Consider the following 101986-nt stretch of genomic DNA (forward strand, 5'->3'; position numbering starts at 1 on the left):
CATCCTACATGTTTAAAACATAAAATACAATGTTTTTAAAAAGTTTTGGAATTTTCTTTTTGAGCAAATGTTGCAGAGAAATATCATTCATAATTTTTCTCTGGAATAGTTTGTCACATTTGCAAAGGAATCGACATTTCAACTTCCTTTACTGTCCCATCATTTTTATAACAAGTTCATCTACTCTTATTTCATAGCCCAAACACCGATTACTGGCTCCTAGAAATTCTCATTTTCTAAACCAGTGACCTGTTTCCTCCTTGTTCTCCACTCTCATTGTGTTTTCCCCAGATGGTCTTTATTAAACGGTTGGACATTGAACATGGTAACTTCTAAGTCAGGGTCCTGTGATGATATCAATACACTTTCTGGGATTGTTATTATTATTACATGACCTGCAATTTCATTGACTGTATTATTCTAGTAGCACAGTAATTTTAAGGAATATGGCTTCTCTGTCTATGTTGAAGCATTTTCCTTTCATTTTCTGAACACACGGCTGTACTGTTTCCAAAGCCGCAGCTATCCATTTGAATTGTAATGAAACTAGAGTAGCCAAAGGCCACCTCCATGTGGTCCAAAGATGTACTGGAGGCAGCTGAATTGTTTCTCCTTCAGGAAATAGGTCTCTGAGAGAACTAGGAACTGGTCCTACTGCAGATTACCCCGGAACCAATGATGATCAGTTTCACTGGCAACTTTTTCCATCTAGATCAGAGTCAGAAACTATCTGGGGGATGATTTCCTAAAGCCTGAGATGGTCCCAGGTGAAGACACCCTGGTTGGCAGATGCATTAAGTTACTAGGTGGGTTGTTCTGGGATAACCAGTCTCAGCCAATCTGGTATGCCTTGTTATTATTTGTATGTATTTATGGTAGCTTCGATTGTCTGGTATCAACCAAGGATAAATAATGTCACTGACTTTTCTAGATAAGTGAAGCATAACTCATTTAGTTTGAAAACTTAATTTTCACGCCTATATTTCTGAAGGAGAATATTTGGAGTAGGACATTTTGAAGATAACTTCGGTAATGTAATGGGACTTAAGAGTAAGTACAGGTGTCAAGAGGCTTCATGAATGCTGTCCTGTAGGCACCAGGATCATATATTCCAAATCTTTACCCAAAAGTATGAATTTTTATTGATATACACAAATATTTTCACAGAAGAAAAGTGCCAGATTTAAAATTTTTTTTCGTAATCAATTTCAAGTAAATTTATGTGGTAATCAGTTATAGGGAAAAGGGGCGGAAAACCTCTTTTCTCTGAATATGCCTTTTTGCGTTACTGTTTTGGGTTTCTTTGGATAAATACCCAGAAGTGGAATTGCTGGGTCCTTTTTTATCTCTTGTTATAGCCTTTGTTTAAAAGTCTATTTTGTATGACATAAGTATTGCTACCCCAGGATTTTCTTTTTATTTTCATTTTCATGAAATATCTTTTTTCATTACTTTACTTTCAGTCTGTATTTGTCTTTTGATCTGAAGTGAATTCTAATAGATAGCATATGTGAGGGCCTTATGTTATTACCCATTCAAGCCCCCATGTCTTTTGATTGGAGCATTTAATCTATTTGCATTTAAAGTAATCATTGATAGATATCGTATCTATTGCCATTTTATTATTCGTGTTTTTCTTCTCCTTCTCCTTCTCCTTCTCCTTCTCCTTCTCCTTCTCCTTCTCCTTCTCCTTCTCCTTCTCCTTCTCCTTCTCCTTCTCCTTCTCCTTCTCCTCCTCCTTCTCCTCCTCCTTCTCCTCCTCCTCCTCCTCCTCCTCCTCCTCCTCCTCCTCCTCCTCCTCCTTCTTCTCCTTCCTCTTCCTCTTCCCTTTCCCCTTCCCCTTCCCCTTCTCCTTCTCCTTCTTCTTAAAGAAGGCACTTTAACATTTCTTGTAATACTGGTTTGGTGGTGATGAACTCCTTTAGCTTTTTCTTGTCTGGAAGCTCTTTATCTGTCCTTCCATCTAAATGATAGTTTTTCTGAGTAAAGTCAGCTTGGCTATAGGTCCTTGCTTTTCATAACTTTGAATATTTTGTGCCAATCCCTTCTGGCCTAAAATGCTTCTGTTGAGAAATCAGTCTTATGGGAGCTCCCTTGTAGATAACTAACTGCTATTTTCTTGCTGCTTTTAAGATTCTTTGTCCTTAACCTTTTGCATTTTAATTATGATATGCCTTGGTGTGGGCCTCTTTGGGTTCATCTTGTTTGAGACTCTTTTCACTTCCTCAATTTGTATGTCTATTTTCTTCACCATGTTAGGGAAGTTTTCTGTCATTGTCTTTCAAATAGGTTTTCAATTTTTTTCTTTTTTCTCCTTTCAGCACCCTCATGATGCAAATGTTGGTATGCTTGAAGTTGTCCTAGAGACTCCTTAAACTGTCCTCATATTTTTGGATTCTTTTTGCTGTTCTGATGGGGTATTTTCTGCTTCCTTATCCTCTAAATTGCTGATTTGATCCTCTGCTTCATCTACCTACTGTTGATTCCCTGTAATATATTCTCTATTTCAGTAACTGTATTCTTCATTTCTGACTGGTTTTTTTAAATATTTTCTATCTCTGTTGTTGTTTCCTATTTCTTTGTTGAAGTTCTCACTAAGTACATCTACTCCTTCCCTAAGTTTATTGAACATCTATATAATCAGTGTTTTGGCCCCATGCTTCTGGTAGATTGCATGTCACCATTTTATTTAGTTCTTTTCTGGAACCTTGTTCTGTTTTTTGTTTTTGTGTGTGTTTTTTTCATTTGGGACATGTTTATTTGTCTCCTCATTTTGCCTACTTCCCTGTGTTTGTTTCTAATTATTAAGTAGAGATATTACATCTGCCAATCTTGGTAGAGTAGTCTTATGTAGTAAGTACCCTGTGGAGCCCAGTGTCACACTCCTGGTTACACAAGCTGGGCACTCCAAGTATGTCCCCTTGTGGGCTGTGTGCACCCTCCTGTTTTAGTTGAGCCTTGATAGCTGTTGGCATGTCAATTTGAGGGAATTACCCCACCCCTCAGACTGATAGGTTGGGAGAACTGGCTGTGACTTCAGGGGAGGAACTGCTTGACCCTATAGAGCAGGATTGCTTCAGTGGGGTTCTGGTACTCAATGAGTCTGCTCCTTGAGTGTGTCACTTGTGGAGGTGGTTGGATGGTCTTCTGGTGTAGTCTGTAGCTGACTACTGGTTCTGGGGCCTCCTGGGAAGTACAGACCAAAATCATCTGCCACCTCTGCTCAGCTCAGGGCCACCCAGCATGAGCTACAGAATGATCTGCATTTGGCTGCTACTTGTGCTGGGGCTTAGAGGTGCCTAGGTGAGGCCAAACTGCGAACCAAGGCAGGCTGCCACTAATGTTGTAGATGGGGTCACTTAGCAAGAGGAATGGGGCATATTGAGGCCAGATGCTGCTTGTTTGGGGTTTATGAACCTTTGAGAGATTTTAGGAAAGTCCACAGCATGAGCGAAGTCTGGCCACTTGTATGGAGACACTGCTGGAAAAGGATCTATTGGGCCCATAACTTAGGTGAGGTGGGTCTCAGGGAATCACCAAGGTGAGGGGGCATTGTTAGCCTTTCATCTCTGTATGGGGAGGGCTCATCAAGGAACAATGGCCTCTGCCAGAACTTCTCTGTCTGGAAAAAAGCTTCGTCTCCAACTCTTATCCTAAAGCCAGACAATTCAGTTCCTTCCTGTGTGTCCCTGGTGCCTTTTGAGCTGCTGCTCCAAAGCTGGAGTTCAGAGTTACTGAGTTTATGTTCATGTGTGTGTGGGACCCTTTAAGAAGAATGCCTGAAATTCCAGCAGCTCTCCATCTCACTCAGCCATAATCCCTGCTGGTTTTTATAGCCAGAAGTTATGGGGACTTATCTTTTTTTTTTTTTTTTTTTAAGCCTCACCCAAGAATATGTCTTTGTTGATTTGAGAGAGAGAGGGAGGGTGCGGGGAGAGAGAAATATTGATGTGTGAGAGAAATATCAATTGGTTGCCTCCAATACATGCCCTGACCAGGGACTGACCTTCAATCCTTTTGCTGTATGGGATGATGCTCAACCAACTGAGCTACACGGCCAGGTATTAGGACTTCTCTTCCTGGCATTGGAACTCTGGGGTGAGGAGACTGAAGTGGGCCTGGGACCCCTCACGTCTCAGGGGGTACCTCTGTAGCCAAGATAACCCTCCCAATTTTTAACTGCCGCCTGTGGGTGTGGGACCAGACTGTTCCTTGTCTCCACTCCTCCTACCAGTCTCGATGTGACTACTTCCTTATAGCCTCAGTTATAGGACTGCTGTTCTAGATTTCAGGCAATTCTGAATAATGGTTGTTCTGTACTTAGTTATAATTTTGATGGGGTTGTGGGAGATTGCGAGTACTGTATTTACCTACGCTGTTTATTTTTGCATACATTTAAAAACTGGGTACCTATAAGCATTCTATTGAAAGACTTTTTTTGGAATGAGGATGAAGATGATGGAGGTGATGAGATAAATAAATTGACTTAGTGATTCATCTGTGCCAGGCCCTGTTCTAGCCATTCTGCTCACATTTTTTCAATTAATTTCCATATCAATCCTATGATGCCTTTTCCTCTATTAGAGATAAGTAAGTAGTAGGATAGCCAGATAAGTAACTTGCCCAATGTTCCATAACTAGTGAGTGGATATTGTTAAAGCATTTTCTTATGATATTGAATATTTCATAAATCTCATTTTAAATGCCTGAGTAGAATTTTATTGCACGAATACATCATAATTGTTAGATATTGAGATTATTTCCAGTTTGGGTACCTTTCAGGTAATGCTGTTATGAACATCTTCATTGACAGTTTTAGTTATTTCCTCATGATAGATACCTGGACATGAACTGATGTGCCAAGGGGTGAAGATATTTATGGCCCTTGTCATTGCCAATTGCTTTCTAGGAAGACAGTTTCCACTTATAGTCCCCGAGATAGTATATGAGGCTATATATCTTATTACACTTTAGAAGTATTAACATTTAATGATATCTTCATTAGTTAGAAAAGAAAAAAATATATCCTATGTATTTTTTAAACTTAGTAACATGAATTGTATTGTTGTTGTCGTTACCAGTCAATGGCACTGCTCACAGCACACAGAGAATTAGGGATGGACGACACCCCCATTCCCAGATGAGAAGATGTAATGAGTCAATCAGTTCTAGAGCCTAGTATCTTCTGTTTATTATTCTTGGTAACCTTGGTCACTGCTTGTTATTCACAACCACTGATTCACTACCAGGAATGCACATTTGACACATGAGTTTCTACATAGATCCAACCCTATCTAGTAGTAAAATAGAGGAACAAAACAACCTAACTAGACAACTAGATTACATTACATTAAGTTTGATACACACATTATCCAGCATTAAAACAGGAAAAGCAAGCAAGCAAGCAAGCGAGCTAGGCAATGAACTCTGTACATTGTTAGCAAATTTGATTGGCACTCAATTCAAAAGTTAATAGCAGTGTTGAGAAGAGTCCCTTGTAACAGTTCTGTTAGTTAGCAGGGTTTTCCCCTTATTTTCTGGTTCCTGGCTGTATGGTAAGTGTAGATAAGGAAGGTACACAGAATATGGAATTAAATATACAACGTTTCCTGTATATAGAATATTGTCTGCATGATAAAACTTGGGCCTATAATATGCAAGATAAAACTGGTTAATGTAAGGTTGTAGTTATGTCCGTTAAACTAAAATGTTGTTAAAGTTTCCTGTATTATTACTCTAGACCGGGCAGAGGGCACGGTCTGAAATCCCCCATCAAGCCCCGCCGGGTGGGGAGGGTGTGCAACTGCAGGTCCCCAGCCCAGCGCCAGAAGTGGGGGGGCTCAGGCTCAGGTCCCCTGTCAAGCCCTGCCGGGTGGAGGGGGGGTGCAGCCTCAGGTCCCCTGACCATTTTGGCTGGGTCATTTGGTTTAGTTTCACCTGCCTTCAAGTCCATGTCGCTAATATAGGGATGGATTTACGTTTAGAGAGAGATGGTTCAAATAGCAGAGCTGCCTGTGTTAAAAATGCTGACTTGTCACTAATTAGCTGTGTGACCTTACTCAATTTGTTGGACTACTCTTTGCCTCAGCTTACTCATCTGTAAAATGTAGATAATACCATTATCAAACTCATGAAGTTTCTGTGAGGAAAAAAAATGAGATAATTAGCAGAAGCTCTTAGTACCTGGCACACAGTAAGTGCTAAATAAATATCACCTGTTCTTCTTATTGCTACTAAATAAGAAGTAGTCTTGATATTGTTATTCTATGTATTCCAACTATTACTACTAAGGAAAGTTGCTTGTCTCCTCCCTCTTCATCAGGCTAATGCTTTATAAATAGTGTTAGCATAATTGCAACTATGTGTCTGGAGCCAGCATGCCGGTAAGTCAACCTGGAAGTGCCTCTTGGCCATGGCAAAAAGAACACCTTGAACATCTGAGGCTTGTACATACTCAAGAGGGAGTATGGTTTCTCATTAAAGAGGTTGATCTCAAGATTTTGAATAACTTTGTTTTAAATAATACTTATATCAGATTGCAGGCAGATTACTCCACTCTGAGCTTTCGCTGCCCATCTCTACAGCCTTTTAGGGTGGCATGTCTTCCCTTTAGAGGGCTCTGGTTTGGCGCCTTGCTGGCTGTGCCTCTCCCAGGCCTGGCTTCATGGGTGAGAGCCCTGTGTTAGATACGGCCCTGCACTCAGAGCGATCCTGTGCTTGGTTTAATGCTCTGCTGTAGTTGTCTTGAAATTCTTAATGGTTTTGTCTTTTGGCTGATGTTTGTAAGTGAAGTCTGATGGGATAATGCATCATGTATGTATGTATGTATGTATTTTATTGTTTAAAGTATTACATATGTCTCCTTTCCCCTTCCAAGGTGCATCATGCATTTAAGTAGAGGAGATACATGCAATAGGTGTGTCTTCCATTTCTTGCCTCTCCATTTGCATATAATAACATTCACGATGTCTCATGACTACAGAATTTGGTTGGACCCACAACGTATTGGAGGTCAGTAAGACTCAAATTGAGTACAAAGTGAACCTGCTGCATTTATGGCTGAGTAAGCAGTTCCCTGTCAGCCTAGAGAGGCTGTGATTCCAGTTTGACCAAGAACTTTGTTTGAATGCAGAAGAAGGCAGTGACTTCTGAGAAACACAAATGACCCAGAAATTGTATCGTATCCTTTATTATTTACTAGTGGCCGGTGCATGAAATTCGTGCACATTAAAAGGGGGTTAATTAGAGGAAATATTTTAATATTGCTATTTTCCCTTTCTCTATATTGAAGTGTCAGAGATGAAAGAAAATTAGTAAAATGTATATGAAAATCTTCCTCTTGTCAGTGTCTGGGGTGTGCCGTGGGACCCAGAGTCAAGTCCCCGCCCACCCGCAGTGCTTCAAAATCTTACAAGACCCAGACCCAGCTGGCCCCACCCCCATTGGGCGAGATCCAGACCTGGCCGGCCCCACCCTTGTCAAGCCCCCCCAGACGGGGGGAGGGTGCAGCCTCAGGTCCCCTGGCACACACCAGGCAGGGGGCACAGCCTCAGGTCCCCCAGCACACCCTCAGCTCCCCTGGCCCAGCGCCGGGGCGGGGGGAGCAGCCTCAGGTCCCATGGCCTGGTGCCAGTGCAGGTGGCACCAGGGCAGGGGGCGCGCCTTGAGGTCCCCCATTAAGCCCTTCCAGGCAGAGGGCACGACCTGAGGTCCTCCTTCAAGCCCCGCTGGGCAAGGGACGTGGCCTGAGGTCCCCCAGCCCGGGCCGGGGTGGGGGGCACACTTTGAGGTCCCCCATCAAGCCCCGGTTGGGGGGGATGCGGACTGAGATCCCCCGGCAAGACTCGCCAGGCAGGGGGCGCAGCCTGAGTTCCCCTGTCAAGCCTCGCTGGGTGGGGCACACGACCCGAGATCCTCCATCAAGCCCCGCTGGGTGGAGGGTGTAGTCTGAAATCCTCCGTCAAGCCCCACCAGGTGGGGGGTGCAGCCTCAGGTCCCCCAGCACACCCCCCTCAAGTCCCCCGGCCCGGTGCCAGGGCAGGGGGTGCAGCCTCAGGTCCCTCAGCCCGACACCAGGGTGGGCATCACCAAGGCAGAGTCGTGCCTTGAGGCCCCCTGTCTAGCCTTGCTGGGGGGGGGGGGGGGGGGCTCAGCCTGAGGTACCCTGTCAAGCCCCATTGGGCAGAGATCATGGTCTGAAATTCCCCATCAAGACTAGCCAGGCAGGGTGGCACAGCCTCAGGGCCCCCGTCAAGTCCCGCTTGGTGGGGGGCACAGCCTCAGATCCCCTGGCAAGCCCCGCTGGGCAGAGGGTGCAGCCTGAGGTGCCCTGGAAAGTCCTTCTGGCTGGGGGGCACAGCCTCAGGTCCCTTGGTGCTGGGGTGTGGGGTGAAGCCTGAGGTCTCCCGGCCTGGGGCGGGGGGAGCAGTCTGAGGTCCCCTGCCACAGCACCGGGACGGGGGGCTCATCTTGAGGTTCTCCGTCAAGCCCTGCCGGGTGGGGGACAGGGCCTGAGGGGTCCCCTGTCAGGCCCCGCCAGGTGGGAGGTGTAGCTTCAGGTCCCCCGGCCCAGTGCTGGGGCGGGGGCTGTGGCCTGAGTTCCCCTGTCAAGCCCTGCCAGGCAGGTGGCACAGCCTGAGGTCCCCCGGCCTGCGGCAAGGGGAGCAGCCTGAGGTCCCCGGCCCAGCACCGGGGTGGGGGGGCGCACCTTGAGGTCCCCCGCGAAGCCCTGCCCAGTAGGGGGTGGGGCCTGAGGTCCCCTGTCAAGCCCCACTGGGTGGGGGGCTCAGCCTCAAGTTCCTGATGATTGCTCGCTAAGGCTCGTTAGGGGAACTCGGCCTCCACTGTGGGTGCAGCCATCTTGTGTTACAAACCCCCGCCTCCCCCCACCCCGCCTTTGCTGTGGGCACCACCATCTTTGTGACAGTGTGATGGTCAATTTGCATATTCCCTCTTTATTAAATAGGATGCTATTTCCCTTTGTATCCAACTAGTTATGTTGAAGATGATGACCTAGAAGAAAAGAGAAAATGAGGGCAACCCATAGTTTCTTTTTCTTTCAGTCCTTCCTTCCTTATCAGTGAGCCTAAGGTAAGTAGCATGTAGCAATACATGAAATAATAACACTTGAGTCAGTGTTGTGCAGTGTTTTCACTGCTTTGGCAAGAATGAAATATACATGCAAGAAGAGCTATAAAAATATATAAATTGTGAATTCCATATACAAGTTAAATGTCTTATACTCATATTTAGAACTGGCATTGCACAATATAAAGATGAATGGTAAAAGTCATATGGATACTTTAAAATAGTAATTTTTCTTTATTTAGAACAACTTTAAAGAATAGAAAACACCATGACAAGCTGAGAAAAACTGGAAGAAAGGAAAAAGTCTTTATATTTTAGTAGCTTTGATCACAGCATTTTCAATGCTGTTTGAACGAGGTTGTCCTGCATTTTCATTTTGTACTGGGTCCCCCAAGTTAATGAGTTGGCCCTATCCTCTTTCTATGGGGTGAGCAGTCCACAGGGCCAAGGGTTGTGCCCATCTAGTGAGTGACCTCTCATCCCTTTGAGAACACACAGCAAATACCTGACACCTGACATTCCCTGGAAAGTCATGATCCTTTCGAGACTGCATAGACTAGAACTGACTTGGAAGCCAGGGTCAGTCCTGCCTAGGGCTGATTACTAATGGTGCGTAAATGCCCAGGCAGGAGAGAGGTTAAAGGGCAACTGTGGATGTAGTATGTGGACTGAAGGGGCCACACCCATGTAGGTGAGGTACCTGAGGGTCAGTGAGGGTGAGGACTGGAGTCAGGGAAGATAAGAAGAAGAGGGTGCTCCATGGTTCATCTGTCCCTCAGCCACCATGTTCCAACAGGATATTGGAGGGGTCCAAGATTTTTAAATTGGAACCTGGCCTTCCAAGTCATTATGAGGGTATATTTGTCAAAATAGGAGATTACACATTTTAACAGCTCATTAACCTGATTTATAATATTTGCATACTTAGACCTATGGTATGTGGACCTCTATTTGTACTTTGCTCCAGGGGCTCCTTATTTTCATGGAAGGGCCTGGATGAGAGAGAGCACCTAGTACCTAGCACTTAGTACCTAGCACTTAGTAAAAACCCAGTAAACGTTGGCCACTATCAATATCAGATAATATAACAAATAATGATGATAATAATGTAACACCAAACTGGGGTAGCAATACTTATATCTGACAAAATAGACCTCCAAGTGAAGGCCATAACAAGAGATAAGGAAGGCCACTTCATAATACTAAAGGAATCAATACAAGAGAATATAACTGGTAAATACATGTGCACCTTTATGTATACAGGAGCACCCAAATACATAAAAAAACTTCTGGAAGATATCAATGAAGAGATCATCAGCAATACGATCATAGTAGGGGACTTTAATACCCCATTGACACCCCTAGATAAATCTTCTAGACAAAAAAAAAATCAATAAAGAAACAGCATTCCTAAACGACTCACTAGATCAGGTGGAACTAATTGACATCTTCAGAACATTTCACCCCAAAGATACGGAATATACATTCTCTCCTTTGGACAAGGTCCTGAAACGCTGCTCACCTCTCTCCCCTCTACACCTCTTCCTCACTTCCAGTCAGTGGGGTTATAGTGGTAGTGGTAGTACTGTGTTCTGCTTTCCAATCCCCAGTTACTAAGGCCTTGCTGTAGATGGGTTGCCTGGATCCTTAAAGTACTGCCCTGAGTCCCACAGCTACGCCCTGTGAGTAGGATTAGCTGGGTCCTGTGCCTGCCTGAATCATGCAGGAGCCCAGCATGCCTTCTGCAGTTTGAATTGTGCTGTCCATTCTGCAGCTAATCACCTGTATTTTGTTTTTCTCCTAATGCATTTGGAATTATTTTTGAAATCTAGGAAAGATTTATCTCTATGAAAGTTAAGATAGGCTAAGAAGAACCATTTATCATGTTTCACTTTTTAATTGGGTGCCAGGATCTGAGTTAAAAAAGATTTTTCTGAATTACAATAACTATGCATTGCTTAGGCTTTGTAATTCAGTGAATTTCCTATCCTCATTATTTACTTCTCACCTAGATTGTCATCTTTGATGGCTTCTGTGTAAATTTAATGTGAACCTCCTTGAACACTGTTTTGTTGCTTTGCCTTCTCTTTCTTTGTTTTATGAATCCCTCTGACAAACATGCTTGGAAAGTATATTCTTTGGAAAGATTTTGGCCTTTCTTCAAAAGTCTGAAACCATGTAGAATTATTTGGGGGTAGGTAGAATCCTTTCAGGCCATATGTCAGGTAGTTTTTTATTTTTTATTTTTATTTATTTACTGGAGGCCCGGTGCATAAAATTCTTGCACGGGTAGGGTCCCTAGGCCTGGCCGGCGATCAGGGCCAATCTGTGGGGTGACCAGCGGGGTGATTGGGGACCCCCTCTCGCACCCACCTTGGCTGGCCTGGCGCCGCCTGCTCGCCAGCCCAGCCCCCCTGCAGGTCAGGGCCTGCAGGCTGGGGGCAGCTCCTGTGTTAAGCATCTGCCCCCTGGTGGTCAGTGCGTGTCATAGTGACCAGTCGTTCCCAGGTTGTTCTGCTGTTCCATCGATTTGCATATTAGTGTTTTATATAGATAGATTTTTAATTTAAGTTCTTTATTGTTTAATGTATTACATAAGTCTCATTTTCCCCCCATTGTCCTCTCCCTGGCCACCCCAACCCCCAGCACATGCCCTTTCCCCCCTCACCCCCCTCATATGTCAGGTAGTTTTTTAAAGTATAATTTTAAAAACACAGTGCTTATATTCTCTCTCTCTCTCTCTCTCTCTCTCTCTCTCTCTCTCTCTCTCTCGTTCTTTTGCTGCTGTTGATATCACCAATTATCATTGAGTGAATGGAAATAATTAGATCTCTAGGATCACTCCAGAGGACGTTTGGCAGTAGACTTTGCCCAACCTGTAAGATGTAGTAATATTTGTAGAGTTGGAGTTTTGATTAAGGTCATTTTGTTTCTTTTCTTCCACTTGGTTTCACCTCCTTGTTTTATAATTATAGCCAGACATCATGAAAGTGGAATCAGCACTTCTCTGGCAGACACCACATGTAAAAGCCTCCCAAACCCTGGACTCTTGAAATAGATGCTTTTCATAAAATAGTGCCTACTTGCATTGTTAATTGCCTGCTTGCTTGTTTATGGGTCAACTGGATATAAACTCCTTGAGAGTGGAAACCATACCTGGCTTCTTTACCCATTGTGTTCTTGGCATCTAACACAGCACTCGCAGTGCTATGTGGATACTTCAAATTTTGGCTGAATGGATAAATAATTGCCTCAAGTACATAGACAATAAACTTAATGCAAAGCTTAGGGGTGTTTTGGACAGGTGTCATAAGAAGACAAGTTTATTGGACAGTGGAAAGGACTTGAAATGACACACTAAGATATGTAGGGGCTCTATAGAGGAGGCAGTTATGGACAGGGTACAAAGAGGCAATCAAATGAGAGGTCATCATGACATTAAAAAACCAGTTCACTGGGGTAGTAAATGAACAACTCAGAGGAGGTTGTGGCCAGAGTAAGATACTGGATTTTAAGATTTCATTGGGGAGCTATTTTAGGTCATTGTTATGTCTAGATTGTAGTATGCCTTGGAAGTATTGAGGTCAAACCATGTGGAGTTGCTAATATTCTCCCACTTTTTATTTATAAAAGGCCCTTTCATGATTAAATCCAATAGTTTGATGAAGTTTAGTGTAGATGGGGCAAATATCATGAATTTTAAAATTAAGATATTGATAAACTTATTCATATAGATTCTGACACCAGGTAGAGTGGTTTTAGGAGATTAAGTGGGGAAGAGTGTTGTGACTCAGGTGCCTGTCTTGGGTGGGATTGTTAGATGACAGTGAAGAGAGGGATGAAGGATGGAATAGTTCAATGGTGTAGGATAGAAGCTTTGAAAACACCAACAAAGCCATGAGACCATAGGCGTATGCCTAGTTTGGAAATTGCAAAGGAGAGCTTAGAGAATACTTCTCCCCAGCAGACTCTTCTAGAAGAAAGGGAGTCTTCCAATAAAAGTTCAGCCCTGGCTAGTTTGGCCCAGTGGATAGAGTGTTGGCCTGTGGACTGAAGGATCCAGGTTTGATTCCAGTCAAGAGCATGTACCTTGGTTGCAGGCTCCATCACCAGCCCCAGTTGAGGTGTGTGCAGGAGATAAACATCTCACATTGATGTTTTCCTCTCTCTGTTTCTCCCCATCCCTTGAACTCTCTCTAAAAATCAATGAAAAAAAATAACGTTGGGTGAGGATTAACAAACTTTGGTTGATTACCTCACACCCACCCACTCTCCCCTGCCTTCTCTCTGACTTAGACATTTTCAAGGCAAAACTCATGGGAGCCATATTCATGGGGCTGAGTTTGGGGCCTCAGACTCGTTTGTCCACATGGGCAGGTGAATGGCTCTCTAGTTAGGCATGTGCTTCTAGTTTGGTTTCGTAACTTTTAGAAGAAGGTTTTAATCTGACCCTCTGTCCATCTGTTGGCAAACCACCTGGATGTGCCCTCAACAAACAATACTAAATTTTAGGATATCAGTGTCTTCCTAGCCTCAGAACTCTCTGCTGTTCCATTGTTATAATAAACTAGAGGCCCAGTGCATGGATTCATGCACATTGAAAGGAAATTAATTAGAAGGTGGCCAGCAGGGTGGGACTGGGTGAGACAGGCCGGACATGCCCTGGAGCCAACCTCCCTTGGTTCCTCCCTGGCCAGCCACACCTGGGGCAGTGCCGGGGCTCGAAGGGCATCTGTAGAGTGAGTGGGGTCCCTCCAGCAGGTGGGGTCCCTCGGTCTGGCCTATGAGGATTGGGCCAAAACCTGCATTCCAACATTCCCCGAGGGGTCCCGGAGTGCAAGAGGGCACTCTGCAAAGTTGCTGTCATTCAGCAGCTCCTGCATTGAGCATCTGCCCCCTGGTGATCAGTGTGCATCATACCTACTAGCTGGTTGGCTGGTCAGCTGGTCGCTTAGCCTTTTAGGTATAGATATAGATATAGATATAGATATAGATATAGATATAGATATAGATATAGATATGTACATTAAAAAAAAAACTAGTCATAGACAATGGCCTGAAGGACATGTAATCCACTCACTACAAGTTTTATCTTTGGAGCAAATTTAAGAGCTATTTGCTAGAATTGCATTGTTTGACCCCCCTGTATAACTGTCTTTTCTGAACAGTGCTGGGGTGTCACTCCAATGTAACCCCGCAGTGAAGTGTGGTTACGGTAAAGGACTTTGTGACCGGTATGCTATATTCAACTTGTTGTTGTGAGTATTGTCTGGATGTTGCTCAGGCTACAGTCTTTAACATCACAGTACCCTAATTTATTGAGGATCTATAGATGAAACTTCACATGGGTCTCAACTAGAAAAAGCCAGTCTCCTCCTGAGCCTCTAGTTTGTTTTTCATTGTAATTAATCTTTTTGTCTCCTTTGTTATGCCAGCTAGGAAGCTCAAAATGAAATGTGACAAAGCTGTAGCAATTGTACAGAACATTATATTAGGCATTGGATGTGCTGAACCTTCCTTTAGTTTTCATTATATATTTACTTCACTCCACTTCCTTTTTTCTTAATTTTTTATGTTTATTGTATGTATCTGTAAGGTACCTCAAGTCCTGTTTGGAAACAAGGAAGATCCTATCTAATAAAGAGGGAATATGCTAATTGACCATCACACCCTCACACAAAGATGGTGGCACCCACAGCCAATAAGGAGGGACTATGCTAATTGACTGCCAAGCCCTCAAAAATGGCAGCACCCACAGCCACAAGATAGCGGCGCCCAGTCCCCTCAGCCCCGCTGGGGCAGCAGGTGCGTGGCACGGCTGGGCCTGCCCCCAGGCGGGTCCAGCCACTCCACATGCCTGCCTCCGGAGTCCCGCAGTCCCCTCAGCCCCCCAGCCGCCCAGGGTTGGCCCGAGGCACAGGCAAGCCTTGGATGGCAGCTGCCCAGCCTCCCAGGGCTGCCGAGGCTCTGGTAACCAGGTAACCAGGGCCAGCCGAGGCTTGTGCTGCAGGCAGTGGCAGCAACAGAGGTGTGATGGGGTGTCGCCTTCCCCTGATCACAGGGTCACCTCCCGCCCCTGAGGGCTCCCAAACTGTGAAAGGGGGCAGGCTGGGCTGAGGGACCCTCCCCTCCAGTGCATGAATTTTCATGTACCGGGCCTCTAGTCTATAAATAAAGAAATAAAATTGGGGTATATGCAGAAACAATCTCCTATTTTGTTTTCAATCAGAGAGTTACCCACAGCTTGAACTCATTATGGTAATTAAATGGAGAAATTTTTAGAAGTATATATTTTTATTGAGTTTTAGAGAGAGAGGAAAGGGTAGGGAGAGAGACAGAAACATCAATTGACTGCTTCCTGCATTCCCCCTACTGGAGATTGAGCCTGAAATCCAGGAACATGCCCTGACCAGGAATCGAACTGGTGACCTCTTGGTGCATGGGTCAAAGCTCAGCCACTGAAAGCTACACTGGCCAGGCTGAAATGGAGAATTTGAAAAGTCTTTCATCTGAATACTTTCTGTTGGAGACACTAGTGTCTGTGATTAGTTCTTGATGGGGACTACTATACTGCTAAGTCTGTTTGGCTCCTTTTTTCCTTTTCTTCTCTTTCCTCCTCCATCTATCATGCTTCTAGACTCTCCCACCTTTATTCAGTCCTTCATGTTTCCCTCAAAGTTCCCCTTTTCAAGCATAGTTATGATTATATATGCCCCCTGATTTAAAAATAAAATCATCAAATGTTTTTTATTGCATATAGGAAAAAGGCCAGGTTTTACTTAACTTTTTGTATTCAAAACCTAGCATAGACCTGGAATATAATAGGCAGCTGATGAATGTTTGTTGAATGAACTGAATTGCATTACATAACATAATACATGTAGTAGAACCCTTGGCACAAAAAAATGTTTACTACTCAATCTCTTTCCCTTCACATTTGGCAGGAACCTACCTTTCCCACCTCATCTTTCACCACTGTGACTTTAATCATCAATGATTCATAATTTTATGCACATTATATGCATTTCTATGACCATGGAATATAAATGCTGTTCTTTCTACATGTAGTCTCTTCCTTAAATGCATCATTCTTGCTCAAATTTAGAGAAAATAATACATATTCCTGATGATGTTGGTTCAAATTTTCTCTATAACAAGCTATGACTTACATATTTAAACTAGAGGCCCAGTGCATGAAATCTGTGCACGGATAGGGTCCCTAGGCCTGGCCAGTGACCAGGGCCAATCGGGACCTTCGTCCAGCTGCCGGCTGCCAGCCAGGGCCTTCCTTTGTCCACACCGCCCTGTGGTGGTCAGCACATGTCATAGAGAGCAGTCGAACTCCCGGTCGGTTGAACTCCCGAGGGGACAATTTGCATATTAGCCTTTTATTATATAGGATAGTTTGATCTACTTGGACATTTATAGCATCTTTTATATGTAATTACTTGTTCTTTTTAACTGGCAAAGCTCCTTAAAATGAATTAAAACTTACTTTTATTTATCAATGCAAGCATTCCTTTCTAGTATTCAAAAGTGATGATTAAACTTTTGAATTTGAATGGATAGTTTTTATACATACATACCCAGTTGTTTAGCCTTTTATTTCATTAACTCATCCCCTGCAAGAAGTCTAAAATAAACTTTAGAAAATTTTATGATCCAAAGGTTGGATGATTTATTTACCTCATGAAAACTCAACCCAAGGCTACTGACAGCTGCAATTCTCCCAGCCACTTCCACATAATTTTTAAAATGTGAATGCCGGGAATGGTGCTGTTGACATTAATTTCAGGACAAGGAAGAGAAGGACTAGGTGCCTCAGGAGGAGTCTGTGGGGGAATAAACAAAGATACTCGTGCAATGTTGGAGATTTCTGATGTCAGGTTGACCTTATCAACAGCCCAAACAGCAATGAAGAGATCTGTGCCATTTTCAAAAGGGATGCTTTCTGGTTTAAACACAAACACTTCTTCAGAGTTGGCTTCCTTTGGAATGAGATTAGTAGTGTTCACTTGAACCGATTCATTGAACTTCTCTCTGAGATCAAGAATACTTGTGCTTATTCCAATGATATACTTGTAAGCTAAAAATAAAAAATAAAATGAAAAAGGGACATAACTTGCAATTCTCAAGTTTTAAAAGGCTGTTAGAAACTTTATATCACCATCCCATAAAGTTCCAATGGGTAAATGCAATTGATGCTTCATTTTTACAAGCAGTAGTATCTTTTTACATTCTTGTCTGTGTATCTGGACAGAGTAATGAATGTAGACTGGGTCAGGTTTAGTCAGTCTTTTTGGGCATAGTACCTGGCCAAGACAGGAGGTTGTTTGATTATTATGTTATTATTTCTACAGGAGTTTTTGGTACCAGTGCTTCTTAAACTCTAATGTGCATACAAATCACCCAGAGATCTTGAAGTGCAGATTCTGGTTCGGTTGGGGGGTGGGGAGGAGGCTGAAATGGTACAGTCTATAACAAGGATTGGTGTGATCCCAGGCTGCAGCCTGAGGACCATGCCTCTACAGGCTTCTTCCAAAGGAGAGCTCTGCTCCATAGATATCTGTGCTTTATTCTCAATCCTCTCGAGGAGTCGTTACTAAACATGGGGCTTCTTAAAGGGCACTTTGGCAAGATTTCAGGAAAAAACTGAAGATAGCCTTTTCCTGGTTGAAACCTCTGACACCAATAGTAGGCCAGCTTTTCAGATTCTAAACCTCTCATTTTTAAACCATTGTTTAAATAAAATTTTTAAATTGCGGTAACATTGGTTAATAATATTATACAAATTTCAGGTGTACAACATTATAATTCTCCACCTGTATACTCTGTTGTATGCTCACCACCAAATGTCTAATTTCCACTATTTATCATATATTGGAGCCCCTTTACCCATTTTGTCCTTGGTCCCCTCCCCCCCCCCTTAATTTCAGAGAACAATCAAAATCCTTCCTGCCCCCTGTCTTGCACATGCATCACAAAACACATGCCTGCCTCTCTCCCTTCTGCACCTCTGCTGGGCTGCTAAACTCCTTCACAGGGTCCACACTGCATTCAGCTTACCTCTTCCGTGATCATAATCGTCCCCAGGGGCTGTCCATGTCAGGTTGATACGATTGTCCCCTTGGATTTTTGCCTTCAGGTCAGTGATTTGGCAAGGTGGAAAGAGATCAGGTATGGGAGCCTTTGGGACATTGGAGGCCACAAAAGAACCTCCTGAGGATGTTCTGCTGAAACACACGTGCTTGCCTTGAAGATCATTCTTATTAATTTCAGGTCTTGGTGGATTCCATTTTACTTCACCTGCATTAAAATATTCCTCAATACATGGTAAGCTGCACAAACTGGCTACACTTTCCTCTGTTTTGTTATTGGATTACCCTCTTCCTACTTTACCCTTCCCCTTCTTTTCTCCCACACACAAAATTCATTTTAATTATTTGGTGTAAAGATACCAGATCAGAGAGAAAGAAGCAAAGAGAGAGTCCCACTTCTTTATCTCACAGATATTTAGTGGAATAACTTTCATAATTTATTTTCATGCCATTTGTCCTGGAATTGTTTCTTTTTCCAACTTTTAGCCTATCCTGATCGTACCCTTCCACAAGCAGTATAAATACTACTTCTGTTTTAAACCTCCTCAGATTGCCTCAAGAAGTCTCTTCCACCTAAGCAATACTGTGGGTTCCATTGTCTTTTCTATTTATTTGGTAATTAATCACCTGGACCTTTAAGAATTGCTTTGTTTATTTGTTCTGTGCATGAAATGTTCTGTGTTAGGGATTCTAAAATTTTATGCATTTGAACGACTTCTGATTTTCTCAATGAATGCATGGAAACCTAGTTCTTGAAGCAAATTCACTTTCTCATAAACTCTACTTTTAGCCCTTAACAATTTTGCCTGTAAAGACAAATTGATCTTCATACCCATTAATCTGGTCTTGGGCAAACATGAAGTAGGTACTTCGGCAGGTGAAGGGTTAGTATTGGATTCACCAGTAGAGACCATCTCTCTTGTTATTAAGGCTCATCAAGGTATGGAGGGAAGAACATGGCTTCCCAATGCCAAGCCCGGTGCTATTACTACTAGTTATGTGAATCAATAACTTCTCTAGCCTCTGTTTCTCTATCTGTAAAATGGGGTAATTAGGAGAATTAAATGTAATAATGTAATTAAGACAATGAGCCTAGGTCAGATACAGGCACTAAATCAGTCCCCTCCTGCCTTCTCCTAACTCAAAAAGAAGGACACATGGGAATAAAATAAGCTAACATTTTAGAGCTTTTCAAGCGATGGTTTCTTTTACAGCAATTTTTCCTATGATTACATTTGCATGAGGAGACACCACATGGCCAGAATTCCCCCTTTCCTAAGCATACATCCAAGTGAGGAGAAGCATACACTCATCTACTGTTCTTCCTGGTCTGAGCAGAAGAGAAGAAGAAAGGGAGAAGGTGGGTTTATGAAAACATTGACGTAGATAACAAGCCTTAAATTGTTATTATTTTTTCTATTCTTTGGGAATGCCTATGTCAGTGGAAAGAGCTTCATTACAAAATGTTTTTAAACTTATTAGATATAATAAACATTTATTGAATACTTACTGTTTACTGGCAATAGCTTATTAGGTATATAGTTCCTTGTTTATTCTTTATAACCATTCTATGTGGGGTAGTAACCATTATTATCCCTATTTTACAACTGAGGAAAATGAAGAACAAAGAGATGAACTAAAATAATTGACGTGATAGAGGGCTGGGATTTGAACCGAGGCAGTCAAAAAATACATTCAATCTAGTGTCTTCAACTGAGGGCTATTTTGCCCCCAGGGGACAGTGGATGATGTCTGGAGACATTTTTGATTGTTCTGACTGTGAGGGTTGTTTTTGTTTCCTAGTGAGTAGAGGCCAGGAATGCTGCTAAACATCCTACAAAGCACAGGACAACCCCCCACAACAGATAATTATGTGGCCCAAAAGATCAATAGTGCCAAGGCTGAGAAACCCTAATTTAATCCTGCGCCATTCTCCCCACAGGCTTAATGGTTTCCTCTTGATCGCAAGCCTTTTACTCAAGTCAGGTGTGTTATTACAGATTACTTACCATTCTCAATCCAGCCAGGTATGTACATGGCTCCATTCTGCTGGGGCATAACTCTCCGTCTGGCTGTGTTCACTCCTCCCAGAGCCCGCACTTTTACACTGTATCTACCATTTGTATCGTAAGCCGTAAAATACCTCGAATAGATACCATCATCCTTAGTAGCATCAGCACCTTGATAGGGAGATGAAGGAATTAATGAGTATCCTAAGAGTAACTGGGCATTTGGATATTTCCAAATCAAAGGAGGGTTAAAATTTTAAAAGTAAAGAGAATCCAGCATGATCTTCAAGAGAGTTTAGGATTTGACTATGTAAAGGATGAGGTCTACTTATTTTTCACGTGTGTGTGATGTGTATGTGTGTATAGTTTCATATGTGTACACCTTATCTTCCTGAACTGTTGTCTTTCTTTTTGAAATCAGAGGTCATGTCATGTGTCTCTATTACATCCAACACAGTGCAGGCTAACTACACTGTATTGAATTGAATCGCTGTGTGTTACTGAGGAGAAAAAAAATGTTATATGATTATTTTTCAAAAATTCATGGCTTCTCCCAGGGTGGATTTAGGAAGGAAATTCATTTATAGATTTTGTCCTAAAAAGATTACTTGCACCACAGTAAGCAGCAAAGTTCCTCCTAAAAAGAAATGTAGAATTTTTTCTTTCTGTTAGATTTCTTAAATAAAAAATAATGGGCAGGATTTTCACTTTGGGAACAAGATAATATAGAGTCTGCATAGATATAGGAGTCACATATAACTGTACTTGAATTGATCTCTGCTGCTTTCCAAAAGCCTCAGTTTCTTCATTTGTAATGTAGGGATAGTGAAATCTCAACAGTGTGGGGTACAGATAAAAATGTATATATATTTGGTCACACAAAACCCTAATGTAAGATAGGTATTAATTTTTTGGAGCAGATGAATACCCTCTGATAACTCCCTAGAATCTCTGAACTATTGAGCTTGAGCCACCAATATGTTTGGGCTTTGCAGAAGCTAAAAGTAGGCCCTTTTTCATGTTGTCCAACATTTAGAAATGCAGGAATTGGTGGGGGGAGCAGAAAGCTCTCCCAACCAGACCCTCAGTGCTGCACTCCCTGTTTATAAGGGTCCTTCACCAGACCATGCCCTCCTGCTGTTGCTTCTTGGAAAAGGAAGATGTGTTTTTGCAATTTCTTGGGTGGTTACCTGCTCCATTGTCCAATAGTTCCAAGGTAACTGTTTTTCCGTTTGCTGATTCTATCAGGGCTGTGACACTGGCCCCCAGAATCGGCAAGGCTCCTTGGTGAACCTTTGCATAAACTACCATAGGGCTAGGGTATTTGCCTTTGTCTTTGTTCATTTTTGAGGTCACTGTAACTGGAGGCAAGGTAGCACTTGATGCACGGGTGGTGACAGTCAAAGTCAGGGTCTGGGAGCTTGCTTGCAGACTGTAATTCCAAATGCCAACCTGACCAAAACAAATGGAGACGTTTCCGGTTAGGATCTAGGTGGCACAGACCTGACTTCTGTGAGGAGCCTATCTGATACAAGCATGTTAAAGCTATCTAAGATGGTTTTTGCTACTCGCAGCCAAGGGAAACTTCGGTATGCTTGAGCTAACTACATGGTTCTAATTGTCAAGAAAGCCCTAATTGGGGAAAACGAAGTCTGAAACCTTTGTTCTTATCTTTGCCTTGGTTTCTCAAGGGCAGGATCAAATGGCTGGGTTCCTGGGGTAGATTAAACAGTTTTCATGAACCTGACTCTTCAAGGGTGATGTTGCATCTTGTCCACCTTGTAATTTGAAGGGTATCCTTTTAGTACATGGAGAAAACCACACCGCTTTCCTTTCCTTTGACTTGTTGTCATACTGAGTGATTTCCTTTGGATGGAGATTCTTCCTGGTTCTCTCTTTCATTCAACACTGACTTGCCTTTTAGCAACTAACCACATTTAAAAAGCTATGGTTATTTCATAAAAACTTTACCTTGTCAAATTGTGAGAAGGGGACATGCTGAGTCCATACCTTGGCAGTGCCTGGGATTGGGAGGTAGGCCATTTTAGTGTCCATGTCCACTACAAAGCCATCTTGTTTCTTTCCGCTGGGATCCCAGAGAAGGATCTGGGGAGGCTGTACTGTCCAGGTGATGAGAAACAAGGTGTCATTTCCCACAGTGCTGTCCACAATCACTGTGCCATTCATCCACTGACTGGCCTGGAGAGCTGCTCCTGTACTCTCAAGCTGTTCAGAAAAAAACATCTCTTCACTTTCTGGAGACTCCAGCTCCCATCACAGGGTCTCTTCCATTCTGCCCCCCAACATTCAGTTTTCCCATTAAAAAGCCCTGAGTGCTGACATCCTTGGTTTGGTATTTTGTTGTTATGATCTAATTCTAAATTACCTCCCCAGCTTTAGCTTCCACAATGTTGATTCCTGCACCCAAACCAGACCACTTCCCTAAGTGACTCTACGACTATCACACTCTCACTTCTCTTGGAAGTATGTGTGCTCATCTCTATTTGTGTAAGCCTTACCTATCCTTCAAATTTCACTTCAAACGTCACTTTTCCCACGAAGCTTTCTCTGATGTCCCCTCTCACTTACCAGCTGAGAGTAACTGCTCCCTCCTGTGAGCTCCCACAGAGGACTGTTTCTGTCAGTCCTTTGATATTCTAACATTGTGTTTTGCTTTATACCTACTGGTATATAGAGCTCATCTTATTTACTACACTATAACCATGACTGGGACTTATTTTCACCCATCCTCTCTAATAAAATGGTAATATGCAAATTAACCATCACTCTGCTACATAAGCCACGCCCACCAGCCAAGCCACGCCCACCAGCCAATCAGGGCGAGTATGCAAATTAACCCCAATCCAAGATGGCTACAGCCACAGAGAGCAAGGTTTCCCAGGTAACAGAGCAAGCTAAGCTTTCCATAGCCATTGCAGGCTTAAGCCTCCACTAAAGCTACAAAGTTTCAATTATAGAAGGTAAACAAATTCAAACAAATGGCGGCAGAATGGAGCTTGAGAGAGCAGGCCAGGGTTGCCGGCGGCAACAGGGGAAGCAAAGCTTTCCGCACACCCTGGCCGGGCTCACCCGCTTAAGGCTACAAAGTTTCAATTGTAGAAGGTGAATTAACTGCCACAGAAATGGCTGCTGCCCCAGAAATGGCTGCCGCCCAGGCTACAAAGTTTCAATTGTAGAAGGTGAATTAACTGCCACAGAAATGGCTGCCGCCCCAGAGGGAACAGCAGGCTTGGCTCCGCTCCAGGCTACAAAGTTTCAATTGTAGAAGGAAAATAAATTCCAGATACCAGGGTCTCCCCTTGGGTTGCCAGGGGGCGTGGCCGGCCTGCAAACCACCACAGGCCCCTTGCTCAGGCCGCCCCACACCCCAAGGGAACCCCCACCCTTATCTGTGACACCCTTCAGGGCAAACCAGCTGGCCCCCACCTGTGCACCAGGCCTCTATCCTATCTAATAAAAGAGTAATATACAGATTGATCATCACTGCAACACACAATATAGCTGCCCCCATGTGGTCAAAGATCCTGCCCCCATGTGGACACAAGATGGCCACTACAAGATGGCTAGCAGGAGAGGGCAATTGGGAGGCACCTGGCCTGCAAGGGAGGGCAGTTGTGAGGGACCAGGCCTGCAAGGGAGGGCATTTGAGAGGGACCAGGCTTGCAAGGGAGGGCAGTTGGAGGTGATCAACCCTGCAGGAGAGGGCCGTTAGGGGTGACCAGGCTGGCAGAGGAGGGAAGTTGGGGGCAAACAGGCTGGCAGGGGAGCAGTTAAGCATCAACCAGGCTGGCAGCGGAGTGGTTAGGGGGTGATCAGGCTGGCAGGCAGAAGCGGTTAGGGGCAATCAGGAAGGTAGGCAGGCAAGCAGTTGGGAGCCAGCAGTCCTGGATTGTGAGAGGGATGTCCGACTGCCCGTTTAGGCCCGATCCCGGGTGGGATCGGGCCTAAACGGGCAGTCGGACATCCCTCCAGGAGTCCCAGATTGGAGAGGGTACAGGCTGGGCTGAGGGACAACCCACCGCCATGCACGAATTTCGTGCACCGGGCTTCTAGTATATGGATAGTTTGGATTGCAAATAACTAAGTGTTAGGTTGAGTATTATTGCAGTCCATGTGAAGATAAATTAAATAAGTCAATTGCCAAGGTTGTCTGTTTTTTGGAGTAGAATGGAGCTGAGAAGCTGGGATAAAGATGGGGAAGGGTTAGAAAGACTTTTGTAAAAAGTGTGATTTTGAGGATTATGGCCTAGATTATTACTTATTGTCCTTAAATTGAACTCTTATTAGAAGATACGGTGGCCTAGTCATGGAGCCAGACTTTGTAGTTCCATAGGGAGATTATGACCTTGGATCTGATTCTTATGACGGGTGGGTAAATGAATCACTCATTTCTTCATAACTCTTCCTGTTAGGTTTCTTAAATAAAATACGAATGGGCAGAAATGACCTGATTGTGAACTTGCCCTTTCATCAGTTTAATTACTTTTCTAAGACATGTTCCTCCCATTTCTAAACCAGGTTTCAAGTTTAATTTTCTAAATTTGAACTAGGATAACCCAAAGGAGTATAATTGCTTTCTTCTTTGACTGAATAATTGCTATATTGGTAGACCAGAAAGCCTGTTGTTTTGAACTCTTATCATTATTTGGCTTTGACATCAGGCATTCCTTTACTTTTATCCAAACTTTCACAATAAAAGTTATCATTCACACAGTATGAGTACTGATTGTTTATTCTCTCTAGTTAAAAAACAACCATGTGAGTGATTTTTGCACTATGAGAGAAGAGCATTTTAAAATATGTTTGTCCAGTTTTTAAAAAATAGTACCATGATTTTTAAAAGAAAACTTCGTTTTCTTGAAATTCTAGAATCAGAAGGGCCTGATTTTTCAGAAAACCAGGAGTTTTCTGGTTCAGATCTGAATGAGAAGCTGAGGTCCAGATGGATGAAGTTCATTGCCCGTGGTCATAGAGTTAATGACCGACCCTGGACAAGACTCCAGGTGTCTGGACTGACGGCATGGGCTTTTCACAGAACAAAGCACTTTCCATCCATTATATGAAAATCTTGGCCAATATCAGAGACTTGCGGTAATGGAAAAATAGAGCAAGTAATCCCTGAACACTTTTCCTGGAAAATTTGTATTGAGATGATCTACTCTGAAGAAAATTCTGAGCCAATTATATTGCTATGGGTGCTTGTTAACAGATGTTAAAAAAAGAATTCTTGGACCCATTATATTTTATGTTGCTGGTTTTTATGAGGAGTCACTTAGTACTATTTCCAAACAAGTAAACACTGTTGCTTTGTTTAAATGAGTAGTGTTGCATTTTAGGAATAATGTTTTAGCCTGAAACATGTATTTTAATTTTAAGTCACTAGTAGAAGAAAGTACAACTTAAACCTTTTAACCAGTAAACTCTCCATCTTGGCTAGCATTATTTATAAACATGAAAAATCGCAGAGGAAGAAGTCTGACCTGGATGGAGCGCTGGGAGAGAACTCCATTTCCTGATGAGAGGGCCCCAAAAGCGTCAATGAGGCCGTTGTTCTGAGCCTGATCTGAAGCATATGTCTGCAAACCTCCTGAGAAGAAATTACATCGTCAGAAGTTACTTGGTAGAAATCAAGTATGCACAACATTTTTGCTCTTCTTAAGGTAACAGAATACACAAAATAAATATTGTACTGTGTTATTAAAGTATTAACAGATAAACATCAAATAAGTATCCAGATTAACTCAGAAGTTGATACTAGCTTTTTAATCATACTAAATAATAACTCCAGCAACATCTCGGTTGTATGGCTACTTCAACTATGTGCAAAGCAGCCATGAATCTGACAAGCCCAAACTGATATTATAAAATTCATGTTTTGCCCCGCGGGTGTGGCTCGGTGGTTGAGCGTCGACCTATGGACCATGCACTTTCATAGTAGAGAATCCATGAAGCCTTACTCTAAGCCTATGGATTTATTCTTTTTTTAGACATAATCCTACGAAGGATGACTTCTGAGTTTTCGCCTAAGTCAGGAAAGCTGTGCGTGTGACAAAGGAAGAAAGAACAGCTGGCGAGGAACAGTTATAGAAAAGTACAATATGTGATAAAAATGATACTATTCTACCCCAAGCAGTTTTGGGCTATTTAGAATAGGTGTAACTAAGATAGTTGATGTGAAAGTACTTTTAAACTATTAATGTCATCCAGTCTAAGGAAAGTGTTTTGATAATCCTGTTGATAATACAATTGGTGCCTTACCTAGATCCTTTATCTGGGTGAGTGAGATAAAGTGATCCTTTATCTCTTCTCAGCTGCTCTGTTAGCTGCTAATGGCACATAGCTGCCCCATTTTCCAGAGAATGGCCTTACCAAAAGGGGAGACCAAAGCCCCAAGCTAGGAAATAACCTGCCCCCTCACCCCTGCTCCGCCCTGACAGCCCACAGCCACGGACTGATGGACACAGTGGCACAAGAGGCCAGTGCCCTTGCTTTAAAATTGGACCAAGCTTGCAATGCAGTTCCAGCTCCGAGTCTTCTGTGGAGTCAGGCTTCAGCTGGACTCCAAGTCCAGTCGGATCCATACCTAGCTCCTCCCCCTGTCCTACCCTACGTTCTCCCCTCCCTCTCATGAGAGCTCTCCCTCTGTAAATTACATGCACCTAAATCCCTGCCTCAGTTTCTGCCTCTAGGAAACCCAGCCTAAGACATCTAGTATTAGGAGCAAACCGCCCTGTCATTTTAGCTGCCTCAGAAGACACTCGGCATAATAATTGCTATACATAATGCTGGTCCTAAGTAAAATAAATACATAAAAAAAAATCGTGCCCATCCATTCTGCTAAAGAAGCCAGGGGCATATGGGATCTATTTTTACCATCTGTTGTGTTAGAAGCACAATTGATTAATGTTTTATAGAGACGTGCGTTGTATTCCACATTTTCAGAGTGACCTTCCATGTGGCTGAGCAGACCCTTTGCTCTCCCCCGCTACTCCTCGTTAAAAGTCCCAACTCTGATGTCATCTTTCTGGACCCTCTCCTTCCCTTCTTTGTGCCTCATTGTACTTTCCATTGCCAGCAGAGCACTGTATCATGGTATACTGTAATTGGTGTCTCTCACGGGTCTCTTGGCAGCTGCCAACTGGAAGTGAGTGGTTCCTGGCTAACCTAGTAGACTCCTTCCAGCTCTTATAAAGTTCCTGGGAAGAGAGTCCCAGGTCCACATTAGGGTGCCATGCTGGTTCCATCTTCTCCAGACTGCCCTAATCCTAGAACCAAGGCCTTACAATAAATGGGTGGAGTAGGTTATAATGGTTATTTGGGGATAAGTCAGTCACAATGACCCCTCTTTTCCCTATCCCACCTTTCCCCTCCTCCCCAGTTCACTGGAGCTCGCAGTCCAGTGGAAGCAGCAATACAGTGGGGCTCAGCAGATTGCCCCTCACCTGTCATTTTAGACAGCTCCTCCAGTTCTTTGGCGGCATCGGGCCCCAGGGCTACTGTGTGGATGATGGCTCTGCTCTGTTTCACCTCAGCAAAGCATGTGCTTATGGAGCTGTCCTCCCCATCAGTCAGTAGCACAATTTCAGAGCCATCTGTTGGGTATTTCCTCCTAATCACCTAAGGACATAATTAAGAGTGTGAGTTACCAAGCTCAGGGCGGCCAACGTGCTTGTGAAAATTGCGTGTATAGAGAACAAGAAAAGAAATTCCAGAGAGAACAAACCAAAGTGTCTAGGGATGGTCAAATGCCTCTCTGCTGTGAAATGATACACTCTTAAATGGGAAACATTCATGGCACTTGCTGTGCTCTTTCCTCTTGGCTAACCTGCTGCAGTGAGAGCGTTATAAAGTGTGGCTCAGGGCAGTTCCAGGGGTGAGCAGCCCTGGGGAAGCAGGAAAGAAGTTTCCTTCACATAATCTCTCCTCAAGAGCTTTCAGGGGTTCCAAGAAACCCTCAGAAACCATCCTCATTGAATGGGGATAATATTGGGGGAATATTAGACCTAGAGTAGATTTTAGCTTGTATGATATTCACCCGTCTGACCATACCAACGGTTTATGGCTGACATTGGTTCTGATTGGTCAATACCCAGCTCACATGAGCTGTTAAAAAATTTAATGTATCCTTTGTGCCACTCAGGGTGTATCTCAAGAAACTAGAAACACCAATCAGAAAGGATTTATGCACCCCTATGTTCATAGCAGCACAATTTACAGTAGCTAAGATTGGGAAACAGCCTACTAGTAAGTGCCTATCAGCAGATGAGTGGATTAACCTTTTGCACTCGGATGTCGAGTGTGACTCGACACGGTTAGCATTAGAATAAAGGAATCGAGAAAAAAGCAAGAGAGTGCAAAGGGTTAAAAAACTGTGGTACATCTATGCAATGGAATACTACCCTGCGGTAAAAAAGAAGGAATTCTTACCATTTGCAACAGCATGGATGGAACTGGAGAGCATTATGCTGAGTGAGTGAAATAAGCCAGTCAGAGAAAGATAAATATCACATGATCTCACTCATTGGAATATAATGAACAACATAAACTGATGAACAAAAACAGATCCAGAGACAGAGAAGCATTGATCAGACCGTCAAACTTCAGATGGAAGGTAGGGGAGGGCGGGGTAAGGGGGAGAGATCAACCAAAGGACTTGTGTGCATGCATTTAAGCCTAACCCAGTGGTCAGCAAACTGCGGCTCGCGAGCCACGCGCAGCTCTTTGGCCCCTTGAGTGTGTCTCTTCCACAAAATACCATGTGCGGGTGTGCATGTACAGTGCAATTGAAACTTCGTAGCCCATGTGCAGAAGTTGGTTTTCGGTCTGGGTGAGTCTATTTTGAAGAAGTGGCGTTAGAACACTCAAGGAGCCAAAGAGCCTCATGTGGCTCACAAGCCGCGGTTTGCAGACCACTGCTTGGACACAGACACCAGGGGGGTGAGGGCATGAGTGGGGTGGAGTACGGGGGCAATGAAGGGATAAGGACACATATGTAATACCTTAATCAATAAAGGAAAAAAAATTGTAGCCATAAAAAAATTTAATGTACCCTCTAATTAAAGCAAAATATTTTATTCCTAGTAATCCCAGTTCCTATTTGTCCTATGACATCTAAGTTGTAACTGCTAGACATGAACTACAGTTTTTTATGTGGTGTAGAGAGGACAATATTGAATAAGACTATGATGGAAGGAAAATCACATAAAAGAACAGCGTTATCCATTTAAGAAGAGGAAGGTATGAGTCCTACTCTTCTAAAAAGAGTGGAAGGAAGACCCAGAAGGAGGGGAAACAAGCAATCAAGCCTCCCTTCTCTGAGCCAGACTCTCAGAAAGGGAAAGCATCTTAAAAGCAAAGCTGGGAGCAGAGAATACTTTCTTCCCACTCTGTTTGAACTCTGAGAGGGGCAGCCACACAAGGGAAGAGAGCAGAACTGTGACTGTTGTCGTGTGAAGGAGCCCAGAGCCCAGGAGCCTATCAGCCATGGCCATGGCCTTGGTCTGCCTGAGCTGCAGGATCTTAGAAGCTAGAGAAAGAGCTTAACTTGGATTCCCTTGTCAACACTCCCCATCACTACTACAGGTCATGGAAAACATGCAGACATTCCCGCACACACTATTGTGGAGATAGAAGACAGCTGACGTGAAAGTAGGCAAGCAAGAGAACAGGTCATCTTGCCTTAGAGGCTGAGGGCATGAGTGGGGGTGGGGTGGGGGGGGTGAATGGGGGGATAAGGACACATATGTAATACCTTAATCAATAAAGGGGAGAAAAAAGGTGCACAGCCTTCCTTGGGGGCTGATGGAGGACATAGGTATGCTCAGGGCTCTGCTCCAACAGTGAGAGTCAGGGTAGGGCTGAGTTAGCTAGGGAGGACCACTGGGCCCTGATCAAATCAAGAGAACAAGCAAAGCACAGTGGCCGCACCTCACCAGACATCACTACCAGGATCCCAGGACAGACCTGTCCAGGGTCCTCTAGCAAGGACCAGGGGGGATCTTGAGGACAGTGTAGGATCCAAGGCCCTTTACCTCATCACCCTGAAGTCACCCACAAGCTCCTTCTGACCCTCCATTCAGATTCCATAGAGCAAGAGAAGCATTTAAACTCCAATTTTATCCCTCACACTCTCTCACCCATCTGAGTGGAAAATGCAGAACCAGACATTCGCTCCTCATCGCCAGGCCATCTGGCATTAGTCATCTCCCTCAGGGTTTGCATAACAGGAGTTCAGTATATGTCAGTGATTTCACTGTCAGTTTCCCTCCCTCTTTACTTCTTTAATCAAAGTTTGAATGAGTGGCAGGGCAAGAGAACCCAGATGCACATAGGCATCTGGCAAAGGGTTTTCCAGCTGACTGTGTACACAATAGAAACTACTCTCAGGGAACCGGCCTTCAAGGTCGAATAAAAGGGCCAGAGGGACAGACTGCATTTGAGGGAATGTTTGATCTTTTGTCCACATGAAATTCAATGTTTCTGTTGCTGCCTGGGAATCTGGAACAGCCCCAATGATGTGTTGTGTCCACAGAGAGGCACAAGGTAGACCTGCCTGAGACGTTGCTGAGACTCTCAGCCCGTAGGCCTGCCAGTTTTGTTTCATGGAGCTAAATAGCCTCTAAATAATACATAATTTTATATTCTGTATTTAGAGCAATCAAATAACTCAATTCAGTTTTATTTCTTGAGAACCTCCTGCATACAAGATATTGTGCCAGCTTGCTCGGAGGTAAAAAGAGAAATCTTACGCCTAAAGTTTGTTTAAGTGAAGCCGTGATTAGAAAATAAGAGAGAGAAGAGCCTGAAGTCATAAGAGCTATTTTTTAAAAAAAGGTCATAGGATTCAGAAAGAGAAATTCTACATAGTTAGAAGGATCAGGAAAGTTGTCAAGAAGTATGGTTCTCTGAAGAACAAGAGTGCTTTGAGGTGCACAGGAGGGAGGAGAAAGTAGGGAGCTAGCCTGGCGAAGGTGTAGGAGCTCTGAAGGACAGGTGGTCTAACTTGCTTAAGCATTGGATATCTGGAAGAGAGTCCCTGGTGAGGGAAGTAGGGGTTATTTTATGAATGCCTTAAATATTAGATGGAGAAATTTTTACTTAAATTTATTGAAAATGGTGAGATATTGATATCTAAGTAGAGGGATGATGTGGTCAGATGGGACCTTTGGATATACCCCCAATACATTTATAGTTATACTTCCTAAGGCCTCCTGCTTCCATAAATAAACCATTTGCTTGCACAAAAGGAGGTCCTTGTGTACCCAGAAGTTTGGAGTGTTAAGCTTCCTCAAAGTTTAATCATAACTCAGAGCTCTTTTTTTTTCTCTCATAGAAGGTACTCTGTTATGTCCCTGTGTACCTTCCTTCATAGCAATCATTATAGTTTATGCATATTAACTTATTTGTGTGACTATGTGGTTAATGTATCTGCCCAATAAGATTATAAGCTCTGTGACAGGAGGATGTGTGGTCTCTCTTTGGCCCTTATGGTGTTCTTAATGCCCAACACAGTGCCTTGCTTGTAGCAGGCACACATGAATATTTTGAATGCAGGCATGCATGTAGAAAAGCAGGAAGGCATTGATGTAGAAAAGCACAAAAGCATGAATGAATTAGTTAACAATAGTTTTGCAGGGCTGTGTCTTTCTATCATTTGAGCCACTGCTCTACCCTTAATTGTCTAATTCAACCAGATACAAGGCATGTATGGAAACACTGGGAAGGAGGAATTTCTTAACCATAAATTGTAAACACTGACGAGCTACATCAGGGGAACTTGTCTCACAGTAAATGCTGATCGAAGTCCAGTACAGATGGAAGTTCCTCCGCCGGCCATTGAGGGTAAGTTTCTGATGAGCGCATCCCTTTCCGCGCCACCGTTTATCCGTACGAGTTCACTTTGGACGTGGGCAGCCTTGTCAAACATCACCATGCCTACCCAGGACCCTTGTTCAATCGTCTGTAGCAGGAAAAGTTTGCCTGCTTGATTCATTCGTTTTAGGCGGTCACCAACCTGAATGGAGAAGCAGAAGACAGGCAGCCAGGTTGTGGTTAGGTGGTCAGACTAATAACAGAACAGGCCAGAGGGAATTTGAACAGGGTTGTCTCAACAGAGAGTAAGTGGCATCAAGCTTACTCAAGGCATATCCTTCTATGGGAGAAATTTTCTCCTTTATATTTAGTAGTATTTTGGAGTAGAAGTTTAGGGCCTTTGTAAAAATAGCCCTAAGAGACAAAACCAGATTAGGCTTTAGTTCAATCAAGAGGCTTTAGAAACAGGTCTGTAGACCTACGCACTGTCAGTGAAACATATATGTTAAGGCTGTGTAATTCATAAATCAAAAGATAATTTAATTTGGCAAATGAGACACTTGATGCTGAATGTTTGTTGAATAAAGTGGCGGTAGGCATTCCTGATGGCAGTGTTAGCGCTGTAACATCGGACTCTCTGGGCCAGGCGTCCTCAAACTGCGGCCCGCGGGCCACATGCAGGTGTTTTTGCCGTTTTGTTTTTTTTTTACTTCAAAATAAGATATGTGCAGTGTGCACAGGAATTTATTCATAGTTTTTTTTTAAACTATAGTCCGGCCCTCCAATGGTCTGAGGGACAGTGAACTGGCCCCCTGTTTAAAAAATTTGAGGACCCCTGCTCTGGGCTGTCTAGATTATATTGTATGCAAATGTGAGATCTGCATCCAGAGATTGAGACTCATTGCACGTACTTTCATGCTTCCAGACTTATCTAGGACCAAGCACACAATTCTCTGTCCGATCTGCAGCAATGAGAAGGTGGGTTTGGGTGGTGGTGTCGTCATAGGAGTGGTTTTCTTAAAGTCCTCAGAGTCGCGAATCACTTCCCAGGTGCTTCGGAGGTTGCATTTTTGGTTCTGCAGGTTTGGGGCTTCTTTGTTGTGGTTTATTTCTGTACAGAATTCGACCACCTGAAATTGTCAATAAAAATGACATCCTCTCTAATAAAATGGTAATATGCAAATTAACCATCACTCCGCTACATAAGCCACACCCACCACCCAAGCCACGCCCACCAGCCAATCAGGGCGAGTATGCAAATTAACCCCAATCCAAGATGGCTACAGCCACAGAGAGCAAGGTTTCCCAGGTAACAGAGGAAGCCAAGCTTTCCATAGCCGTTACAGGCCTAAGCCTCCACTCAAGCTACAAAGTTTCAATAGTAGAAGGTAAACAAATTCAAACAAATGGAGGCAAAATGGAGCTTGAGAGAGCAGGCCAGGGTTGCTGGCGGCAACAGGGGAAGCAAAGCTTTCCGCACACCCTGGCCCGGCTCACCCGCTTAAGGCTACAAAGTTTCAATTGTAGAAGGTGAATTAACTGCCACAGAAATGGCTGCCGGAGCCCCAGGCTTGGCTCTGCTCCAGGCTACAAAGTTTCAATTGTAGAAGGAAAATAAATTCCAGATACCAGGGCCTCCCCTTGGGTTGCCAAGGGGCGTGGCCGGCCTGCAAACCACCACAGGCCCCTCGCTCAGGCCGCCCCACACCCCAAGGGAACCCCCACCTGATCCGGGACACCCTTCAGGGCAAACCAGCTGGCCCCCACCCGTGCACCAGGCCTCTATCTTATCTAATAAAAAGAGTACTATGCAGATTGACCATCACTGCAACACACAATATAGCTGCCCCCATGTGGTCAAAGATCCTGCCCCCATGTGGACACAAGATGGCCACCACAAGATGGCCAGCAGGAGAGGGCAGTTGGGAGGCACCCGGCCTGCAAGGGAGGGCAGTTGTGAGGGACCAGGCCTGCAAGGGAGGGCAGTTGAGAGGGACCAGGCTTGCAAGGGAGGGCAGTTGGAGGTGATCAACCCTGCAGGAGAGGGCAGTTAGGGGTGACCAGGCTGGCAGAGGAGGGAAGTTGGGGGCAAACAGGCTGGCAGGGGAGCAGTTAAGCATCAACCAGGCTGGCAGCAGAGTGGTTAGGGGGTGATCAGACTGGCAGGCAGAAGTGGTTAGGGGCAATCAGGAAGGCAGGCAGGCAAGCAGTTGGGAGCCAGCAGTCCTGGATTGTGAGAGGGATGTCCGACTTCCCGTTTAGGCCCGATCCCACCAGGATCGGGCCTAAACGGGCAGTCGGACATCCCTCCAGGAGTCCCAGATTGGAGAGGGTACAGGCTGGGCTGAGGGACAACCCCCCGCCGTGCACGAATTTCGTGCACCGGGCTTCTAGTAGATAATAATAAGCTACTGGTTAAAATCTTTAATGATTTGATTGATTTAAAATATGTTAATTCCTTGCCCTCCTCCCCAGTCTGCTTTGTTAACTCAGATTCTTGGCCCAATCTCCAAACCACTGCAGAGCACTGCCGGAGAAAATCACAGTCATAATTAGAATTCCTATCTCCAAACATGCGCTCAACCTTGTGGACACCTTAGGGCTTCACAGCAATCATCTGCTTGCTTTTGGCTTCCTTCCTACTTCTCTATTTTGGGCCATCACCACTATCACCAAGACACCTGCATTTCAACATTTCTCTCTCGGTACCATCTTATCTTTCCATCCTTTCACTTACCACTCACTTCTTTCCTTCCCAATCACTTGCCAACACCTCGCATTCCAACTTTTAACACCCAGCCTTCAGCTCTCTCCAAATCCACTTGGGTGTTCCGCCGGCTCCCCAAACCGCACATGTTCATAATTGAACTCGTCACCGTTCCTCCAACTTTGTTCCTCCTCCTCATGTATTTCCTAGCTTGATGCCACCACTATTCACCCAGTCTCCTAACTCAGGAACCTGAGAGTTTCCTAGCTGCCCGCCCCCTACAAAATAGCCAAGATCAATACAGTTCACTGTCTTTCCAGTTCATCTTTTCTCCATCATTCAAGCCCTCACAGTCCCTCCTCACACTATTGCAGTGTCCTATCTGACTTTTCTCCCTTGCTCCCCTTCCAGATGGTCCACTCCACAGCTGCCAGAGGCATCTTCCTTCGTACTCCTGTCTTTAAGACCCTTTGGTGGCTCTTAATTGGTCTCAAGATAGTCTGTACTACTTCACATAGCAAACAGCAATCTCTGTAAAATGCACTTTTCCTTCACTCTCCACTTCACTCTGGCTGTGCAGCCCAAGTCTTTGATTCCCCCCACTGTAGCCTTGCCAGGCTGTTGTATATCTTGACTTGGCTCATGATCCCCATCTGTAAAGGAGTGCCTCTTCTTCTGTCCCCTGCATTGTGAACCTCACCTTCATGTTTCAGCCAAAAGTTCATTTTCAAAATAGTTTCTCATTTTCTAACTTTCCACCAAAGAAAAGGGGAATTTTCTTATAAGTACCGCGCGCTAACCGATTGCGCCACTGGAGCTCCCAAAAGGGGAATTTTCACTCAACCCTGTGGCCTCACAGTGCCCTGTAGAAACTTTAGTAAGGCCCCTTCAACATTGTAGTGCATTTACTGAGCTGTAAATCTTTCTATGACAGAAACCTGTCTTATTAAATTTTGCTTCCTCAAAACCTAGTCCAGTATCTGACACATATAAAAGCTCAATATTTTGTAGTTTTTTAATCTACAAAATGGCAGTAGTTACTATGTACGAATTACATAAAAACATATGCAATAGGGTCAGTACTAACACAGCCAATAAGTGATTGTTTGTGGGGTTTTTTTTCTTTCTTCCTTTTATTAAGCATTTACATCCCTAGCATTTGGGTGATTAAAAAAGGAGGCATAGTATACCTAAAGTAGGTATAATTTAGGTCCTCCTTCTCAGTGATTTTATAGTATTATCATCCAATTAAAAATCTTAAATACTTGGGATTCTATAATTTAGAATGTAATCATTAGCTGTAAAACAACTTTCTCTTTGCATTTTTCAGATCGTTTTGGTAGTGTTTCCATGTTATCATTCTGTTTACTTTTTAGCAAGGGAATCTGAAAAACTTCTGCGCAAAACCCCAGGCAGAGGTTCCCAAACTTCGCTGTGCATCAACTTCAGCTCCAGCTTGGTGAATTTAGAACATATACTCTGGGAGCCTCTGGGAAAATCCCGAGCAAGTCTGGAAGTGGACTGCGAAACCAGAGTGAAGGATGGGCCTAGGAACCATGGTGCATCACGCTGTTATTGACAAGTTACTTCACCTTCTAGTCCAAAAGGAAAACATCACTTTATGTAAGAGATGGGAAGACAAGAGGGGCTCCTCACTAAAGTCAGTTAACTGATGCACTTAATCTTAGTTTGTGCAAATTCATTGATGTATATGGTTAGCATTAATAATGGTAATTTTTCAAGTTTATCTTACGGCCAATTGGTCATTAAAAAACCATTAAGAAATATTTGCAAACTATTTAAAGCTATTAAAACTATGTACAAATTCCATAAGGGCACCGACATTCTTAAAAAGAAAAAATTTCAGGAGCATTTAAGATCTTGCTCCCTTGCATATGTTGTCAGCTTGGCTCAGATAAACTCATAAAAAAACAACAAAAACAACACACAAAAAAACAAACAAACAAGAGAGAAAATTTTACTTAACAACTAAAAGTAAATAGGCAGCCTGAAAAGTGATCTCTGAAAATGAAATTAAAGGCTACTGGTCTTGTCCTTATTAACTAATTAAAAGAATCCCCCTGGGTAAGTTTCTTATTTAATGAAAAAATTTTGTGTTTGTCTGCCTTTAAGGATATTTGAAGTCATTCTAAACACTGAAACTAAAAGCTAGTGGGAGAGAGAGGATGGAGAAGCAAGAATGGACCTAAAGAAGAGGAAGGGGGAGACAGGACTTTACCCTGATTGTGCACTCTTGGCTGGTCCCACAGAGAATCAGCTACTCAGTGATGCCTTCCTAAAATTTGATCCTCTCCTGCAGCATCTGGGATAGAAACCTCATTGAATTCACAGTGTTGGGGCGGGGGGGGGGGGGGGGGGGGAAGATACTTACAGAATTAACATTTTGTGAAAACATTATGGAAGCCTTCTCCGTCTGCTCACCATCAGGTATGAACTCACATCCTTTTTCAAACAGCCCTGTTACTCTGTCGATTTTGCAGGGTTTGGTCATACAGCTGCCTCCTTGACACTTCTTTATTACATTTCTGCCAGTAATATCTGCCGAACACCTGAAAATATATTAAGGTTGGATATTTAAGTGACGAAATTATTTCAAAGGGCTAGACTCTGTGGTTGAGTTCTACAGATGACCTTGTCCACGATGTCCTCTCATAATTCAAGAGACAAATACATCCTTAAATAGAAAAATTATTTCTGTTTGCCAGAATGTATCTGAGGAGTTCCCAAAATGGTACCAGAAATTGTTTCTATGCAGCAGAAAAGCTAAGTCTGGTTTATGGTTGCTGTTAGAATGTACAAGGGTTGCAGACCTAAGGCACTGCCTAGTGTAGTCCCCTCCTTCCTGGAAAATCTGGCCTGTTTCGCTCAAAAGGCTTGTTGATATTTCCTGGGTTTTGTGGTTCTAATTAGTGTGTGTCATACAGTTTTTACATAGCTCTTATATGTTCCTAAGTATTTTAGATTTTCCTTTATATTATACTAGAGGCCCAGTGTGCGATTGAAATCACATGAGGAGGCACCCCGCAGGCGGCTGGGAGCCATGCCTGACTCATGCAGCATCGGCCGCCGCAGGAGTCAGGCCGGACCGGCACTGCGGGGGGCCGGGACTCAAGCCTGACTCTCAGTGTCCCCCGGCCACCCTGCCTGTGTCCGCTCCAGGGCCGCCCGAGCCGCCGCACTGGCTCAGGCAGGCCCTCCTGTCTCTGTCTCCGTCTCCGCTCCAGGCCTCACCTGCGCGCGCAACCTCCTCCTGTCTGGTTGTGAACTGTTATGGTGTCCTGGCCTAATTTGCATATTACCTCTTTATATATATATATATATATATATGCTTGTGAGTCTTATTGCTATCATAAGTGGAATGCTTTTCTCTAACATGTTATTATTTTAGTATATAAATAATATATGAACACTATAGAAAATTTAGAAAATTACAAAAAAGTATAAAGAAGAAAAAAAAACATCATGTTCCACAATCAGAAACAAATTACTGTTAACATGTTGAAGCATTTCCTTTCTCTGTATCAGCATAACATGGCACCTAGAGTTTTGCTTCAGGATTTTAAAAAAACTTAGTATGTTAGTATAATTAAAAATTTAATACCTTATTATAATTTATAACATTCTTTCAAACTGTGATTTTAAAAATTGCATGTTCTCATACTATAAAATAAGTTTAGCTTAATTTATTTCATTTGATTTCCCCCAACTTGTCAGAACTGAAAATAAAACCTCAATGAATAAATAAAATTTCACATAAAATTTTGACTCTATTTCCAAGTTTGCAACGTGATTGGTTCAAAGACTAAATTATCAGATCAAAAGTGTAAATATTTTATAGATTGCTGATACAGCTTATTCTACCATTTTCCATATAATGAGATTTAAACATGAAATTACTGGATCAAGAAAAAGGAAATACTTTGGAGATTTGATATGTGTCACCAAATTGTTTTCCATACTTGTGCCAATTTATGTCTCTAACAACCATCTGTGGGAGCGCTCACCCACTGACAGTTACTTACTAGGTAATAAACGATTCTCATCTTTGTCAAATTTGCACCACTGTGATCGCTAGTAAGTCTGAACATTTTTTATGTTTATTCACCATTTTTATTTCTTCTTCTGTGGATTATTTATTCTCCTCCTGTATCTATTTCTATATTATGATGTTATTGTTTTCCTACTGGTTTTCAAAGGTTCTTCATGTGTTACAATACTAAGTTTTTAAGAAGTGTTTTTTATTAATTTTTGCAAATAATGTTTTTTTTAATTTTTTTACTTTTTTAGTTTGTTTAATTTATATGCAACAAAATTTTTAATGACTATGTAGCCAAATTTATTATTCTCTTAGTTATATTTTTCTATAATTCTTAAATGCATAAAAAGACCTTCACCACATAGAAGTATGATTTTTATTAATATTCTTTTAGTTGTCATTATGATTATGATAGTTATATTTAATGAGTCTATTCAATTGGAAGAAGATGTTAACATTTTTCCCACACAGTTCAAAATGTCCTGATACCTTAAGAAATTCTGTTTTTCTCATACATCTATAATTCTAGCTGTATTAAAGAGTAAATTATTATATATATATCTGTCAATTCACATTGCTTTAGTTAATATAGTTTATTATATGTATCTAAAATTCAGTAAGTAAAAGTTCCCTTTATTACTATTTTTTTAAAAAAATGTTCTTAGGTACTATCTATTGAGTGAATTATGATATTTTTTAAAATGAGGTAAAATTGATGTGCTTTGGACTAGTTTTATAAAACCTATATATTAATTTGGGTTGAATTTAAATCATTCATGAATGGAAAAAATCTCTCAATTTTTCTTGATTTTCTTTTAAAGCCTTTAGAAGGATTTTATTGTTTTCTTAAAATATGACATCTACCATTCTTAGAGTTTAACACTTCATTATACCTTTAATTGCTATCTTGAATGGAGTATTCTGTCCATTATATTTTTGAACTGGTTATTGTTAATATTTGGGAAGAAAATTTGAATTTTCATTTTGTATCTGGTCACCTTATTGACTTCCCCTGTCTTTTATTTCTATTTATTCCCCAGGATTTTCTAAGTAGACCACATAGCATCTGCATAAAAGCAGTTTTCTCTCTTTCTCATAGCTTTCCCCCCACCCTCCCATTTTTTAACCTCCCCGGTTTCATGTGTTATTGCATTGGATACAACTTTCTAAAAAAGGTTTAATAACTGAGCTAATAGTGGCCATCCTATGTTATTCCTGGTAATGTTTCTAGTATTTTCCTATTAAATATGATGTAGGCTGTTGGCTTTCATTTAATGTTTTTATCATATTAAGGAAATAGCCTTCTATTGTGGGTAGTATTATCATTTTGTGATTGCTTCTAGGCCTTAAAATAATCTTTTTAAATTTAGAAGATAATAATCAATAAATTATTAATATGTTACAATAAAATTTCTTTTTCAGAGGACATGGTAATTAGCCAAATTTGCTAATGTTATCTGTGGAAGGAAGAACATGCTACAGATGTAGATATTTTTAGAATATCTCTAGAAAAGAATATGTATTAATCAGCTTTTCTCTTGAAGGAATATACAGTGTCTAACTGAATAGAAACTTAGAGAAGTGGGAAAGGTACATGTTGGATGTGGAATAACATCCATTGGCTGAGATTTGAGAGGTTAATCCAACGAATGATCACATCAGGGAAGTGGCCCTGGCTTGTAGTTTACATAGTGCGGAGGGAACAGCTAAGGAATCTGGTACAGTATGCATGGCACTATGTGGCACTTAGTCTATTTATGCCTGAAGTGATATAACCATGAGGGAAAATATAATGGAAGTGGGCCAAGCTGACAGAGTCTGAATGTAATGAAGAAAGGGAAAAGTGGAGAGCAGTAATGTCCCTCTGGGAGAATGGGAAGCCAAGGCTGAGCTCTGCTTGGAAGCAAGTACCAAATAAAGAGTAACCACACCAAAGCTGAGCACATCTCCTTACGGGGTCATCAGGCCAGAGAACTGGAAGCAAAAGTGGGTGTTGTACCAATTTCCAGTATTTAAAAAGAAGTTGTTATTTTCTGACTCAGGCATAAGTGTTCAAGGTTTTCAAATTCCTCCTGAGAATCTATTGAAAAAAATGTTTATTTGTCTTCTTGACTCAATATACTGTATTAATTACTTACCTAATATCACAGCATTTTGGGATTTCTGGAAGACTTCTTATGTGGGCTTGGTGTGTTTGTTATTCCTTTGATTCTGCCAGATATAACTTACTGTTCTTTTATTTAAAATATTTTTTAGAAAGCTGTATCTGATCTGCAGAATTCTTTTTCATGTCTTCTGTCAGGTTTTAGTATCTGAGTTGTGCTAGCTCTTTTAAATAAATTGTGAAGTTCCCTATCTTTTATGTTTGTACTAAAACAGTTCACTGAAACTGTTGGTTGCAAGAATTCACCCATACAATCATGGCAGCCAAGGGTACTTTCCAAGTGTTCAGTTTGCTTTCTATTGACATCACATAGTTAATTAAACTGGGAGAAGTTTTCTGCTTTCTTTTAATATTTGGATTGTCTTTCAGGTAAGTTCCACAATCTCTCCCAGGCCCATTCATACTGAAAAAGTCCACACAGATATCATTCTGCTTTCAAGGCATTGAATAGCCCCAGTAGCTTTGTTTATTTCGCTGACTCAGATACAGGAAGATGGAGTCACTGAACATAGCACCTGTGGATTTCTTATAATTGTATATGCACAATCACAAAGGCAAATGGTTTGTAACCGAAGAATAGAGAACTCAACTAATTGAAGTGCTTGTAAGCTAAGCAAAAGTGGTAGTTTTGTGGAACTCTGCAACAGGAGGCACTAACAGAGAATGAGAGACAGGAAACAAGGCAAAAAAATGGACATTTTAAAAGTAAGCAAGAAAAAATGGGTTGTGATTTAAAATAGTTTGGGAAAAATCAAGTCAACATATCCTTACCTTATTGCTTTGTTTCTTCCATTAGATAAGTAGAATTTCTGGTCTTTATTGTATTCATCAAATACTCCCCATCGTAGATGTGCCCATTCATGGACAAATACCCTTCCTGTGAGAAAATGTTTTAAATACCCGGTTACAGTAAGAATGGTAAAATTACTTTCTAATGCTGGGAGAAAGTAATTCTCCTGACTTTTATTATGCTTTGCTATGTTAATTTTTTAAAGTTTTGGCTTCCTTAGAAAGAAAACTCTAATATGACAACTCCACATTTCTGAAAAATGTAACTACTTATTTTAGCTCACCAAATGCTAATTAGGCACACAGGAAGTGCCAGAGAGTTTTTATACAAAGAAAGAACAACTGCTCTGTCCTTGGCATAGCTTACAGTCTAGTGGATGACATGCCAATCAGATAACTAAAATCCTTACTGGTGCAAGTGCAGTGATGGAGGGCAGGACATGCTGCTGTGGGGCCTGGAGCATTGGTAGGGCAGCCAGGCAGCACCCCCAGTGGCTCAAACCCCAAGGTCTGCCTACTTCACCTTCCAGTCTTATTGCCACTTACTCCTGAATTACTACCATAGCCACCCAGCTGCCCTCCATGTCTCCAGTCTTCAGTGGCTACCTTATGGTGTTCAGGGTTAAGTTTGCTCCTTAATATGGGTTCCCTGATGACCCCAACTCTGCTCTTCTCTGCAGCCATGTGTCTTGCTGTTCTCCACCTACTTCCAGAACTCTATAATCACAATGAATTCCTGCACTGCCTTTACTTTCCAGAGCCACTCACGGCCCCTTCCCATCTCTGGTTCTTTTCACGTATTCTTTCTCTGCTTGGGATACTTTTCCTAGCTCTGTCTGGATAACTGCTTCTCTTCTTTCAAAATCAAGCTTATATCCACCTAGAAGCCTTCTCTGACATCCCCAGACTAGGCCCAGTACCCCTCCTTTACTCTTTCATTATATTCCATTACGGCACTTCCATTCTATTATAGTTGCTGCTTTCTTCCCGTCTCCCACACGAAACACTTGTCTCCATGAGGACAGGCTCCATGACTTCGTCATTGTCATGCCTGGGCGCATAGTGCCAAGAACTTAATAGGTACTCACTGAGTATTTGTTAAATTTAGAGGAATTAGTGACTTACGTACAGCTCAGTTTTCCTGGAATGTAAATGTCCTAGATAGGCTGAATTTGGAGGGTTAGGTGAGGGGGTACACCTGAGGAAATGCTAGTATCACACACTGAGGATTTGGACCCTATTCTGGAGGTGCTGGGAGCAGAGGATGGCCTCTTAGAAGTAAGGGAAGACTGGGAGAGAACATAAGTGGAGTCACAGAATAGAAAGGAGAGATTATGAAGGAATGCCATTCTCTGTGGTGACTAAGATGGCTGGAGTGGGCCCAGAAGTGAGATGGGGCAATTAGTATATCAATTCAGCACATACTGATTGAGCCATACATTGGGAATTTTCTGGTCCTGTTATGGAGGTGAAATAGAGGGTTGTAGAAGCACAAGAGATATGTTTGACACATCTTTCTGATAAGTCTGTCGTGCTCCAGTGAATGCGGGGTGGGGCATGGAGGTACCAGGGCTCTTTTGTTTAAGTGAAGAAAATCTAGCTGGTTCTAATACTTTGAAGATAATAAAGATACCTGGTAGTAGTTATTAAGTAACCTAACTAGCTAATACTAATCACATTTGATTATACCTGGAGAGTACATATTTTATATATACTTCCTTGCTTGTTTGTTTTAATATTTTTTCTCCAAAGATTGTTCTATGTAGCCCATGAGCATGATAAAAAGTTCATTTTGTGAAGGAAAATTGGATGTTTTTCTTTAGTTACAGTTTTTTTGCGAGCTGAACTGCAAGGATATTCTCTGTGCTACTTAAAGTGTGGTCCATAGTCCAGCAGTATCAGCATCACCTGGGAGCTTGTTAAAAATGCAAATTGTTGAGACGGACCCCACACCTACTGAATCAGAAACTGATTAACAATCCTCCTTGTCAATTTGCTTGAATGTAAGTCTGAGAGCACTGTGAGTCTCCGCCATCTGCTGGCTACTATGTGAATTACAGGCAGGGGGTTTAATTTGTTCAGCAGTCTCCTTAACAGATCCATAGAAACCTAATAACATTTCAATAAATGATTACAGCTATTTTCTGCTATTAATAATTTCTAAAATTAAAAACACTATAGTTACATATTTTTGCAGAATATGAATAAGTTAAGTTTCTAACTGAGAAACACACTATTCTGAACCCCTGCTTTAAGTGAAAATGCATGCTGTAACGTTATTTGGTTTATATGTGCTTACTCGGAAAAATAATGCTATTTTGATCTACTGTGAATATAAAATGATTAAGTTATGAGGAACACAGCGGAATGTTTCTTCTCTACCCATACCTTGTGGTCCATATTGAAACAACTTTTTTCCTAGTATGAAGTCAGGAGTGAAATGAATCCTTTCACCCTTTTCTCCACAATTTCCCATCTGCTCAGTATAGGGTTCATCGTTTCCTGGAGGATTAGGTTCAGCAACTAGAACATCAGCCTGAAATTCAAGAAAATGTTTTCATCATTATAAAATTTTAACAAATGAATTGACCTTATTCACACTGGAGTATTGTGAAACAATTTCATTTGGTTCTAGAATATTATGATGAAAAAAAATCTAAATCACTGAAGGAAATTGAACTTGAAAAAAGGACTTGATAATCTCACATTTTTGTAGGTCTCCAGTTTTGGTCTCATATACTCAGGTTTTGTCTTCCATTTCTCAGGAATCAAAATGGCAACATTTTTGAAATAGAATCTTTTTTCTGTAGCTTCAAACAGATACGGAGATGCCTGAGTCACCATATCCTGGGGGGGTGGGGGGGAAAGAAAACATATCAAGCAAGCACAATTAGGACTGTAGACTAAATTACCAATCATTCAAATTTACATTTGTATTTCACATTAGAAAAACTAGCTAGTAAAGACCAGTTATTTATCAAGACTGGAAGGGGAGAAGTAGAAATACCTTTTATTGATAACTAGAGACTAGTGCATGAAATTCGTCATCAGACTAGTGCACTTGGGGGGGTGTCCCTCAGCCTGCACCCTCTCACAGTCTGGGAGCCCTCAGGCGATGTCTGGGGGAGCAGGCCTAAGCTGGCAGTAGGACATCCTTAGCACTGTCATGGAGGTGGGAGAGGCTCCCGCCACCCCCATTGCGCTCACCAGCCATGAGCTTCTGGCTGAGCAGTGCTTCCCCTGTGGGAGCACACTGACCACCAGGGGGCAACTCTTGCATTGAGCATATGCCCCCGATGGTCAGTGTGCGTCATAGCGACCTGTTGATCCACCATTTAGTCGATTTGCATATTAGCCTTTTATTATCTACTAGAGGCCCGGTGCATGAAATTCGTGCAGGGGTGTGTGTCCCTCAGCCCAGCCTGCTCCCTCTCCAGTCTGGGACCCCTCGAGGGATGTCCAACTGCCCATTTAGGCCCGATCCCACCAGACAGTCAGACATCCCTCTCACAATCCAGGACTGCTGGCTCCCAACTGCTCACCTGTCTGCCTTCCTGATTGCCCCTAACCGCTTCTGCTTGCCAGCCGATCACCCCCTAACTACTCCCCTGCCAGCCTGGTTGATGCCTAACTGCTCCCCTGCCAGCCCGATTACCCCTAACTGTCCTGCCTTGCCGGCCTGGTCGCCCCTAACTGCCCTCCCTTGCAGGCCTGTTCCCTCCCAACTGCCCTCCCCTGCTGACCATCTTGTGGCAGCCATCTTATGTCCACATGGGGGCAACCATCTTTGACCACATAGGGCGTCCATCTTGTGTGTTGGAGTGATGGTCAATTTGCATATATATAGGACTAGAGGCCTGGTGCATGAAATTCATGCACAGAGGGGGGGGTGTCCCTCATCCCAGCCTGCACCCTCTCCAATCTGGGACATCCCTCTCACAATCCAGGACTGCTGGCTCCCAACTGCTCGCCTGCCTGCCTTCCTGATTTCCCCTAACCGCTTCTGCCTGCCAGCCTGATCACCCCCTAACCACTCCCATGCCAGCCTGATTGATGTCTAACTGCTCCCCTGCCAGCCTGTTTGTCTCCAACTTCCCTCCTCTGCTGGCCTGGTCACCCCTAACTGCCATCCCCTGCAGGGTTGATTGCCTCCAACTGCCCTCCCTTGCAGGTCTGGTGCCTCCCAACTGCCCTCCCTTGCTGGCCATCTTGTGGTGGCCATCTTGTGTCCACATGGGGGCAGGATCTTTGACCACATAGGGACAGCCATATTGTGTGTTGAATTGATGGTCAATCTGCATATTACTCTTTTATTAGATAGGAGGATAGAGGCCTGGTGCACGGGTGGGGGCCAGCTGGTTTGCCCTGAAGGGTGTCCTGGATCAGGGTGGGGTTCTCTTGGGGCGTCGGCCTGGGCGAGGGGCCTGTGGTGGTTTGCAGGCCAGCCACGCCCCTGGCGACCCAAGCAGAGGCCCTGGTATCTGGAATTTATTTACCTTCTACAATTGAAACTTTGTAGCCTGGAGTGGAGCCAAGCCTCCTGCTCGATCAGTGGCTGCCGTTTGGATTTGTTTATCTTCTACAATTGAAACTTTGTATCCTTGGGTGGAGGCCTGGGCCCGCCAGAGTGTGTGGAAAGCTTGGCTTCTTCTGTTGCCAGGGAAACCCAAGCCTCCCTTCTGGTAGCCATCTTGGCTGGGGTTAATTTGCATATTCGCCCTGATTAGCTAGTGGGCGTGGCGTGGCTGGTGGGCGTGGCTTGTGTAGCAGAGTGATGGTTAATTTGCATATTACTCTTTTATTAGAGAGGATACCAGGGGCCTAATGCACCTTGAAAGAAACTGTGGGCCACGAGAGGCTGTGGTGGGCACAGGGACAGTTCTCAGCCCATCCTCCACACCCCCACCTAGCCCCTCCCGCCACGGCCCTCGGTCCCCTGTCTGCCAGCAGCCCTGTCTCTGCCGCCGTTGCTCACATGTGCTGACGGGCACAAGCCCCGATTGCAACCACTGATGGCACCAAGCGATCAGGACCAGTGCCAGGTGCTGGCAGCAGGTGCAAGCAGTGGCTCTGGCATCAGCTGCGGGTGCGAGTAGGGCTGGCGCCGGCAGTGGGTGCGACCAGCGGCTCTGGTGCTGGCAGCGGGTGCGAGCAGGACTGTCACCAGCAGAGGGTATGAGAGGCAGCTGCCGGCCCCAATCGCCCCTCAGGAGCAGGAGGAGGTGGAGAAGCCCTGAGGGAGCAAAGAATTTTTAGTAACCACCAGAGGCTCGCCTGATGACAGAAACTGGTGTCCCACCATGGTCTGATGCCCCCTCTCACCTGCTCTGCCATCTTACTGCTGCTGACATCCGCCATGTTCCACGCTCTGCCACCTGCTGCCGACACCCGCCATGTCCCATGTGCGCCCCCTGGTGGTCAGCACATGTCATAGCGACTGGTTGTTCAGTTTTTCTACCGTTCGGTCTATTTGCATATTAGCCTTTTATTATATAGGATATATAAAACCCTAATATGCAAATAGACCAAACATTGGAACAACCAAACAACTGAAAAATCGGTCACTATGACATGCACTCACTGCCAGGGGGCATGTGCAGAACATGGTGGGCGTCAGCCTTGGCAGGATGGTGGAGCAGGTGAGTGGGGGTGCCAGACCAAGGTGGGGTGCCAGTCGTTGTCATTGGGGCAAGCCTCTGGCGGTTACTGAAAATTCTTTGCTCTTGCATGCTGTGGTCCCACCTGGTGCTCGCACCTGCTGCCAGCGCTGGCCCTGCTCGCACCCGCTGATGGCACTGGAGCTGCCACTCGCACCTGCTGATGGTGCCGAGCGATCGGGGCTGGCACCAGGCGCCGGCAGTGGGTGTGAGTGGCGACTGCTGGCCCTGATCACCCCTCAGGGCTTCTCCACCTCCCCCTGCTCCTGAGGGGTGATCAGGGCCAGCAGCCGCCTCTTGTACCTGCTGCCTGGTGCCTGTCCTGATCACTCAGCGCTGTCAGTGGGTGCGAGTGGTGGCTGCTGGCCCCAATCGCCCCTGAGGGCTTCTCCACTTCCCCCTGCTCCTGAGGGACGACTGGGGGCAGCAGCCACTGCTCACACCACTGATGGCAACGGCCCCACTCACACCCACTGCTGGCACTGGCCCCAATCGCTCCACACCATCAGCGGGTGTGAGCGGGGCTGGTGCTGTCAGTGCGTGGGAGCGGTGGTAGCAGGAGTGGGGCTGCTGGCAGACAGGGGACCGGGGGGCCGTGGAGGGAGGGGCCAGGCAGGGGCACGGAGGATGGGCCAGACCCGCCCCTGTGCCCACCACAGCCTCGCAGCCCACAGTTCCTTTCAAGGTGCACGAATTCGTGCACTGGGTCCCTAGTCTAGAATAATAGCTAACCTTTTTTGAGCACTTATCATGCTCTGTATCAGAGTGTGATGATTGACAATTCAGACTTCAGAGGCTGACACTAATCCTGACTCCACCACTTATTGTGCGTCATCTGGCAATTTCCTTGAGCCCTCCTGAGCCTCAGTTATCCCATTTATAAAATGGAAAATATTATGGTGATTAGCTCATAAGATATTGTGGGGATCAAATGAAGTCAAGAAAGTCCTGGGAACCGTGTTTACTTAGCACAAATACTTGTGAAATGTTATCTAGAGTGTCATCTCATTTGATCCTTTGAGGATCAATAAACCTTTAAGGGAGAAACTGAGAATTAGAGAGTGTAAGTATCAAGGTCTCATATCAACTAATACTGGAGAGAAACGCAAATTAAAATGAATATGACTTCACCTGCTGGCTCCTGCCGTTATTTTAAGACTAGCTAAACGTTATGGTAGTATTTATTTTTAGTATAGTACTAAGTGTCAGATATAAGGAAATGGCACACTTATATAATTTATTTTCAAATTACACACAACTTTATTTCTCTAAAATGAAGGAGCTGTAGTGTTAAATTATAAATGCCCCTGAGATGCATTATGAAGACAGTAGAGAGGGTATTATAGGAGATTTACTATTGAAAAAGGCATGGAGTCTATTAAGACTGAAAACCACTGCCCTCAAAAGTGAGTGTGGATGGAGGAAAGAGGAGGGCTGAAGACTGAGTCCTGGGAGCCACAGGCATTTAGCATTTAGTGACAGGAAGAGGAGGAGTCAGCCAAGGAGACTCAGGAGCAGCTGGTGCAAGGGAAGGAAATCAGCAGGCATGGGGTAAAGGTGTTTCAGGGAGAAGAGAGTGATTATCGGTGTCAAATGATGCTGAGCAATTAAGAAAGGAAAAGCAAACAAAAACTCATAGACACAGACAACAGTATGGTAGTTACGAGGGAAAGGGGGAGGGGGGACTGCATATATGGTGACAGAAGAAGATTTAACTTGGGATGGTGAGCACACAATACAATATACAGATCATACACCATAGAAATGTACACTTGAAACATATGTAATCTTATTAACCAATGTCACCCCAATAAATTTAATAATAATAAAAAAGAAAGGCGAGGATAAGAACTGACCAAAGTATTTGACAACTTGGATGAGTCATTTTAGTGGAATGGAGACGACAGCTCCACATTAGTAAATTCAAGAGAGTGGGAGGCTAAATGGAGGCAGTGAATATCGACAACAGCTCCAGCAGGTTTTTTTTTGTAAATTAAAGGAGAATGGAGACACGATGCAGTAGCTGAAGGAGCACTTCAGGGCAAGGGAATTTTTTTTTAATGGGAACTATTATGTGATAATTGGGGAGAAAACAAACAAACAAAAAACCCAGGTAAAGTCAGAGAAAAAAGGGACCATTGCAGGAGGAAAGTCCTTCCCGGAGCAGACCAGAGTGCCTAGACTCCAATATTATAATGTAGAGTTTGGGTTAGTGTGTGTGTGTGTGTGTGTACAAGCAGTTCCACTTATACATGAGGTGGGCATGAGGCACAGAACCAGTTCCCCTTCACAGGGGGAAGCAGCACATGGGTATTGATGCCGGGTGAATCCCTCTCTACCACTTCCTAAGGCAGTGGTCGGCAAACGTATTAGTCAACGGAGCCAAATATCAACAGTGTAACGATTGAAATTTCTTTTGAGAGCCGAAAACCGACTTCTGCGCATGGGCCATGAACTTTCAATCACACTGTACGTGCGCGTCCGCACGTGGTATTTTGTGGAAGAGCCACACTCAAGGGGCCAAAGAGCCGCATGTGGCTCGCAAGCTGCAGTTTGCCGACCACGGCCCTAAGGGGATAAACTTGGGGAATTTATATGATTTTTCTGAGCTTCAGTTTCCCCCTTTTCAGATAGTAATAATGGTTGCCTTGTTCCTTCTAAAAAAGCTTCTTATAGTGATTTGCATTTCATTATTTCAAAAAGCGAGATTTTTATCAACCACTGGAAGATTTAACAATGTATCATTTTAAAAATAAAAACACGGAGTCAAAATCACCAACAAGTTAAAAAGTAGGTATAAAGCTCTCTATGATAGGGTATTATATTATAACTAAAGGCCCAGCGCACGCAATTCGTGCGGGGGTACGGTCCCTAGGCCTGGCCTGTGATCAGGGCCATCTTCCCCAGCTGCCCGCAGCCCACCTCGTCCCAAGCCACCACCCACCCCCAGCTCCTCGTTTGCCATCAGGTGATCGGTGCCTGACAGCCGGGGACAGGGACCAAGAGGTGGTCAGTGCGCCTCATAGTGACTGGTCCAGCAGTCGTTCTGGTCATTCTGCTGTTAGGGTCAATTTGCATATTACCCTTTTATTATATAGGATCTGACTAGTGAAATGAGAATTTTCAGTGTCTTCTAGGAAGAAGAAGCAGCAGCATGAAATGCTCTTGTCTTCCATGTTTTAACAGAAACATAAATAATGGTTTTTTGCTTTGGCCTCTGGTTGCTGATTTTGAGAAGGCAACCTCATATCCAAATAGACATTTAACCTTTTGAGGCCTGGAAAGGTCAAGGATGACAGCTTATAGAGTTGGCTGGAAATTTTTTAGTGATAAGGATTGTATATTGTTCACCACTGGATTTCTGATACCTGACATAATGGTAAAGAAATAGTCCCTTTTTCCGCTGGTACCAGCTTTGTAAATATTTGTTGGATGAATGAATGAATGAATGAATGAAATGGTTGTGATGAATGGCAAATTGTCCAGGAGTGCCAAGACAAGAGGTTCCTGGACTCGCATACATTGAGGATACCTCCAAGATACACTGCTCCCATTGTGTATCGTTGTGTGGAAGAGACAGAGAGAGAGAGAGGGGGGGGGGGGGAGCGGGGAGTTTTAGAGACAGAGAGTGTTTCTTCCTGACTCTCACTACCTCATTTTATGGCGGGTGCTCTCTCTGCCTCTACAGCTCACACTGACAGGGCAATTGCAGTGGATGCAACTTGTAGGTGGAGAAACCTTAGGGACTGTCATTCAAGTTTTTAAAATTAAATTTATTGGGGCTGCATTAGTCAACAAAACTATGTAGGTTTCAAGTGTACATCTCTGCTCCCATCCCCCCTTACCTCTGGTAACCACCATACTGTTGTCTGTGTCTATGCGGGTTTTTTTGCTTAATTTATTCACTTATTTCACACAGCCCCCCAGTCCCTCCCTTCTGACAGCTGTCAGTCTGTTCTCTGCATCTATGAATCTGTTTCTATTTTGTTCATTAATTCCACATGTGAGTGAAATTACATGGTATTTGTCTTTCTCTGACTGGCTTATTTCACTTAGCATAATGCCCTGAACAGAAGCAAGTATTAAGAGCTGACTTAAAGGCTTCTGTTCCCACAAGAGCACCAGGAGAGAGTCTTCCCTCAGAAAACAGAGTGAGGGGTGGCCAGGAAAGGCAGACAAGCTCACAATTAAGGTCCTTACCTCTGCAGATCTGAACCTTAGTAGTGAGGAACTCACTTTTATTAACTACTTAGTTAGGGATTCTGAGTACACTATTGCCCTTAACTTTTTCATTTTATTTTTCAACTAGAGGCCCAGTGCACGAAATTCGTGCATGGGGGTGGGTGTCCCTTAGCCCAGCATGTCCTCTCCAATCTGGGACATCCCTCTCAAAATCCAGGACTGCTGGCTCCCAACCACTCGCCTGCCTGCCTGCCTGATTGCCCCTAACTGCTCTCCCATACTGGCCTGGTCACCCCTAACTGTCCTCCCCTGCAGGCCTAGTTGCCCCCAACTGCTCTCCCCTGCTGGCCCAGTAACCCCTAACTGCCCTCCCTTGCCAGCCTGGTCTTCCCTAACTGCCCTCCCCTGCCGGCCTGGTTGCCCCAACTGCTCTTCCTTGCAGGTCTGGTCACCCCCAATTGCCCTCCCCTGTAGGCCCAGTTGCCCCCAACTGCCCTCCCCTACAGGCCTGGTCACCCCCAACTGCCCTGCCCTGCAGGCCCGGTCACCCCTAACTGTCCTCCTCTGCAGACCTGATCACCCACAACTGCCCTCCCTTGCAGGCTTGGTCCCTCCCAACTATCCTCCCCTGCTGGCCTGATTACCCACAACTGCCCTCCCCTGCCAGCCATCTTGTGGTGGCCATTTTGTGTCCACATGGGGGTGGCCATCTTGTGTGTTGGAGTGACGGTCAATTTGCATATTACTATTTTATTAGATAGGATTATAGTGTACATTCAATGTATTTTGTAGTAGTTTCAGGTGTATAGCACAGTGGTTAGACAATCATATACTTACAATATGTGGAAACCAACTTATCTCAAACCCAACTCATTTAGTAGGACTCATACCAGAAAGCCAATTTAATAATTGTGGTAAGAAGTAGATTTCTCGGGAGGAAAACCCCCAAAGGGTGAGGTGAAAGCATCTGGAAGCTCTAAAGCACCATGTAAATGTGAATTAGCATCGCCATTCTGGATAAGGAATTTATGTTCTTCTGGCACATTCCCGACTGTCTAGCCAGAGACAGAAACATGTTGGCTAAATTTTTCTCCCACACTTTCCTTGTCTGTTGCTCCAAGGGGCACTTTCATGTTTGCTGATGCCATTTCTAAGGTCAGATGCAATCAAAAACTTACTCAAGCTACCTGATTGTTGAGAGATTTCAAAAGGTAAAGCTCTCCCTTTCAGCAGTGGCGGTGATATCTGATAGGTTGAACAGGTAAGATTCCCCTCCTTCCTCAACTACTGCAGTTCTCCAGCCCCAGACTCCTCCAGATGGTAGAGCTGGTTCTCTCTCCAAACTCCATCTTTCTGGGTTTGTTTCTGCTCAGAGCAAGGAACACTTGGGGACAACTAATGGGACGCTTGTGATATTAACTTTTGGGCTCACACTCAGGAACTTGGCCTTGGTTAAAAAATTGAACCCTTTCCATCTAGAAGGATTATGGTTATGCCTACCATTAATTGAGCTCTTACTATGTACCAGACACTATGCATGCATTTTTAAAGTTCTTTAAAAATTTTCAAGATAATTTTAGACTTATAAAACATGCAAACATTGTACAAAGTTCCCATATACCCTTCGCCAAGCTTCCCTTGTGTGCATGCCTTGTTAAATTTAATCCTCACAAAATCCTATGGGGAGGTACTTATTGTCCCATTTTACACACCGGTATTTTTCCTCATTACACACTACTGCCTCTGGATGTGCTACAGCCAGTTCCCCGGGTGGTTATTTATAAGGCATTTCCCTCTTTTTCTTAGTTGTTTGCTGTTGTACCTGACCTCTCCACTTTACAACCGTTAGACACCTCTGCCCTGGACAGGAAGTGTCTTCCTCCCTAATTCTTCCTTCCCCCACAGAAGAAGTAATAAGTAAGGCAAGGTCGCTCAGCAATGTAAGAGGATCCCTTGCATTGGGGCTGGTAAAATGCAGAGTTTCCTCCCATTGAAAGGATCAGGGTTGTTCTTAAGTTAGAGATGTGCATCCTGGGCTTCTCTATGAGGATCACAGAGAAAAGAGTTATAATTAGAAGAATAAAAGGAGAATCTAATACGAGCCAGGCAAAGGAATTATTCTCTGTACATCTCACAATATCTACCAAATACAGCTGGCTCTGCCTTAGTGTAAGGTGACCAGATTTTAACATTGGTAAAGTGGGACACCATTGACGGGGGGGGGGGGGGGGGGGGGTTCTTGATTAAAAATTTGGTCTATATTATAATTGCTTTTGGTTATTTTAATAAAAGGAAATACACTTCTTAGATCATCGTTGAATTTGCATCCTCTTTTCTTACTCATTATGTTAAAAATCTAAAAAAATAATTTAAAATTATATTATAAATTATTATATACATATTGCTTAAAAACACAGTAAGTAGGTACATAATTACATGAACATATTTTATTGTTAGTTTATAAATTAAATTAATTTGATTGTTATAAAGTAACTATATTTTAAAAATTATTTTAATTTTAATCCTATATTTCTTTCTAAATAATAACAATACTAACTTGTATTATTTTTTCCTCTGAATTTGCCATAACGTAAGTCGTAAGTGTCACTTTCAAGGCCAGCGCTAGACTTTTTGCCGCCACTATAAAATATAAATAATATGAGTACTGTCTGCTAAATTCAAGAAAATTTATGTATTTATGAAATAAATAAATAAATTACTTACCTAAATTATCTGAATAGCTGATTTGTAATGACATCACTTGTTTAACTAGCTTACTAGCACTCAGTACGATGTGTATCGTCTGAGAGATAGTTACAAAATGTTTTCCTCGTTGCCAATCCCAAAAAATGCCATTGTTCATTAAGTCCAAACAATGGTGGTCAAATTCTAACAACTGATCAACAATGCGAACTTTGATAAGCAGTTCTTGATAATCAGTTCTCAACAATTATTTGTTATTATTAAAGTTTAACATTATAAAATTAACAAAAATAATATAAAACTCATATCCTGGCTAAATAGCCACATGGCCTCCAAAAACCGTATATTCCCTTCCTGTTCTCCCACCGTTCCCTAGCTTGTCGTGCATTCTTTCCAAAAATCGGGACTTTTTTAAAACGCTGTGGGACATGGGACAAATTGTTAAAAATCGGGACTGTCCCGCCAAAAGCGGGACATCTGGTCACCTTACCTTAGTGGAATCATCCACAATCAATAAATGTAGACAATCATTTATGAAGCACCAACAATGAATGAAACTCTTAGTTAAGTGCATTACATTTATTATCTTCTCCCTCAGGAGAATCCTAATAGTTAACTATTCTATTTTCATTTTGCAACTGAAGATACTGAGACTCAGACATAAAAATAATTTGCCAATATCACACAGAAGGAGTTAGAGAACTCATGTTTGCCCTTCCACACATTATACTTAATTTTTTTAAAGCATGGATAGTTACCGTTTCCAACTTACCTTTATTTCTTGAATGAGTGTTTCATCTTCCGGCACATTGGGGTCAATTGCAATGACAATACCTTCATAGCCATTGTTGTTCAGCTGAATGAGTGAATTGCTCAGGGCCCCTTCCAGAAGGTGAAGGACCAAGATGAAAACAGAACTCTTAAACGACCCCATTACTATACATCTCCCTTTGATTATTCTCTTGGAAAAATTTTGAGTTTTGAGGCATATTTCTTTACCCCTATTTATATGACTATAGAGACACACATTTTTCCAAGTTATCAGAGGTGATTTATCACAGGACTTTAACCCCTTGATCCAAAATTGTTTAACTTTTGCATTTGTCTCCATTATGAGGAACAATACCTTAGTCTTAAATTTGTGTACTTTAAATATTTTATTTGAAAGGATCATTAGCCTTGCCTTCACCTTTGCCAGATGCTGGGAAAGAGGGTGGGAAGCCCACATCCGGTTTCCAAGAAGGATTCACAGGTGTCAAGCGGCTTAGCCATTGAAAGATGTTTACTTCTTATAAATGATTGCCCAACCAGGGGTACTGGCCCACACAAGGTCACCCTCCAACCCCTGCCTGCCCAGGGGAGGCCTGGCTGTTTTATGCATTCAATAACTATTCATTAAGTGTAAGTCATATATCCAGTTATCCCTCAAGGTGGTCATTATTTTTATCCTCATTGATCTTGACATAACCTTAGCACTTCTTGGTGCTTCCTTAGATAATCCACCTTGGTTGCAGACTCCACCCCAGTCAGGCCCTGGTTGGGTTGAGTGTAGGAGACAACCAATCTATGTGTTTCTCTCACATCAATATTTCTCTCTGTCTTTCCCTCTCTCTTCCAATCTCTCTAAAAAGCACTGAAAAAATATCCTCGAGTGAGGATTAAAAAACAAACTTTTCTCTCCAGAACTAGGCAGTTGCTGAAATCTCTGTTCAGCAATTTTATTGTTTTCCTTTAGATTCCTTTGCAATTTAGGACTCACCCAAGGATTGAGCAGACATAATTAGGGAAGTTTCCCCTTGGCAGTTGCTTTCTTTTTGGGATTTCCAAGTGCTTTGGTGCCCCAGAACCCTTACTTTTGTCTTGTCAACCCCGTAAGACTGCTGTACTCTGCTTGAGCTTATCCAGATGCTCTAAGCAAACTGGGAATGCCTTTAAGAGGAAAGCTGATTAAATGTGGATCTCACTGAGATTGCTTGCCTTTTTTCAAGGGCCATATTGCCTTCAGTTTCTACCTGCTTTTGCTGGTGTCCAGTGCCTTCCAAGAGTATGTTTTATGTTTTTTCAAGAGTTATAACTGTTATCAGCAAAAGGATTAGTTTGATATGAGCAACTCTTCCATTATTGCAATTGGATTTGTCACATTATGTTTTAAATGAATGCTATCATTATTTGTCACATTAAATTTCAAATGAATGCTCTTCTAAGAATAATTACACTATAGCAGAAGGCAAAGCCAAAAGCAAATAATATATATATATATATATATATATATTTTTTTTTTTTTTGTAGGCTTCCTTGTACTAACAGGCAGATGGAAAGGTAATTTTAGAGCAGTCAACAGTGTACCCATAAACAGCAATCTGCTCAGTGCATAGGCTATATTAACTCATCTCCCCAAAAATATCCTATCTCCTGTTTACATCTCCCTCTCATTGAAAGTTAACTTTCTTTTTCTCTAAATCAATAGCTTTCCACATTTACCATATATTTATTTTATTCTATAATGCTTCATTCCCTCACAACTACTGAATATTGTTTGGCCTATTCATTTGATACAATCCCCCTTTCTATCCTGCTATAATATACTTTAGTTTGTCACTTAGCATCCTTTATTTTATTTTGCCTCTTCCAAATCACTAATTCATAGACTTAAGTTCATTTTTTTTTCATTCCGACACCAAGATGGAAAAGAAAAACAACAACAACCCAGTTCTTTAAAGCCAGACCCATTCTCCTGCTAATTGATCTTGAAAAGGTTAAATATTTCTAGTCATAATTCCTGGCATTTTCCCCACAACTTCTTTTTTTTAAATATATTTTTATTGTTTGTTGTTGTTTTTTTAGAGAGAGTGAGGAAGGGAGATGGATAAATATGGATAAGGGGAACATCATGATCGGCTGCCTCCTGTACGCCCCCTACTGGGGATCAATCCCATAACTCAGGCATGTGCCCTGACCAGGAATCAAAACAGTGACTTTTTGGTTCCTGGGTCAATGCTCAACCACTGAGCCACATAGGCCGCGCCCACACCTTCTTAACTATACAGGAGTGAAGGAGCAGTTTGAGAACCTGGCAGTACTCCTATATAGCTCTGCCATTAACCAGCACAATATTTTGGATTACTCACTTAAGCCTTCATTTTCCTGTCTGTGAAATAAGGAAAACATTTGGGGACATAAAACCTACCACACCCCATCTCAATATTTTACCAGCCTATTGATTACAGAGAAGCAAATCCCAAGTTAGTGGGAGGAGAGACTGACTGCCAAGTGGGTACTTGAAACTCTCCCATCTGCAAGAATTTAGGCACTGTAGACTGAGAATGTGATAGGCCAGACCTGGGATGTAGTATGAACTGCATGGAGGCAGCTTAGGTAGAGAGATTTATTGGTTGTTTTTCCCCCAGTGCTGCTTTGAAGCTCTTACTCAAGGCTTCACCCTCTCTGTTGTTTTTTCTTGTCCCAATTCACTACAATTTCCTCCCCCATCCCCAAAACTTAATCTAATTTTTTCTTTTATTTGGTCCTGATTATAAAATATCTATTCTACATTGTTGTCTGTATTTACCCAATAAAGTTTTCAGTTCTTTAATATATAAAGCAAGTGATTCTATTGTTCAATAATCTTTTTTTAAAAAAATAAGAGAAATATGATTAGATGAAAGATGATTTTTAATTCCTTCTGACCTATGCCTCCCTCTTTCAATTTGTTCCCCATCCCCTTGATCAATATAAATAACACCTGATCAAGAAAGGATTCCTGGAGTCTTAGTTAAACAAAAAACAGAATCAGTCATTTCCAAAGGCCTTTCTCCTGTGACCTCTTCTTGGGTTGAAATTGAATAAAACTATGTAGCCTATGTTTGTATTAAAATAAGTTTAGAACTATGTCTTTTATTTTTTACTTAAAGCCTTATGAAAATTATAACCCTTTGCTTTGAATAACACCTAAGACAATAACTTGGAAAGCTACTTTGATGAGAGTAGAAACTGATAAACAATAAATTCAATAGACCTCTGTTACAAAACCAGTGTCAGTGGGAAAGGATAATATCCACAGTTTAAGGTTAATTTTTACAGTGATCTGTAGTAGTTAACCAAATGGCTAGAGGTAAAGAGTTTTACAAGAGGCACCATATATAAAATGCACATTGATCTTTAGTCATAAACAAGCAATCTGTTCTGAAGAGATAAAGAGAATGAAAAAGTAACTAAACAATTGCTTCATATAGACAGTTATATCATTCAGACGTAACCTCCTTTCTCTACTTTGGGCTATGTTTTCTCTTCAATAAAAGGAGCTTTTTCTTGACTCTGATTTGACTTTGACCTTGCCTTGTTTGTCTTTAAAGAATTATCTTGGAAAATACTTTTTATTATTTTATTCATAGCCTAAGCTTAAGGACTTTCTACTTTACCCTCAAAATATGAGTTATAAAAGAATTTTTGTCTTTTTATTATGTAAAAATAGGATCTGTAGTATGCAAAATTCAAAGCACTTTTAACAGTTTTGATGTTAATTTGTTTTTATTGGTATGTTTTTGTAAAGTGCAAAGGGCATGGGTTTTACATCTAAGAACCAAGGTAATTTTGTTCATAGTTGTTCTATTCCATGCTCCTTTCTGTCTGCTCTCCTTTTCTTGTTTAAAATACAATGTGTTACAACTATAGTGAGGCAAATGATTCCTATCAAACCCATTGCTGTTAAAACTCCTTTCAATATAAGATAATCTCTGGCAAGTACAGGAGCAGAATTTGGAGGAATAAACAATGATGCCTGGGCAATGTTAGATACTGCAGATTTTAAGGAGTTCTTATCTATGTTACGTATTGCCACATAAATTCTGTGGCTTTCTTGTGTCTCTTCATCAGGTTGATGTTCAGGTCCATTTATGAAAAACTTTGGTGAAAATGTAAATACCTCCTTGGTGCCAGCTGGTTGGGGATTTAGCTTTGATGTATTCACTAAAATGGCATTGTTAAAATCATCTTGAATATTCTGTAGACTTTTACTCATTCTTATTTCATAGCTGTCAGCTGAAAATAAAAATATAAATGGGAAGGTTAAGTCACTTTGAGTAGGTCTTTTAATTTGGTACAAATGACTAATGAGAATAGCAACAAAAAGTCAAAATACCTAAGAACAAACATAACAAGAAATATGCACATGAACAAAACTTTACTGCATTATCTAAGAACTCATATTAAAACCTAAATAAGAGGAAAGACATTGTTTTATGAATAGCAAGATTCAGCATAATAAAGATATTTTTTCTTATTTTTTGAATTTTATATGATTCTATTAATAATGCCTCTAGTTTCTATTTTAACAAAGCTTATTGTAAAGTTTAAATGGGAAATAAATAATCAAAATTGGCCATATAAAGTCTAAAAAATAGCAAGTTGAAGAACTAACCTTATCAGATATAAAAACACTGTAATGCTTTAATAACTCAAAAATTGCAGTACTGGTACATGAATAGTCGTACCAAAAAACAGGCCAAATGCATTCAGAATTATTTGTAATTGAGACTTTTCAGCAGTGTGGTAAACAGAGACTTATAAGCCAAAGAAAGATAGTCCAAGTTGGAAGCAAGACTGGCAAAGGTTCAAGGTGGTCACTATTATTGTCAGATATTGAAAAAAACAACAACAACACACCAGCAGTCAATAAACTTGGCTCCTCTAGGCTTCCAATCAGAGGCATCAGGAAATAAACCATTTAATGTGTAATCAATGATAACCTTTTTTTTGTGTGTGTGATGGCAAAATGATTGGAAAGATTATTCTTTGAGAAAAGTTATTCTGTTGAATTACCATGGAGATCAAAAGATGAGGTAGGTGGGAGCCTGAATGCTAGAAAGTTACAAAGGAACTTCATCAACATTCGCCCAAGCAAGGTAAGAAAGCCCCAAGCCAGGGAACTGGTCCAGCCTTCCCAACAAAACGATGGCCAGAATTGGGAGAGGAACATGTGCCAAGTTTACATGACTTAGGGAAATTATTGTCTTAAACCCATCTTCTAAATCTGAACAAGTAGTCACTATCCAATCTTCAGAAAACTAATTTCCTGCAGTCCATGCTCTGTGATACAGATTCTGTTTCTGCTGATAAGACCACCATTGCATGTGGTATTCATGCTTCCAGTCAAGGTTTCTGTTTGATTAGTGCTGGTCAGTGTATGAAGGCCTCTTCAATCCAGGGGGAGCTGGCACACACTCATTCCCGGACTCCATGATGTGAAGCTTTAGCAATAAAAAGTTTTTCATGACAATCCTCTGTCACTTTGTCACCTCTAAACTCCCAAAGTTATTCTTATTCAATTAACACCTGATATAATTATTAGAAATGCCTCCTGGTAGAAAAATGGGTCATGAAACCAAGAAACCTACCCTGGCCCTGATCGAAGTCTTCTCCAGGCGCTGTCCAAGACAAAGTCACCTCCTCTTCCCCCTGTGCAGCTTCCAGGTCGATAATTGTGCATGGTGGAAGCACGTCAGGGTGGGGGCCAGCCGGGACGCCCAGCACGGAAAAGGAGCCCCCCGAGCTCGTTCGGCTAAAGCCCCACTTTTGCTCCTCCTCACTCCTGCCCAGTGATTTTCTTGGGACATTCATCTGAATATTACCTGGGACAGCGACGAAAAGAAGAGACAAAACAAGAAATTACAACCTCCTGAATAGCTTGTTTTTGACAGTTTGTTGATATTTTAAAACTTTTTTTCTTTACTACATTTTTAGAACAACTGAGTTTGTTTATTTCACAATTCATCCATTCGTCTATTCATTCATTCAATAACTACTTTGAGGGCATATCCTGTGTCAGTAATCATGGACAAAACAGTACCACATGGAATTTATAGTCATATTAATAAACATATATTTATAAATTGTGATAAAGGTAAGAAGGAAAAAAGGCAGGGTACTATAAAATAAAATAAAACAAGTATATAATTTAGAGTGTTATCAAGGAAGTTATATTTAAAGGTTTCCTAAAGTATGAGTATGTGTCAGCTGGATAAAGAGTGGAGATAGGAATATTCTAGGCTGAGGGAAGAGGTTGTATAAAAGACTGAGGTGAAGAAGAGATATGCAGATTAGAAAAACTTAATTAAGGTGAGGAGGATAGTAGTTTGAGATGAGACAGGAGAAAAGTTCATGCAGGACCTGTGGGCCATGCGGTGGTTTCAGAGTTTAGTCTTACAAGCTGTAGAAGCAGTGCAGTAACACGATCACAGGCGTCCTCTAACAGGTCCCTCTGGCTGCTCTCGAGGGAGAATGGATTCAAGCACAGCAAGTAAAGAGGCCACTGAGATAGCCATTGCCAACAGTCCAGACGAGAAAAGATGGAAGGTCGGGCTGGGTGAGAGCAGTGGAGAGGAGGCAAGAAGTAGGCAATTTGAGGTGAATTTTGGAGATGAAATCAGCAAAAGCTGGTGGTGGATTTGAATATGTCAAAAGAGAAAATTGGTGAACAACAACAACAAAAAGTAACTCCCAGGTTTTTAAAGTGAGCTACTTGGGCCCTGGCCAGTGTTGCTCAGTGGTTGCAGAGTCAGCCCACACACCCAAGGGTTGCAGGTTCAGTTCAGTTTGGGGCATGTACCTTGTGTTGCAGGTTCAGTGCCCGACTCTGGTAGGGGCCTGTGTGGGAGATAACCATCGGTGTGTCTCTTATATCGATGTCTCTCTCTCTCTCTCCCCTTCCCTCTTCCCTCCCTACTATTCTCTCTTTTAAAAAAATCAAAGGAAAAAATGTCCTCAGGTGAGGATTAACAAAACAACAAAAAGAGTGAGCTACTTGGGAGGAGAAGCAGGCTAAAGTGAAGGAAACTAGCTTTACAAGGTTTGTGATTCCTGGAAAACATCTCATTGAAATGTCAGTCAGTTAGAGATGGATTTTAATCTCCCAAAGAGGTTTTAGCTGGATTTAATAATTTAGAAGTTATGAATTTGGAAGTTATAGTCATATAGATATTATTAAAGCTATATGGATTAATGAGATTAATAAGAATTTCAACTATAATGATAAATTGCATTTATTGAGTGCCTGGCTTACCATGTGCCGGGCACTTTTCTGAGTATCTGATATGTATCAAATATTTAATTTTCCCAGCAATGCTATGAGGAGGGTACAATTATTACCCCCATTTTTACTAATGATGAAACTGAAGTACACAGGAATTAAGTAACTTGCCCAAAGTCACACAGCAAAGAATTCAGGAGCGTAAGAAGTAAGCAAGAGAGTGTCCTATCAGAGAAACCAGGACATGACAAAGGAGAAATCGATCAGCTGTGTCAGACACTGCTAAAGTCAGGTAAAAAGAGATTGAACTGTGTCCTTTGAACTTAACAGTAGGGAGGTTATTGGTGACTAGGGCCAGAGCTAGTCCAGTGGAGTGATTTGAATAGAAGAGTGATTCGAATGGAAGTCATTGCAGTGAACAGAGTAGTAAATGGGAGGTGAGAAAGTATAGACAGCAGGTTTACTTCAAGGAACCTGACGATGGGGACTGGAAAGGTGGACAGTCGCTGAAGAGGGACCAATAAAAAGTATGTTAATATGGGAAGTAACAAATCATGCTTGACTGCTGCTCAGCGGGATGAGTGGAGCACACACGAGGCAGAGCCAGCCCTTGGGGAGGAGGAAAGGAGTAGATGCCATTGCGTCTGGAGATTTGATGGTGTAAACAGCAGCTCTCACTTTTCAGTGAAGTGTGTGCTCAAGGTCATCATCTGAAAATTAGCTGATAAAGTGAATATTGTGTATGGCAGCCATGCCTAGGGAACCCCAATTTTTCTTTCTATGCTATCAAGGGCCCGTAAGAAGGACACAGATAAAAACACAGGCGAATATTACTTTTCTAATCTCACTGTGCATGAGATGATGATATTTTTATCCTTTAAGCATATGAGTTTTAAAAAGGTTCTCAGACCAGTCAGTAACCTGTAAACTCCTTGAGTGGAATCAAGTCTTATTCTACCTGGTATCCCAAGATCCTAGGACTGAGCCTGTCACCTGATTGGCCTTCAAAAATCTTTGATTTATAAATGAAAGAGGGGATATCTACTTACAAATGAAGTATTATATTTAGATACAAAATAATTCATTCTAGCTGATAAAATATATAAAAAGTATTCGTAAACATTCTGCAGTTTTGAAAATAAAAACACTTAGAAATGTTTCTAAGATTTATTTTATAAAATAATGTAGCATATGTCTGTTGTACTTTATTCACTGTTTCCTATCAGGAACTATAATAATGGTGTTGAAAAGATGTGGATCTTCTATTTATTTGGCCCTTTTATCTTGAAGGAAGACATAGCATCGTCAGGAAGCACTCAGTTGTTTGTAATATCCAAACTCTTATTTTTTCAGGAACTCATTTCCTGTGTGGATTGTTTGGGTTATTTGCTTCCCTCTTTTAACTGCTAACTACTAAGTGCCTCTTTCCCCTGCCTAAACCTCTGTAGAGGAAATGCAGGAGCTGGAACTGAGAAAACTCAATAAATCTCTTTATCTCTTAGTAATTCTGACGAAACAGTCACAAGAAGGAGGTCAAAATAATGACTAAAATGGAGGTAGGAGACATCTGTGGTAATTACCTATTCCCTTCCTGTAATCTACTACCATGAATCTTTGAAGAGTAAAGAGGTAGTCAACAACTTATTCACTGACTTAAGTATAAAGTTTGAAATTCCATCTCTCTTTTTCTTTCACTTCTTCCCTCCCCCCCGCCCCCCCCCCTCCGCTCAAGTATACACACACACACTCACTGATCAGTTACACATTACATGATGTTATTCAAATAGCAGTGCTAATGATTCTTACCATTCGTTATGTAACCTGGTACATACATAGCATGACTCCCTGGAAGAGAGTGGTGGCCTAGGGCGCTTATGCTGGGAGAGTGAGTGACATGCACTTTCAAGCTATATCTACCATTTACAGCAAAGGAGAAAAAATACCTCGAGTAAATTCCATCATTTTTTATAACATCAGCACCTGTAGGTATATAAAAAAAACCTCAATGTCAACATGTCATCACAGCTGAATACTAATATTTAATTAAATCATTAAGAAATAAGAGTCATTCCCTAGCTCCGTGGTCGGCAAACTGCAGCTCGCGAGCCACATGCGGCTCTTTGGCCCCTTGAGTGTGGCTCTTCCACAAAATACCAGGGCCTGGGCGAGTCTATTTTGAAAAAATGGCGTTAGAAGAAGATTAAGTTTAAAAAATTTGGCTCTCAAAAGAAATTTCAATCGTTGTACTGTTGATATTTGGCTCTGTTGACTAATGAGTTTGCCGACCACTGCCCTAGCTGGTTTGGCTCAATGGATAGAGTGTTGGCCTGCGGACTGAATGATTCGGGTCAAGGCACATGCCCAGTTCGCGAACTAGATCCCCAGAGGGGGCGAGTACAACAGGAAGCCCTGATCAATGATTCTCTCTCATCATTGATGTTTCTATCTCTCTCTCTCCCTCTCCCTTCCTCTCTGAAATCAATAAAAATATGTTAAAAAAAGAAAAAAGAAATAAGATTCACTTCCCTTATTCTTCTCAATTTAGCATATGATGTAATGGTCATAACTATTTTTTGATATCTTCAGGTGATTAAAAATCTAATGGCTCCATAATTTCTCCCTATGGTTCCTTAACCTATGAAAAATTATTTTCTAAAGGTAAATGAGTTGTACCTGCTTCAGTGCTAAGAAAGAATTTAATTATCACCTTTAGAGCCCTCCTTCCTATCCCTAAATAATACTAGTTTCCCACAGAAACCAAGCATATTTTAAAGCTTGTTTACAGTCATAGATCCTTTTAAAATAAAAGTGATCTGTTCCCAGGAAATTAATATACATGCACATATGTATATTTTCACATAATTTCAAGGAGTTTATGAATATCCTTGAAGCCCCGATTAAAATAAAGAAAAATATTCCTGATGAAAAAAATATTTGTAGTTGATTTTAAAAAGTGTGACATCATTTAACTTTTTCATTAGAGGGTACATGGAACTGTTGTTCTGATTAGAAGGGGCTCACTGACTTGGCGTTTGACAGGGTTTGGTTCCGCCCAATGCTGCCTTGCTTCAGGAGACACGCCGAAAGCTTGGCCCGTGCTGGACGTCTCTCCTTTTGCATGGAACCTCAGAGAGCAGTTCAGTTCCAAACCAAGTCCAGGACTGAACGGCAGGAAGGCCTAGACGCCAGGGCAGCAGGGAGGTACAGCCCAGCCCAAGTGCAGATCACATTCCCTGTGCAAGTGTAGTGGCCGCATTGGCCAAACAGCTTGTCCTGCCCCCACACCACACACCCAGCCCGCACCCTGACGTTGCGTCTTCACTGAAGTAAGTGTTCTAGAGTCCCTACGGCAGAGGGAGGGCTGCTCCTTAGCCCAAGAAAAGTACGAAAATATTTAATTAAAATAAAAAGTGCTAAGCAACTTATGATCGCAGTAGGTTTAGAAATTGTTTTGTGTACTGACTAGTGATTGAATGATGAATAAGGTCTATCTTTGTTGAGAAATGATAATGGAAAACTTCTCTAAGCCATGGTTTATTTATCAATTTTATTTAGCAGATAAATACCACTTCCAATATAAAAATAAGTATTAGACAATACATGTGTGCTAAGGAAAAAAAATCTAAATTGACACTTTAATGCCTAAACAATCTTTTTTTCATTGTTTCTTTCATTAGAGTATAAATTTAGACACCAAATAAAATGGTTCCAGGGAATAAATATCAAAGCCTATTGAGTCTATTCAAGTGATCCTTCCCAAGATAACGTCCTCCTGGAGGCCAGCCTGCAGGCTGGGCAAAGTGGGAACATTCTGCAAAGTGCATTTTTGGACTCTATACAAAAAATGAAAGGTGTGGCCGAGGGTAAGCAATGAAGGGTATGCAAGGTCATTTGGGTCCATTCCAATGGACAAAAGAGGAGGACTTCTCTGGTATCCCTCTGAGGTAGACTTGAACTAAAATCTTTTAAATGGATGTTTGTTTCATAAATGGCATACAAGATTGCCATGGCAACATCTTAATGGGTTTTCTCTGAAACAATAGAGGGAAGGAACATGATTTTATCAATAGATTATACACTTGGTGTTGCTAACATAGACTTGAGGTCTATTGTCATTCTGAGAATTTAGTTTAGGAAAAAAAAACAAACAGAACAGGAAAGATAAAAGAGCCAAGGAGTTTGTTTTTAGAAGTCAGAAAAGTTCACCAGGAAGAGCCCCAGATGCTGCCGTTTGCCAGCTGGATGTTGTGCCGTCTGTGTGAGGAGGAAGCTCTGAATTCTCCCTGAGCGAAGTGAATGCTTTAAAGCAGGGTTTTGTTTTGCTTTACTGTATTTTCCCAGCAGTGGCAAAATCTCTATCTGGATTCCACTAGGCTTGCTGGTTTGGCCTTCTTGTGACCAAATCACATGTGCAAAAGTCACTGGCCATGCCCTCTTATTGGCCCAGCTACTTGGCTAAAGAAAGTCCAGGGTCATCTTGTGGGTCACAAATTCAACTTGCAATTTTCTCTTCGCTATTGGGTTCAAGGAGAGAAAAATGGACTCACTGTCATCGCATCCCCCTTCTTGGGGTTTCATTTGCTCTTTTAATTGTTCAATCTGATGAGTTCAGTGAATAGTGAAGCTGGTGAGTCTTGGCAGAATGTGGGCATGTCACAAGGACACAGCACCTGCTCCCGTGTGACCCCACTGAGTGTGGCCAGCTCCACTGGGCAGGTGGAAGCCAAGACCTAGCGACTCTCCACCAGTTTGCTCACGCACAGACACTCTGCAGAGCTTCATGGACACTCCCCTTTTCCAAGTTCACATTCGCTCTCCTTGTGCAAATGTAACCTGCAGCTACTTTGTAGATCAGTGATTCCATGAGAATTTGGTGAGCAATCACAAGACTGGGTGAGCAAAACGATTGAATTGAAAGAATATTAAAGATAAGCTTGATAAGGATACTGCAGCATCACAGCAGCTCCTGAGCACAGGAAAAGTGACATGACATTGCTTGTTACCTGCTCCATCATCAAAAAGCGTCAGCGTAACAGGATCTTCAGTCTCCGGCTCAATAGTAGCAGTTACGGTGGCATTGAGAATGGGGTAAAACCCCTTTCTCACATTGGCATAAATCGTCATGGGGTGGGGAAAAGAGGTGCTGTCGTTTTCTACAAAGGCCTCCACAGTTGCAGGAGGCTCGGCTGAGTGGGAGGCACGAGAGGTCACTGTCACTTTCAAGGACTGAAGAGAATGGTGGGTATTGTTCAGTGTGTAAGTCCAGAGCCCAGGCTGCAAAACAAAGGGGTTCTGCTTTGTCAGGTGTGAAGAAAAAGGTAAACCCTTAATTTTAAACCATAAATCTAGGCTCCTAGGGTTTTTTGTTCTTATCGTATTAATGTTGCATTTTCCTAAAATACTACAAAAGAATGTCAGGAATAGTAATATTGCTTAAAATTCAGTATTTAGATGGCTCTCACAGCACAACCCATTTACATCATTCGGTACCTCTTTAAGGAATTATGCCCTGATTTTATCTGTGGAGGAGAACACATCTTGAGTCACATTTTAGAAGATGATAACAGTGTTTCAAAGCTTTAAAGTACTTTGCAAATATTAATCTGAGCCCCTTCACCCAAAAGGATAGTCAATGTTTTTATTCCTTTTATATAAATGAGAAAATTACAGTAAATTAAGCAGACAATTGTGATTTACATGGATAACCTTTCCTAAAGGCAATAGTATCCTACCTTTCCTCCACTTCCCCCAAACCCTCAACATACCCCAAAATCTCAAGCAGCAAAACTCACATACACTATTAGGGATGAAGAAAAGGAATACTCTTTTTTAAGTGGTCAGGATTCTATAACATCTTTGTTGAGTACTTTATAAAAATATTGCTAAATGTCATCCTCTTTTTCTTGTCTAAACTAGAAAGGGGGTGGGGCAGGGGACACGTACAAAATAATGTCTGGGGAAAAAAAGCTTAAACTGCAATGTAGCAGAAATTTATTCTTTTGATTAAACTGTACATAAATGCTCCTTTTCCTCTCTTTCCTGCTGCTGCTCCTTAAACCCTGGAAGTAAGAGGAGGAACACAATGGAGCAGGAGGAACAAGAGAGGAAACAGTGGCTTGGGGTGTGACTGTGATTCAGTGTGGAAAGGTAAGATGCCACCACACCTTATCCAGCCTTCTTTGTGAGATCCACGTGCTTTACCATTTTCCAGTGAAGTCACATTTCAGGCATCAAGATCATCTATATCTGTCTACCTATCTTTATCGTAACCATAAAATTAGTAACAGCTACATAGCAGGAAACTCCACATCAAAAACTTCTCTTTGGGTGTAATAAGTGTGTTCATATAGGCCTTACAGGGCACCTAATCCAGACTAAGAGGTTGGGCAAAGGCAGTGAGAAGTAGGTAAAGTATTCCTGGCCCTTGTGCACAGGTGTGTAAAGAACATGATGAGTTTGAAGAAAAGTTAAGTAGGAACAGAGCACAGGATGTTTGGGAGAAGGGTTAAGAGATAAACTTGGGCAGAAGCCGGAATATGAAGGGCTTGGTATATAAAAGTAACCACATGGGTTTTCTCCTGAGACCACCAAAGAGTTTTGAATAGCAGGCAGGTTTGACCTGGGTAGTGCTTCAGAAGGATCACCTGATAGAGATGATGAAGGCTAGCCCAGAGGCAGGGAGGCAGAGCAGAGGCTCGGGCGGGGGCGGGGGGGGGGGGCGGGAGGGAGAGCCACCAGTTATGAGGTGGGACGGCATTCAGGTAGTGCAAGAGTAAATCTGGTCAATGTCACCACCCTGCTTAGACCTTGAGTGGTTTCCCTTTACCTTTAGAATTCAAACTTCTATTCCCTTCAAACCCCTACTCCCTTTACCGTCCTGCAGAGCCCTTGCTGACGTAGCTCCTGTGCATCTGTCTAGCCTCATCACTCCCTCCACTTTCCTTCCCCTAAATCCCCACCTTACATACTACTCAGTAGCTCATCCATATTGAACAACTTGTAGTTCCATGAAGAGCTATAGTCCTTTTCTCTGAGCCTTTCTGTGTGCTGTTCACTCTGCTCAGAATGTCATTCACACCTTTGCGCCCTTTATCCTCCATATAAAAATTTCCAGTTTTATATTTTCACTTCGGGAAGCATTCTCCCCACCTCCACACCCCATCCCATCTGCATATGCCTCCTGTATGCTCTGAGAACCCTGTTCTTATTCATATCATGGCATTGTATTATGAAGCACCTAAAACAAGACTCAACACATAGTAGGTGCTCAAAAAATATGTATTGCATGTATTCATATTATAAATTCTAAGTAGAGGGTTTTTTCTAAGTGTACAGATAGGTATGTCTATGTAGATTTTGTAAAGAAGGAAGTAAGCAAAAATAAATTATTTTTACTGCATACATACTAATTTCCTTTGTTAAAGTTTTGAACATACATTAATTGTTCCCCTTAAAATTTTAGCATTCCCAAAATGCCCTCATAAATTTAAAGTAAAATTTTGCTACATCAGAATAGGATTTCAATTACACAATGCATTTAATTATGTGATTCAACTGAAAGTCATTTACTTGACTAAATGGTGTCATTATGAACAAGCTCAGGACACCTACCTTAGCAGTTCCTGGAATCCAGAGGCGAGCAGTCCTCAAGGCTTGATTGACGATAAAGTTATGTGTGTAGTATTTTCCCCCGTTAGGTTCAAACAGTTCAATCTCAGGGGGCCCACTGGTCTGCCATGTGACTAGAAAGGTAGTATCATTGCCCATACTGTTATCCACAGTCACAGTGTTTTTCAATTGATGGTGAGGTTTAACATTCTCACCCATACTTTCAAGCTGTTCAAAAGAATACATACGTATATAATATATACATATGAAGGTTTCTAGTGTATGCATAATCATTCCATCTTTTTCTTTTGTGACAAAAATGAATAGCAAACAATAATCACTTAATGCTAACATGTATTATATTTACATAAATCATTTTTCATGTAAAAATCTGTTGCCAAAGCAAAATATAGTGTATTATATAAATACAGTAGATATAAAATATTTTGTTACAGTTAATACAAGTGTCACTCAACAGCATTTAATCATTGTGTAGTCACAATGGATACAAATTTATAAATAACTTTGAAAAATTATATTTATTCAATAAATACATTAGTAACACTGTAAAATTCTCAAACTTAAAAAGCATATAAACTTTTTTTGGTGGACGACAGCAGAGACATTGTGGACTCTTTGCTAAAATCAGTTCAACAAGTGTTTGTGAACTGCTGAACTCTATACCCTATTCTGCGCTGGGCCCTGAGCTCTTGGAGGAGGTTAGATGTGGTTGCTGCTCACAGTCTAGTGGGGCTAATGACAAAAGCAAGTGGGGAGAGGTGGCCAAATCTGGTAACATAAGTTTGATTTGAGACATATAAATAATATTTTGTTACTTTTTAACACATCTGTTTTTATTTCATACTAGAGGCCCGGTGCACAAATTCATGTACAGGTGGGGTCCAGCCGACCAGCACTGATTGGGGCCAATAGGGCTGGGTGGGCCAGGGGGAGGGCACACGGGTGGTTGGCTGGCCAGCCTCGGCCTCGATTGGGGTGGGGGGTGATTGGGGGTGGGGCAGGTCAGGGGGAGGGGACCTGGGTGGTTAGCGGGCTGGCCCTGCCCCTGGTCAAACTCTGGTAGAACTCCCAGGGGAGGGGGCAATTTGCATATTACCTTTTTATTAGGTAGGTCTAGAGGCCCGGTGCACGAAATTCATGTGGGGTGTGTGTGTCCTTCAGCCCAGCCTGCACCCTCTCCAATCTGGGACCTCTCGAGGGATGTCTGACTGCTGGCTCCCAACTGCTCGCTTGCCTGCCTGCCTGATTGCCTCTAACCGCTTCTGCCTGTCAGCCTGATCACCTCCTAACCACTCCCCTGCCAGCATGATCAATGACTAACTGCTCCCCTGCCAATTGCCCCCAACTGCCCTCCCCTGCCAGCCTGGTCACCCCTAATTGCCCTCCCCTGCAGGCCTGATTGCCCCCAACTGTCCTCCCCTGCCAGCCTGGTCACCTCTAACTGACCTCTCCTGCAGGCCTGATTGCCCCCAACTGCCCTCCCCTGCCAGCCTGGTCACCTCTAACTGCCCTCCCCTGCAGGCCTGATTGCCCCCAACTTCCCTCCTCTGCAGGCCTGGTCCCTCCCAACTGCTCTCCCCTGCTGACCTGATCACCCACAACTGCCTTTCCCTGCTGGCCATCTTGTGTCCACATGGGGGCAACCATCTTGTGTGTTGTAGTGATGGTCAATTTGCATATTACCTCTTTATTAATAGAATTTTCAAAGAGGAAATCACAGGTAGAAAGATCATTCAGAAAGCCAATTGCAGTCTAATATATATTGTCATTTATAAGTCACCTTTTTTCACTTCTTTTTAAAAATTTTTTTTTATTGTTGACAGTATTACAGATAACCTCCAACCCCCTCTCCCTTTTTCACTTCTAATCATGGAATGATGGTTATTGCCTCTACTGTGTACATATAATCATGTTAAAAATTTCCTAGGAATAATTTACTGACTTCATGTGAAGCCATTAACTTGGCAGGTTCACTTACCATCTGTGAGGAAATAGCAGATGAAATTTTGTTTAATTATGTTCAAAATATCTTTAAATTACTTAAAAGAAAAATGTGGGCCCTTTTAAAAATTAGCTTGATTAGAGGATGCTTTTGTGAGCAAAATCAAATAAACTGTGGTTGTTAAAAAGATATTTAGGAGGGCAGGTGATAGGGGGTAAGGGATGCTGGGGGAAGGTCTATGGGGGAAAAAAAGGAGATATATGTACTACTATATGTAATACTTTAAACAATAAAATAAAATTCAAAAAAGATATTTAGGAATTTTTAGAATTTAATGGAATAGTTGATATTTTTTATATTTGAGAGGAGCTTCAAAAAAGTTTTTGGATAAACTAAAGTAAAATGGATTCTGATTTATGGAAAGTTATTATGGAACTGAAACTAAATACATAGTTTTTAATTTTTCTTCTGGGCCTTACCTCCACTGCATCCCCACCCCCATCCCCATTTTGAGCCATGAGGAAGGAGCAAGCTCTGCTTATAGACCTTGAAAAGCAATTACAGAAAGTGACTCCCAGGGCTGAGAAGTACAGACCTCAGGTAGACATGAAGCCTGGCTCCGGTGATGCCAGGAAGCTCATTACATATTCAAAAAAGGTGAATGAGGCAATTTACCCAACTCATCTGTTTTCCTTGTCTCTCTCCCCCTCCCCCGCCAGCTGTAACTATAACATTGAGGAGATTCTGACCTGAATACATTGTTGAAAAATGTCTCCAGTTTCCGAGGAAATTCTACCGAAAGCATCAATCATGCTATTGGAGGTTGATTTATCAGGAACAAAGAACTTTAAACCTCCTGAAATACATGATTTGGATGTTAACTCTTAAAATGTATACCAGAATACAAAAATAAAATCTAGGCCGCTTCCAACAACTTTTCTTTGCATAAGAAGGTTGGTTCGGGAGAACTAGGAGCAGTGCTTGATTTGTTTGCATGGCGCCCTCACAATCACACAGTGAGCAGCACAAAGGGGTGGTTTTGTCTCTTCTGTCCACAGAGGTAACGTGAGGGTCTAGAACTCTACGCCGTACATGGTAAAAACTCAATAAATACATGTTTATTAGTCTTATAATGAATATAATTCCTGGATAATCTAGGTTCATTGTGATCTATACTGCTATATATTTATATTTACATTTTGAAAAGATCACTTTCATAAGTAATTCAGTAAGACCTAACTTTCAGTTTTCAAGTCAGCATACCCATTTTTATTGAATATAAGAATATAAGATAAGATTATTCTGTGCCTCATTTAGAAAAAGACATGTGGCTTACAATATTACATGTGTCTTTATCATAGAAGTTAGTGCATTTCATCTTAAACATATTTTTAGTTCCATGATCATACATGCTCAGGCTAGTTTAACAAAGAAATTATAAAAAATATTTTCATTGGATGAGTATAATTGTCACCTAAGTAAAATGGGGGAAAAATATTCAGCAAAATTTAGGCAACTTTTAGCAACGATTCGTGTGTATTTTTCCTTAAGAAAGCGGTTTGTATTTTTTTCAATTCAGCCATGTATTCTGTTGACATAATCTGGTTTCACTGTTGTGCTTTGAATATTCAGATTGAAAGGAAATGCTCTAAAACATAAGTTTCTAGGAATTCATTTACCTGTACGCTGTGAAAGTTCCTCCAGGTTTTTGTCCGCAGATGCACCCAGGGCAATGGTGTGAATGGTTGAACCCCTGCTGAGCACGGTGAGCAAGCAGTTGCTGATATGCTCATCATGCCCACTGGTCACTAATATCAACACAGCGCCGGAGGCTTTTCCGTTCAGTTTTTCAGCCACCTGAACATGGAGTATCGGTCATTCAGAAGGAAATATAACTCCAATTGTCTTACTGAGCAGAAAAATTCATTCTGAAATTCCCCACCAGTGGGCATATGCCTCTCTGAGGTCCTCTGTAGCACCTGCACTCCATGCCCACCCCCATTTAGTCCTCACCACCCCACCAGCACTTGTCATCCTACACACCCTTGCCCGTTTGCTTGTGCACAGGGACTCTTTCTGTTCCAATCACCATGATGTGCCACTAGTTCAGAATAGAGTCCCCCATGGAGGATATGAGGGAACTTGACCGTGTGAGATCTGGCCTCTGAGATCCAGTGAGGGACCAATACGGGCCCTAGAACAGTGGTTCTCAACTATGGCTCACATTAGAATCAGATGGGGAGCTTTAAAATATTTAGTGGCCAGGCCACACCCCTGATCAATTAAATCAGACTCTCTGGAGATGAGACCTAGGCATCAGGATTTTTTAATTCCCAGGTGATTTCAATGGGCAGCCAAAGTTGAGCAACATTTGCCTATAGGCAGCAACAATGGCAATTGATGTGTTTTGCTGGATACTAGATGTTTGATTGATCGCTGCATCCCAGACGCTGAATCCAAACCTACGCTAATTTAGATGAACTCTAACATTCCTGAAACATATCTCTGGTCTTGAGTCTTATATGCTTGAGGTCTGGTATGACTGCAGGCAGGAGCCAGATATACTGATTTTGACTGGAAAACCCAAGGGTAACAATGGCCACAGATAGGATAGTCCCAAAATTGACAGGGACAGTTTCAGCAAGTGTCCAGATGATGCTGAAGTCTCCCTGCCTGGGCCATTCTTTTCATTTATTTACTCCTTCCTTCAACAGGCAGTTATTAAGCAACTATTACATGTCAGGTACTTTGTTAGGCACAGGGAATACAATGGTGAACAAGACATGGTTCCGGACCTTAACAATGATCCATCATTGCTCTCCTATAGTGAGGCTGAATGACCACATTGTAACAGATTAGCCCAAATCGGATAAAAAAACGAAGGAAAGGAATGTGATAGTGATCCCAGACTTGGGGTTCTGTACCTCAAATCCCCTCTTAAGCCCTGAGCAGATGCTGGTTTCTGCGTCAGCTGACACAGTGGCAGGCAGATGTGAAACCAGCAGCTTTCGGTCTTCATCATTGTTAATTTGGTGTAGCTGGGCTCTGATCTCCCCTTTGCTGTTGAAACTGACAATGCCCACAAAGGTATGACTTTCAACAATCTGCATCAAGTAAAATTCTGCCGCTTGTTGCAGTCGAAGGAGTCTGTCAGCCTATGTCCCCAAAAGAAAAAAAGGTAACAACATTTGGTTGGCAAACAAAAGTATGATTAAGTTACCTAATGAGCACAGATCTCTGCTAATTCTTTAGGGTTTTGATCTGCAAGTTTTTTGAGTTGTAAAGAGTAACACCATGCTAGAATATCGTTAGATTAACTGCAGGCTCAAAAATGAATGCTTTTCTGGGAGAGTGGTTTGGAATTCTGTTCCCGACAAGCTGTTCATAGTTACCACTCTCTCAGAATACACATCCTCACTATTTCTCTCCAACTCAGAATTCTTTTAAAACTCAGCTGTTTCTCTTAAAATTCAATCTTTGTAAGAGAAAATATTGCAAAGAAGTGGAGAGTGGCACTCAGAAGTATCTATCCTGGCACTGACTTCAGTTATAATGTTCATCTTAGGCTGGGCACATCATCTGTAAAGTGGGAATAATAATATATTTCTTACTTACTAAAATAGAATTGCTGTGAGGATCAACTGAGATATATGTACGACTGTACCGTTACTCCTTGAACTACTAACCAAGTATAAAGTAATATTAGTGACCCGTCTGGGGCAGGGGATGATGCTGATTAATTCATTAGGGTCACTTGTTTCGATGGCCGTCAACCAGAAGCTGAGCTTCAGTGACCACCTGTTCAGAGATAACCATGGTCTCCATCTAGAACCCAGGCATCTCTCTCAACATCTGTACCTGCACTTCGCACTGCTTAGGAAACATCACCAATTTAATGTCCCACAGGCATCTCAAACTCCACACACTTTGACTTCATTGCCTTCTTTCCCAACTATTATTTCTCTTACAATATTGAGAGGTAAGTTGGTAGAGTGGATAAAACAAGGACTTGCCTTCAACTTTTGCTAACTTATGTGACCAGAGAGAAATTACTTATTTTTTTTTTAGCTTCAATTTTCTATCTGCAAAATGAATACATAGTAACCACTTAGTAAATTTGCTCTTGCTCACATCACAGTCATCATCTCATTATTCTCAATTATGGCCTCTACTCCTAACAAGTTAAGCTAGCAAGCTGGAACTCTCTTTTATTGTCCCTGGTTACCAGCCAGCCCCCACATCCTTGACCATGTCCTATCAACTCGATGTCTTCAGTTTCTCTCAAATTCATACCACATCTCCATCTTATCTACCAATTCCTCAGAGCCACCCAATGTCAGTTATAACCATACCAGTTGATACCCCTTCCCTGCACAAATCCTTCTAATTTTGCCTCTCAGTCACTGCACATACTCTTCCCTACCTTGGAATGTCCTCCTCCCTCACCTCCCTCACTTCACCCAACCTAGCAGGTACTTTCACACCCTTCAAGGTTCAATGCTAAGTTCCCTTGCTCAGTGAAGTCTTCCTCAGTGCCTTTCTTCTACAGAACTAGGTGCTGCTTCACAACTCTGTGGAGCTTCTTCACACTCAATTGTATTTATCCCTACGTGTCACATCTCCCTCACTACGTTGTATTTGAAAGCAGAGACCCTATTCTGTCATTTCTGTATCCCCCAAGCCAGCATGGTACAGGCCCCTGGTAAGTAAATTAATATCAATGACAGTATTATCAGGAAAAGGAAGGGAAGCTGGCTTTCCCATGAGTTTGTTACTTTAGGCTTATTTCTCATCTGCTTCTTTCAGCTCTTCTTTCAAATACAACTATCTTTCCCTTTCACCAAATCCATGCTTACTTAACACAGGCAGATAGCTGATATAAATTACCCTGAGGCCATGTTTGAGAAGATTGTGCCCTTGTCAAACTACAGGTAGGCAAGATTGCAAAATTACCTAGAAGCTTAATGTCAGACAACTGAGATACGGTTTTCTGTCCACAGTGACATGGAAAATGTACCCATAATGGATATGCATGTTCACTGCCAATTCACAGTCTCTTGCCTCCACCAAGGATCTTTCCTAGTGAGTGGAATGTGGACAGATCAGAGCCTTTCGTTACATGTAAGTGTTTTGGAAAAGGTCTTGGTTGGAAAACGTTGCAATTAGTAATAAAAATAAAGGTTAGGAATTATCTATATATTTCATTGATCTGCATTATCTCAATTTCTGGGATACATTCTGAATTTGTTCCTCTTGTCCCCAAGAAAAGATAATGTCTATGACTATTCCAAACTTTTGGCCTCTCTCTCCTCTGCCCTTAGACTTTGAAAAAAAAAAAAGAATTAAAAACTGATAGAAAAAAAAGATGAATGTTTTACAACCATTGTGGTTCAAAAATGTTACCTCTGCCATCCTGCTGGACACATCCAGCACTAAACAGACCACTTTGTCCCCCGCCTGGACAAGGGAGAAGGTGGGAGGAGGCGGAAGCTCAGTCCCGTTCATGGGAGAGCTGTGATGAAAGTCAGTGGAGTCTGAGATTACGTCCCACGTACTTCTGAGGCTGCACATTCGGTTCTGTCGGTTTGGAGCTTCTTGGTTGTGGGTACTTGCATTGCAGAATTCAACCACCTGGAAGAAGAGCAAAGCCTGTGAGAGACTGAAGCTCTTCTGTCATGCTAGACATGATGCTCGTGCTCAAGCAACTAAAGGGAAAAGGGAAGGTGAGCTGAAACATGGAAATAAGTGCCACAGCAATGTCCTTCTTTACTTCAAAACTGACATCAAATATATACCTAACCTTTGGCACCCTTTGCTTGAAATACTGGCACCCTTGTGGTACTGAGATCAAGCTCTGTTATAATTTATTTGCACTTGGATAACAGAGAGCAGACTATATATATATTAATCTAAAAAAAACAAACCACACCAAACTATCTCCCACCTTCCTTAGCATGATATTGTGTTAAAGAAAACACCCCTGGAGATGATATCTTGGTCAGCTTATTTCTTGAACTAATATTTAATGACTACTGCTCCTCTATTGATCAGTCAACATATATTGACCTAGTTCAAATATTGATCTCTGTAAGAACAGGATAAGGAGAAAATCAACTTAAATCTACTTCCTGATCTTTCTCCTTATTTGGAAATATAGATAGAATTCATTTAATAATACTAGATCTGTGTTAGCAACCCTTTTAAAGGTGTGGTTTGCATTTTACAGTAATGTGTTACCAACTATTCCCAATGGCTATATTCCTACAAAGAATGGCTGCTTCCTGATAACGGAACCAGGGGCACTTAGAGCTAGAAGAATCTCTTAGTCCCAGTTCTAATTCATAGAAAAGGAAATGGAAGCTTCAAAGGGTTCATGATTGCTTAAGAACACAAGTTTCTTAGTAGAATGGGGAGACAGGAGTAGAACCTACTTTCTTTGTTGTTATTTGTTTTTAACTCTGTTTCATGACTGTGGTTAGGTGATTGTAAAGCTTATCTGACTGGGTATTAATGCATCCGTCTTTCAGAGGATCACAAGGACAGCATCTAGTCACATCAGTGTGGGCGAAATACATGGAATTAGGTTGGCTTCATACACTAAAGCTATAATTAAAAACATAATGGATCAGACAAGAAACTAAGAAATATCAATTCACATTTAAGGCATGACTCAGTCTTGACTAAAACCAGACTGAAGAAAAAAGTGATCTAAAGAAACAGTGTGTCAATCCAAGGGGTATTGGTAGGCTGTGGGGACAGACAACTTCACAGAGACACATGCCCACAGTGCTTTAAGCTCCGTGGAGCAGAGATGACTCACAGACTTCACCTTCAGGTTTTTTGTGAAGGTGGACAGATACATCTGGTCAGGAAGGCTGATGCCACTGAACCCCTGCATCACCTAAGTCCCTCCTTTCTAAGAGATTCCATGCTCTCAGAGCAGGCTTCTGGTGAGGACTTGACTGTTCCATGCTGCTTCTTTCAGAGAGAAAATGGACTGGACTAAGGAGGCAAGGATTGGATGCCCATGGCAGAGTACTCTTTTTAAATAATTTTTAAAATGGTGTTCTGGATTTATACACTAGTCTCTTGCCAGTTGGTGTGTAATGATGACAAGGTTGAGTTTCCCAACCTGCAAAGCCAGGGGTTAGTTGACTTTCCTTGGTAGAACCGGAATTTTCTTTTTAAGTTCTAGACTATTCAAAACAATGGAAAGAGAATTAGTGCAATTAAAATAAGAGTGGATTGCTACCTCAAATGAGAGAAGCAATCCTGTGTTATATCCCTCATCAACCCCGTTCACTTTCCTGTGAAAAGATATAGGAACACTACCATATGAGCAATTTATTTTTAGATTTATAGTATTCTCATTGTTACATAACCTTCTCTGGAAAGCAAATAATCACTTTTCTTAAGGAATCTATTTTTGGTGATCATCTTTGGGGTCTCAGTTACTTTATAATCTATAAAATAAAAAATAGATGAACTCTAAGGTCCCCAAGCTCTAAAAAATAGTGAATCTTATTTTTTGTTTAAATATTTAAAACATATCAGTCTGTCTTGGGAAGAGATAAGATCTTGTAGAAGTTTGTTATTCCAAGGGCATACTTACAGAAGATAAACTTTGCATGAACATTATTGATGATGTTGCATTTTGCGTGCTACTGTATAAAAACAAGCAACCTTCTTGGAAAAGCTTACTAGTAATACAGTTCTCTTGAGGACAAGGGCCTTTTTCACACACAAACATGCCGGTGATGTCAGATGAGCACCTAAAAATAGAAAGAAAAATTAGGTCTATTTTAGAAATACTTGTGTTTTTTCTTCACTAGCTCATATAATAATGACTTGCAAAGACTGTAGCTTGCTAGAAACATATAAAATATTTTTAAAATTACTCTATTAAGGTTCAATTTAGAAATGGACTATACTTTATTTTAAAGAATTTGGTCTTTATGAGAGGTTTTGTATTTCCAAGGGCTTTACAACTAAACAAGGTCAAAGCAAAAGTTACCAGAAATCAATGTGAACTTTTGGAGGTCCCTGAAAGAGCATGAGAGGCAGTATTCTGAGTAAGGGCTCCTTTGAGCTCATTGCCATTGGACATCGGAGGAAGAAGAGACGTAATGATGATATTTAAAAGGATCCTTCCTAAATAGGTAATCTCAAATTGTTGAAGGGAGTGAATAACAATACAACCTTAAGGAGAGGAATCAGTCAACACCTACCAAAATTACAGCTTGGCGTGCCCTTTGAGTCAGTAATTCTTGGAGGTTATTTAATAGATATACAGATCGCCCTGCATACATGAGAATGGCACATATATAGCATTATCACCTGTAGTAATATTGGTAGTAAAAGATTGGGAAGAACCCACTTGTACAATAGGAGAGTGACTGAAAAATTATGTTACATCCACATAATAAAACACTATCCTATATAATAAAAGCCTAATATGCTAAGTATCTAACCTTTCGACCAGTCGCTATAATGTGCACTGACCACCAGGGGACAGATGCTCTGACTGGTAAGTTAGCTTGCTGCTGGGGTCCGGCCAATCAGGACTGGGCAAGAGGGGCTGGACATGCCCTGGAGCCAACCTCCCATGATACCTCCCCAGTCTCTAAAATATTTCTTCTAATTTAATTTCCTTTCAATGTGCACGAATCCATGCACCGGGCCTCTAGTGTAATTATAAACAAAAAAGAATGAAAAAAAATACACATTTTAAAAAAAATCTTCTAGAGAAATCCTGAAAAAATAAGAAACTAATAAAAATGGTTATCTAGAGGGAATGAGAGAGCACAGGGTAAAGACAATGGTGGGTGTGAGATATCTAAGAATATAACTTTTGGATATTTGAGTCACATAAGCATTTTAAAAATGCAATAACATTACAAAACTGAAAATTGTCAATTAAATTTTAGCTGCCATTATAAACTTAACTGTAGAGTAAAACATAAATAAACTGAATTTTTAGCATGAGAAAATTACTAACCTTGTTACTTTAATTTGATTTTGCCCATTTATGTAGAAAGGCTTTTCATTGCTATATTCATCAAACACACCCCAACGAAGATGGGCCCATTCATGGACAAACACTCTGCCTGTGGATGAGAGAGCTTTTGTTTTGAGTTCCTAAAATCTCAGCAATGGACATGCTAATCAGTAAAGATGTAACAGTACTTGGGTTGAAGTACAATTTTCTCTTCCACTTTCATCTTTCTCACTGCATTTTCATCACCTCTTCTTTACACCCTACCATCATAAAAGAGGCAGAGTCCCATATGTCTAGTCCCATAAATGCAAACCGGTGATTTACTTGTACATCTATTTGAAACTAGTGAGCAGTCCTACATCTTCTCATTTTCTCAATGAAGCTGCCCAACAATCTTCTATTTAGCTTCATATAGGCCTATAATGTCAGGACTTGCAGAAAAGAAAAGAAGCATATTTAAGTGCAATGAACTGAACATTTATGTGCCCACAAAATTCAGATGTTGAAATCCTAATCCCCAATGAGATGGTATTAGGAGGTAGGGGCCTTTTGGGGGTGATTAGATCATGAGGGTAGAACCCCATAATGTGATTAGTGACCTTATAAAAGAGATTCCAGCCCTGGCTGGTGTTACTTGGTGGTTATAGTGTCGGCCTGCACACAGAAGGTTCTCGGGTTTGATTCCCAGTCAAGGGCATGTACCTGGGTTGCAGATTCCATCCCCTGCATCAGTTGGGGCATGTGCGGGAGGCAACCAATTGATATGACTCTAGTAGAACATCAATGTTTCTCTCTGTCTCGCTCTCTCTTTTTCTATTTCTCTTCTCCCACTCCCTCCCTTCCACTCTCTCTAAAAAAAAATCAATACAAGAAATATCTGTGGGTGAGGATTAACAAAAAGAATAAATAAATAAGAGAGAGAGAATCCAGAATGCTCCTTTCCTGTTTCTGCCAGGTGAGGACACAATGAGAAGATGGCTGTTTATGTACCAGGAAGGGTATATTTAGTGTCAGCAGACACCGAATCTGCTGGTGCCTTGATCTTGGACTTCCAGACTCCAGAACTGTGAGAAATTTCTGCTGTTTATAAGCCACCCAGTTTATGATATTCTGTTATAGCAGCCCAGACAGACTAAGATACCAAATAAGCAAATAAACCTTTCTTATTGTTCAGTCTGTGTTATCCAAACATGCCTGATTTTTTTTTTCTTGGAAATAATTCTACTATCCAGAACCATGATTAAAACATTGGGGCCAGGGAGGGAGGAAGGAGCAAAGAAATCATAGAACTTCCTCTCTAACATAGAAGGTTCTTTTTCTTTTATTTTCTTTTAATCCCTGATTCTTCACACTTATATTTATTTGCAACTCTTAGCTCATGGAAACCCTCATCCTTAGCATACAATCCTTTATAACTTTTTCTCCACCTCTCTAAACATTTCATTTTCTTCAACATTCAGATCAAAACTGACTTCTCCATCCATGATGCTTTCCAGTTTAACTCCCCTTTCAAAGTGCACTTTAAAAAAATTGTTAAAGTTATGGAAATCCAGGAAGTGTTTGCTCAGATGATCAAGCTGTGGCATATTGTGCAATTTTTTGACCTTGGGACAAAGGAAGGGAGGGGAATAGTGTAAGCTGAAAATGTTAAGGAAAAATTTGTGCCTACTCATGGAATTTAGAAGTGCTGATGAAATTACATGTTTATGAAGAGATTATCAGCAACTCATAGTTACCAGAAAAAAACTCTTACAAAGTTTTAAGTATCTTATAAAACGTGTTTTATAGAGTGTGTTGCCCCAACTCCTGCTAGCTATATAGAGGATAACAGAATCTATTTAGATTTAAATGGGGGTAATCATAGTAGCATCATTGGAAGGCAATACTATATGTTAAAATAAAAAACAAAAAATTAAGACTGGGATGGTTAGTTCTTGACCTGCTGATCTTTTCTCACCATAGTTTCTCTCTCAGATCTCACCCACTAAATGCCAGTTTCAAACCTGACTACTCTCCCAAACTCCAGCCACACACATTCAACCACAGGCTGGGTTTTTTTTCCACCAGGGTAGTTCACTGTTCCTCACAATCAACTTGCCTTAATCCATACTTGTGGATTTTCTCCTTTAAGTTGGTTCCTTCCATTTCTGCCAAAAACTTGGTGTGTTCCTAATGCTGCTCACATATATCCCCCTTATCCTTCATACTATAGCACATCAGACCTCTATTTTTCCTTTTCCCTTCTGGAATATCTCTCATCACGTAGAGTTGTTAGGATTAAACACGATAACATTTGAAAAGCAAACAGCATAGCACCTAGAACATGGAAAATTCTCATTGTTGTTATTACTACATTTCCTGTCCTTTTCATCTCACTGCCTCCACATTCCAGTCTCATGGCCTTGTACCTGAACTTCTCTTAGTTGTTCTCCTTTTATCCAGTTTTCCCTCATTGATATGAGGAAGACAGATTATCATCTTAAAACACTGCTTTGATGTTGGCACTCCTGTGTTTACTAGTATAAGCTTTTAGTGGTGACTTAATAATTTGGGCATTTGAAGCTCTCCATCACTAACTCCCGTGTGTATATCAGCATTTTCACCTACTACTTCACTGCCACAGTCACTCTGCCCCATTAATAGGATCTACTGCTCACATGTCTAAATATGCCCTGGATTCTTCTGCTAGAACAAATTTAACCATACTATTTCCACTGTTCTCTCCCCCTTTTCCTTTTATCAAAATGACATTCAACCTTAAAGATCCTCTGCTCAATGAGGCCATTTCTAACATCCTTAGTTCAAAATGTTTTCTCCTTTCACTAAATTCTTACAGTACTAACTGTCGGGGCCATTAACCTGGTGCTTAATTCTTTCTGGCCCACTTTGTTCCTCATTTTTTCATGGGTGTGTGGCCTATCTCCCAACCATAGGGAAAGTCTTGGCAAATTTCAAATTCTCTGAGTCCTTTTCCGCACTAAGCCCAGAATATTGTAAAAAGTAATGGCAAATGTCTGTTTCTTACCTCGTGGTCCATAGCCAGCTGTTAAGTCATCATTCAGTAGAAAGTCAGGTGTGAAATAGATGTGTTTTCCCTCTTTTCCACACCCTCTATATTGTAGGGTATATGGATCACCTCCATGTGCCCCAGACCAGGCAATCACTATAACATTTGCCTAAATTAAAAGAAATACCTTGTAACACTCTATAGCTCAACTGTGATGTTGGTGACATAAACATATACACATTAAAATACTTCGAACAGTACACTTAAGATTTGTACATTTTACTGTATAAATTATATTCAAATTTAAAGACATATGTTTTAAAGTGTTTTATAGATGGAGTTTAAAATGCATTCACAACTAAATATCAACAAAATTATTTGGCACTTTAAAAGCCATCTACATTTCCCTGAATGCCAATGAGGTTGAACATTTTTTCACATCTATTGGCTGTTTGTATGTCTTCTTGGGATAGGTGTATTTTCAGGTCCTCGGCCCACTTTTTGATTGGATTGCTTATTTGTTTGGTGTTGAGTTTTATGAGTTCTTTATATTTTTTGGAAATTAAACCTTTTTCAGAGCTACTGTTTGCAAATATCATCTCCCATCTGGTTGGCTGCCTGTTTGTTTTGTTGTCCATTTCTTTTGCTGTGCAGAAACTCTCAAGTTTGATATAGTCCCATTCATTTATTTTTGCCTTTATCTCCCTTGCTTTTGGGGTCAAGTCCATAAAATGTTCTACTACAATGAGATGCCACCTTACACCACCTAGAATGGCCATTATCAATAAGACAAGCAACAACAAGTGTTGGAGAGGTTGTGGGAAAAAGGGAATCCTCATTCACTGCTGGTGGGAACGTAGACTGGTATAACCACTATGGAAAGCACTCTGGCAATTCCTTAAAAAATTAAAAATAGAGCTACCATATGACCCAACAATTCCACTCCTGGGTATATACCCCAAAAAACTCGAAATAATTTTTATGCAAAGATATATGCTTCCCTATGTTCATTGCAGCATTATTCATGGTGGCCAAGAGTTGGAAATAGCCCAAGTACCCTACGATGGAGGACTGGATAAAAAAGATGTAGTATAGCCCTAACTGGTTTGGCTCAGTGGATAGAGTATCGGCCTGCGGACTGAGAGGTCCCAGATTTGATTCCGGTCAAGGGCATGTACATTGGTTGTGGGCACATCCCCAGTAGGAGGTGTGCAGGAGGCAGCTGATCTATGTTTCTCTCTCATCGATGTTTCTAACTCTCTATCCCTCTCCCTTCCTCTCTGTAAAAAAAAAAATCAATAAAATATATTTTTTAAAAAAGATGTGGTATATATACACAATGGAGTACTACACTGCCATAAGAAAGGATGAAATAGCATCATTTACAACATGGATGGACCTTGAGAACATTATGCAAAGTGAAATAAGTCAAACAGAAAAAGCTAAGAACTCTGTGATTTAACTCATATGTGGAATATAAAACTGAAACTTATGAACACAAACTGCAGTGTGGTGGTTGCCAGAGGGAGAGGGGTGGGGGAAGAAAGGGATCCTAATATATGGTGACAGAAGATTTGACTTTGGGTGGTGGGCACATGGTCCTATATACAGATTTTGTAAAGTAGTAATCCACACATGAAACCTATATGTTCATGTTGAGTAATGTCAACCCTATAAATTTTTTTAAAAATCTACATTTTAAAAGTTTAGCAAATTTCCAGAGAGCTTAATTTCTTCCATTTGCCCTCCCAGTTTCCCAGATTAAAATTTTCTGAAATTGCACTGAGCTGTGCCACCTTCAGATGGGGGTCCAAAATGGCAGCACAGGAAGATGCTGAACTCACCTCCTCCCTTGGACACGGACACATAGAATCTATAGCTACATATGGGTCATTTTCCTCCCAAAAGATCTGCAAACTAAACTGTTCCTCCATGAAGAAAAGATAAAAGGACCACATTGATCTGGGAAGGGAAGCAGAGACAAGCATCTCTAATGGAGCGACGATCTCACCAGTCTGGTGCTTCCCCTGGAGGCGAGAGCTTCACATCACACCCCCAGCACCTGCGATCTGCACTGGAGAGACAAGCCCCACACTTGTCTGACTTGGAAAACCAACGGGGATGATGTCCAAGGGGCCCAAAGGGCTTTAGGGAACTGAGATTCTTCTTTTAAAGGGCTCACGTGAGGTCTCATTTGTCTGGGGACCCAGTGCAAAAGAAGAAGTTTGAAAAGTGCCTAGACTATATGAGAAGGAGAGTCATTTACTAATCTTAAAGCACCTGCTGATGGAGCAGAGAATAATTGAAACTCTCTCTGGAGATGGAGGCACTGGAAGATTCTATTTTTGCATTCTCCACCTGCCCTACTAGCACAAGTGGTGAGACTGGGTGTTGCACCCTACCAAACTACCCCTACCCCCCTAACCGCCCCCCCCCCCACACACACATATATACTGCATTGCTAGGACCGGCAGGGTGAGTAGTTTCCACACTCTCCCACCACCTTGCTGAAATGGGAGAGTGGGGTTGCAACATTCAACCACTCCCTGGCTGGGGAAGATGAGCAGAAAGTCACCAGCAAAGCCAGTTGCAACACTCTCCCACTCCCTGGCTGGGGCCTGCAAGCACTAGCAATCACAGCATCCTCCTGCTCCCTCCCTAAAGGCAGCACACACAGACAAGACATTTTCTTGAGGCATCACTGAAACCCAGGCATGACAGTTAAGGGTTTCTTGCTGCCTTACTGAAGACAGCCAGCATCACCTAGGAAACACTTCCAGATCTCCTGATCTGGAGACCAGCAGGGCTAATGATTGTGGATATATTCAAGTACTTTAAAAGCTGCTGCCTGAGAGTCTGGCTTCCAATGGACTTGAAACTAGGTGCTAAATAAGATTCCTATCCTTGAGAAACTGACAGGTTTTGCCACCCCCTCAACAATGGGGACCTATTAAAAATAAATCAGTCTGTATAAACATCACAAAGGTTTAAGAGACAACCAAGAGCTAGGGCAAAGTTGATTAATAAGGTTCATCACCTATACAAGGCCACTCATTCCAGACTGAGAGAAGAAGCTGTCTTGCCTAATACACAGAAATAGAGAGTTAAACAAAGTGAGGAAACAAAGAAATATATTCCACATGAAAGAACAAGAAAAAAAACTCAGAAAAATCTTAACGATATAAAGAAGTAATCTACCTGATAAAGAATTCAAATGAATGGTCATAAAGTTGTTTAACAAACTTGGGAAAAGAATGAATGAACATACTGAGAACTTCAACAAAGAAAGAGAAAATAAAAGAAAGTATCAAACAGAAGATATAGCACTGAAGCATACAATAACTTAACTGAGAATATACTAGAGAGGTTCAAAAACAGATTGGATAAAGCAGAACGACAGATCAATGAGCTGTAAGACAAAGCACACAAGCAGAGCAACACAAAGAGAAGATAATTTTTAAAAAGTCAATTTGGCTTAAAAGACCCATAGGACAACATTGAGAGGAATAACATTTGCATTAAAACAGAAGGCAAAGAGAGAGAAATGGGTCAGAAAAGTATTTGAAGAAATAATGGCTGAAAACTTACTAACCTGGGAAAGCGAACAGACATCTAGGTCCAGAAAGCTAGAGAGTTCCAAATAAGGTAAACCTAAAGACATACACACCAAGACACATTGTAATTAAAATGGCAAAAGATAAAGACAATTTTGAAAGCAGTAAAAGAAAACAACTTATTTCATACAAGGGAAACCCCAGAAGGCTATCAAAAGATATTTTAGCAGAAATTTTATGGGCCAGAAGGGAGCAGCAAGACATATTCAAAGTGCTGAAATAATTAATTTTCAACCAAGAATACTCTATCAGCAAGGTTATCATTCAGAATTCAAGAAGAAATAAAGAATCTTCTGGGAAAGCAAAATCCAAAGAAGTTTGTCACCACTAATTTATCTTTATAAGAAATGTTAAGGGATTTCTTTAAGCTGAAAAGAAATGGCACTAATTAATAACAAGAAAGCACATAAAAGTAAAAATCCTACTGATAAAAGTAAATATATACTTAAAGCAATGGAGGTATCACTTATAAAGGTATTATGAAGTTAAAAGAAAAAGGTAGTAAAATTAACTAAAATTATAGTAATTAGTTAAGGTATGCATAAAATAAAAAGATATAAAATGTGACATCAAAAATATAAAACATGTCAAGGGTAGTAGAAGTGTAGAGTTTTAGAATGTGCTCAAATGTGACTTGCTATCAATTTAAAGCAGACTGTTTTATGGATATAGGCTGCTCTATGTGAGCTCAATAGTAACCACAAAACAAAAACCCATAGCAGATACACAAAAGATAATGAGAAAGGAATGTAAGCATACCAAATAAAGTGATCAATCCACAGGGAAGAGAGCAAGAGAAGAGAAAAAGAACACAGAGAAACTATAAAACAGCTAATAAAAAATTAACAAAATGTCAGTAATTACATATCTATCAATAATTACTTAAATGTAAATGGACTAAATTATCCATTCAAAAGACATAGAATGGGTAAATAAATAAAACGTGTCTATTTGTTCCCTACAAGAAACTTACTTCAGATGTAAGGAGACACACAGACTGAAAGTGAAGGGATGGGAAATAATGTTTCATATAAATAGAAATTTAAAAATCAAATCATATAAGACAAAAAGACTTTAAAAAGACAAAGACTATAATACAAGACAAAGGGCATTACATAATGATAAAGAGGCCAATCCAGCAAGAAGATATAACATTTGTGAATATATATGCATTCAATATAGAAGTACCAAAATATATGAAGTGAATATTAACATACCTAAAAGGAGAAATTGACAGCATTCAATAATAGTAGAGACTTTAGCACCCCATTTTTATCAATGGCGAGATCATCCATAGAGAAATCAATAAGGAAACATCAGTCTTAAAGAAAATTTTAGATCTATTAAGATGGATTTAATAAATATATGCAGGACATTTGACCCAAAAGAAGCAGAATACACCTTCTTCTCAAGTCCACATGGAACATTTTCCAGGATAGATCATGTTAGGCCACAAAACAATTGTCAATAAATTCAAGAATACTGAAATCACAACAAGCATCTTTTCTAAATACAATGGTATAAATCTAGGAATTAATGACAAGAAGAAAACTGGAAAAAGCATAAATATGTGGAGATTAAACAACATGCTACTGAAGAATTACTGGGTCATTGAAGAACTCAATGGAAAAAAAACACACAAAACACCTAGAGGAAAGTGAAAACAGAAATACAACATCCTGTAATGTATGGATGTAGCAAAAGCATTTCTAAGAGGGAAGTTCATAGCAATACAAGCCTACTTTAAGAAACAAGAAAAACCTCAAATAAATATTCTAAGTTTACACTTAAAAGAAATAGAAAAGAAGGACAAACAAAACCTAAAGTTAGAAGAAAGGAAATATTAAAGATAAGATGGAAATGAAATAAAAATAAAAACAAATCAATGAAACCAAGTGCTGATTCTTTGAGAAGATACACCAAATTAACAAACCTTAAACTAGACTTACCAGAGAAAGAGAGATGGAGATGAGATAGAAAGAGAGAAAGAGAGCGAGAGGGGGGGAAAGCTCAAATAAAATAAGAAATGTAAGAGAAGTTACAAATGATACCACAGAAATACAAAGGATCATAAGAGACTACTATGAACAATTATACTCCAACAAATTAGACAACCTAGAAGAAATGGATAAATTCTTAGAAACATACAATCTCTCAAGATTGAACCATGAAGAAATAGAAAATCTGAATAGACAAATTACTAGTAAGAAGATTGAATAAGTAGGCAAAACCCTCCCAACAAAGAAAAATCCAGGGCCAGATGGCTTAATGGATCAATTCAACCAAACATTCAAAGAAGATTTAATAACTATTCTTCTCAAACACTACCAAAAAAAGTTGAGATGGGGGAAACACTTTACAAAGCCAGCATTACCCTGATAGCAGAACCAGACAAGGACTCCACAAAAAAAGAAAATATACCTAATAAACATAGATGCAAAAATCCTCAACAAAATATTAGAAAACCAAATTTAACAATATATTGAAAGGACTACACACCATGATCAAGTGGGATTTATTCCAGGGATACAAGGATTTCTCAACATCCACAAATCAATGTAAGACACCACAATAAAACAAAATGAAAGATAAAAATCGTATGATCATAACATGATCAATAAATGCAAAGAAAATGTTTAACAACATTCAATGTCAATTTATGATAAACATTAACTCTCAATAAAGTTGGTATAGAGGAAATGTACCTCAACATAATAAAGGCCACACACAATAAGCTCTCACAACTAACATTATACTCAGTGGTGAAAAGTTAAAAGCTTTTGCTTTAAGATCAGGAACAAGATAAGAATTCTTACACTCACCATTTTTAGTCCACATACTAGTACTATTACAGGTCCTAGCCAGAGCAATTAGGCAAGAAAAAGAAATAAAGGCATCCACATTGGAAAGGAAAATGTAAAACTAGCACTTTGTGTTGATGACATGATACTTTATATATAAAAACCCCCCTAAAGATTCCACCAAAAATTGTTAGAACTAATAAATGAATTCAATAAAGTTGCATGATACAAAATTACTATAAGAATTGATTGCATTTCTATATACTAACATCAAACTATCAGATAAATTAAGAAAATAATCCGTTTACAACTGCATCAAAAAGAATAAAATGAATAGGAATAAAGTAACCAAAGAGGATAAAAACCTGTACACTGAAAACTATTAAGACACTGATAAAAAAAACTGAAGACATAAATAAATGCAGAGCTATTTTGTGCTTATACTTTGGAACAATTAATATTGTTAAAATGTCCATACCCTCTAAAGCAATCTATAAATTCAATGCAATCCCTATCAAAATTCCAATAACATTTTTTACAGAACTAGAACAAATAATTTTAACATTTGTATGAAATCACTAAAGACCCTGAATAGCTAAGGCAGTCTTGAGAAAGAACAAAGGTGGAGGTATGCGTCCTGATTTCTAACTATGCTACAAAGCTATAGTAATAATCAAAACAGTATCAGTATAAAAATCGACACATAGATCCATGGAACAGAATAGAGAGCCCATAAATTAATTCATGCATATATGGTCAATTAATTTATGATAATGGAGGCAAAAATATACAATGGAAAGGACAATCTCTCAATAATGGTGTTGAAAAATTGGACAGTTACCTGCAAAAGAATGAAACTGGATTATTATCTTATACAACATAGAAAAATTAACTCAACATTGATTAATGACTTGAATGTAATACATAGTCATTTTGGGTGGTTTTTTTGGAGGGGACATCTCACTCTAAACACAAGGGCAAAAATAAACAAATGAAATTATATCAAACTGAAAGGCTTCTGCACAGTGAAGGAAAGAAACTGTCAGTTAAACAAAAGGCAACCTACAAGATAGGAGAAAATATTTGCAAACCATATACCCAATAAGTGGTTAATATAAAAATAATTCATACAACTCTGCAACAAAAAAAAATCTGATTAAAAAATGTGCAGAGGATCTGAATAAACATTTTCCCATAGACATACTGATGGCCAATAGGCACATGAAAAAATGCTCAGCATCACTAATCATCAGAAAAATGCAATTCAAAACCACAATGATATATCACCTCATTCCATAGAATGGTTATCCTATATAATAAAAGCCTAATATGCAAATTGACCAAACGGCAGAACGACCAGTCGGCGGGGGGTGGGGCCAGCAAGCAGGTGGCTTCAGGCCAGCCAAGGCAGGTGCTAACGGGCAGAGGGAGGGGATGTCAACCGGGAGGGGGGGGGGGGCAGGCAGCAGCAACTAGTGGTGGCAGAGGGGTGATCAGGGAATGGGGCTGGCCACTCGCCAGCCACCCTTGTCCCCCAATTGGCCCACGGGTCACCTCTCACAGAGTGAGGCCAGACTGCGGCTTAGGCCCACTCCTGAGGGCTCCTGGTCTGTGAGAGGGCACAGGCCGGGCTAAGGGACCTCTCCCTGAGTGCACGAATTTTCATGCATCAGGCCTCTAGTTATAAAATAAGACAAGAAATAACAATTGATGAGGATCTAAAAACCTGGGATCTTTTATGCACTGTTGGTAGGAATATAAATTGGTGCAATCACTATGGAAAACAGTATGAAGTTTCCTTATAAAATGAGAACTATAACTGGCATATGATCAAACAATTCCAATTCTAGATATTTATCTGAAGAAAATGAAAACACTAATTAAAATGGTAGATGCACTGTAAGTTCATTTCAGCATTATTTACAACTAGAGGCCTGGTGCATGAAAATTCATGCACTGGAGGGGGGCGTCCCTCAGCCCGGCCTGCCCCCCTCACAGTCCGGGAGCCCTCAGGGGCAGGAGGTGACCCAGCGATCAGGGGAAGGCGACGCCCCATCACACCTCTGCTGCCGCTATTGCCGGCAGCACAAGCCTCGACCAGCCCTGGTTACCTGAGCCTTGGGCAGCCCTGGGCAGTCGGGCAGCCACCATCCCAGGCTTGCCTGCACCTTGGGCCGGCCCTGGGTGGCTGGGGGGCTGAGGGACTCCAGAGGTAGGCACGCAGAGTGGCTGGGCCTGCCTGGGGGTGGGCTCAGCCTTGCCACATGCCTGCCACCCCGCCGGGGCTGAAGGGAATGGGTGCTGCCATCTTGTGGCTGTAGGCACCGCCATCTTTGAGGGCGTGGCAGTCCATTAGCATATTCCCTCCTTATTGGCTGTGGGCGCCACCATCTTTGAGGGCAGGGCAGTCAATTAGCATATTCCCTCCTTATTGGCTGTGGGTGCCACCATCTTTGCAATGGCTTGAGGGTCAATTAGCATATTCTCTCTTTGTTAGATAGGATAGCCAACATATGGGGAAAAAACCTGAGTGTAAATCAAAGGATGAATGGATAAAGAAGATATTATATATATTATATATATACTAGAGGCCCAATGCACAAAAGTCGTGCAAGGGCCTTGGCCCCCACTGATGCAGGGGCCGCCCCTGCCTTGGCCCCCGCCACCACCCTGGCTTTGTCTGGAAGGAAGGACGTACATTAGGTTTTTGTTATTATAGATGTTATTACAGCAGCAAAGGTGTGATGTGGCATTGCCTTTCCCTGATCGCCGGGTCGCCTCCTGCCCCTGAGGGCTCCTCGACTGTGAGAGGGGGCAGGTCAGGCTGAGGGACCTCCCCTCCAGTGCATGATTTTCATGCACTGTGCCTCTAGTATATATATAATATAACACACACACACACACACACACACACACACACACACACACACTGAAATAACAAAGAATGTAATCTTGCCATTGCGACAACATGGATAGACCTGGAAGGCATTGTGCTAAGTGAAAGAAGTCAGAAAGAAAGACAAATACTGCATGATTTCACTTATATGTGGAATCTAAAAAACAAAACCAGACTCATAGAGAACAGATTAGTGGTTGTCAGAGGACAGGGGGGATGGGATGTGGAAATGGGTAAAGGGGATCAAGGTATAAACTATCAGCTATAAAACATGTCATGGGGATGCAAGGCAACACCTACAAAAAAGCAACAGATGTCATGCCCTTGTCATTTGGACAAAATCTCATTCCTATTTCCTGAAATTTGTCCTGAAGCAAAAGAGAAAGTGCTTTGCATAGGATGGAATACTCAGGCTGTTCAGGATTAACTTTCTACTTTGTAGACCATAGTAACCCAGCGCCTGCCTACTATTCCTAACCGTTTCTCTCCTCCCCTCCTTCCTACCTACATGAAACTAGATTCACAGGAATCACCTTGCTTGTCCTTGAGTCCTCCATAAGTGCCTAGAACGGATACTGTGCATAATTATTATCCACTAAGTGTTGCCTTAATTGACATTATGAGGTTAAAGAAATTGGTATCCAACAGATATATGAACAGCCTTCAATGACTATTATTTTCTTTAATCTTTCTGTTCAGTCATATTCTCATTTTTGCTTTAGTTATTTATTTCTTCATTGGGATCAGGAATACTACCTGGTTTGGGGGTTGATTATCTCCAATACTTCTTTGTTCCACAGATGGCCAAACTGGTTAATGCAATCTGTATAGAAAGCTGGAGACAACATAGCTTAGTGCAAAGAACATGGGTTTGGGAATCAAATAGGCATGGATCCAAATTGTGGCTCTGAAATTTACTAGCTGTTTGACTTGAAACAAAATCCTTAATTTATTTGAGCCTCAATTTCCCAATTTGTGATAACAGCAACCAATTTTAGGGTGTGGGGGAATTAAACAATATGTATGTGTAGAATTCCTGGCACTTAGTTGCAGCTTAAAAAAACAGTAGCTCTCTTTCCAGTTTATCCCAGGTCCTCCATCTCTCGTACCTCCATGCTCAAGAATTGCAAAATGCTTTCCTCTGGTCATAAATCAAATGCTTCTCAGAGCCTCTGTAACCTCTTCAGCACGCTGAGGTGCCTATCTAGATTGCTATACATTCCATTACTGAGAGAGTAACTTCAAAGGAGGGCTAAGAATTAAAACAGGCTTAGGAAGTTTCATACCAATGACACAAATGAGCAGAGGGGAAATGGTGGCATATGTCCCAGTCCTTCTGTCTGAGCTGTAGTTACCGATCTCGAACCCACTCCATTGCTGGAGCCCTGAGCTACGTTTTCAATGCCTCTGCTTCTGCGCCTACTGGCAGTTGCCATGGCTCTTGTTCACAATAACTTCAGTGATTTACCGGATTTACTTACCATTTATTTATAGCATGCACACCAGTATGTGCCAGACATCATCATGGATGTTTAACTATAATTTATAGCTTATCAGAGTCCTTTGAAGGTTACATTCTTTTTTGGTTGGAAAAGAGAAAATAGCCACCCCAACCCTCCCCACTTTCTGCCTTCCTTCTTATCAACATACTCCTTGAAAGCTGTCCTAGATATGAGGTAATGTGAAATTTTCCTAATTTACACTCTGGCAGAAGACGGTCATATTTTTATGTGCATGGGTGGCCAGTGTTTCTCTATGGACATGCATGTTTACTGCCCTGACATATTATAAAGATAGCCATAATTGAAATTGTTCCCTTTACAGCTCAGACTCAGTAGATAAAGCTAGTTTTTGGTCCTTAACCAGAAATTTCAGGAAATATCCTGTAGGTTACAAAGTAAGGAGATCTGAGAGGCTACCTGAGCAATGGCATTTTGCTTACCTTTTAGTGCAAAATTTGTACTCCTTTATTATATATCTATATATTTTGTGGTTAACAATCTTCCCAAAATGTTATTTGCATATTAGTATCAATGATTTGTTTTTGCTTAAGTTCTCAATTTTAAAGTTTGAACACAGTATATTTTGGTTGTTTCACCCTCCCACCCTTGATTGAAGCTCATTTAATGAAACTGAATTCTTACCTTTTCATATGATTCTTGTTTAACTTTGCTATAATTATTAGCTTTCCACGTGGCAGGTATTAAAATCTTTACATTTCTGAAAAACACTCTTCTCTTGGTAGCATTGAACAGGTAAAAAGAAGCTTCAGTTACCATTTCCTATAACCAAATAAAAGAAAAGCTTGTTTTATCCTTTATCATTGTAAGTCCTTTATGTTTGAGTTTGCTGGTCACACTTGAATAAAGTAATAGTAATAAATAATGGAAATATTTTGAAGGAGCCCATTTCTATTAGAGACAGCATTAGACTGTGCAAACTTAGGAACAAACTAAACTTAAATGGTTGTCTGGAAGAGATTTTTAGGACAGTAATTAGGTGTCTAGGCTTGCCTATGTAATTTTCCAACTTTGTGAAAGGCTTTTAAGCTTTTACCAAACAAATCCTTTTCGTGTTACACCTGTGGGCATGTTCAAGACCACACCTTACAAATGTTACTAATTTCACTAAAGCATTAACGAAAGGAGGCTCATGAGTAATGGAGTTGTGATCCTTCCTGATTGTAAGGTGAAAATAGTCAATTAGAGAACATTCAGGTAAAAAGAAAGAACGTTGCTCTTTGGCACTCCATCCAGACTACCGCTCTTTCTGTCTGAGAGTTCTCACCCTCAGGAGGGAATCCAACCACATGATTTTAATAAGCATGAAACCATGCTTATTCATCAGTCAAACATCTGGTCTTTGTTGCCACAGTACATTATTTCTTTAAGTTGCTACCCCAAAACAGTCATGCAGGAACACAAAAACACTAAAATTAGTAGTAATCAATAACAAAAAATAAAAGAGGACTAGATCAACAGTCGTTGAACTGAGACTACACAGAATTAGGTGAACACACTGGCGTGCCCATAATTATAACTAAAGTTTGATGCAATCTTTCAGAAGCACTGCTCTCTTTACGGCTCAAATTACAAATCAGACAGGTTTGTTAGCTCCTTACAGAAGGCTACAGGTCTGTTCTAATGGGATAATGAATTTGACTTCATATTTGCCACTCACCTTGATATTTGGGATGAGGTTCTGATCCTCAGACACCTGAGGATTGATTGCAATGAGTAACCCGTCATACCCGTTGTCTCGAAGCTGCACTCCAGCTCCCAGGAATAGGAGTTCTGGACTTAGAGCCACCAGGAGAGTCGCAATCTTCAGGCGGCAAACAGCACCTGCGTTGTCCCTGTGGGTCATGTTGTAGAGAAGCCTCCGACTGGTTTACTCACACTGGTCCTGCTAGATGCATTGTGCCAGGTGACAGGGCAAAAGAGTTTCCTTCTGAACTTGAAGGTCCTAGAACTTGTAGTGAAGGAGGTGCCTTCTTTGCCAAATCAGGGGTGGACCTATCTGAGACCTGCCTCTGCAAGTCCTTTTTCTCTAGGCAATGCCACACGTGTCTGTTCTGTGGCTGAGCTTTCTCCTGAATCATAGTTGGGCAATAAAATTTCCACCTCATACTCATTTTATATTTCTCTGAAGGAAGAGGAAAATCAGACAAAAGGAGCTTGAAAGAGAGAGGCCTGGGTGGCTGAGCTGGAAACGAGAGAATCTGGATTGTCCAATCCACTTTCTCTAGAAGCACAAAAATCTATAATGATTTTCTTCTCCTTCTCCTTGACAGCCTTCTCCACCCGTCAGCGCAACGACTTCCCCACTTGCACTCGAGTCATATTTTGTTTGTTGTTAAGATTCCTTTGTCTGGTTATTTTGAAGATTTAGAAATCCATCCTGTGCCCAGGGCCTTGGATCAGATAGTCTGGGCAAGCTCTCAGCTAATGGCTGGGGGAGGGTATCAGGTATCCCCCCCAGGGAGCGCCAAGTGCCGGGAACTTGGATGCCTGAGCAGACCACAGAGGCCTGTCCCTCTGCCCTGGCTGCCGTCTTTCCTCTGAAGCTGGGAAAAGAATGAATTTCTCCTTCAGCAACTCTCTCCTGAGGGCGAGACTCTGCCTCAGTCAGCCCTCCATTTCTCCAGTACCTATTACAGGTTCTGGATCGAAGTAGGCCTCTCAACTATTTTATGAGTGATCAATAATGCCTGATCATTACATAATGCTTTAGAGTTTACAAATGAACACACTTCAATGTAAATTCCCTGATGCAGGTATAGTTTTTACTTTTTCAATGAAGGCACCGAGTCTCATGGGGAGTATGAAAATTAGCCAATGGGGGCGGGAACTAGCATTTATTGTGTGATGGGTCTTATTGCCCCAATTTTATGACAAAACTCAGGCTCAGAAAATCTAAGCAACTTGTGCAAGGTTGTAAAAGTGTTGTCATAGTGCAAGAATGAGACCAACTGACTTTAAGTTCCATTGTTTTTTTACTGTATCATGGTTCACTCATGTTCTCAAGAAACTAGAAATGAAATGTTAAGAGCTGTAATGTTGACGGGTATTGAGGGCTATTTTTCTCTTGCTGTCCCTCTGTTTAGAACCTCTTCTCTCACTGCTTCTCACCTGCTTCCCTTCAAATTCCAGTTCTGGCCCGCAGCTCTCTAACTTTCAAACCCCCTCTTTCATAGCATCAGACCCCTCTCCTTTGAAGCATGTTTATGGTTATGATGTCACATTTATACTGTGCAGTTGGTTGTCTGCTTCCTGCTGAAGGGCATGTGAGAGAGGAGACTCTGTTTTCATTGCTACCTCCTCAGCACTTAGCTCAGTAAATTTGCAGTAAATATGCGTTGACTGAATAAATGGAGTCAGGAGAAGTAAATAAAAGCCAGATTACGAAGGAGCCATGAACTGTAGTGTGACATACTCCCCGACCCTTATTTGATGTATCCCTTCCAGAAGGTGTCTCTTCTGTTCTGGACCTTTCCTCTTGCTCCCTCTTGGCAGAAGCTCTTTGGTACTGGTGCTCCCTGGGTGTGGAGGAGAATGGAATGTCGCTGGTCATCACTTGCTGCCAAAGTTGCTCACTCTGCAGCTCAGAAGTCAGCTTAGCTGTCTTGTCTTCAGCGGCTAATTCCCAGCTGTGGGTTTTTCCTGCTCACTCACTGTGTCTGCAGAATGGAAATCCACAGGTGTGGCAAGTCCAAAGGCTTTACCTATAACTGTGACTCAATGAATGGAACAATGCTCTTTATTTTCAACTTTCCTTGGCAGTTTATTTTCTTATGCCAATCTCTTGTGACTTTAAGAAAACATTGTTATTAAGAAATATGCTTAAAAATTCAACTCGTAAGCCACACTGTGAAAGTAGCTTTTGGCCAAGAATAAGGGAAGAGTTCCTTCTTGCCACCATGACAACTTGTATGTAGTTCACTGGTTGAGGGGTCATTGAGGACTGAGTCCTCTTCACTTATTCTTTTTAAAAAATATATTTTTTTATTGATTTCAGAGAGGAACGGAGACGGAGAGATAGAAGCATCAATGATGACAGAGAATCAATGATTGGCTGTCTCCTGCACGCCCCCCACTGGGGATTGAACCTGCAACCCAGGCATGTGCCCTGACCTCCTGGTTCATAGGTTGAGAGGCTCAAACACTGAGCCATGTCAGCTAGGCTCTTCACTTACTGACAGTTATAATGGCTCCCCTAGAATGTGGGTGTGAGAATATTGGCTATAGAGTGCATGCAGCTTTATAAAGAACAGACATAAGTGAACAATCTTGTTCAACTCCACCTGGGTTGAAACCTAAACAAGCTACCCAGGCCTTGCTTACCCTGGGCGGAGACATTCATTCCTGTCTATCTGCTTTTTGCTTCCTTGGTTCTGGAACCCAATCCCCAGGTCTGGCCACTTGATTGTATTCTACTTCATCATCTGTCCCTTACAAGATTCCCAGTCACTGACCTAATTCCCTGGGAGAGTCACATTCACTCCTGAAAGCCTGTTCCCACCACCTCTGTTCTGACCTACCCTCAGAACCCTTCTTTGCTGTCAGCATCCAGGCCTGTTGAACATCTCTTCTTACTGCCTTCTCCTTTGGCCAGGCTGACCCTGCAGGGGAAAACTGACTTGACTAAGTGACTTAAGAGTCATTCCTGAGCAGAGTATCCACTTCTGATAAAGTGTGACTTTGAGAACAGAAAGAACAACTTATCCTTTCATTCAAAAAATATTCACGCCCTTAGATCTGAATGCTCATGTCCTTAGATTTTATGATATCGAAGAAATGAAATATGCCTGAAGTGAAAAATAATGGGAATACAATGTTAAGCATTTATTCAATGTTGTAGAAACTATAGGAATTTGCTCTGTTCTTATCTGATTTCAAGAAAATAAGTTATTCAATTTCAGTAACTAAAGAATCTAAAGCACATCTTTGTTCATTCTCTGATGGCGCAGTTCAACCTGTTCCCAAAAGGCCTCTCTGTTTCTTTTTATAGAGTCTGCTGGTGGAGACCCACAACCAAAGTGAGTAAAATATGTATCCGGTGTCAGAGAAGTCAGGCGATTTCACATCCTGAGGAATCCAAAAAAAGCTGTGGATTTTTACCTCTCAGGCTTTTGTTACAGTTATTGCAGCAATCCCACTCAGAAGAGGAGAGGAGAAGCTACTGTGTAGCTGGGCTACAAGATTTATGGCCACTTTAGTTTTTGAAATAAATAAAAATGGAAGTGAGACAAACTGTTAAGACTAAGAATCTAAAAACCGAAGTTTGCCAAGGACCCAGAAGGCACATTTCATACCTTCCTTACCGGTTTTCTTCATCCATGGTTTCATTTTATGCGGTTTCAGTTACCTGCAGTCAACTTCGGTCTGAAAATGTTAAATGAAAAATTGCAAAAATAATAAATTAATACGTTTTAAATTGTGCTCCGTTCTGAGGAGCGTGATGAAATCTCATGCCATCCCGCTCCAGCCTGCCCAGGAGGTGAATCAACCCTTTGTCCAGCATTTTCACGCTGTGTACACTACCTACCCTCCAGTCACTTAGGAGCCATCTTGGTTTCAGGTTGATTGTCACAGTATCACTGCGCTTGTGTTCAAGTAATCCGTATTTTACTTAAGAATGGTCCCACAATGGCAAGAGTAGTGATTCTGGCAATCTGGATATGCCAAAGAGAAGCCATAAAGCGCTTCCATTAAGTGAAAAGGTGAGCACAGTACAGTAAGATATCTTGAGAGAGACCACATTCACACAATTTTTATTACAGTATAGTGTTATTCTATTTTATTGTTATTGTTAATCACTTATAATGTCTAATTTATAAGTTAAACTTTATCACAGATATGCAAAGATAGGAAAAAAACCACACAGTATACTTAGGGTTCAGCACTGTTCCCAGTTTCAGACATCCCCTGGAGGGCTTGGCTGCACCCTGTGGGTAGAGGGGACTATTGTACTCATTTTCAAAGCAAAGGAGTGAAGTGCATGGTCCAGATGGGGTCCAGGAAGTGTTTTGTGTATCCTCACTCACCACAATGCCAAAGCATGGAGCTCTTACACTTCATTTCTAGTTTCTTGAATTCTCCCCATGCAGCCTTTTACCTCCAGGCCTTTGCTATGAAGCCTCCTCCTCACCCGCACTGTGGCAATAACTCTGCAGATGACTTTGCACATTAAAAAAACCCTCCAAAGTTTGCCAAAATAAATGGGGAACAAGAACTACTTTTAATGATAAGCCAATAAAGAAAATGTGGAATATTCCTCATTTGCCAAATGGGCATAAAACTGCCTCCTATAAAATCCTTTCTCTGCTACATCGGATTGTAATAGCATCATGTCGAGATAAGGTGTTATCATTATTCCTATCATCATGTTGCAGAGAAAAAAAGAAAGAGAAAGTGAAAATGTAAGGGAACTTTTTTAAAGAGATGAAAAATAACCAGGGAGACTCAGAGATCAATAAATGAGAGCAGAAGCACAGAATTTGAGCTCTGTTTTCCTAGTCCCCCCTCCTGTTTTCTTCCTGCTCTGATTCTGACCTCAATGAGTCTCTGAGCTCAAGGGTTCAGCCAGAATTCCCCGCTGCCCCGACTCCACCCCCAAAGGGCATCAGGTCTTTTGGTTTTCCTTCCTCTCCTCTGCTACTTCCGATACTCCATTTAACCACACAAAGCAGAAAGCAACTGCAACCGGTTGAGAGATCTGGCAATTGGGGCATTAGGGCTCCCCCTTCTGTTCTTGGGGTGCAGGTACCTGGGGCTCTGAATTTCCAGAAAAAAACTCCAGACAAAATTAATCTGCAGGAGCTTCCCTTCAAGAGTGCTATTTAGAGTAGTGTTTTTAAAGTATTTTTAAAATTGGTTTTTAGAGAGAGGAAGGGAGAGAGAGAGAAAGAGAAACATTGATTTGTTGTTCCACTTATTTATGCATTCATTGGTTGCTTCCAGAGATCAAACCTGCAACCTTGGTATATGGGGACAACGCCCTAACCAACTGAGCAACCAGGTCAGGGCTTATACTTGAGTGGAGTTTTAATGTATCCAAGAATCACCTGTTCAGATGCAGATTTTGACTCCGTAGGTTAAGGTGAGGCCAATATGGTGCAGGTTTACCAAACTCCCAGGTGCTGCTCAGGCTGCTGGTCCTGAGCCACACAGTTGGAGTGTCTCTACCAGAAGGGCTCCCAGGGAACATTCAGGGATGTACTTGGTGGTTACAGCCCTTTCACCAGAAAGTGGCAATCTTTGGAGTCTTTAAATATATTTTTTTATTCGAT

At 41.6% G+C, this 101986-nt stretch overlaps 2 protein-coding genes and 1 long non-coding RNA gene across 3 annotated transcripts; 1 reads left to right on the plus strand and 2 right to left on the minus strand.

Moving 5' to 3' along the window:
* Positions 1 to 16784: 16784 nt before the first annotated feature.
* CLCA1 (chloride channel accessory 1) lies at positions 16785 to 55219 on the minus strand (the record flags this gene model as incomplete). Its single annotated transcript, XM_079777364.1, has 14 exons — positions 16785 to 17173; positions 18154 to 18393; positions 20195 to 20365; positions 21385 to 21646; positions 22205 to 22420; positions 25696 to 25802; positions 27658 to 27832; positions 32001 to 32228; positions 32938 to 33156; positions 37126 to 37303; positions 41726 to 41831; positions 44132 to 44279; positions 44450 to 44590; positions 55058 to 55219. 14 exons carry the CDS (start codon positions 55217 to 55219, stop codon positions 16785 to 16787), a joined length of 2742 nt encoding a protein of 913 aa, XP_079633490.1.
* LOC307103219 lies at positions 25598 to 37064 on the plus strand. The gene is made up of 4 exons (XR_013813799.1): positions 25598 to 25875; positions 31909 to 32056; positions 36110 to 36356; positions 36867 to 37064. It is a non-coding gene; the product is annotated as an uncharacterized lncRNA (long non-coding RNA).
* Positions 55220 to 58836: 3617 nt separating the features above from the next.
* On the minus strand, positions 58837 to 96576 carry CLCA2 (chloride channel accessory 2). The gene is made up of 14 exons (XM_079777365.1): positions 96376 to 96576; positions 95340 to 95477; positions 83903 to 84053; positions 80878 to 80986; positions 79492 to 79651; positions 77283 to 77510; positions 74804 to 75034; positions 73559 to 73736; positions 72629 to 72735; positions 69920 to 70144; positions 67312 to 67582; positions 64115 to 64288; positions 60678 to 60911; positions 58837 to 59322 (listed from the first exon to the last, which is right to left on the minus strand). The coding sequence occupies exons 1-14, from the start codon at positions 96559 to 96561 to the stop codon at positions 58880 to 58882; spliced, it is 2835 nt and encodes a 944-aa protein (XP_079633491.1). The 5' UTR covers positions 96562 to 96576; the 3' UTR covers positions 58837 to 58879.
* Positions 96577 to 101986: the final 5410 nt, after the last annotated feature.

This window comes from Cnephaeus nilssonii (assembly GCF_951640355.1).
Source record: "Cnephaeus nilssonii genome assembly, chromosome: 7".
Lineage (NCBI taxonomy): Eukaryota > Metazoa > Chordata > Mammalia > Chiroptera > Vespertilionidae > Cnephaeus > Cnephaeus nilssonii.

Excerpts from the sequence above, each read along its gene's own strand:
- CLCA2 (XM_079777365.1), bottom strand. The coding sequence starts at position 96,561 with ATGACCCACAGGGACAACGCAGGTGCTGTTTGCCGCCTGAAGATTGCG. Across the intron at positions 79,652-80,877 it reads AATCAAATTAAAGTAACAAG|GTGCTCATCTGACATCACCG; the intron begins GTTAGTAATTTT and ends TTCTATTTTTAG. Across the intron at positions 64,289-67,311 it reads GCTTTTTGATGATGGAGCAG|GTGCTGATGTTATAAAAAAT; the intron begins GTAACAAGCAAT and ends ATATACCTACAG.